The 126,845-nt window shown below is 41.7% G+C and overlaps 4 protein-coding genes and 1 long non-coding RNA gene across 7 annotated transcripts; 2 read left to right on the top strand and 3 right to left on the bottom strand.

Annotated features, from left to right (window-relative positions):
- Nucleotides 1-19,455: 19,455 nt before the first annotated feature.
- Nucleotides 19,456-52,587, top strand: B4GALT6 (beta-1,4-galactosyltransferase 6). 2 transcript variants are annotated; one of them, XM_075416254.1, is made up of 9 exons: nucleotides 19,456-19,919; nucleotides 34,593-34,709; nucleotides 35,062-35,175; nucleotides 41,426-41,550; nucleotides 42,073-42,189; nucleotides 43,625-43,812; nucleotides 46,653-46,775; nucleotides 47,645-47,746; nucleotides 48,997-52,587. In XM_075416254.1, exons 1-9 carry the CDS (start codon nucleotides 19,805-19,807, stop codon nucleotides 49,142-49,144), a joined length of 1,149 nt encoding a protein of 382 aa, XP_075272369.1. In that variant the 5' UTR covers nucleotides 19,456-19,804; the 3' UTR covers nucleotides 49,145-52,587. The 2 variants fall into 2 exon arrangements, with proteins under 2 accessions (XP_075272369.1, XP_075272370.1); XM_075416255.1 differs by having other exon boundaries at nucleotides 47,623-47,746; nucleotides 48,997-49,086.
- Nucleotides 52,588-53,662: 1,075 nt separating this feature from the next.
- Nucleotides 53,663-60,525, bottom strand: LOC104329154 (transthyretin). Its single transcript, XM_009934246.2, has 4 exons — nucleotides 60,406-60,525; nucleotides 58,482-58,612; nucleotides 55,764-55,899; nucleotides 53,663-53,983 (listed from the first exon to the last, which is right to left on the bottom strand). The coding sequence occupies exons 1-4, from the start codon at nucleotides 60,472-60,474 to the stop codon at nucleotides 53,876-53,878; spliced, it is 444 nt and encodes a 147-aa protein (XP_009932548.1). The 5' UTR covers nucleotides 60,475-60,525; the 3' UTR covers nucleotides 53,663-53,875.
- A 179-nt stretch (nucleotides 60,526-60,704) lies between these two features.
- LOC142360856 (uncharacterized) lies at nucleotides 60,705-85,693 on the top strand. 2 transcript variants are annotated; one of them, XR_012763445.1, is made up of 7 exons: nucleotides 60,705-60,962; nucleotides 67,214-67,356; nucleotides 68,235-68,348; nucleotides 81,740-81,864; nucleotides 82,510-82,590; nucleotides 83,985-84,206; nucleotides 84,690-85,693. It is a non-coding gene; the product is annotated as an uncharacterized LOC142360856 (long non-coding RNA). The 2 variants fall into 2 exon arrangements; XR_012763446.1 differs by having other exon boundaries at nucleotides 67,237-67,356.
- LOC104329155 (transthyretin) lies at nucleotides 62,512-69,744 on the bottom strand. The gene is made up of 4 exons (XM_009934247.2): nucleotides 69,631-69,744; nucleotides 68,703-68,842; nucleotides 64,670-64,805; nucleotides 62,512-62,789 (listed from the first exon to the last, which is right to left on the bottom strand). Exons 1-4 carry the CDS (start codon nucleotides 69,697-69,699, stop codon nucleotides 62,682-62,684), a joined length of 453 nt encoding a protein of 150 aa, XP_009932549.2. The 5' UTR covers nucleotides 69,700-69,744; the 3' UTR covers nucleotides 62,512-62,681.
- Nucleotides 85,694-95,675: 9,982 nt separating the features above from the next.
- Nucleotides 95,676-118,822, bottom strand: LOC104329171 (desmoglein-2). Its single transcript, XM_075415277.1, has 15 exons — nucleotides 118,755-118,822; nucleotides 111,748-111,783; nucleotides 110,717-110,851; nucleotides 109,312-109,470; nucleotides 108,913-109,057; nucleotides 107,513-107,673; nucleotides 106,544-106,678; nucleotides 106,213-106,398; nucleotides 104,886-105,145; nucleotides 103,881-104,023; nucleotides 102,980-103,207; nucleotides 101,447-101,677; nucleotides 100,295-100,419; nucleotides 98,850-99,194; nucleotides 95,676-96,715 (listed from the first exon to the last, which is right to left on the bottom strand). Exons 1-15 carry the CDS (start codon nucleotides 118,800-118,802, stop codon nucleotides 95,735-95,737), a joined length of 3,318 nt encoding a protein of 1,105 aa, XP_075271392.1. The 5' UTR covers nucleotides 118,803-118,822; the 3' UTR covers nucleotides 95,676-95,734.
- Between the last annotated feature and the right edge of the window lie 8,023 nt (nucleotides 118,823-126,845).

Genomic DNA, 126,845 nt, shown 5'->3' on the forward strand with positions numbered 1-126,845 from the left:
TTGCAGAGTTAGTCTGGATAACTGGTTTAACTGAGTGAAAAACAGGATTATGACCTTAGTGATCTTCTGAACTATTCATAAATTTACCTACCTTTTTGTATGGGGCAATATTGGGGTGCCTCAACCTGATGGACTGTACAAGATTGTTTTGGAGGACTGTTAGCTCTGCACAAACTCTCCACCTTCAGAACAAGCAACACTCAAAACTGTAAACAGGGGGAACCCAGGTAGTCTAAATCAGAAGATTTTCAGTGCCCAGTAGCCAAGTTATGGACAATGCACAGGCAACATCCCAGATGAACTTTCTAGACGTGAAAGATATTAGCCTTAAAATCACAGTATTTTCTTAATTACTACAATTGTTCTGCGCCACTGGAACGTTAATTGCATCTTCCACTTTCACAGAATTACTAGTGTTTGTGCTGTTCATTAACTTGGCCATCAAAGTTTATGTGGCAATTTGCAGTCTTCTCTATTCTACCCATTTGGTTACACTTTTCAGAAGTTCTGATGCTTAGGTTAAGCATCGCATCATAAGTACCTTTCATTAACTTCACAACAAAAGTCCGCTAAAATGCTGCAGCTGCTTGAACCAGTGCTTTGCTCCAACTCTAGTCCCAATGCCACACTTTAAATATTTCTCCAGAATTAAACTGCCATTGAACTCAGATATGAAGTGGAATAATCAAATCTGGAAATAAATTAACAGATAAAAAAATTATCTGTATTTTGGGAATTTCCTCCAATTTATTGGGGCGGTGGTGGTGGGGGAAGCACAACCCATTTATTTGGAAAAAAAGGGATTGTACATAAGCATTGAGAATAATCTGCTTTGTCAGCAGATAACACTTTTTTAAAACTTAATAAAAGAAGAATGAATTTATGGTTGGTCTATTTTTTGAATATTTGCATATACTTTTCAGTTTTTCTCCAATTTTTCTATCTAGAAAATAAGAATAATATTACTTTGTTTTTCAGCTGTTGACAATTATGTTTTCATCATGATATGACTTTGCTGAGAAAAATTCGGGAGATTCTCCTCCCTTTGATTGGTGCAGAAAGAAGTTTTTAAAAAATCAAAAGACAGATATGAGAAAACACAATAAAGTGGTTTTTTGTTATTGTTGTTATTGTTGTTAAGGGGAAATGGAAGTCTAGAATATTTGGGATTTGATTAAATTTCTTTTGAAAGCAAAAAAATTCTTCAAGGAAAATTCTATTTCCTGCATTGCATATGAAAATGACTATTGCAATGAAATTTCAATTTCTGTTTGATAAAAATGTAATAAATATTACAAGCCTGAGAAATCTGTCTTTTACCTCCTTAACACTATGAACTAGAAAAAACCCCAGACTTGTAGATTTGGGGCTAACCTAGTGAATTTAATCGCTTTCTTACTTCTCAGAGTACACAGTATCTCCAGCTACTTAGCTCTTTACTAAAACCAAATACACATGTGGGTGGACGTGTAAGCATATTTTAGTGCAGTGATATCTAAATGACAAATAAACTAAGTGTTCCAAACGTCTCACAAAGATCCATGGAGTTAGGATTAGCAACATAATTCTAATATATGTTGTAAGAGATAATATTTTGGTCAGCTTACGAGGTAACCTACATCATTCCTTTGGAATTCAACTCAAATGGCCTCCTCTCCTGCCGTCTTAATACATTACAATATTTCAAAGGACCCTAATCTTCCAAACCATGTATCTGAGATTTTAAAATAAAAAATAAAAAATCAGGCATATGCCTTAAGAAAAAAAAATAAATCCTGCAATATTTAATGATGATGTATCCATTATCTGTTAATAATTTTCATTTGAGGAATTCTGTTTTTGTGGAAAAAATGAGTATAACAAGAACAGACGATAGGAGAATATTTGGCATACAACTAAAGCAGATCCTCAAAATTTTCAGATCAGTTGTCTGTTACTGGATCTTATAGTTGATTTTTAGGCTGGCTTGTTACTAACAATGCCAACTTTCTTGTTCATTTTAAAGAGCTGGCATATCTGCTCTTGCAAACATAATTAAAATGAATTACTTACGTTACAAGGGATCATTAATACGTGGAATCTAGATAACATTTTGTGGTGGGTCATTAGTAACTGGTTCTTCCTGCAAAGAACTCCCAAAACCAGGTTTTAGAGTGTCTTTTATGCTTTAGTCACCTTGTAGTTTATTAAAGAGTGTCTTGAGGTTATGAAGTGTGAGCTGCGACCAGAAATTCAATGTTCTTTCACAGGAACTGAAATGCAGCAAGATATATGTGGCAAATAAAACATATTTTTAGAAATAGCACTGCAGTATTCTAACGGCAGGTGAGAAAGGCCAACTGAAAGCAAGTGACGGAGATGATAGTATCAGAAGCAGAAGCTGTGAAAGAAAGTCCTTGTTCTGCTGATAGGACTGGCCCTAGAATGAATTTCAGTCAACATAGAGCCATTCTCGACTACTACACATACAATTTATTTCGGCCGATTTTAGTTTTATTTCACCCTTCCCTCAGTCTTTCCAAAGAGTCTGATGTTACCTGGGTGTCTATTAGAAAAGTCTAAAAATGACAGATGTAAAAATCCTACACTATGAAGACAGGATTAAATTGCTAATGTTTAAACAAGTTGTCTAGGTTTTACAGTGAGTAGAAAGACAGAGAGAGAAAATACCCCAAACATTTCTTGAAGGCTATTTATATCTTTCTAAGTTAGATATTGAAAGTATTTCAGAAATCTAAAGCCAGAAACATGAAACTTCATTGCCTTGTTCATGGAAGAGACAAATAACCGAGGTATGATTTGCATTTATGCAAGCTGAGTGAAAATAATCTTTAATTTAAACACTTGTCTCAGTCTCTCTGTCTTTCCTGTTGACCTGTGTGGCATAAGGCAATGGAGTCAGGCTGCTGGTTTCACATTGATTATTCACCACTGAATAATTTCTAGCTTTTAACATTGTGGAGAAATGGGGTGCTTTTTCTCTCCTTCAGCTCTCTTTTCAGATTATTGGTACCCAGAGGAGTATTTTCTATATTGTTGCTGGTTATGTACTATTCAGACAAGATTTTAATATAAGAACGCAGTCTATTTCCATAGATTGAAAGATAGTTGTCATATTTATCCTGATGCTTTGCAGAAAAATGCTGTATTTATGTCTGCTGGAAGCTACAGAAGTATATGCACAATCACACTATTTAAGAATACACTCTTCTTTTCCTGTATGGTACCTTTTTTCCCTTTTTTCTTTCTAATATGTGTATTGTCTCTGTCACGGTCTTTTTTTCTTTCTCACTGGGAAGCATTTTGTAATAAAGATGATTGATTTTGCTCCTTCGCTCTTCTTACTTGTAAAGACTATTCCCTTTTATTCAGACACTATGACATTTTATTATTTTATAAACTAAGGCAACAGCAAATATTGACCCTCACTAAAGAGTGGATTTCTCTTTGTCTTCTGTAATCTGCTGAATAGGCTGATTGATCTTTGGCTTACAGGAACTCTGACACTTTTACACCAGCTGGGAGAGTCTCAAGTCTGATTTCTGGTTTCCTGTCAGAACAGCTAATGGCACGTCTAGGAAATGTCCCAAAATGTTGTATCTGCAGAAAATAATTCAACACTTACTATATAATTTGGGAAATGACAGATAAATATCATCCAATAAAACATCTAGAAATACAAGTTAATACCATGCTTTTCCATCTGAAGATCTTTTTGTGCATTACAGCAGTGCCATGATGTCCATTTTGCAGGCTAGAAGCTAGTGGCCTGCAAAAGCAGACAGGGAAGGCTGAACTACCCACTCAAGGATTAATTAATTACCCTACAGTTAGTGTCTGAGGAACAGATTTAAAGCTTTGTTGAATTATGAAGATGTGACAGTTCTAACTCAAAGCTTGATGTGCACTTTCACAGCACTTCACGCTTGCTTATGATGAATACAAGCCCAGATTTCAGTTTTTTTCCAGAAAAAAAAGCACTATTGTGTTATGGTTGGAATGTATTATAATAAAATAACATGATTGTAATAAACTAACGGGATGGTAGTGAAATCATTAAAGGGAAATCTTTAAGCTCTTATTAGTTCTGCAATTTTTTGTGAAAAAGAATTCTGGAATAAATTTTACAAATGCTGACCTTGCTGAGTTCACTGACACAGACAAGACTGCATTCCTGGCAGGAATAAGTTGATAAGGTAGTAGGATTTAAAAGAAAAAAAAGTTGGAGATCAGTGGGTTTGTTTCTTCCTTTCGCACATGCCTTTTTAATGGCTGGAATTTAATCTCATTAGAGAACAAAAAACCCTAATCTGAGACACTGCAGCTGTCGTAGACATTTTAACTATTATCTGAGACCTAAAGTCTGTCCATTACAAGGGCAATGGACTAAATGAGCACCCACTGTCACTTAACCGGGTCTCGCAGCAACAAAGAGAAAATCTGCTCCCTTGCTAGTTCCTACCGCTGAACCGTCTGAAGCTATCTGTCCTTCTCTTGCCTGGACAGGCCATCTGGAACAGAGTAAATGAGACCTGATGCACCAGCCAGGCCGATGTGCTCAGTCTGTACCCTGATAAGAAAATCGGAATGCACTACAAATGAAACGTGAGAGCTGTCGGTTCCAAAAATGATAAAAAATCCTTTCTTTCTACTTCATTTCAGTGACAAACATCTCCACTTTTCATTTGCCCATTAGTGTGACACAAGTCTGTTTTTATAGATATGTACGGCAGTATATAGCAGTTTTTATAGCAATAACTACCTGAATAAAAGTTTGGAAGCATGGTCATGACTAATGAACAAGCAGGAGGGGGAGAGAAGCAGTGAAGGGGAGGAAGGTGTTAGTATGCCAGCAGCCCTTTGTTGTCATACAATCATAGAATCATAGAAAGTTTTGGGTTGGAAGGGACCCCTAGACGTCATCTAGTCCAACCCCCCCGCAGCGAGCAGGGACACCGCTAACTAGATCAGGTTGCTCAGAGACCTGTCCAAGCTGGTCTTGAATGTTTCCAGGGATGGGGCCTCCACTATCTCTCTGGGCAACCTGTTCCAGTGTTTCACAACCCTCATTATAAAGAATTTCTTCCTTATATCCAGCTTAAACCTACCCTGTTTTAGTTTAAAACCATTACCCCTCGTCCTGTCACTGCTGTCTCTACTAAAAAGATTGTCCCCATCTTTCCTATAGGCTCCCTTTAAGTACTGAAAGGCTGCAATCAGGTCTCCCCGCAGCCTTCTCTTCTCCAGGCTGAACAAGCCCAACTCTCTCAGCCTGTCCTCATAGGAGAGGTGCTCCAGCCCTCGGATCATTTTTGTAGCCCTCCTTTGGACCCGCTCCAACAGTTCCATGTCCTTCTTGTGCTGAGGGCTCCAGGGCTGAATGCAGTACTCCAGGTGAGGTCTGACCAGAGCAGAGTAGAGGGGCAGAATCACCTCCCTCGACCTGCTGGCCACGCTTCTCCTGATGCAGCCCAGGACACGGTTGGCCCTCTGGGCTGCCAGCGCACATTGCCGGCTCATGTCCAGCCTTTCGTCTATCAGTACCCCCAAGTCCCTCTCAGCAGAGCTGCTTTCGATCCTTTCATCCCCCAGCCTGTATTGATAGCGGGGATTACCCCGACCCAGGTGTAGGACCTTGCACTTGGCCTTGTTGAACCTCATGAGGTTCACACAGGCCCACCTCTCCAGCTTGTCCAGGTCCCTCTGGATGGCATCCCGTCCTTCTGCTGTATCAACCATACCACTCAGCTTGGTGTCATCTGCAAACTTGCTGAGGGTGCACTCGATGTTTCTGTCCATGTCATTAATAGATACGTTGAACAGCACCGGTCCCAGTACAGACCCCTGAGGGACTCCACTCGTCACTGGTCTCCATCTGGACATTGAGCCGTTGACCACTACCCTTTGGCTGCGACCATCCAACCAATTCCTTATCCACTGAACGGTCCATCCATCAAATCCATGGCTCTCCAATTTAGAGAGAAGGATGTTGTGGGGGACCGTGTCAAAGGCGAGATGTCTGTGGTGAGAGAGTTTATTTGTGGAGTCCTGGCTGGACGAGAGGGGACATAGCTTGGTGCATTGAGCAACCCAGGTTCTGATCCGGAAGTGAGCCTTGGGAGCGGCTGACACGGAACCCTGCTGGGAAGGCAGAGCGACGAGCTCGGGACACTGGAGCAGGGGGAACGTCACCGTTTCCTGCCACACTCTCACTTCCTTCCTGCCACGTTGCTATTTCCTGCCACAGTACTGTTTTCACTTCGAGATGCAGCTCTGCACCAATCACAACGAGTTGCAGTAGTTTTGCCTATATATGGGTTGGGGTTTTAACCATTCAGATGCTGTAATAGTTTTGCTATATAAACCTTGTTTTGCTGACTAATAAAGGTGTACGATCATACTCATATTGGGGTCACATCGTTACAACGGATCCGTAACCCACGCCTACATTTATTTGCGATGCTGGTATGGCATACCATCTTACAGCACACTATTATAACCATATGTCCTAAGAATAAAGAAAATCATACTATAGAGTCAGTAGACCCTCCTGAAATAAAGCGTAGGCTTTTAAAATCTAATAATCTATACTGTGTAGCTAGAATTTCTGTATTCAGGTATGGGAAGTTGCAGTGTTATTTTGTGAAAGTTTGGAAAACCAATAACGGTTCTGTGTGAAAACTTATGGCACTTCCTCAGGCTTAGCCAAAAGATCATTACAACCTCAGCAGCTTAGCTAAGTAAGGGTGGAACAGAATCGATGCCTACATGCCATGGATTCTTGCATCCTATTTCTCTGTGAGGCCTTCAGCGAGGTGATGGACAGACCTCCAAGCCTAGAGGTAAGCAGAGCCAGAGGGTGGTCAAACTGTCTTAAGTGAAAAGATTAGGCACGTCTAAACCTCTTTTTTCACACGGGACAAAAGAAGAGAACTGGAAGAGGGGGACAAACTCTTCTGCAAGAGGAACTTGGAAGGTTTTATTCTTCCGATCCACATTCTTCAGGAAAAGGAGATACCACCTTCCTTTCTCCTCTGCATCATCCTGACTTCAACATACATACTCACGTACACCAATAGACTTGGAAGAAGGAGGAGTCTCTAGTCACAAAGGTGACCCAAGAGTAAGGGGGAGATCACGAATCTGAGATTTGGCACCCAAACAGATTTCTGAACAAGCAAATGCACTGATGTTGATGGTTGCTCTCAGCTGCACAGAGCATAGAGCAGGACCACACAGCAGCAATCGTGTGCCTTGGCTTAGACTTCCTATGCAATCCTACTTAGTGTTTTGCATTTGCTAGGGCTAAGAATGAGTGTGTATTCAGTTACCGTAAGCCCTTGTAATGTCCAGCCAGTTACAAAATTACCTTTGTGGATTATAAATCTGAGTTTGAGATGTAGCTCCTCCTTTTAAGCTGTTCTTTCAAACATAACCTCATCTTTTGAAGGGATTACCTTTTGCATTGTTTCATTGTGTGTGCTGAACATAATGGTTTGATCTGGACTGTAATCTTTAATTGCTATTATATTCAGTAAAGCTACAATAATTATAGCTTTGCATAATACAGGTGCTTAGTTGCTGATCCTTTCAAATAAAAAAGTTTAAAAATGAACATGAGAGTGATCTAATCACAGAAGATGCAGAATGGCTTTTGGATTCCAAGAGCATAAATAATGCTGTGTAACAAATTTGAAAGTTATTTAGTCCTGCTTCGAGATGTAAGACTTCATCCTTATTGTTCTGCTCTGGAGGCAGGTTGTTCAATGATAACTTCCGCTGAAACTTTGGCTTTACATATCCCAGATCCATAAGCTTTGTAATGTGGCTCCTGTATGTGTGAAAGAAGTTCTCTGTTATGCTAAAAGCAGTAAATAGTTTAGGTTCAGACTTAAAATGTTATTCTACTGTGTTTCATTAGCAGAGTGTTTATTTGCTTGATTAACCTGCTGTGATTGTTCATACTGCAAAATTTTTAAATGTCCACAATGGCAGGGATTCATTTTGCACACTGTGCTGCCCCAGACAGAAGCACTATGTCAAGAAAGAGTGTGGATACATTTGCTTCTCCATGAGACAGAAATCCTCAGCTTCTGTGGTCGTCGGGTTGTGGGTTACTGGAACCAGAAATACAGACAGAAACATTGAGTCCATCAGTAATTATTAAATGTATCTCCTGTGTCTTTGATTTTTCTCCACATTGACATTTGCCCCTTATAACTCCCTGTGGCAGCAAGCTCTAAAATTTAATTTTACACTGTATGAAAACATAGTTCCTTTTGTATGTTTTAAACCTGTAGCCTGATCATTTATTTGGATGATTCCCAATTTCTGCTTTTGGAGGAAAATAATGAATAATCATCCACTAATTACCTTACTCTAACAGTCAGATTCCAAACTGAAGTGTCCTGACCCATTTAGTTTCCTTTGTACAAAAGCCACCCACAGCTCTGCCTCTCTTTTTTCACTTCTCCTTGTAACCTTTTAAATTATACCTCTTGGAGGTTCAGCAGTCAAAAATGTAACCATGAATTTATCCATTGAAAAAGAGAAGTTTTTTTATATAACATATAAAAAAATACATTTCATACTTAAGTCCTGATCCATCAATGAAACCTGTGTAGACGTCAACATCACAAAGCTCCCTGCAGGACTGTAACAGCATATTTTCTGGATATTTTCCTCTCCACCTCTGCAAATCCCCTATGCATCTAGGATAATGAGAACAGCCTTGGAAGTTTGATAGTTCAGTGTTGCCTCTTCGAGCATTTGGGTCATTTAAACTGTTTCTAGACTTAGCTGAACAGAAGGAGCTCTAAAATCATCAGCTAAGGATTTTGAACTAAGCCGCACCAAATACAGGAATAACTAGAATGAACATATGATTTTCAGGAAATAAAAGCTAGAAAGTGTTTTGTGTTGAACCACAAATTCTACAAGTTACTAATTTTAATTTGTGTTGCAGGACTATTGATTTTCAAATGCTTCTTTTGTTCACATATTTATGTGTGAACAGCAATACAGGAAAAAGAAACAGGAAATGAAGAAAACAAACAGAGATCATGGAAGAAAGTAAGACAATTAAAAACAGTCAGTGAAAGAACAAAAGTCACAGCAAGTGCACTGAAAAACACCTAAGTAACAAAATTAGGACAGGAAAAAAAAAGAAAAGGAGTAACTAGAAGTTTGGACTAACAGATCACACAGATGTTGGGTAACTCTGTCAGTATCGCTTGGTTGCTCTGTGCATGGATTTTTCAGTGCAAAGTTTTTCCTGCGACTTTTTGTTTACTTTCCACAGCAGTTAAGTTGCAATTTTTTTGCCTTGGGAGAATTGAATCTTGGGGCCTTTTCTTTAGGCAATCAGCTGGAAACTATGGGAAGGATACCTAGTCGTACGAAAATGGTAGCTGCAGAAAATCTCATGACAAAGAAAGAAAATGCTAACTTCAAAGTAAATCAAATAAAGGTTATCCTAACTCTAACAGAAAAAAAAGCAGAACAGAATGATGTTAGTCTTTCATTATAGTACATGGTAATTTGGTGAGGTAATCTTTGCCTTCCTATACTTTCAAGTTTTATTCCCTACCATCACTAAAACTCAGAATTTTCTTCAAAGACCTGTGCTAGCCATGGAAAATAGATGCTAAATAAGCTAGAGAGAACATTAATATTCCTATGGAACGGTGGTGGACGGTTTTATAAATGAAAAGACCTTCTCTCCCTATCACAACACAGATTTTCCAGATTGCCTATATGTGATTTCATGTGCATTTGGTGCCAATCCTCAATTTAAATATAATTTCACCCCTGTTTCATTCTCTTCAAAAGTGTTCTGAAATGCAGAACCTATTTCCTTTGTATCCTTTCATTTTCTCTTCTCACCAGTTTGTATTTAAATGTTTGCAATGTCATGCTACCAAAAGATCTTGGAAAAAAAAATATTGCTCAGAAAGTGTTCAGATTCAAGAATTTCTCTAGGCTGTTGGTCTTGCTTTATTTTTTTTTAATCTTTATTCCTAAATAAATTTAAAAATATGTAAGTCCTGACTGTTGTTGTTGTTTATATTTGAGAATACAAAAAATAATTTCATAACCACAGCTCACAAGAATTTATTATTTCTTGCTGCTTTTACCACAGGAACTTGGAAAAAATCATCTTACCAAGTCTTCCTTTGTGAAAAACTCTCTGAGCCATGATACACAATTACTGCATCTAATCAGTTTTTGGCAGACTGATCTCCACAGCAGTTTTTGATTGTTCTTATTAAGCATATGGAGGTCCATGAGCTTCATCTTTGTCACTGTGTTTCAGGTTAAGATAAATTACCAGCTTTGAGAAGCAGATGAAAAGATTTATATTTCTGGAAGCTGTAGACATCTGTGTGTGTGTGTGTGTGTATAAATATCTATAATGGAAGCACCAGACGCTGAATGTAGGACAGACAGAAATTCCTGATGTTTTATTTCCATTTTTTCATTTATACCGGCCATAGGACAATTCTAGGCATCTCGTCCGTGACTGGGGCTTTTAGGCACCATGGCAGCACCCATAATAAATAACGGGAATAAATGGCTATCGTAAGACAGCCTTAGTGTAGCGTAGGATACTTGCTCTTTGTTGTCTTTGGGACAGGAAGCGTACCACTAGCAGGAAAAAAAGGCGCTGTAGTGAGCCTTGGAGACCCTCGTGTGGTTGTATGGTCCTAGATTGGGTCTCAGGTTATTGTAGGTTATGCCAAAGGCTATTTTAGCCTTTTTTAGCCTTTTTTCTTGTGACTGATGCAATGGCCTGCAGACTGGAAAGGAAGTCTCATGACATGATGCAGTAGATTGCAACTAATCCATAAGCAGTCAGACATGTATTGCAAGGAAAGTTACCCTCAGAAGTAAGGAGTTTTAGCTAACTCTAACAAAGGTAAGCTAGAATTGTGATTCAAAACCTATTTTAAATCTAGACTTAATTATGATTTTTAGAAAAACCCTTCCAGTTTGGTATTGTTCTTACCATGTCTGGAGCATTTACCGGTATTCGCAGCTACTGCTAGGATTTTGAAGAATGGAGGTCTGTTGTATCTGGTACAACATACATGGTATCCTTCCCTCCCAGAATGTCTCACTTGCCTTGGAGTAACTGCAATACTGTTACAGTCTTTAATCTTTTTGCTAAACATACTTTCATTTTCTGTTCTTGAAACTCTGAGAGGTTGACACATGCTTGATGTGGGCAGATTCTTTAGAATTTCACTTGCTCCAAGAAATCAGCTGATTTTTTTCAGATGTTTACTATCTGGCAACATTTGGGAAGATGTTCATGCCCACGCCTGAGCAAACAGGTAGTGTAATAGGCCGCTACTTCTCTGTCGAGATACAGATAATTTAACTTATGACCAAATGGCCTTGCTTTTATTCTTTTGGGGAGCAAAAAGGTGAAGAGTTTCAGGGATTTTTGCTTTCTGATTTTTCTACATAGAGAATCTTTTCCTAGGTTTCGAAAAAGTTGAACGTAGGAAAGACAGATTTTTTTTACACATATTTTTTTGATCTTAACAAATGTATGGTTATTTAAATTATAAGCAAATAAATGGAGATTTTGTAGTGGGAAGCTTAAGCAACAACAATTATGGTAAGCATCACCATCTCTACAGAACTGTCAGTACATGACCCTCTGCATAAACGACATTGTATTAATGAAAATAAATTTATTCATTTTTAGCATTCCCTTTTCGCATAGCATGATCAGAAAAGTAGCAAGATGACACTTTAGGAAAACTTTAGACTCCATATTTGCAGTACACCGAAGAGTTTTTCTGAGGACAGTAGAATTGCTTCAGTTCTTAAGAAGGTTCAAACTATTTAAACACTCTCTCTCAAACTAAATAAGGCTGGTATTGAGAACTGAACAAAGCAGTGGAATTGCACCAACTGTAAACTTTGCCAAAGTTGTCTGTGACTTGCACGATTTCTAAATGAGACCGCGATACAAAGCTTAATCAGAAAACATCTGTCTTCTAAGACGTAAGATTCTACTCTCTCTGAAGTCTGTTTAACAAATTCTGATTGCTTTCTTTCTGATTGCTTTCTTCCTAATTGCAGTAGAAAGAGTGGGGCAAGATTGTTTCTATTTATACATGTAAAGGAATTGCATCTCTGAGGATAAGATTTTAGCCATGAAAAACAAAGAAAAGCAGAAGTCCTCAAGGCTTCTACAAAATCTTCTATTAATTTACTTCACCACTGAAGCGATTACCAGCCAAACTGCATGATTTAGCTTTGTGCTCTGATTTTTAAGAGTTTAAAAGTGAGGTTAGGGAAGCAGTCCAAGAGTGTAAGCTCAGCCTGCAGTCTGCTCTTCGGATTTCTTGGTCACATTCCTTTTTCAGAAATGTTTCAGGCAACAGCTATTACTCCAAAGGTAGCAAAGAGAGGTTCCACACTAATTCTGCTGTCAGTAACTGAGGACATTTAAATTCTGATTTCTGTAAAAATAGTATTTGATGTTAGTTAGTGGTCATTATGTCTCCTTTTGCATTTATTTTTCACCTGTACAAGTTATAGTGGAATAACTCCCATGATACCCAAATAGTAAACCTACTCTTTTATCAATCTCTCTTCATACTGCACTTCTACAGCAGTAAAAATGTTTTTTACTTGCACATTATCCTTGCTATGTAGATTTCAAACAACTATGCACACACCATTTTAAAGGAATCTGTACACGATCTAACGCAAAGTACTGACTTTTCCAAATAAGTTCTTACAATGTCATAGCATAGCAAATAGTTATACCCAGACAAAGAAAAAATTTGTAAATTGCCTAATCTCAAGATGATAATCCTTATTAGATTCACTCTTTTTAAGATACATGACAGCACTGGTTAAGACAATGAATGTTTTCCCATGGTAATGATTGATTATTTGTGATTCCAGATATCTCGCATACCTCTGATAATGTGGTGAATAATCACACAGCCCAGTTAAGTGAGGCTTTTTATGCCAGCAGCAGAGTCTGCAAAATGTAGATTAGGTGCTTCTTTCTCTCGGTTGATTGCGTGAGAAAGCCTAAAGTTGTGTGACGGGATTATCCCCTCTATCTAATTGCTCAGGTCTCTCTTTACTCTCCTGAACTACTATCAATAAAGGACTGCACAAGAACGCGTGTTCTGTGGCTCTGATCTGCGCTGTGGGGGAAAAGGTGAGAGACATACTCCGCCACAGACTTTGCTGATGTGTAATGATATGATAATGGTTTATCTGATCATATGATACTCTGATATATCAATTCCCTGCTCTTACTGATTTTGGTAGAAGACTCATCTGTCAATCCAAAGGTGACAATTAATTCTTTTATTTACTATGACTTCTTTTATTTGTCCCTTCCAGTACTACAGAATTTTGTTAGTGATTAACTACTAACTGCTCTGAACTGATCCTGAGAAATCAATTGAACACCAGGGCTTTATCGCTGGAAAGATAACACAGTTAAGACTTCCTTATCATGATAGATTTCATCAAAGTATAAAACCGGCAGAAGTTGCAGGGCACCAAACTCCAACCCTGCAGAAGCAACGGTCTGCAAACGTTCTCATTCTGTAGCAGAATGGATGCACACACACGCGGACAGACATATGCCTGTTTCTGAAATTGTGCAATTGCCAGGTTGTTGCCTAGTGTCTGTTCGATGCTCACCTGAAATCAGGGATATACTCACATGACATTCTGAATGTCAGACACGCTTTCCAAGGAAAGTTTCACCTAAGTTGGTATGTTCCAATATTTTGGGTTCGATGAACTGGCCTTCTGCTGGCAAAAAATTCTTGATGAATTCTTAAACAGGAATATTTTAACTTCATTTGCAGTGTTTAAAGGTTAACACCCCCCCCAACTACATGCTCTATTTTCTTTCATAAAATATTAATATGGCTAGCAATATTTTATTATATATTCCTGTCTCCTGACTTTATAAAACTGGGTGTCACACCTTGACCGAGGAGTTTTGCATATTTTATAATTATTGGTAGATAGATATATAATGGTTAGTAAATGATTTTAATGAAAGTAGCTTTCTAACATTCTAACATTAACATTTCAAAAGCACCCCCACCAAATAAATTTTCTTCTTTTTTTTTGTTTTCACTGTTACTGAGAGAAATGACTTAATTTTGGGTTATCTGCCGTGTTAAAACAACCTGAGATCCTAGGATGAGCCTCTTAATGAAAACTAACAGTTTTCCTCCCTCATGGATTAGCTCTAGAATGGACGCTGCTTGTGATCTATGGTTTCAAGATTAATATTAGAAAATGTTACCTTTCTTTCCATGGAGGTAATCTTTCTTATGGTAGTAATTAAGATTTTTTATAAGAAATGGCATCTGGGTCTACTTCAAACAAAAAAAAAAAGCAGTATCAGCTAGAAAAGTTAAATATGAGTGAATTATGAACCTTGTTGCTACCTATTAATTTAATTGAAGATGAGATTATGATTTTGAAAAATATCACAGCCTCGGAAGCATATGGGAGGAATGCTGGAAGCAAAGAAAACAAGGCCTCACCTAATGTTTCTTTTTTTTCATTCCACCTGTGAAAGAAAAACAGGTTCACAACTCTTTTGGTTGGATAAAACTCTTTTATGGTAGCAACCACAACACACTTATAAATTTATTTTTGAATCTAAAATTCAAGAGACTTCAGTTATTAAAAATAAGTTTCAGGTCCAAATTTGTACTACCAGAAAAATCGAAAACGTTCCCCAAATACTTCAAATTTTACATTTGATTTAATAATGGGATTATAACTGATGTAATGAGGTTAGGTCACATGACCCAAAACTGAAGTACATTAGTACTCAGTGTTTTTTGGTGTGAGTTTCGTGTTTGTGTGCCACATTGAAGGACACTCACTTTCCTTGCTAAATTACAGTCTAGATCACCCTGACACAACTTGATTTAATCTTTAACCATAATCAATCTTTATCTTAATCTTTAAAAATCTTACACAGACTGTGCATTTTCTTGGAACCGTCCGGCCTGTTCTCGTGCTTCTTACCCTGAGCTTTTTAACTCAAGGCATTTTAACTCCTTGTTGACCTTGCAAGATGGATTAGACATCAATTATTGCACAAGATCCTGAAATGCTGCTGTCCTATATAACAAAGTGTTATTAATAAAAATCAAGCTGCTAAACCCAAGTAAATGAAAAACCAAAGGCACTTATGAGCAATCCTAACAAAGTAACTGCTGTTGTAGGATTAATAATGAAACCATGTTATGCTCATTTATCGATTTTTAATACTACCATTTAGGAAAACAGAAAAGGCAAGAAGAAAACTAATGCAGTGATGGCAAAAGATTTAGGAAGCTAAGCCACAGGGAGGATTTTTGTGGAATTCCCTGTGGTGAGGACAATGCTGATCATGCACTTTTGCCTGTGGCTCAGGGGCTTGCTTGGAACAAAGGGAGTTTCGTGGCTTGGTTGCAGTTCACCGGGCTTGTTTGGGGAACAACTGTTGTGAGTGGGAGAGAGTTCCTGCAAAAAGAGTGTGAAAGAATCATTCTGCTTGCTGGCCTATTACCTACAGCCTAAATAAGGCAGTTGGGCTGGCTTAGCCGAAAGCGAAGACAAAGTGACAATCAGCAACAAGGGAGAAAATATACACGACTGTGTTGGAATGTAAAGGTAGGGTGGAGGGAAGACACAATGATGTTGGTGTTAATGATTAAACTTGCAGAAACAAAGAAGACAATGCAAAAGTTGCAAGATCTATGTGGTACTTCAGTACTTTATTGTTGATAAAAAGCATTCTAAACAGATGAAGGACAAGAAAAGTTGTGACAGAGTCATGCAATCTTTCTGCCTGAACAATACAGAATATGGAGGCAGCCAGGTAAAACATGGCAGTGTGTACGGGAGTATTAATTGGGGGAAAGACAGACTCAAGACAGATCATTACGTGGAAGAGAAAAAACAGCTAGTTAAACAATACTTTACTGCATCTGATTCAAAGGCTGGGTATAAGTTTGACGGTTGGACTTGATGATCTTAGAGGTCATTTCCAACCTTAATGATTCTATGATTCTATGAAATGACCTGAAGAACAAAATGTGAGATTTTAAATTAGTATTGCAGACTGTAAAACTGGATGTTATATGAACAGCACATTCATACATGTATTGTTTCAACCCCCAAATCTAACAAACGATTTAAGCAGAACACCACCTTCTACCTCTTTGTATAGTGGAACCTCTGACACAGCTTCAGTGACACTTGTGTCAGGCTCAGGTTCTACACTCAGTGACTACAGTAGTTTAAGATACTTTTCCTTGTTTCAAGGTCTTCTGGCATTCCTTCCTGTCATTGTCTTAGAGCACCCTATGCTCACAATTATAAAGCCACAATGGTTTGGAGTGTCACTCTTCCAAACAGACTCCAGAAGTGACCCAGAAGAAAAATCATCAAACTTCTCCTCCCTTCCCTATCCAGAAAAGTGCTGTTACTTTCCTGCAACAGATCAGTGCCCTGATTTTATTAACCGAACATCGTAATGCAGTGTTGTGCCAATGCAACATGGGAAGCATGTTAGTTTAGTTTCACGCAGGTGCTTCCTATGGCAGCACTTGTTGGACTTGATGAAATATATGACCTTTTAGGAACAACTGACAGATGTGTTGATTATTGTAGCTCTGGAGACGTCGATGGTTTTGCAGTTGTTGCTCTGGTGAGATCTTCTTTGATTTTGTGTTTGCTGATCCATAGAAAATTCACTTTTGGATAATTAGATTTAAAACAGGAATGAGGAGGGAGTTTTTTTGAAATATCATCTTCCAGAGTAAGGTACAATTGTTCAAGAACTTTTCCACATAAATTCCATTGCAGGATGAAATACAGCAAAGAGCAATGTATACTCAATGGAATTTCCTCTTCTTACAACAATAAGTAAATTGCAATATTGTGACTTATTCAAAGAAGCGATCTATTTATTGTGCAGTAATCTTGTTACTGAAGAAAGTAATATTTCAGAAGATGGAGGATGTTTCCAGTATTCTTTTCAGAGCAGATACCTGTGCCTATTTGTCTACCACAACTGTGTGTGAGTCATGCTGCTGTTCCTGCAGTGTCCTGTCATTAAAGATGACACATCTATCTTCTAAAATTCCATATTTATGTTTTTCCACAAATGTCCCTATATATTTAAGTTAAGGTTTTCTCACACTCATCACAGTAGCATTTAAAGTCTTACAATAGTGCACCTAACGGTCTAAGCAATTAAAAGAAAATTAATACTGTTGAGCTGAAGACATGGCACTTGCTTTTAGTTATGCAGAGATAGTGATGTGTACGGCACCACTTCATGCCCCTCTATACAGACGTTAGGGCTGGTCTTAAGATTCTATGTACCATGGATCTCACTCTTGTCTCTGACAAGATTCTGCAAGTTGTCATTGTATTGATATTGTAATGTTGTCCTCTATGTTTCTAGCGTAGAAAAAATCTTCTAAAACAATATCAAAACCACTAATAAAAGTGGAATACTGGAGAAGCATGTGTCAATTAATACTCAGTTATTACAGATAATACAGTAAATCAATAGTTTTAATACACAAAAATAAAGAAGTAATAATGCTGCATGACACATAAATCTTACTTTTATGTGAGATAGTAACAAGACATAAAGATACAGTACATTTTTGCTTAATAAACCCAAGTTCACATCCATAGGGACCCTCTATATTACAGTCAGCTGAAGCCTCAAATTTAAGACATATATGTATACAGTAGTTCAATGTTGTAGTTTTGTAGCTAGTTTTACACTCTGCTCAATAAAATAAATGCCATACATCAATCTACATAGCCGCTACTGACAATTCAGAAACACTTTTGTGCCAAAATGCATCACTCAGTCATCTATCCAATACCCATTGCAACAACATCCATCAAAATACTGCTGACAAATCTCTATTTCAGAGTTGAAGAAGCAGTATTTCTCCCTCTCCTACGGAAACCCTTGTGGGGAAATTCCTATGTCTACGCTCACCATCAAAGCGACAATCAGGAAATTCCATGATGTGGATCCTTACTGCTGGATGTACTGTGTTCTACGGTACATAGAAATGTTCCTGGTCAACACCTAGCAACACTGGAGGATAGAGTCACCTGTTTTTGACTGTTTAAGTAAAAGGTCTACTAATTAAACTTGTGGCTTTGTCATTACTGTCACTTACTTGCATCACTACTTCACTGATTAACCAATAATTTTGTATTTCTTGCTCTGATGCTCACATGTAAACTGACTTCGGCTTTTTACATTTATGATACAAAAATACCGATGTGGAAGCCTGCAGAGTGTTTGGAAGCTGTTTGCCTGTGGCTGAAGTGAAGCAAGAGATAAGGCCACCCCCTCAGCCTAAATGATAAACTCTACTCGACCATGAGCTGTGCTGGGTGAAAAAAAAATAATTAGTCTCATTTATTACTGAAAAAAAGTTGTCAATAACGCCTATTGCATAAAAACCATGGTGCAACTATAGTGATAGAGACGAAATTGTTCTGGGGGGGGGGGGGGGAGCAATTCTGCATCTCCATTCGTTTCGCCCTACCTCTGAACCAACTGAACACACACTGACAACACAGACCTGGGTCCTGGCAGCCGGGTGCCGCTGCCAACCCCTCGGCACACACCTTCCCCTCGGAGGCAGCGCTCCACAGAGCAACGGAGCGCTCACGGCCTCGGCCGGCTCACCCGGCGGCTGGCGGTAGCGCGGTCAGATGCCAAAGCAAGCAAGAAGCACAGCTGCTCGACGCGAAGCTCGTATCACTGGGCTTTTCTCGTTTTCTAACCAGCCCCGCTCCCAGCTGCCAGGCACCAAAAGCAGCCGCAAGCGGGAGATGCGGCCGCGGCTGCGCCCGGCAGCGGGGCAGCCCCGACTGCCAAGGGGGAGGGAGGCACGGGCAGGGCAGCACCACGGCGGGTGAGCGGGCGCGGCTGGGGCAGGCCGAGCTCCCGAGAGGCCCGGCGGTGCCGCGAGACCCGACCCTTCCCCGCCGCCCCCCGAGAAAGGCCGGGGTGGAGGGGCACGGAAAGCGGATCCCCGCCTGACGACCGGCCTCCGCAGCCGCTCCGCTCGCCGCCCGCTCCTCCCCTCAGCAGGCGGCAGCGAGCACCCCGCCGGACCCCGCCCCGCCGATACGAACGCTCGTCCCGGCGCCCGCCAATCGGGAGAGCGGGCTGGCTCTTCCCCGGCCTCCCATTGGGTCTCGGGCCGCGCGCGCGCCGCCGCCACCGCCCCGCGCCTCCTCCTCGCTCCCCCGCCCCCTTCCGCCGGAGCGCGGGGCTGGCGGGCGGGCTGGCGGGCGCGCGCCCGCGGCAGCGCTGCAGTCCGCCGGCGCGCCGGGGCTCGCGCACGCTCCAGCCGCCGCAGTAGCCGGGTGTCGGCGGGGCGGGGCCGGGCCGGGCGCGGAGGGGGCTGCCCGCCGGCGGCGGGGATGCTGCCGCCGCCACGGCCGCCGCCTGTGAGGGGAGAGCGGGCGGCCGCGGCCCCCGGCGGTATGAACAGTGGCGGGAACGTTCCCGGAGCCCCGCGGCAGCGCTAGGGGCCCCTCCCCGCTCCGGCCGCCGCCTGTGAGCCGCGGCGACGGCGGGTTCAGCCCGCCCGGAGCCGCAGGGGGAAGAAAGCAAAGGAGGGCGGGCGGGAGGGAGCCGGGCCGGCCACAAAGCGCCGCCGCCGCCCTCCCGCCTCCTCGATCCGCGGCGCTGCCCCCCGCGCTGCAGGGACTGAGCGGAGCGGCCGGCCGCCGGCGCCGGGGGAGGATGCCACTGCTGCGGAAGGCGCTGCGGGTCTCCAATCGCTCCATACTCGCCTTCATCTTCTTCTTCTCCTTCTCCTCCTCTTGCCTCTACTTCATCTATGTGGCCCCCGGGATCGGTGAGTCGGGAGCCGCCCCTCCGGGGAGGGGGGGGGGGAGGGGGTGGGCGCCGCGGCCCCCTCCCCCGGCCTGTCACCCCGGGGCGTCTCGGGTGCCGAAACGCGACACCCCCACCCCCCCCCGGCCGGGGGAGGGTCGGGGCGGCTGACGTTAACCTTGCGTTAATCTCGCATCTTTGTTCTGCTGGTTTCAAACGCTCTAGAAGATTCATCTGCCACACCGCTGGGTAGGTGAATGCTGCCCTTGCTTCCCAGGCCGGAGAAGCGAGGCAAAAAAAAAGCCGCTCGCCGTTTCACCGTGTTAAGAATTAATTGTAGGAACCGTGGAAGAACTGCCAGGCTGCCCGCTGGTGTCCCTTCAACGCATCCATCTTTTAAATCATTAGTAACCGCATTAATAATGAAGCACGTGTGAACAGAAATTAAGAACCAGTTTGAATATGTTGTTTGCTTCCATCAGTGGGATCTCTCTTCACAGGTTTTACAGTTGGTTAACTCTCGTTTCTGAAAGAACCACTTCAGAGGGGAGACAAATGATTTCTTTAAGAATAGCTACATACCTGCAAGTCTGGGTCAGACAAGAAAATGCACTGTTTCCGTTAGTTTGCTCTTCTGCTCTTTCTGGGAGACCATCAGGCTTTTTCTCAGTGGATGGTCCTTTCAGAACGGGTCAGCCTTTCCGCTAAGCTAAGGCAAGCGATATGCTGTGTGGTGCTCTGGGGTGCTTCATGGTGTTGGGTGTCTGTTGGCTAGGCAATGTCTTCCTTTTCTTCCCAGGGAACACCGATGCTTTCTCCTGTGCTTCTCCTTGCTGATCAGGTGCTACCTCAATACTTGCAAACCCATCTTGCTCTTTGTCCTCGGTGCTTTAAACTCCTCTCTGCAGTCTCTTGCTGATGACACCAAACTGGGAGGTGTGGTGGATACACCAGCAGGCTGTGCTGCCATTCAGCGTGACCTGGACAGGCTGGAAAGTTGGGCGCAGAGGAACCTGATGAGGTTCAACAAGGGCAAATGCAGGGTCTTGCACTGGGGAGGAACAACCCCATGCATCAGTACAGGCTTGGGGTGGACCTGCTGGAACGCAGCTCTGCGGAGAGGGACCTGGGTGTCCTGGTGGACGACAGGTTGACCATGAGCCAGCAGTGTGCCCTGGCTGCCAAGAAAGCCAATGGCATTCTGGAGTGTATTAAGCAGAGTGTGACCAGCAGGTCGAGGGAGGTTCTCCTCCCCCTCTACACTGCCCTAGTGAGGCCTCATCTGGAGTACTGTGTCCAGTTCTGGGTTCCCCACTTCAAGAAAGATGAAGAGCTACTGGAGAGAGTCCAGCGGAGGCCTATGAGGATGGTGAGGGGACTGGAGCATCTCTCCTACGAGGAGAGGCTGAGGGAGCTGGGCTTGTTCAGCCTGAAGAAGAGAAGGCTGCGAGGGGACCTAATATATGCTTACAAATATCTGAAGGGTGGGTGTCAAGAGGATGGGGCCAGACTCTTTTCAGTGGTGCCCAGTGACAGGACAAGGGGCAATGGGCACAAACTGAGGCACAGGAAGTTCCGTCTGAACATGAGGAAGAACTTCTTCCCTCTGAGGGTGACGGAGCCCTGGAATAGGCTGCCCAGGGAGGCTGTGGAGTCTCCTTCTCTGGAGATATTCAAGACCCACCTGAACAAGGTCCTGTGCAGCCTGCTGTAGGTGCCCCTGCTTCGGCAGGGGTGCTGGAGTAGATGATCCACAGAGGTCCCTTCCAACCCCTACCGTTCTGTGATTCTGTCATTACTACAAAATGTCCACGTTGAGTTGACCACTGAATCTACAGGAATTGTTTCCCCTTGATTGTTGTCTGTATGCTGTTTGGCTTCCTTTTCTTCACAGTCTTCTGTTTAGCTTGTAAATCCTTTTCAAGGTGCAATTACTGCTCCCATACTTACAGCATGTCGTACAATATTGCCATGCCTGTCAACTATTATTACAGTTCAAATAAATATATAAAAAAAATTAGGGAATATATCAGGGGTTGGAGTTCTTGAGTTCCTTGTCTGTCAGTGTTTCCCCTGCTGAAAGGGATCTAATTGAGTCTTGTGAGAGAATGATGCTGCTAGGGACCGTTTAGACATCTTGGTTCTGAGACACTAGTGCAATATCAGAGTAGACTTTAATTACAGGCAGTTGGTGTATGATTTAGAAAGCGAAGTGCAGTGTCTGCATCTTTAGAAATAAGTGTAACTATTAACATCTTACATAATGTATGCAACTGGAGTTTTACTTCATTACTTCAATGTTTCAGTGGGTATCTTTGTAGAAGTAGATGTATCTTCGTAGAAGTACGTCCTCTTTTTACTAAATAAGGCTTATGCAGTACCTTATTCAGAATCAGAGCCTTGAGTGATGAGACTCTTCTTTCCTGACTTCATCTTGCTGCTCAGGTGTTGGGTCTTACATGTCTGTTCAGTTTCCTTTGTACCAGGAGTGAAATGAAATCAACAGTATGCACCAGAAGTATTCTTGGGGTAGGTTATTTAGGTCTGACCAACCCCAAGGAAAGAAAACCGTGCTAAAACTGGTCTCTCTTGCTGTCTCAGACGTATATACTGCAGGTAGCTCTTTCAAGCTGTGGTTTAACCATACACACGAGTTTGTGAGATCACAGCTCTTTCCAGCTACTGTTCAATGGTGTGCTCCCCTAACTCTGTATGCAGTTGTGTTGTGAACTCATCCAGCTTAAACAAATCAAAACCTTACCATATTGGAGTTATTCTTTGTCTGTGGCAGTTCTGGGATCCAGTTTGAAATGATGCCATGCTGTGCTGGTCGTACTGGGGGACGGAGTATAGAAAGTGGTAAAGGAAAGGGCAAGAGGAAAGTTTTACAGTGGTAATCTAAGCCTGTCAGTTTGCAGACATGATGTTGAATTTACAGCAGTTTGCTCCTGGAAATGTTATTGTGTGGAGAGAAAGAAGGTCAAATATTACCTTAAAACCAACAGGCATCCTGTCAGTATTCTTGGGGAAAATGAAAGTTGTAAGAATGGAAGATTTTCAAAACATCTGATAACATCCCACCCCCCAAGTTTATAGGCAGATGATTCATCTGACAATCACATGCTGTATGATCATGCCATTTGCGTACTGTGATAGAACAGAATATTTCAGTGTGCTTGCTCCTTTCCACGGAGTGTGATGAAATAGGCATATCTAAGTCAAAGCTGATTGTGTGTGTGTGTGGAGAGGAGGAGGGCTCAAGATTGCTTACGGAAGTTCAGCCACCTTACCTGTTAGCAGTTTTTCATGAAATATATTCTGCAGTGAAGTCATAAATGGTTGGGATCTGTTGTAATTTATGTGTGCAGATATGTTTTAGTGAAGATTTTTTTGGTTCGTCAGAACACTCTTCCTCAACAAGCTCCAAGGCACAGTGGCAGAGAGGAGGGACACTCTGATTGCGTTGCAGGGAACTGGACCTGCTCCCTGGCTGGTTTCTCTTCCTGATGGTCAGAGGAACTGAAAAGAGAGGGAGAAGTTGCACTCCCAAATGTTTCATGGAGCAGCAGTGCACTGGAGAGGTGAAATAAGTGGTTTATGTAGCAAGATGGCTTCCTGAGTCAAAGCTGAGTGAAATTTTGAATTCTTATGGGCAGATAGACTGGAACTCCCTCCTAAGCAAGTAGTTCATGGCTTATCAAAGGGAGAAATCTGCACAAGTAAGCCCTTAGCACTGGGACAATTCTCAAAGAGGTCATTATCACATTCCGTCTGTCCACACTAATTAGAAAACAGAGTTACCACTTTTTGGCAAAATTGCAGATTTTGTGACAAATGCAGTTTGGGTCAGTTTGGAATACAGACAACTTGTTTGGAGGGAAAAATCTTAACTGTTTATTTAAAGGTCTTTATTTCTGTCTAATATTTAAATGTTTTTATTTGCACTATTATTACTGGTATACTACTTTTTTCCTTTTTTTTTTTTGTAGAGGCCTTGCAGAATGTTAGTTCTTTGGGAAACAAAAACTTTTGTTATCCCATGTGTTTCAGAATATTAGGAGAGGAAAAGCATTTAAATTTCACGTTCTCAGACACTGTTCTGTGTTTTGAGACTAAAACATACAATATTCCCCATAATATAAAAATAAAGTGTTTATGTGGTCGAGAAGAATTCATGCTCTATGCTGGGGTTGTTCATGTGAGTCCTTTCCTCTCTTCTGTAAGAACAGAAAATGGAATGAGGTGGAGATGGCTACAACCGCACCTTAGCAGCCCAGTGGTCTTTTGGTAGTCAGAGGAGGTCAAATACAGAAGCAGATGGATTTATAACTGCTGATTAGAGAAGACAACTGTTTTCCTGGTTTTCATTTTCCCTGTTTAATTGAGTGGATGTTTTGAAACAAAACTTAGAGGGATAGGATGGCAAGGTGAAATGGTAGAAAACATTTTTAAAAATCTCATTTAAGTGTTTAAATGATACTTCTGTGATAGTCTCAAGTATTTGATGGAAGCAGAAAACAGATGCTGCTTATCCAGAAAGACCACTTTTCTGACAATATTTCATCTGGTGCTCCTTCCCTGGTACATGAAATGAAAACATACAAACTGAAGTTGCTGGTTTTGAATTACTCAGTGAAGATGGCCTGTGATTCTGAAACTTCGCTGAAGTCACAAATACCCATGCGTACTGCAGTTAGGGACTGAAGAAGCTAGCTGAGAGCAGGAACCTTTGGCACCAATACGTTCTCTTTCAGTGTGGTAGATAACAGTACTGATAAAAGGGACTTGAATAGTTGATGTCTGGTGCCGACAGCTATTCAGAACACATATGTAGGTTTAAGTTTATGTCATGGAAAGGATCTAAATATGAGGAGAATAAGACAAGGTAGCAAGGCCATGGTGACCAAGAGAGAGCATTTGCTGATCTTATTTCACTGCCAAGCCAATCTGAGTATTGCCAGAGAATTTTTTTCTTTGCTTTTCCCATTTTCTATCAGCATCATAACTGAAATCACATTGGACAACATAACTGATCTCAGAAAATGATCTCTTACTCATATCTGGGTTATTCCTTTCTATCTGACTCCAGCAGAGAACCTTTACCAGGTGGGGCAGAAGGGTACCTTAGAGCTTTCAATATTGTAGTCACTCGCAGTCTGATTTGGCCAGCTTGGACTTGATGACCTTCGTGGTTCTCGTAAGAACTGGTTATGGAACAGTGCAGAGATCAGGGAAGATGCAGTCTGTCTTGGACAGCAGTAACTAGAAATCCTGAATGCTGAAATGAGATTGAGAAGGAGAAAAACAGCTACTGTCTTCTCTCTTCTGGTCTTGTGCTTCTCTTATCAAAACTTTACTAATTCTCTGGCAATCCGAACCAAAGGGCAGCTGTCCAGACTAGATAGAAATTGGAAGCATCTCCATTCATTTTAGCTCACAGTTTGATGTCAATCTTTTTTGTGTTCTGCTATTAGGAAATATTATTCCTAATAGAAAAGGGTGCTATCACTCCTTTTTGAACTTGTGCAAAAATGGAGGAAAGAGCTCAAAATGCAATCGGCAAGATAGGTGGTTGCCAGTGTTTCCAGGTGCTGAGCCCATAGATACGGGCACAGCCTTTGTGCTGATATTCTTTGTTCCTGGCATCTGTGGCAGTTGTGGTATTTCTAAAGACTTGCCGTGTGATCATAGAATAATTTAGATTGGCAGGGACCTCTGGAAGTTGTCTGATCCAACCTCCTGCTGAAAGCAGATCCTACTAGATCGGATTGCTCGGAGCCATTTCAAGTTGAGTTTTGAGTATCCCCAGGGACAGAGATTCTGCAGTCTCTCTGGGAAACCTGTTCCCGTGTTTGACAACTGTGAGAAAATTGTAATACGTAGTTGTAATTTCCTGTCTTGCACCTTGTGTTCATTGCCTCTGTGTACTTCCAAGCGTTCAGCTTCATCTTCTCTATACACTACTACTGCGTAGTAGAAGACAGCAAAAAAATTCATCCTCCCCTTAGCCACTTCTACTTAAGACTGAACAAACCCATTTCTGCTGGTTTCTACTTGTACATCATACGCTCCATCCTGAAAGATTTCCTCTGGGCTTGCTCTGGTATGTTAATGCCTGTCTCTGGGATCCCCAAACTGGACACAGTACCCCAAATATGGTTTCACAAGTTGCTGAATAGAGGAGGATAGTTGCTGTTGCTAATACAGGGCAGTGTACTGTTGACTGTGTTTGCCACAATGATACACAGGTGATAATACCTTGTCTGAAGGTTTTGTAAGAGAGCCTGTGTCTTCAAGGCAATAGGTTTAATGCAGCTCAAGGGCTGCACTGAAATAGGAATGAACAGCTAGCCTGTTTAAAACAAAAATCCTTTGTTAGTCTCCTCCTTTGATGCTGTGTGGAAATATCATCTGATAATACTGATGGTTTTTGCAGGATGTGGTAGATGTTCGTGGTTTTTTTAGCTGCTGTTGCCTTAGTTTACTCCCTTACAAGAGGGAATTGTTCTCATGGGTCTCTTACAAGTCTCTTGAGTGAATGAAATCTGTCTATCCCTTTCTTTCATGATTTCTGCAAGGAAATGTCTGTACTACAGACCTGGTTGTTGTTTGGGACCTATTTTCAGCTATATTCCTTTATTAAGGTTCACCTGTTATTAAATGCTTCGTTTGGAGGCAGGAGTAATTTCATTCACTGCAGTGGTTTTTCTTGCTTTCACTGCGGCTTTTAACTTCAGTTCCAAAAATTACAACCAAACCCTTTAACAGAAACATTTTAGTCAACTTTCTGATGAATAGTGTCTTCCCTAAGGCATTCTGACTAGTGCCTTGAGCTTCTTATGAGCTCAGGCAGTTTCGTGGGTAAGTTTTCTGCCTTATTCTGGAAGTGCAAAGATTTTTCCATGATGTTGGCCCAGCACAGTCATTCCTAGCACCTGATGCTGAATGAATTATTGGAGTTCAGTGATTCATGACTGTCTTTCACTTTTGCCAACAGATAAGCTTTGACTAAACTTGCATATTTCCTTCTGAATCAGTTGTTTTGCATCTTTATCTGATGGTTTTCCTAAAGCCCTTAGGTATACTTAGTTACTAGTCAGGGAACTTGTCTGCGTAAGATTTCATGGCGTACTCATTTTGTGGTCTTGCTGTTAGTCAGAAAAGGGAAAAAAAATACAGGCACTTACAGCGTGCAGCTAAGTTCACAAGGCCAAAGTAATTATGAGACCTCATGTGAAATGGGTTTTTGCTTAAGCCAGCCAGTTATTTGAATGTGGTGCTCTCATCAGTTGAGGAGGAGAAACTGAGGAGGAGAAACTGTATGCCCTGGAAACATTTATTTGAACTATGGTGCTTCACTGACATGGCCCAGTCTTTGAACATTTCCACATCTGTCTGTGGTGAAAGATAGCTTATCTACTGCATTTTCATTACAAAGACTGTTCCTACAAGTGACTGCTTGTTTTTTTTTACAGCTCTTAGTCTGTTTAGGGCAATATTTTGTAGTCAGATAATGCAATGATATGATGGGGGGCAGCATGCAATGGTTGTGCGTCATGTGGGATTCAGTACTAGATTTGTGTGAACACAGTGCAGAGATTGCTTTCAGGTACAAATGATGCCTATTTGCAAAATATCCCCAATGGTCAGTTCACTTTCTTTAAATTTACAGTTGTCCTTTACCGTCATGTTATTGTGCGTGTATTTTTTATTTTTTTAAATTTATGCTGACATTTGGATTATTTGATTTATAGATATGACAGTTTTCTAATTTTCTCAATAGCTGAACTCATTAAAACAAAATTCTGGATGAATTGGCAAGGCTTAGGCTTAAAGTGTCACTTAATTGTGTGTCATTTAATTGTTGTTATCCAAAGTCATCCTGTCTAGAACAGTCTTCATTAAACACGTCGTAATGAATTTTAATGACGTATTTTAAAGTTGGAGTTGAAATTTTGATTGTAGAAATTAAAAGAAAAATCTTTAAGTAAAAATATTTACTTTCTTGATTGAATCTGCCTTGAGTAGAGGGGTAAAAAAATAAACAAATATGTAAGTTGCATTTTAGTGGTTATAGCAGTGCTGATTGCTAAATATCTGTGGGATACTGTTTCAGAATTAGCTGTTTAATTATTTCTGGCTTGCTATATAATCAATTAATCGCCCGAGACTGGAGGATAGAATAGTATCAAGTGTGTTAGAAGTTGTATTGAACATTGTGTCATGTCTCATGCTTAAAAATACCACTAGAGAAAGAAATTCTAATTTTTTTTTCTTCACCAGTAAGTGGAGACTTGGTGAATGAGATGTCCTCTCTTACTGCCTCTGATAAACAGTGAACTGACATTTATTTAAACCGTCAGACTTGCAGTCAGAGGACTTATCCATTTGGCATGTCCTTTGTGGCAGTGAGTATGCATTGTCTGGAGTATTGAAAAAGACCACTACTAAAAACAGTTTTGAAGACTGTTGTACCTGATACAGATTCATGCATCTGCACTGTATGAATGATCCCTATTAACCTCCAGAGACATCTGTGGTTGTTGGTATTTTCCCTAGGTTGAGGTGATCTGTATCTTTCTAACGCGTTTTCTATCCAAGGAGATATGCATATGCAGACTCAAATGCAGTCTCGCCATACCCATGAAATAAGTTTGGATTTATTGTTAAATTACAAATAGTACAAAACTGGTATTAAATATTCAACAGCAGATCAAGTCAAGAAATACATTTCAAGGCATACAATTTTTTACTTTTTTCTGGTTGTTCCACATGTTTTGAAAACAACTTCTGATTAACAACAAATGTGTAACAACAAGTAAAATCCTGTGGAAGTTGGACACTTACCATAGGATTTATCTATGTTCTCTGTACATTTCAATTTGTGACTAGGAACCCGTTTACAGTAGTCTTACATGACTTTGGGTGTCATCCTACACTGCAAAATGGTTTAATGAATCTGTTTTAGAGACTAAAGTCCCTATCCTGTAGTTTTGGAAAATACTCCTAGCTCCTAAAATCGTGGCTGTGATGTTTTAGAAGGAGTTTTCATCTGAGCTCTACTTACTGTATATTTAGATTAGTTTGTAGAATTTAATCTTTAATGCTGTTGTGTTAATTTGCCATGCATGAACTCTGCCAATAGTGTATTTATAACTCTCATATTACTGAGAATAATACCTTATAACCTTGAGATGAGAAGAGGTCCATGTGGGACTTGTTCTAGAAATGTCCCCATGAGATGATTTCTCATTTATGATTACTAGTGGAGAATTTTCTGTTAACCCATTCAAATCCATGTCAATTTTTATGCAGTGTGTTGAATGTGCTTTTCAGAAGTCCAGTGAAAATGAGTGCTGACTAGCAGATAAGTAACTTTAGGGGCATTAGTCATTTGGTAAGACCTATTTTGTGTGAAGCTGTATTTATTGCATTAGAATTTTGCAGCGTCTCTGGATTCTCTATGATGTGTCTCTCTTATCTGAGGTTTTCAATATTTTTTTTTTCTTCCCCCTGGAAAATCAGCATATAATGTTGCTACAGCTGCTTTGATGATCATCATCTTACTTTTTAAGTATGGGGGGTGTTAACTTTTTTTGCTAATTGTGTTACAAGTGTTTGTGGTATAAGGCTTTTTTCTTGTGTGTTTTTGTTTTGTATGATAAAAGCTGAATTTTTAAATCAAATTTGTGATCTCCAAGTCTGTTCATCTTTTATTCTTTGGCATTTAAGAAATAATAGTTTGGTTTGTAATCTCATTAATGCTTCTCTGACAATCTTGTTAAAATAATGATAGTTCTAACTTCCTGCTGTTCTTCAGAATGTTAGTCATTGATCCAGTTTTAATTTCGGTTGTTCTGTTGTATACTTTACTGCATTGATTGCTTCTAAGTGCATGGCACACATTGTTTTGGCTTTGCTTTGGCGTATATGTACAGCATGACAAACTACTGAGTTCCTATGTAAAACTGAGTTTTTTTGCTTTTTCTGTGAAGCTAAGGGATCATAAACTAATGCAGTGTTGTGAGAAGTGGTTTAACTTTTGGTGTACTACTGTAACAAGCTTGATTCACTAATGGAGAGTGATCTGCAAATGAGACCTTTTTCTTTAAAAAAGTTGTAAATGGCCCTTGGGTGAATATTTAAATACCAGGAAGCTACCTGATGTAAAACATTGAGCCATTTTTACAAATATTTTTATATTGTAAGAATTAATGCATTCCCCCCCTAATGATCTTGTTTTCAGTCAACACATAAAATTATTAATAACCAGTGAGCTACAAAAAATGGAGACAAAAATGATCCATCTGATATTTTTAACATCTCCTCTGAAATACAGGATGATCCCTTTAATGCCCTAATATGCTTTATCAGAATGAGTGTTAAATAATGCCCTAGAACCAGGACTTTTGATGACTGACATGTGGCTGTGTGTTGGTGGTTGTTGATACAGATCTGGATCAATTGCCAGTGAAAATTTCATCTGAATTATGTATGAATTGATGCTTGCACTGCAGTTGCTTTAGGTGGAACATTGACTATGGTATTTATTCCAAGGTGTCTATATGGGTGTGTTGTTTTATATCCTGCACTGCGCTTCCCATTTGCTTAGCTTGTAAACTGTGTGACACTCTGGATTCTGTATGTTTCTTGAATCAGAAGTTGTGTTTCTTATTTAATATGGACCATGTATAGTGAAATAAGGAGAATATGGATAAAACTAGTTCTAGGTGGTTACATTGTTAGATGTTTTCTTTAGTTAAGTGTGAAATTTTGCGCTCCTGGATTGTGTATTGCCTTGCACTGTGAGAGGAGCAATAGTTGGTACAGCGGTTGGACCTGATGATCTTAGAGGTCATGTCCAACCTTAAGGATATTATGATTCTATAAATGTAGAAAGATGAATAATAGAACAGAATAGTTGAAATTGGATGGGACCTCTGGAGGTGATCTGGTCCAACCCTCCTGCTCAAGCAGGACCACCTGAAGCCAGTACTGCATCCATATGGCTTTTGAGTATCCCTGGGGATAGATACTCCACAATGTCTATGTAATTGTGCACAACCTGTGCCAGTCCGCAATTACCCTCATAGTAAAAAAGTGTTTCGTGATGTTCAGGTGGAACTTCCTGTGTTTCAGTTTGTGCCCACTGCCTCTTATCCTGTTACTGGGTACCATTGTAAAGAACCTGGCTCTGTCCTCTTTTTCACTCTCCCTTCATATACATTATATACATATACACCCGCCCTTTGTATACATCAATATGATCCCCCTGAGCCTTCTCCAGGCTGAACAGTCCCAGCTATCTCAGCCTTTCCTCACAGCACAGATGCTCCAGTCCTTTTGTTGTCTTCATGGCCCTTTGTTGGACTCTCTATGTCCATGTCTCTGTTCTACTGAGGAGCCCAGAACTGGGCCACAGGTGTGGCCTCACTAGTGCTGAGTAGAGGGAAAGGATCATCTCAACCTGCTGGCAACACTCCTAATGCAGCCCAGGATGCCATTGGCCTTATTTGCAGCAGGGGCACGTTGCTGGCTCATGTTCAACTTGCTGTCCACTGGGACCTCCAAGGCCTTTTCTGCCAAGCAGCTTTCCAGCTGGGTGGCCCCCAGCATACATTGGTGCCTGGGGTTGCTCTTCCCCAGGTGCAGGACTTTGCACTCCTCCTCGTTGAACTTCATAAGGTTCCTGTTGGCCTGTTTCTTCAGACTGTTGAGATCCCTCTGGACGGCGTTATGGCCCTCTGGCCTATCAACTGTTTATCCCAGTTTTGTGTCATCAGCAAACTTTCTGAGAGTACACTGTGCCCCATCGTCCAGATCACTAATGAAATGTTAAAAGGGATTGAACCTGGTGTTCACCCCTGGGGTACACTGTTAGTCACTGGCCTCCAACTAGGCTTTGTGCCACTGATTCTTACCCTCTGGGCCTGGTCAGTCAGTCAGCTTGCAGTCCACGTCACTATTTGCGCATCCAGCCTGTACATTAGCAGCTTGTCTATGACGATCTTATGGGATACAGTGTGAAAGGCCTTACTGAAGTCCCAGTAGACAATATCTACTGTTCTGCCCTCATCTACCAGCTTCGTCATTTTGTCAGAAACGTTTATCAGGTTGGTCAAGCATGACTTCCCCTTGGTGAAGCCATGCTGACTGCTGCTGATGATTTTCTTGTTGTTCATGTACCTGAAGAATGGTTTCTAGGATTAGCTGCTCCACCACCTTCGCATGGATCGAGGTGAGGCTGACCGGCCTGGAGTTCTCTGGTTCCTCCTCCTTAAAGACAGGAGTGACATATGCTTTCTTCCAGTCTTCAGGCACTTCTCCCAGTCACCATGATTGATCAAAGATTATCAAGAGTGCCCTCTCAATGACATGTGCCATCTCGCTCGGCACTCATGGGTGCATCCCATCAGGGCTGATGGGCTGTATGCGCAGTTTGCTTAAGTGTTCCCTGACCTGATCCTTTTCCACCAAGTTTTTTTCCCCCAAAGTTGCTTGGGGACTGGCAGAGCATTTGTCTCTTGGTGGTGAGTTTGGTTGGGTTTTTTGTTTGTGTTTTGGTTTGGTTGTGTTTTTCCCTTCCCCATCCCTGTTGCTTTTGCAATTCTGATTCTTTCCCCTATCCTGCTGCAGGGGGGCGATCAAGCAACTGGGTGGGGGCTCACCTGCCAGCTGAATCGTGTTGAAGTTTGCAAGAAAGTCATTCTTTGTTATTTAGGAAAAAAATGTCCTGTTTGAAAGGCAAAAATCCACTTAGTTTTACTTTTGGGAAGCCTTGAATTTTGAAATTGTTTGAAAGTAAATAATTGTTCTTGGGGGAATAGATCAAATTGCTTTTATGTTAATTTCTAAAGGAGAAGGTTTCTTGAGTAGATAATTTCATATATGTACAGATTCCCTGAGATTTTTAATATAGACACCCTAAAAACATAATTTGAGTGGAAAACTATGAGTGTAAGAAAATAATTAGAAACCCAGGTGCTTCTCTACAGTGAATTTTGGGTTACAATTTTGAGAAGTTTTTGTGCAAGTTTTCAGTAAAGAAATCTGAATGTTATCTGTTGTCTTGGATCAAGTTGTCTTGGATCCTGGTAAGAGTCATTTTTGCTGTATTTCCTACCTCTGTCATCAAGCCAAAGTTGTAGGTTTTTTGTTTGCTTTGTTTCTGTTGTAGTGGCTGGGGAGTGTTGAGACAACTTCAGAATCCTAGCAGCTGAGTAATTTTTACACAAATATAAGCTCTTATTAACAAAAACAAATCATGCTAGCCAAGAATTTGAGAATTATATGCCATGCATAGCACCTGACATGTTCAGAGCCTGTCTTTTGAGTGATAAAATTCCTTATTTTAATAAAGAGTTCTTTGAAAGCCAGGAGAGCCCCTCCTGTGCTTTCTTTTAAACCCAAAACCATTGTTGTAGGGTTTGCAAATAATACTCCTTAAAAGATTATGTTGGTATTTGTACTTCTGTGGGTGGCAGTAGTATTGTTTGCTAATGTGGTAGAATTAATCACTGTATTTTCCTCTGGAAATGCCCCAGTCCTTTGTTATTAGTTCTCTGCAGCTCTAGTCTCTTTGTGTTGGGCTCTAAGGAGATATCAGCTGGTCTGGATGTCATGCCACTGGTGCTGTGTTGTCTGATGAAGTGGTGTTCCTGAAATAATTTTCTAATTTTCTTTAATCTCTTTAGGCCAGATTAAGATTACTCTGTTGTTTTTCTGGTATGTTTAGTTCTTTCCTCCAAAGTCTCAGAGCACTTTTTAGTTAGAGTGGTCACTAGTTACGGCGAGCCAAGTATCTGCCAGACAAACGGGTGCTTAACATTGGTGAAGTGACAGATGATCTCTGATCCTTTTTGCTGTCCAGTGTAAAAAGTGTTTTCCAAAGGGAATTTGTCCTTTTACACTATTTTTTGAGCTCTGTGAGTTCTGGGTAGACATTTGCTTACTCAGACATAAATGCAGCTTCTTTTCCAACTCACTCTCTTCTGTTTTGGACAAAGAATGGCCTTGAGATCAGATTTGGGGCTTTGAGTGTAAGGCTGAGACAGGATTATTTCATGCTGTTATTAGTGAGTTGCTCAATTACTCAGAATGTTGATTTACTCACTGTTGATGCTTGTAAAAATATTTCACATATAATTATCAAACATTAATACTGGCAGTGATTTGTAGCGGTTGTATAACGAAACAGCTGTTGGGAGTGAATGAATAGCAGTACATTTTTACTGGAAGCTGTGTTAACTAATGAGTACAGAGGGTTACTATTCTATGGGACAAAAAGATTTTCTAGATTTTTTTTGTCCTATATTTCTATGATGTGTGTGTATATGCGTATATGAGGGGATGTATCTACATATGAAAACCTTTTTATTGGTAAATTCATATGTTTCATTCATATGTTTCTTGTTGTCAGTTGCTGTATATAAATTAGGGAAAGTGTCATATAAAGTGTGTATTGACATTTTATAATTTTGGTTTTTTGTATACACCTGTAGTTATGAATCCATTTTGTTCTTTTGTTTTGTTGCTGTTAGGTTTTACTCTTTGTGGATCTTCATCTTGAAGGATTAATGTTCACTAGCCATGGGTTCAGACATAGTAGTAAATACTGAACACATTATAAATAGATGTTAGAATAATTTGGAAATACCTTATTTTAATTAAAATTCAAAATTGTTTGTTTTATCAGCAAACACGTATCTCTTTATGGTGCAAGCTCGTGGTATAATGTTGAGAGAAAATGTAAAAACAATAGGACACATGATCAGATTGTACACTAACAAAAATACTACACTGAATGGCACAGGTAAGAATATTTCTTATTTAATTTCATTTTTAAAAGAGCTTTATGAAGAAATAAAAAAGCTGTGTCTTAATGACAGAGCTTGATTATGAAAACCTAGACCAAAGTCCTACTCCTCTGTAGCTGGAGTCAAGGCCAAATAGTTACTGTTTATCAGTTGACTTTAGTAGGAAATATTGGTCATATCTGTAACAAAGATACCTTAATTTAATTATTGTTCCTTTAGTACATTAAAATGTTTTTTAATCATGCTGCTAGTAATTTGTTACTTACAAAGTTAATGCTCTCACCTGTGTGATATGTTACTAATTCAGTGCATAACAGATTTTTACAAAAATCAATTCCTCTTTTCAAGATTATCCTGAAGGAAACAATTCTAGTGACTGTGTGGCTCAAACAACAATGTATCTTCCAGAAAACTTCACTTACTCTCCTTACCAGGCTTGTCCAGAGAAGCTGCCTTACATGAGTAAGTTTTAAACGGACCTTAATATTTATCTAGTAATTTGGATTGTACTTAAAACAAAATACAGTTATTTTAATATAAAATAGAATTGTAAGCAGTCCAAATATATAGCAGAAAGTAACAAATAAAGTACATCTGAGAATGGGCAATAATGCTTAGCAGAAATTTGCCTGTAACTATTGTGTTACTAAAGCTTTTGTCCTCTTTACTAATCACCTAATGTCTTTTAAATTTTATTTACAAAAGCATTTTACCTTCTACAAATTAAATACCAAATGTTTTTATTAATGTGTCAGAATGCCTTTGTAAAAAGTACCCATTCAGAGCTGCATATTTTGAGGAATAGTTAAAATTTTCCTTTTTAGAAATGATATTCCTAATACAAAGATTCATGAGTCAGAAACTAGTTCTCAAATCTCTGTCACCTGATTGCGGTTACCTCAGTATATAGGAAACTGAACACGATGGTGTAGTGAAGTGTGAATTGAAGGAGGTAAGAAAGTGTTAAAGCCCTGGCATAATGAGGAAGTAGTACTTCCATAACAAATGAAAAGTGGGGAAATTTTAAAATTAAGCCTTCAAACCCAAATGTTTAAGATCCCAAGCTATTAATAGAACTTGATGAGGTAACCCTAACTTTATTTGTCTCTAAGCCTAGAATCTAAATGTCTAATTATTTTGTTTGAAAGTGTTTAGTTGCAGAGGAGTGTCATGCAGAAATAAGAAGCTGAGTTGAGTACTTTGGTACCATTGCTGTTTTGGTTTGCTGGATTTTTATAAAACCTGTAATATCACAGCTGTCCTACGTAGCAGTATCCCCGTGCATGTAGAAGGTCTTATAAGAAGGTATTGCACAATTAAAGCAGGTACACAAACTGAGATTGGAAGAGTACCTTGATGTAATTCAGTGTCCTTAACCTGATTTATTAATGTGGCTGAAAGTCTGTTGACATGACTTTTTTATCTTCTCTCTGTAGACAAAGTATAGATTTGTTCGGGAAAATCCTTAAAAATTCTTGTTAAGAACCGTAAATTTTCATGTGAATTCCCCTTTCCTGCAAACTTGCCATTGTTCAGATTCAGACAAAATTCTAGGCATTCTTTGCTCTCCTCCGGCTGGTAGAGAAAGCAATCCTTAAAGACCAAGAAGTGTTAGGTAGGAGGCCAGTTTTGAAGATAAAGAGGCAAATCACTCCTGATGGTGAATGCTTTACCTTGACCTTCACCACCGATTGTTTGATATTAGAGATAGTTCTTATATTTAACCGTTATGAAATTGCAGTCCCTTGGCTAAAACGGGGTTCCGTCTTAGAAAGTAGTATGGAATTTTCAGCTTTTTTTCTCTATGTTAGGAATTGTTGTTACGTTATCAGAGTTGCTCTAGGAAGAAAGGGATGATTTAAGTATAAATGGTTTTCTGTGCTCTGCTTTGGAAGAAATCATAACTTCAGTCAGTAATCCATTGAATTACTTCAGTTCTGGTAAATGTTTTGTGGACAGACTTAATATTTTTGAGTGAAGAACAAATAATAGCATTAGTATAGATCTCAAAGCTAATTAGTTAAATTGAAATGTCTCATTTGGTGTCAAAATGGACCAACCAGAGAAGAAGAATCAACAACTCTCTGTAAATAAGTGTTAATATGTTACTAGAAGTATCTGTTCATTAGTATCTGGCAGTATCTATTATGCTAACAGTTTTAGTTTACTAGCTATATTTGAAATCAAACAAATAAACTACTGATTTGTAAGAGAGAAAATTTGAAATAGTTTCTGGAGATATTTATGATGCCTTCCAGAATTCTAACCTCTTGTTTTTTAGGCTAACACTTGACTTAAGCTGTGGGCTGTCATTCAGCATGAGCAAGTAATTAAGTATTTAATACACCAGAAGAGATCCATATCATACCAAACAAAGTCGCTGAGAAACTGAATTGCTGATCATTTTTTCTTCGAAGAAAAATAGTGGATTTTATTAGGCTAATCTAGATTCCATTATAACTTCTTTTTTAATCTCAACAGATAATTTTATCCAGTGAAGAGTACAGTAACAATGCTTGTTATCTGTGTTTCTCTTCAATGCCTCCAAATTCTAAACTTTGTCTCTTACATTGTAAATATACAGGCATAGAACCAAAGCTAGAAATCTGTTGCTTATGAACTTAAATCATGTAGAAAACTGTCTTAATCCAAGTAGCACTTAGCCACGGTGTGATTATATCATTATTTGAGTCTCTTTCCCTCCAGAAATAGAGTTTGACTTTGAAAAATCATGTAAATGTTCTTTTCTGTAACATTGCACATGTAAACAAATAAAACTAAATTATTGCAGTAGTAAATATTTTAACTACTTTGGGAAACAAATAAAAAATTCAAAAATGTCAACTCTGGATAACCAGAGAAACAAGAATGATGATTATGTTGATTGAAAAATGCATATAAGTTTTTTTTACTGAAAATTTCAAGGGTTCTGGCAGTTGAATTCTGCCAGAACAGATAGTTCAAAACTGTATTGACTTCTGCTACCTATTCTTGTGTATTAGTCTGGTGTCCAGGAGTGGAGGGATGAGGCAAGTTAGGAGGTACCAAGGTACCTTAGTAGGTCAGCCTGCTTACAGCATGTTATCTTAAACCATTGATGCAGACTTGTTTGCACGGACAGGTATTTAGAATTGCCAGAGCAGGGATGCATTCCGCTCTGCCGACCTTGCTATCAACCTCATTGGCTATATGTAATTCTACCAGGATTTGTTCATAGGTCTCCTTATTGCTGCTCTCTTTTCCAACTTTTTTTGTTAGTAATCTCTTTGTATTTACTCTGTCCTGTTCATTTAATAGAGAAATCATAATTTTAATAGAAAATAATTCACTGGATAAGTTACCATTCAAGAAAGAAATGTGTCTTTCACCCTGTGGCTTTCCTGTATACCTTTTTAATCACCATCTGTATATTTAATTATAATCTAAACAGAACTTCTCTGAAGATGATTTAGTGCAATGAAATGTTGTAGGTGGTCCTGAGATAGCCAGCTAAAGAAAGCGTCTTGAATCACATATATTTTGACCTCCTTAATAGTCTAAGATGGTTATAGAAGTCATCAACTTGCCAAATTTGTATCGTGACAGGTATGGTAAAATCATGTTTTGTCCCAAGTGCATATGCTCTAAAAATAGGACCAACTAGTGCCTTTTGTGTGTGACTCAGTCTTTGAAGGTTATAACCCACTGGATGAGCACTGCTGTGCTAATTCACAAGCAAGACACCTCTACTTCAAGATTGAAGCAGTTCGAAATAGTCTTTAATCAGCGTAATTTTAATACTGATTTGATAGGTAAATGGAAAGCAGATCAGGTTTCTCAGTTATATGAAATAAAACCCTCACGTTAAGTATTTTTAAGCAGTCTGCCCAAGTCACTTCATGGTTTGTCTAAGAGCTGGCTCTTAATGAGCTATTGGAAATAGCCAGATAGTCTCATTTGGTCACCTCAGTACACTGGAGTTGAATATACCTAAACCATTTTAAACAGAAATTAGGAAAATATGTTTTGTATTTATAGACTCTAATAAAAAAAAAAGCCATCAGTGGAGGAAGTTCAACTGTCTCCAGAAGTAGTATATGCTAGTATTCCATCAACTGAATAGTTGGTAAAAATAGGTAAAACATTGGTTATCTGTCTTCAGAAAGACTTATGTTTTTGTCAGTCTCTTCCTTTGTAGATAAACCAGTACTTTCAGCCTTTCTAGACTAGCTAATTTCTAAAGCCCTTGTTATTCTTGATTTTTGTACTGTAGACCTTCTCTAATTTGATTTCCTTTTGAAGCATCATAGCTGGCTAAAACCCTGGTTATAAAACAAACTAGCGATTACCTTCTGTCTTTCATATAACAGTGGTTAATGTATTCCAGAATGAGATTTACCATTTTTGTGCAATTGCCTTATAATTTATTTTCTCATATTAATAAGCAATCCATTATAAACCATCAAAATATCTTTCTGCATACTGCAGCATAACCAGGTATTTCCTGTTTTGTGTGTGTATGCTTCATTTCTCCTTCAGTAACAATCCATACTTTTTTTTAAATTAATTTCACTATTGATTTCAGTATATATCTGATCTGTTGAAATTATTTGTTTTCTGATTCTGTTCTTCAAAATGCTTTCTGCTTCCTGAGCTTTCTCTTTTTGTGAGTTGTATAAATATGTTTTACTGCAGCATGCTAGACCATAATGGAAGTAGTGAATACTAAGCCCAGATATTTACTAAGATGCCTTCTCATGCCCCGCCCCCCCCCCCCCCCCCCCCCCCCCGTAACACAGAAATATTGCTGATTTCTGTTTGCCCATCTCCTGTGTACTTTTGATAGTACAAATATTTCAGGGTTTACTACAGATACTTTTTAACAGTCTGGAGGAAATTTCATGATGTCCCATCAAGTTAGAAGCACCTGCCTTACATAAGTAATGTTTTACCATTCCTCATTTTTTTTAAATTGTTTTAATTTAAACTCTGTAAGCATCTGATCACATCTAAATTTTTCTCAAGAGACTAAGGTACCTGAGTCCTTTGCATCATATGGCTTCCTTTCTGGTGTAGTAATTGACCTTTATGTACCTTTATTTTCCTATTAGAGTCTATAAATAAACTGAAAGGTTCTTGTTGCTTCTGTCTCTTGGTAGTTGAAATTGATTTAGTGATCTATTTATTTTCTTAAATTTAATTTGTACGTTTATACTCTGTATACTGGTCCTGTGTTGATTGCCCTTGTTTCTACTTCTTGTAACACTTCTTTTTGAAGTTATTGAAGAGTTTGAGATACAGCCATAATGATCATCTAAGCTTTTCTTTTTTAAGCTTTGTAGGATTAACTTGTTCTGATGTATATTTACACAGTCTTTTTTCAGCAATTGCTAGGTTTTCTTTTTCTTTTAAAATAAATAAATAAATGTGAGTTTGTTTAAATCTGCTCTTAAAAGATCTCCTTGTGCTGCTCCTGATCCCTTTTTTCCCCTATGATTTTCCTCTTTTTTTAAACTTACCTTCTACATTTACAAGTAGTTCTATATTTATATCATATCCAAAACTAAAATAGCTCTTGCAGTATCTTCTGCCTCCTCCTGAAAATAATAGTTATTCTTAATATGCTCCAAAAATTTCAATCTTTCCAAAACATTTAGATAGCTAGTCAATTCAGTGTTACAACATGAAGCAATCTTTTGGACACAAATGGTATCTTTTGGGTATGGGCACAGGGGAGAAAATGGGAGGGATTCCTTTCAATGACTAAAATTCCAACTATGACCAAAAGACTTAAATTTTTAGACAAAGATAAGTAGAAAATTTTATGGTGTCTGTCAGACAGTTATTGCAAGATTTTTATTTAGTGATCTAGCATAGTATTTGCTGAAGAACAAATTAATCTTCTGGTTAAGGAGTGTTATACTACTTCTCTCCCCAAATTTTCTTGATTTCTTCTGCTTTTGAGGGTATTTACTATGAATCATTAGTTCCAGTTTTGAAATTTATACATGTGCTTAAGCTAATGACCGACAACTTTTATCGATCAACTAAGTGTAAATATTTTCTCATAATAAGTACTAACCTGATTTTTATTGCTACTATATTGTGGCCTTTATTCAATGTCTTACTGAATTCCACTCTCATCAGTAGCCACTTGTGAATCGTTTTTCCATTGGGCTAATTAGTTCTATCAGTGGTAATTCTCAAATCCAGCTGCTTGCTGTGAATTGGTTTGATACAGACAGTGGTGAATTAGTGAATGAAGGCTGTATGTGAAATGTGCGTAAGTATCTAGAATTTAAATTGAGGAAATTTGAAGTGTGGTGATAATGCATTTTCTTCTTTTTTGGAAGTGCGGGTAGGAAGACCCCCAGAATTTGCGTATTGGTTCAGTAGTGCAGATGATATGGAATTGTTAATAGTGGTACTTGAAATGAAAGGTGACTCTAGTTTTCTGGAATAGATACAGAATTCAAATTACTTTGCTTGTTCTGTGTCCTCTGAAATGAGTATTTTGCTTATAGGATTTATTGAAGGAATGTTTATATTGGGAAATACTGAAATTCATTCTGTAAAAACTGAACATTGAGAGGATAGTATAAGTTGTTTCTTTTTTGTCTGTAGGTAGTGTAACTACGAATTTCTGATGCTATCTGTCTGTCATATACCATGTAGCATTAGATCTGTTGTCCTAATTGAAGTGAATAAACAAAATTTTTTTTCCCGTATTTAGGAGGCCTTATCAATGTCAATATGAGTGAAATTAGTTTTGATGAAATACAGCAACTGTTTTCAAAAGATTTAGACATTAAACCAGGGGGACACTGGAAACCAAAAGACTGTAAGCCACGATGGAAGGTGAGGTGCTACTTTTCTGTTTTGGTTTTTTTTTTTTCCTGTTGGTGTATAATAGTTTACCATTGCAAACACTCAGTCTTTTACTGCTATATATTTTATATAATATGTAGTATGTTATAGTATGTGTATTATGCTATCTGTGCTCGAGAAGAGACTAAAGCTTGAAGAAAAACTTGAAATAGATTGTCAAGAACTTCTAAAGGTTAATTAACTGTTGTTATTAAACCTTTTTTCATACGGATGCAAACTTGTCCAACGTGTAAGTTGCTTAAAGTATAATTAGCAGCAAGTGAACATAAAAGGAAAATCTTATTTATATCATACTCAGATTTTTTTTTTCAATTATTTGAGCAAAATGCCAACATGCTTTCCTTGCGGGAACAAAAGTGTGAAACACGGAGCCAATTTAAATGTAGAAGTTGAAAAGCCTATGCAAGCCATGGAAAACTTGATCTGTATTGAAACATTAAAACTTAAAAATGCTAATGTAATAGCTTCATATATATATATAATTCTTTGAAGGTGGCAATTCTTATTCCTTTTCGGAATCGCCAGGAACATCTTCCAATTTTTTTCCGTCATCTGATACCTATGTTGCAGAAGCAGCGGCTGGAATTTGCCTTCTATGTTGTTGAACAGGTAACAGCATTTACTTGAAATTGACTCTTCAAGACTCCTTGCTAAAGGGGATTTGACATTCTTATCAAGATTTAGATGAATCCAGAATTTAAAAATTGATACTCCGCTGTTCTAATCCTTTGAATGAAAGAGCAAAGTTCAGCTCCACTCCAGTTTATACAGTGGCCAGACACACGTTGTTTTTCTTCAAATATGGGCTGATACTTTATAGGTGATAACATGGCCTCTTTGAATCTACTATCTTTGTGAGTTTTCAAGGACAAAAAAAATGGGGCTACATCTGTCTGGTGACCAATCACCAGCAGTGTTTCTCAGGGCTCAGTTCTAGGGCCAGTTCTATTCAGTATATTTATAAATGGATCTGAATGCAGGAGTTGAATGCACCATTAGCAAGTTTGCTAACGGTACCAAACTGGGAGGTGCTGTTGACTCTCGACGGGTGGGATGCTTTGCAGAGGGATCTAGAGAGACTGGAGCATTGGGCTATGATTAATGGGGTGAAATTTAACAAGCTAAAGTGCCGGATTCTGCACCTAGGATGAAGTAAAGGCTGGCACAAGTATGAATTGGGAGAGGAGTGGCTGGAGAGCAGCCCTGCAGAAAAGCATCTGGGGGTGCTGATGGGCAGCCGTCTTAATAGGAGTCAGCAGGGTGCCCTGGCAGCCAGGAGGCCAAACACCATCCTGGGGTGCATCAAACACGGCATAGCCAGCCGGTCAGAAGAGGTGACTATCCCGCTGTATTCAGCCTTGGTGTAGCCTCATCTCGAGTACTGTGTGCAGTGCTGGGCCCCACAATTCAACAAGGATGTGAAGGTCTGTGGACTGTATCCAATGGACGGCAACAAAGCTGGTGAAAGGGCTGGAAGGAGTGTCCTGTGAGGAGAAGCTAAGGATCTGGGCTTGTCTGGTTTGGAGAAAAGGAGTGTGAGGGGCGACCTCATTGCTGCCTACAGCTTCCTGAGGAGGGGAAGTGGAGAAGGAGGTGCTGAGCTCTTCTCCCTTGTATCCAGTGACAGGACTCATGGGAGTGGTTCAAAGCTGCACCAGGGGCAGTTTAGACTGGACATTAGGAAACATTTTTTTACTGAGAAACTTAATGTTTCTTTCTTAGTTTATATCAGTATTTCTCTAACTTGTAATGTCATGCTGTGTTAATCCAAACCACCTATATTTTGTTAGGTCAGAGTTAACTAATGCTACAAGCTGCTAATGCTGTTAAGTTCCATGTAAGAGGGGAGAACATCTAGACTTTTTAAATCATGAAATAGCGTTGATGTAGTTGATGCTAACCAGAGCTATTGCTAGAGAAATAACAGGCATTTTTGTCCATGCTTTTTTGTGTGTGTGTGGTAGAAGATTTATTTCTCATAGTATTGAAATTTTGTCTTTTTCTTCTTGATTCTTACAATGTCTCCTTTGTTTTCTGTTTGAAGACAGGTACACAACCTTTTAATCGTGCAATGCTCTTTAATGTCGGCTTCAAAGAGGCTATGAAGGATGCTGTTTGGGACTGCATAATATTTCATGATGTGGATCACTTACCTGAAAATGACCGAAATTATTATGGATGTGGAGAAATGCCACGCCATTTTGCAGCAAAGCTGGACAAATACATGTACATGTAAGTAATTAGCTTTATTCACGTTTATTCAACAGAAACATTCTCAAAGTGTGTATAAATTTTGTGACGGTTTATGCAGCAGATGAAACCAATAAAACAGCCTTGTAGTAGTTTAACCTGGCAGCCATCAACGAGCACTAGGCAGCAGCTCACTCACCTGTCCCATTTTCCCCCTACCAGCGGGATAGGGAGGAGAAATCAACAAAAGGGCAAATATCTTTTGTTGGGTTGGGATTAAGGCATTTTAATAAGACAGTGAAATAAATAGTAATACTACTAAAATTAACGATAATAGTAATGATAATGAATATGCAAAACAAACTATGTACAAAACAATTTTTCTCACCACCTAACAACCGATTCGTAACCAATCCTGGGCAGCGATCATGGAACCCAGAAACTGAGAATTTTGCAGAATTCCTGGAAAAGTTCAAACTCCTGGACAAGAGAGACTTTGAACTTACGGAAAAGTAAAAGTGCAGATTCCTGCCCCCCCAGCCAATCCCTATTAATAAACTGAGCATGACATCTGTGGAATGGAGTATTTCCATCGGACAGCTTGGGTTAACTGCCAGGCTGTGCTCCCTCCTAGCTCCTGCACACCTGCTCATTAGCTGAACATGGGAGACCGGAAAAAGTCCTTGATTTCATAGCAACAACTAAAAACATCAGTGTTAACAACATTCCTCTACTAAATCCAAAACACAGCAGCTGCTGGGAGGAAAATTAACTCTATCCCAGCCGATACTAGGAGAAGCGTCCTACCATGCTATTTACATAAATGAATATCTAGTTATTAGAAGAATCAAGTTTGCTGTCTACATTTGATATGTTGCTAATATGAAAATATTGTTTATGATTTTCAGTGTTGGACTTGTTTCAGTGAGGTTGATCTTTAAAAATAAAAAATTAGGGCTATGTATGTCAAGGGGGAAAAACTTACCTTGCTTATTAGAAATCTTTTCTGGATAGATAAGCCTTTGCGGTGGAAAAATGTCTTACTTAATTTTGGCATAAATGTACAATTTATTTCTGCTTCATACTGCTTTTTAAACAGAAGATTTTCTTACTGCTACACCGTCTTGTATTCAGTCTCTATTGACATTTGATGAACGTAGTGGGTCCTGCAGGTTTATTACCTCCTTCTGCCGTTTTACATTGATGATGTTTCACTTGTTTTTTAACACTGCTATCTCATGACACTTCTAGTCACTTCCCGTAAAGCTGTAGCTTGCAGCTTGCTACATGTATCTGTTTGCCATCCTGAAATTTTGTTTGTGAAGTTGATCAACTTGACAGCCTGGTCAACCTGATAGATCAAAAGCAATACATTGAAAACATGACTGTGTTTAGACTGCAGGTTGACAGCAGTGTAACCTTTAAAGATTGTATATCTATTTTAAAATATATAAACCGCCCACATATAAGTATATATTTCATCTATATTTATGTATACCTTTATAAAATGTCTAAATACATAGAAATATTTACAAAATATATGTTTACAAAATATATAAATTTATATATACATAAGTAAATAATATGTAAGGATATATATAAAAAAGTGCATGTGCACCACACAGACATGCATACATACATATGAATAAAAACCTGAAACAGTTGCTTTAACTGTCATACGCCAGTTTTTATTTTTGGTTCTTGGTAGTTTTTTTGTTGGTTGCTTTTTGGGAGGGGAGTTTGGTTTGGGTTTTTGGGGGCGGCTTTTAGAACACCTATTATTTCAGTTAAATGTTGAAAGGGATATATGGCAAAAACCTTCCCCAAAAGCTATTAAGATTTGGTTGAATCCTGCATTTCCACAGAGATCAGAAATTACATGACTCTATTGTATTTCTTTTTCTTTCCCCTGGCATTCTGGAGTTATTTGTCCTTCAGTGTGACATTTGTGCCCTGAGCAATGGTAAATCCTTTTGTGGATAGTCCTACGTCCTTGAAGGTTCCAGATTTGGAAGAGTCTCCTGAAAAATACGTTTGATTACTTTTATTTGATGAAATTGTGTGCTGTTTCTGAAAGAGGAACACACTTTACTGTAGTAGCTTCTGGGTTAAGGGTGCAAGTCAATACGCATGGAAGTAAATATAGATACTTTAATACATTTTTTTTATTAAAAAGTGGTTTGAGAGCTGGAAATCACATTGCCTAGGCCTTAGTATGTTAGGTTATATAGCTATAGTGGCTGTCCATGTTGGCCAACGGCTTGTTACTTAATAATACGTGTTAGTTATTACTGTATGCTTACTGACAAAAAAGCCTATAGATCCTTTTGATTCAAAAATTTAGCTTCTAAAACCTGGAAAATTGTTTTTTAGAAAAGTATATGTTCCAGCATGGTTGAGTATGTACTGTTAAACTGTTCCTCTCGATTTTTAACAGCTCTGTAGAATATAGTTATGAATTAAAATTACTGAATTGATGCATTACTGATTTGTAATTTTTTCATTTGATTAAGGAGAGGGCTTTTCAGTTGAATAGTGTCAAAATACATAATTTGAGGGCTTCACTTAACACTTCAGCTATGGGTCTAAATCTGCCATCTGAAATACGCAGTAGGCTTTTGTTTCATGTGGTGATACTAATTTGAGCTACAGTTCAAGAGCACCTTTTATGCAAATCAGACACTACTGCAAGCATTTTGTTCAACTTCCGTATATGGTACTTAATGTACCTGTGATCTGTGACCCAGTTTCTCTTAGTGAGTACATTCGGCATCTGTTCATGTCCTTAGTATGGTGTTCTTGTTTAGTTGAAATCTATTGTTCAAAGAGAGGCTACCTATCTGAGTTCAGCTAATAATACAGAATTTGTCTTTTGTTTTCAGTCTTCCATACAATGAGTTCTTTGGTGGTGTAAGTGGCCTGACAGTAGAACAATTCAAGAAGATCAATGGGTTTCCAAATGCCTTTTGGGGATGGGGTGGAGAAGATGATGATCTTTGGAACAGGTGAGTGTTCAGTGCTTGTGTCTTTCTCACTGGTCTGTGATATCCACTCTTTGAGAGCAGTTAGGTCTTTTTTTCTTTCAGTTGTTACCTTTTTATAATTTGTTTTAATGAACAAATTCTAACGTTTCTAAAGAGTTCGCTTCAGAAATATTAGAACATACCATTTGAAGGGATAAGTATGATGTTCTTTTTTCTTGTCCTCGGGACAGTTAACAGGCTTTTAAGAGATAAATCTTGTAGCGAATAACAGATGTAACAACAGGTAGCAGTACTAAGTATATTTAGTCTCATTCTTTCTGGTCTTCTGTGCGTTGCTTTTTGATTTTAATTTACGTCTCTCTTGCTGCTAGCATTATGCAATACCATCCCAAGGATAGGTAGAGTAAGCGTGAGTTCAAGTATCTTTCATATCTTAGGAGCCGTGTTTGAGAGGTTAATTTGACATAATTTGGACGATGGACAACAATGCTCACTGTATTACTAACTGCTCACAGTAAACAAGTGTAAAATGTTCTAGTTGAGCCGTTGAAACAGTGTCTGCATGAGTTTATAAATACAGATACATTTTATAAGAAGAGTTTGTATGTTTTTATTCTTCTTCCTTACTATTTTAATATTTTTATGCTGTTATGCTTTAAGAATAAAGCAGGAGATACTAAGTGTGAAATTATTATTTTTGACACTGTAGTGGTTTTGCCAGCTTTTTTAGTTGTTGTGTTAGGAGCATTTTGGGTTTTTTAGGGAGAGAATGTCAGTGAATACAAAGACTTAGCTTTAAAAGATACGATGTGGGTTTTTCACTTTTGCTATAACTTGTCAAAACATCTTTTTAATACTCTTTATAAAGATGTTTATGTATTATACTGCAGGGTTCACTACGCTGGATACAATGTAACAAGACCAGAGGGAGATTTAGGGAAGTACAAATCCATTCCTCATCATCACAGAGGTGAAGTCCAGTTTTTAGGACGGTAAGAAAAACAGGGAACTGTTGAAATACTAGAACTAAAGATGTAAAACTTTTTTTACACATATACAAATTTTCCACGCATAAAAAAAAGCAGTCAGTGCTTATCAGTGTTATTCCCTCTTTAGTGCTAGACTTTGTATTTTCTTAAACACATTATGTTTGGTCTTAAGATATTTCTTATTTAACCATGAGAGAGATGGAGTTTGTATGCCAGAAGATATTGCTGTCATAATCTTTGATGCAGAATGTTATTGTTTGTTAATAATTTGGGCATTAGTGCTGTCAGGGCTCCATTAGTTGGTTAATTTGCATATTCTGCAAAAGGAAGCAGTACAGCTAGGGGAAATGACTCCTGCATTAAAAAAACTCAAGGATTGGTTTCTTCCATCATACTTCGTTCCTTTCTGAGATACAGGTCGTCTTATTTCCTGCTTACATTGACGTGAACTTTTCCTTTTGGGGTTCCTTTCTTTTGCTACAAAGATACAAAACACTTTAAATGGCGAGTAGGTTCTGGCTACCCTAGGTTGGAATAGCAAGCAGAATACAGCAGATGAGCTACACCTGAAAATTAGAATGTGAAATGCAAAATAAAGGGTTTATGGTACGTGTTTTCAGATAATTAGAAATACTGCTCAAATCTGTTATCAATGGGTGTCTTTTTCTGGGAACAACTTTTTCTGCTTTATTCATAATTTTTAAATAGACACGTACAGTAGACATGAGCAGATATATGATATGAAACTAAAATGTATATATCAGTAATCAGGGGGAGGGGAACAGGGTTTTTAATCACCTCAAATTTAGATGTTCGCAAATGCAGGAGTCTCAACAATGAAATGAAAACAATTCAGACATTTAAATGTATAATGATAAACAGTGAAGGTTCCTAAGTCTTCTCTGAGCTCCGTAGTTGAGTTTTATAGCAAAAGAACATGAAGAAATTGAATGTTCTTTAAAAATCAGTTTAGTTTGGGACCATAAAATTATACATATTAAATACGTTCATTGTTTTCTAATACACTTAGATTTTATGTTCACATGTACAAGTTAACATTAAGACTAAATAACAAAGTGGCTTGCTTTTAAAGCTTAAGTAGGTAATTTTGTAATTTCAAAGGGCTGAGAAGTAGTTTCAGAATTTCAAGTGTATTTCAGAATGAAATGACTGTTACAGTATCATGTCTAACATCAGTTGAATTGTTTCTTGCAAATCTTTCTTATGTTTTCTTCTTCCAACTTCCTCTGCAGATATAAACTTCTGAGGTATTCCAGAGAACGTCAGTATATTGATGGGTTGAACAATTTAATATATACTCCTAAAATACTTGTCAGTAGGCTGTATAAAAATATAACTGTTAATCTCATACCAGAACTTGCTCCTGTTAGAGACTATTGATGGAAGTGGGTGACAAGCTACCCTACTAGAATAAACTTTTAACACTGGAAGCTACTAATAGACACTGTAAGTCATAACAAAACCAACAAACAGCAGCTTAGAATTAGACGATTTTGACCATTTGGGATGAGAAGTGATTGAGTGTACCATGCATTTTGTTCTGAAGGAAAAGCCAGCAGCTACCACTCAGATGTTTACAGCATGAGACTACTGTTCAAGCCTTCATTCTTCATATTCTCTGTCTTAACCACTCAAGTAAATAAACTGCAGAAAACAGTCTTGTAGCTTCTCTGGAAGTAGGGATAGAGGCCTCTTCGTCAAGGAATTTTTTATACCAAACCACCCCCCCCCGATATTTAAATGAATGCTTTTCTGTATTTTTAAAATGTGTTTTGTAAATATGTGATGTAAATTAATGTGTGTACATTGCTTTTTAAATAGCTCAATATTTTATGCTTCAGTATGTATTTGAGTGTGTTCTCGTTTGAATTCTATAGGAATGTTTTTATTAGCATGAAAGAACAAGTAAAATGTAAGTATGCTTAAAAAAAGGTTATACCTTACGTGAAATGAAGGAAATATTAATTGTTGGCCAGCTATGACTGTAAACTGTTATACTAGTTTTGAGCTCTAGGCCTCCTGCATATCTATATAGAAAAATCAATTTTGTATATGAACTTGCTAGAAAGAAAGCTTTTAATTTTATTTATTGCCAGCAAAATTGTATGATACCCTGCCTGCTATCTAAATCCTATTTATATGCATATTGCATGTGTATTATGGAAAATCTTGCAGTTGTTGCGTATTATGATCTACAGAAAGTCTAACTGTTTCCAAGTGTGCCACTAGTGTCAATGTCAGGGATTTTAATGCCTAAAACAATGTGTCTGGGTACGTACAGTATTTTGGTATTGTTCTTCTTTTTTAAAAAAAAAATCCTAGTAAACAGCACTTTTGTTCCTCCAAAATCAGAAGAGCCAAAAATGTGTCTTCATTGGAAGAATATTAAAGTTAGATTTTTAAGAAAATAATAAAACATAGTTCTAATAGTTCTAACGCTTACAGTGTGGGATTTTCGGAACCACAGTGTTGGTCAAACCATTCTGCTGCTGCTGCTGCTGGCATAAGCAGAACTGAAAGCAGGCCAATCCCAAGTGCTTTTTAAAATTCCACCCATAATATATTAATCAATATAGCTATTTAAGGGCCTATTCTGGTAGAGTGCTGAGTGCTTCTATGATGCATCAAGTATCCTCAAGTCAATGACTTTCAATGAGATTGAGGTTGCGCAGTCCCACTAAGGATTGGTCCTGTCTGTTTCTCTATTTTTGTGGTGTTACATGTATGAGTAACTAGCCTCTTTCCTTGGCTTAGAATGAAAAGCATATCTTATTTTCTGTTTGCTTCGAATGTTATGCTACCTAAAAGTATCCCACTGCTAAGCGTTATTATCCTTTCCTAATATTTTTTTACATTCCTTGTTAATACTAAGGAAAAGGACTGGATCATTTATTTTCTATGTTAATGCAAAGATGTTGACCAAGACCTTCTAAACTGTTTTGTTTGTCACAGTGACTCAGCTCTTTAGGAACCAAAGACTGACTTCTGCTCCCATGAAGAATGGAAAGCAGTATATAATAAGGATTGTTTATCCATAGAGTGTTCTGTAAGAGTGTTGACAAAGAATACTAACTTTAACTCATTGCTGTGTGTTGGTTTCCTGAATTGCTGCCACAGATGCTGTGGTGCTCTGTATATTTGAGTTGTTTGCCATAAACACCTTTTATTTCTTTGGCATCCCAGCAGCGGATTTTGCCCTTAGCCATTCTTCAGTAGAGTTACGAGCTGAGTTGTAGGCATCCCATATATTTAGTAGAAATGTAATGATTTAAGTAGTTGAGAATAATTGTAAGGGAAATTTTAAACTGTATTGGAATTACCTTAAAATCTACCAGTTAATCTAATATGCTTTAGGAATGATACAATGCAATGAAAATAACAAGAAGTGAGCATAAAGAGAAAAAAAACATCCTTCAAAAGCATGCTTAAGTGGTTTGATCACTCCTGATATATTTTTCTATAACTGAGTGGATAGAATATTCCCAAGCATATGGATAAAGGGGAGAGAATTAATATGCTGTATGAACAATTATATCTTAAAAATAAAAATTAGTCTTATTTCCTAACAGACTAATACAATTCTTTGAGAACTGTTGAATAAATTTTTAAATACCTGATGTAATCTTGAAGTGATTTCTGGATTTTAGTACAAGTTCACCTACAATTTAACACCTATATTTATGAAAGATCCTTTGGTACTGTAGGTTTGTACTGTTTTCTGAAGCATGCTTTCGTGCACATTTGTTAGGCATTCTGTGAAATCAATGTGCAATTTTTAAAAACTCTAATGCAAATATATGTATATATACATATATATATACTTACCATATTACACATATATGCTGTGGCTGAACAAATATAACTTTACAGCTCTAAGTGATTAATCATGTATGGTCTTAGAAAAATGTGATTTAAACCAGTATGTGAACGGATTATGACATATAGCTGAGTTCTTAAAAAGTTTACATTTTGGTGCCCCAAAGTGATGGATGTTAAATTATGAACTGTTAACCAACGCGCTTCTCTAAATATCTTATATCACTTTGTTGGGAAGTTTTAAAAGTTGCCATCTTAAATTACATCAAAATAGTGTTTGTGTACTACCTGCTTGAGCTCAGTACTATTCTGTAGTGGATTTTAACATAGACAGTGCCTTCAAATGAAATAAATGCGATGCAGAACCAAGAGTTGTGCACATTCCTTTTGATATTTTCATGATTCTTGTAAAATGCGGAGAGAAGCCGATCACATTGGCTTTTCCATTGCTGACAAGGCAAATTAAGGATGTCTTCAAGGAGTAAACATGGAGGGAGAAGAAATAGGGGATATTTTACAAGATTCTGAAGATCCTGCAAATTAACAAGTAAAAACATTACAGAAATATTAACAGTTGAATTTGGTTCATATGCTAAGATACTTTTAAGCCTGACTGCTGTATTTCAAATTTAAGTAGGAGAATACAAAATATAAAATCTGTTTGGCAATAGACAGTATATTGAAGAAGCAAGTACAAAACGTCCTTTTTCTTGGATCTTGCCAGTCTATTTTTCTATCATTATGTTTACTAATGACTATGTTGTAGTGGGTTACTAATGAGCCAGTTATTTTAAAATATTAAAAGGATCCATTGTGTATCAGCAAGAGGAAGTGTACTTAAGATTATTTTATTTGTAGAAGTGTGTAAGATAGGCTTAATGAAAAATGCACTGAAACAAATGCTGGGAATTTCCTGTGTACTATCATAGTTTTGTTTTTTTGTTGTTCATGAAAATGTTTGTACTTTTTTACCATTGTCTTTTATGAAATACAATGTTCTAAAGATTGTTTTGGTTTGTTTATTCTGAGGTTCTGTGGAGTTTCTTTGTGTTTTATTGACAGACAAAGTGCTCATTTTTCTAGTGCTCAGTTCCTCTAAATACCAACAAAAGGAAGGGACACCTGGCCAACCAAATACATCAGGTTACGCTGTGATGGGATCAAGCCTTAGGCTAACAATTAGTTTTCCCTTTATTGGTATTTGTATGCTTTCAACTTTTGGTTTTATTAGGCCAAATGACTCAACATTTTTGCATGCTTTTCCAAGATAGGGTTGCTTATCCTGTTGAATCTCCTGATGGCTGTTCTCTATACTTGTTTCTGTTTAGGGGTAATCTTCCTTCTGTGTGAAATACAAGAAAGGGAAGTGGAGGGATTCATCCACACTTCTCCTGACATCAAATAGGGGGCTGGTTTGCTCAGGAATCATCAGTTACGCTTCTTATTTTTCATTGTATCTTAGAGCTATTATAAAAGTGTCTGATGGTTGGAGGTATGCAAGTTATTTGGGGGGAGTACTTCTACTGGGGACAAAGGCATTTGCAGAATTTTGTGAAAATACACAAACTTCTTCAAGTATCTTTGATGGATATACTTTTCTGCAACACTGGATATGGACTCTCTTTGAAAGTATCACCAGTTATATTGTATTGGAAAGCAGGAAAGAAGGCATTTTAAGTATGTGTAGCATCCTTAAATGCTGTTTTTCCATGCTGTCACTTGTAAGCTGCTTTTGCTTCTGCATCTTAAAAATCAGAATTAGAAGGTGAGTTTATCTGATGATGGTGTGGGGCCCTGGGTAGTAGTCCCATGTGTCTCCATCTGTTGTGGACTTCAGTAAGAAAGTATAAGTGATGGTAGGTGGTGGATTGCATTTCATGTGTGCTTACTTTTCATGAGACACCTTTCAGATGTGTTATGTACGCTTCCTTTGCAAGAAGGAATGTAGTTATTAACTTCAGGGAAGGCTTTGGTTTATTCTCAGAATCCTAACAATGGATTTTCAATGCATTTTTTTTTTCTAATCTTAATGTATTTTTTTCAAACCCCCAACTTTTATTCAGAAGGTCAATACTTAAAGAATACAGAAATACAGAATATTTTTATTTAAGAGTATTTGAAAACAAAGTCAATACATATTCTTCCTAAAGTTAATGAAGTGAATAAACAACTTGACTGTTACTGTCAGTGATTTACTAAGAAATCTAAAGCTGTTGATACAGTCAGAAACTAAGTTCCTATCATTTATGGAAATTTTAATTTACACATCTAAAATTTCATGCTTAATGTCAGCTTTTATTCCACTGGCTCACTAACTACTGCTGTAGTTGAGTAAGAAAAGGGACTGAGGACAGCAGCAATGGAGTAATGTCGATAACCAGCATCATTAGCTGTGAACACCACCTGGAAAACAAAAAAACAAATACAAGACAAATGAGAAGTGATCTCTAGATATGAGCCTAGATGGAACCATTGTGATAGTTTTATCTAACCTTCCACAAAACTTTGGAAATATCTTTTCTTTTGGTGATTTGATCAGTGTGATCTATGATTGCCTGTCTTAGGTAGTTTTTCCACTGGTTAAATGTCCTGGATTAAAAGCATACATATCACTTATTAAAAATTTTATCAGATATATTTGTTATACAGTTTGAGGTTTCCTTGTTGATACTTATAAATGGCAACAAGATTTTTTTTGCTTATTGAGGATCTACATTAAACCCCATTGACTATCTTTGTTTAAAAAAACAATAATAAAACCAATGCATTCTTTCAAGTATTTGAATGTTTTTGTTGCTCTTATGAAGTAGTGAACTTTGAGGAACAGAATTAAACATACTGCTACAGTAGCTATCATCAGGCCAAAATATGAAGCAATTAGTTTCTTTAATCCTACTTACATAGCCAGTAGATAGAGAGGACTGCAGAAGTCCTTTGGCCACAATGTGATAATGACCTTACATGTGAATCATTTACAACAGCCCATTCAGCATCTCCCCCATCAGCTCATGTCCTGTCCTTGGATTTCTCCCTCTGCATAGTAGATTTTGTGTTGTGAGAAGATGGATGTCGAGTTTTAAAATAGATACAATTTAATAACATTCTGTGATGCAGAGCTTGTGCTCCTTTCAACATTGATAAAACAGATTCATGTGAAACAACCAGTGAACTGTTGAGGTTTATTTTTAAGAAAGGAGACTATTGCACTCTAAATTAAATTCACTTCTGGTCTGGAATGTGGATTTAAACATTAGCTTGGTGTATCATCAGTTTACTTGCATGCTGTGAATCTTTCATCTTACTTCTTCTATTTCAGTTATCACAGAAAGCAACACTATCCAGCATTAACCTTCATTATTGTCTAGAATAAGAATGTCATCTCTCATCCATTTCAGGGCAGCAGAAACAAAATTTAACCCAGGTGTTTGCCATCTTTTTTTTCCAGGGCAACTGAGGAATGGCTGTTTGAGCAGTGGTTGCAAACTGTGCAGCTGGTGGTGCTCACTGACCTGTCAGAGTCCAGCAAACAGCTAATGCAGGACTGCTACTGCTCCTGAAAGGTCATCTGAAAGGGCTGATGCTGTGGGGCGGAAGGGGACAGCCCCCGAGGAGTCCCAGACCCTGCAGCTGGCTTCACTTGGTACCTGGTTCGGACCACCTTCATCTAACCGGTTTATCTGTCCCATGCCAACTAAAAAGGCCTATTACACTTTTCTTCTGTTGTAGACTGAGGATCCAAGCATCCACAACACAGTTCATTCTTCCAGTGTCTTTAAAAATCTGAATTATAAAGTTTGTCTGCAGCCATAAAAATACTGGATACGCAAGGCAGAAAAATCCTTTCCGCAGGAGACTTTAACAGAGTGCTCCACCTGTTGTTCTGTCGCGGGTGTCTAGAAGTAGTTGCAGGAAGAATCACAGGCTTAAGCAGAGGTAGAAGGATGGAAAACCTTGTCGTCAGTAATGCATCTAAGAGCTTATTGAGAGTTATGGGGAAGCTAGTAACGAGGCTCTCTCGTGAGTGTACTGTTACAAAACTTTGAGACTGTGGATTTAAAGTGTTAATGCAAAGATATTTTAAAGTGAAAAGAACATTCAACATATGCAATTAATAATTGAAGTCTAGACATAGAAAGTGTCTTTATTCTTTGCAACTAAAGTACAGGAGAAAATGAATACTCACATCAGCATGGCGATGGAAGGGATTCAAGCCCAGTCTCTTCCAATAAGAGGCTGTGTCAAGCTCAATCTTGTATGTCCCTGTTACAAATTGTTCCTTAGTTGTGAGGTCACGGAGCTCTCCGTTGTCATGAGTTTGTCTGTGTGATGGCAGAACAATGCACGTTTATATTTTGGTTAAAAGCCTGAGAAAAATGCAGTTCTTGGCAATTGAACTGGAGTGATGTGTAGCTGAAGTAGTATGATGAATACTTCTATTGATCTGGAATGGCTTCGGTCCATCTGTATTATGGATGTTTCAGAGCTTATCTTGGCATTTGCTACTTCCACGATGGCCACAGCAGATGGCGGCCTGCCATGTCACTACTCTGCATGGTTTGGGGGTGAGCCAAAAGCTGCCATTATTGTTCATAGACTCTTGGAGTTAATTAAATGAACCCACTCAGAGGGAAAAGTTCACCACTGCTGTAAGCAATGTGGAAGCTCTGTAATGCACTTACTGTGCAAGTAACCAGGGTCAGCTCTTGATTTTTTCCATAGTTTTCTTTCTTTACGTATTGAGGTTTTTTATCAGTGTAACTGTTTTTTACAGTTGGCTATTTGAAATTTGAGATCTGCTTTTTGAAATGACTGTAGGTCAGCCAACAGTGTAGCCTGATGAAATTCCCCGTTGTCTGTATTGATCAGTTGGTTTTCCATCCTCAACAAACAGATGGTTCTGTTTGATTTGAAGATGCTATCAGTGCTGTCCAAGGCCGTAGTACTGGCTTGAAACTATACAGCTTTGAACACCAACCAGTTTAGGGCTGCAGAACCAATACTGAATGCTGTCTCTCAGCCACGTCTCTTGGTTGAAACCTGTTTCTGTGAAATAGGTTATATAATACTACGTTTTTGATTGAGTAGGTTATCCACAAAGAACAGTGCTGCTAGTGCCTGATTCTAGCAGTCACAAACCACTGTTTTGTGTTCTAGCTCCCAAATCTTTTTCTGAACATATTTTATTCAAATTGCATGCAGAGAAAAATAAAGAATTTGATGGTTTCTACGTCATTGTCCAGTGCATTACTTAGGATTTGTGCTTTAATATAGCTTATAACTATGAAGTCATAGAACACCATTTGTATCTTGCAAGATGCTCTGTAGTCAGTTACCAGATTTTTTTATCCATTCAAAAATATCTATTTTTTTCTTTGTCATAGATTCATCATTGTTAGGTAACTGTTCATTTCTCTAATAAGCTTTCTCAGCTAAAACCAAATGTATCTTTAACTGAGAATGCTTATTTCAGAATCTCTTGCTAACATTCACTTATCTACAAATTGACAAGAGGTTGATTTAGTACTATCATGACTTTTGCATACCTCATCTTAAGGTTACTTTGTTCTTTGTTTCAAATGTTAAGAATGTTCTTGAGACTTCAGTCAACATCCAGCTGTTCAGCCAAGTATCTTTGTATAAAGCCTCTAAGTTCAGATTTTAAGATAAGTAAACTGAACACCCTCTTAATGGAAAATTTCACGCTTTTCCAGTGACAGAATATGTGTGAAGCTATCTTCTCACTTGGGGGTTGGGAGGCACAACATTGAATAGCTTGTTCTTCCCAACCTTGTACAAGTATGTGTGGGCTTCACTGTAGCTATATTTTTCAAGGACATGAAAGCACTGTTGCTTCTGCCAGCTCCCTGCTCTACGACACCCAAGAGCCACTTACGTGCAGTTTCTCATGGACTTTCTAGAAATGCATCCAAGTCTGGGATTCCACTACTGAAATTCCTGCACTATGCCAGCTTTAGCCCTTATGAGCCCTATCTCACTTTTTTAGGTAGAACAGACTGACCTGGAAAGGTCTCAGGTGAGGCTGTGCAACTTTCTTGAGAAGATTAAGTGTGGAAGTGGGATGTTGCTTGTTGAATGAAGAGTGTTCATTCTGTGTACCCCCTAAGAATATTTTCAATTGCATTTTAGATTATACTTTAAGTAAAAATTGCTTTGGGGCTTCTAAAGTGTTAAGAGGACAACTTCAGAAAAAGTCATCTACATTTGAAATTCGACAGTTGTGTTTTTTTTAAAAGACGTGGCAATGTTTAAATATCTAGGAGATTCTTATTTTAGATGTAATTGCTTCTCTGTGGGGGAGGAGGCCAGAAAGCTTTATCCCCAAATTTTCTCCTTTTGCCCGATTCCTTTTTCTTGAAACAAAGAAGGCTATCAAATATTACATGGTATGTGTTCAAAACAGTCCAGTATTTTCTTTTTAAAGCTGTGGTGTTGTATGAAATGAAAATCCATTTAGAAAGAAGGAAAGTAGCCAATAAAGGTAGGATTCTCAACCAGAGTCTTAGTTTCAAACAAACTAAAAGAGTCTGCCTGGTTCTTCTGGTAACAATGCAGCAGTTCATTGCTGGACACTAAAAAGTAATATAATCCTTTGTAATGAAATAGAAGAGAAGCGATGATTGAATTAAAGGATAGTTTAAAATACTTTCTTGTGCTCATGGTAATTATAAAGCATTATAAAAGCATTATAAAACCATTTTGGTAGTTGAAACTGTAGTACAGTTAAAAGACAATCTGCAGCAAATTCATTCAACACTATGTTATCTTTCCTCGGAGTGAAAAAGACGTCTTATGGTAGACAATGTGAAACTGTTTTTTTCAACCATGTGGCCTCTGCCCGTTGCCTTTCCCTGCTTTCACTCATTATTTTGGTATAACTTACTTTGAATTTAACAGTTCCCAAGATCCATCTGCAGCTTCTTTATATAACTTAACTGGAACATTTGGAGCTGGACTTCCTCGGACTGAATCCAGAATTTTTATAATAAGAGGATGCTCAGAGTCAGCAGGGTCCTTCAGATAGGAAGAGAGAATTTTTATGTTGTAAGAAAGGTAAGTGATGGTGCATAATAAAGCAGTAAGGAATATTATTCTTTAGATCTACAGAATATACCATATTTTCCTTAACAAGATCACTGTGTGCTGCAGAAATGTATCCTGAAGCTTTCTGGGGGCTGGATGCGGTGGAACCTGGGGGGAAGATGTTGGGAGTTGCCAGAGGCTGGGAGTGCAGCCGTGGGCGCTGGGGAGGCACTGAGGCTGTGCGTGAGAGCACATTTCTCTTTCCTCTTGGGCATGGCTTAGCTACACATCATCTGCAGCATGAAGTTGGAAGTAAATCGTGGCCTCAACAGGAAGTAATTAAATCATCAAAGGTAGCAGGAATGTTTAGACATCTGACAACTCTTCCTCTATGTTTTGGATTGGCAATTCAAGCACAGCTTTCTGGATTTGAGAGCCTCTGATGTCTTGTTGCCATAGAGTTATCTTAATTATGCTGTAAACTTAATAAGCACCACATACAGACTCTCTCCTAACACCATGTTGGATCAGATTTGTCAGCCCCTGGCAGCTCTGCAGGGACAGGAGAGGAAAACCTGCCTTCAAAGATGGGATGCCTCTAGTTTCTCTCCCAATATGTTCATCACAAGCAGTGGTTATGCCCTGATGTTTTACCTATTCAAAGGCAGAGCTGAATCAGGGCTTTGACCTTCCATTACCTAATTTTGGAGATGAAAAGTGAGAAAACAGAGCTTTGTGGAAGGTGCTGATCAGGGATAATCTCAAAATTGCTATTGTTGATTTACATTTAAACATTACAAAATGAATCGTGGCATAGGTGGAAAAAACAAAGAGCCCTCTCTTACACCCCCTCTTACAGTCTGTGACATATCGAACAGCCTGTTGCCCAGGAACCCTGCCCTATATCAGACCGACGTATCAGCATCTGCCTGTGCCGCCTGTATGCGCTGACTCCTCAGGCTCCCTTTCTGGAAGGCAGAGGCTCCTTGCTGGTGTTTCTTTTGAGGCATTGGCAAGGGAGGCTCTAGTGCCACCACCTATTTTCCTGGCTTTTACACCCTGGGTGCTCAGTGAAAGTCTGCTTGCTCACAAAGGTTGGTCAGGTATTCGTTTTCCCAAAGGTTGGAGCTTGAGAGGAAGAATAAGTAGAAGGGAAGAGAGAGACAAGTCTGTTCTAGGAGAATTGCAGGCTGAAGCATCTGTCTCTCTAGCTTGCTTTGCTGAAGTAAATGAGCCCTCTGGAAGCGGAAGGCTGCCTTTGGCTCTGTTCTTTGCTTGCATCAGCGAGTGCTGAGATCCCTTCTGCTTCCATGGGGCAGACCTGTAGTGGGCAGAGCAGTAAGGGTGAAGACTAGAAAAGGCATTTCTCCAGCATGGATCTCGCGTCAGGAAACAAAATCCCTGGTGACAGGAACTTGTTCGTTGCATCATAAGGGCTATTAGTTACTTTTCAACAGGCCCAAGGCTTTTGTGTAGTGAATCCGATGCTTTTTTCCTTTCTTGCCCTACATTGTTTTTCACATTGTCGCTGAGTCTAATGACAAGTGCTGCTTCCCTAACCATAAAGCCTTCCTACTGATCACTGGAGAATGAGAAAGAAGGACCAGAAAAAGAGCAGTAGGAGATAACTACAGTCAATACATACCATAAAATCAAAATAATTGCAATAAAATGAAATATTCTAGTTTTCATTAACACTAATTAAAGTATTAATTAAAAAAAAAAAAAGGCAAAAAAAGCTGGGATTATATCAGTATGAAGAACCTCAATCCTGAGACACTTACCGGTGGTGCGGCTTCAGAGAAAAATGCCAGGCCGGCTAAAAAAACAACAAATACAGAATGAAAAGCCATTTTGCCTACCGCTAGGAAGTCTCAGTGTCAGCAAGTAGAAACTGGTGGGATCTGTGATTTTTATATCAAGGCCTCTAAACAGAGGCTACTTATCAGAAAAAACATATGACTTTCAACATGCCGATTCATACTATTTACTTAGTAAACAATGAGAAAATAAGTAACTCATACAAACATGAACCTTGTCTGCAAAAATAAGTCTATTCTATCATTGCCTGTGGAAATATTGTGAATATTGCCTAGTTCAACCGCAGTGATCTATTTTCTTGGAAAAAATGTCTATTCTGTTTTATTTTTCTCTTTTTGTTGAGGAATGGTGCTGTATAGATCTCATATAAACGAGAGAAATACAAATTTCTTGTCAACTCAGCAATTTCAGTTTCAGTGAGAACTTCTCTGTGGTCATGGCTTGGCACAATGGACTCACCCATGTTTCTCTGTTAAGAGATTTCTCCCTGTGGTGGCCGCCTTCTCACCTCTGATAAAAGGTAGGTGGATAATGTGTGGGCCATCTAGTTATCTTACGCATTCCCCTGGAGGAAAAAATATGTTACTTCTGGTTTCCATCATGATAACCAGATACCTACATATCCATTTTTGAAGCACAGTTAAACACTGTTTTAAGTCCTATCACTTTACTTAACTCTTATATTCAGTACAAGTTCCCTGTACAACTGCAAGTCAGCTCCCACCAAAAACATCTGCTTCATTTTAGGGAAATGTTACTTCTTGAGATTAAACTTTGTCTCTCTGATATTTAGTTAGACACATGTATGTACACCCTCTTACTAGGTTTATCCTGCCATCGGATGGATGACTACGTGCAGAGTAGTTTCTTGTTTTGTGGGTTTTTTTTTTAATGACTACACCTGTATGAACATACTTACGTCCTATTTTGAGGGCTGGGCATAGCCCACTGCAGTCAAATCTACTGGTTTTCAAGCTCCAGAAATAGCAGGATCCCGTGAAATCTGCATGCTTTAAGATAGGTGCTGTTTTGAAACTCTTTGCACTGCTTACAGGTGTTGTGCAACTATGGTAGTGTCTGGAAATCAGGGAAAAAAGTAACCAAATAGTGCAACATTAAAGGCAAGCTTTTATAACTGGTGAATTCACTTGGTATGCAGGCATCCCAGCAGGCTCTGGGTGTAGAGATAACCTCCAAGGTCAGCGCCAGATGGATGCTGATGATTTCTGAATGGCATTATTTCAGTAACTATCTCTGCAGTTTCTCTAACTCTGTTAAAAATCAATTCCTGTGCTTCAGGATATTTTAAATACGATAGGCCATCAGTCTACATAACTCACTGCTAAAGCCCTCAAAGTCTTTGGTCAGTTTATCAACAACATTATTTAAATCACAGTCACTCTACAGCTTCCCTTTTCCTTTTTCTAAAAGTATGAAGAGAATATTAAGAAGATGCTTCTATTTTAGGACTTTTTTTTAAATGATGGCTAGAGATTTGACTTATTAGAGATTTAATTGGAATGCACCTGAATACGGTAGCCAGCTGGGTTAAAGATCAAAGTTATTAAACATGGTGCTAATTGAAATTTCTTAAGAATTTCCTAGACTGATTGAGCAGCAAACTTTCCTCTTGAAAAGACAAAGTGTTCAGGTTTACCTGAAGTCTTAAGAAAGGTACACAGATTTTAACTCATTCAGCTCTCTGCATATATATATTTCAACAGCCTTTGTGCATTGTTTATTCTGCTGCTACGTATTTCAGAATTTCTCCTGTTTACCCTGTGACCTAGTTGATAGTGGGACTGTCTCTTCTGTGTGTAAACTATGAGTAGCATGGATGACTTTCTTATTTTGAGTACAGGTATTTGGTCAAAATTTTAAGGTAGCACAACTCTATAACTTTCTTATTTTGAGTCAATGCATTTGGTGAGACTTTTTTAAGTCAGTGGAGGAAGATAACAGAACCAAATCAAGTGCCATGCCATGCATGTTTTCCAAATGTCCTTTGCACTTGAATGCAAATCATGACACCTTAGTGCACAATAAATCTTCACCAACAGAATCAAAACTGTTTTACAGAAGTAACATTTTATTGACTTGTGTGAAGTTTGCCAGGTTACAAAATGGAAAAAACCCTAACGTAGCAAAAAGTTATGCATTAGTTGTAGGAAAAACGTTCCTCCTAAAAGCCTACAATAATTCTAGTGGAGCAGGATTTTCTTGTAGCGACAGTATATGTTTACTCCTGGGGATTGGTGACAACAGCAGTGGTTGAATAAGAGAAAGGACTGAGGAGAGCGGCAATAGTGTAGTGGCGGTGGCCGGAATCATTAGCAGTGAACACCACCTGGAAAAGAGAAAACTCATGATCACGATAAACAATGTATGTTCAGAACTACCTTACTAAGAATTAGGAAGCACACTCCACTTCCTCTGCAGAATACTTTACCAGTTCTGCCCAGTCAAGGATTTCACCTTTCTGAAGGGTAATGCTCCCTGTTACTTTGTGATGCTTGCTGAAGACTGAGAAATTTGTGAGATTTGGACTGAGGTCTACAAAAAGCCTCAGCTGCAGTGAAGCTAGGTGGAGATACCTACACCTGAGTCAGACAAACCAGATTGTGAAGTGGAATGGGAGGATGAGGGGTAGGTATCTCAAACGAGCTGTAGGAAAGACAGAGAGGTGAAATCCCATCTAGTGAACTTAAATACAGCCTCTGTGTGAGGTGTCCATGCAAGACAGGCAGTTGGAGCCCAAAGCTGCTTTCTGTACTTCAGTGCCTCCTGTTTTTAACACAGCTGGTGATAGGTCAGTTCTTGCCTCAAGAACTGAGTGGCTAGACTTGCCAGAACAAGGAGGGACCCTTGTCCTAAGATAATTCAAATTTGCTGCCCTCCAAATCAGTCCCTGGAACTTGGGACGCCCAGTTCCCAGGAAAGTGTCGTCACCTGGGTTAAGCTCCCACTTTCTTTGGCTCTCTTTAGCCTAATATTTGATTTGTTTTCTGAACCAGCACGTACTTTCTAGAAGAGGACTAGAGAGCTCCCTCCTACATCCCGGTCCTGCCAAAGTCTCAGCTGCTGGGACGCGAGGTCTGTAGGCTTCAGTTACCTCGTATGCAGACAGTCATTGAACTCTGCCCACTTCCCAGGCTAATGTGTTGACCTGTAGGCTATTACATCAGAAGAAAGCTTCTTCAACAGCCTAGCTGGAACAGTCTCAAGCAGGTGCTTTTAAGCACCTTTTGAGGTGAAGCCCTTCCAAAGGCCTCAGCAACTTTCAGACATCCAAATTGTTAGGGGATATTTTTGGGGATTGTTTATTTGACCTAAATTACCCAAGCTGCAACTCAGACTTTTATGGACCTGGGCTTCAATCATTTCTTCAGTCTTCCACAGAGCTTCATAAACTTGTGGTTTAAAATGTTCTGCAACAGAACCTGTAGCCATTCCAGACTATTTAATTTAGGGAAACTTAAATTTAATGGTAGATTAAGCTTGATGAATTTAAACAAACTTTTTTGGAAGTGGTAAGTAAATGTAATAGAATACAGCACACAATAAATCAGTGTAGGGCTGAAAGCAAAAGGAGGCGCAAGACAAGTTTATGTTGCTGGCACGCTTATGAAATTTGAGTATCAATGAAACAGCCAACTTTTCCTCTCCCACTATGGTTATTTCTTTATGTTTTTATGCCTTTTTTTAAATTGAATATTTCAGTACTGAGCATCATTTTTTTTTTTTTAAAAAAAAAGGCTCATCAGAATTGTTTTTTCCTATAATTACAGGGTATATTAGAATTCAGGGATTTTCAGGTGACCGATACGAGGGAAAATACCTCTGTTAAAGAATAGCTTATTTCCTACAAAATTAGGGTTTCCAAATTGCTGTATTCCTCCAGCAATGACAAAAGCAGTCTTCTTTTTTTCCTTGTTTGTTTTTTAAACACCATGTGCTTTTGAATAATGTAGCTCGTTTTGAACAAAGGTCCCTACTGGCCTGAATTGGTGAATGGGCACAGCTCCACTTTGGAAGACCAATGTCAGTATTTGCAGGGAAGTTGGCTACTTCCTTTTGCTTAGCCAGCTATCTACTGCCCTTATTCACACAATCTGACGTGGCAGTGATCTCTTTCACTGAAATCAGCATTTAAGGACTGTATTTGTTCTTTCCAGCTGATGCCACTGCACAGTATGTAAGTTATTAGGTATATTTGCAAATACTTACATCAGCATATTCATGGAATGGGGAAAGGCCAAGTCCCTTCCAGTAAGAGCTGGTGTCAAACTCAACCCTGTATATTCCTTCTACAAACTGTTCTTCTGTTGTGAGCTCATGGATCTCCCCATACTCTGTGGTTTTCCTGTAACGGTAAAATACCTGCATAAACATTTTATACTGTCATTTACATGCTAAACAGAAAGAATCCATGCAGAATATTAAACAGCAGAGGTGCTGCCCAGCCAAATTGTATACTGAATGGTTTCTAATAATCTGAAAGATTTCTCTCCTTCTAGGTAGCACATGTTTCCATATTGCAGAGCCTGTCCTTGCTAGCACCTCATCCATCTACATCACAAATCAAAGCTGGCTGAGTTTTTTTGTCATTTCTGTTGCTACGGCAGAGATTATAGTTAAGACCCCTCTTTTAATATCATGTTTAACTTGTACCAAGTGCCCTCTGAAACCAGATGTTAGTGGCTTAGGAAAAGGATCGTCATGATGAAAGGCAAGATGCCAAATCTCAAACTATACTTAAAGAGAGAAGAGAGGTTTTACTGGAAAATTATTTTGTTCTCTAGTTATTAACACTGAGGCTATAGGTTTTACCCCTATATGCCGATGTTTTTTTATTTGACCCTGAGTGGTAGTGTCTTGGAACAGCAATTTAGTGTCAAAAGATTTTATTAATTTAAATTACAATGCCTTGGTCAAAGAGCAGAAGCCTCTTCCACTGAGTGCCATATACATGAGGAACAGGAATTCCCAGCACAGAGAGATCATGTACTCAGCTCATGACAAAAAACTGCGGGTGAAAGAAGTCCAGAAGTAAAAAGAAAATATAGCTGGCATTGCACCCTATTTGTTTGAAAAGGAGCAAGCTTTGTATGACAGCTGTTTAAATATTTACATACTTAGCTCCTAAACCCCATTTATTTCTTTTTCCTTGTTTTACTTTATTTCTGATTTTTTTTACCAGTTAAAAGGAAAAATGGTGTCTGCCTCAAAATCTTTGTTCAGGTAAACAAATAAGTTTTAGTTTGCGAAAAGTGCAGATGTGGCTTGAATGGGGCTTTCCCGACTGGGTGCTGACCCAGAGTTGCAGATGTCAACCATCCAGAGCTTGAACACTCTTGCCCGCTACCAGGAGTTAGCGGCAATTTCTTAATTTTGGTTGTTCAGTGGTAGCCGTTCAATGCAAGCAGTCTCACAAGCAAACCCTTCAGCACTGCTGCTGCTGCATTGGCATCCAACGGGACAGTGTGTGATTCAGAGCCTGGATGGGATCAGCACAAGGCAGAGGACGTGTTTGGCTCTGGTAGCAAAATGCTACAAGTGATTCCTTCTGAACAGCCTTTGTATTTCTGAGTGGGGAGAATAAATGTGGTATGGTTGCTTACTCTTAATGGGATGTGGACTACCAGCATGTGCTGCAAGATGGATGTTAAGTTAAAAACGTTGTGCTTTTCCAGCAAGAAATTTGCAAACCACTGGTTAAGTTACTACGTCTCCAGTCTAGACTGCAATCCTGATCCTTTTCTTCACTGTCTAGACTTTAGTTGTACATTGTGACCTGGTTAAATTCTACACTGTCTATGCAATGACATTTGTGAACTCTTGGGACACATACTGCACTGAGATAAACTCTGCCTTCTGATGCAGCCTAGTGAGGAAATATCTCAGGAACATGAATTACTATTTGGGAGTTAAAAAAAAAAAAAGAGGGTGGGGGGAACCATTTCAAATAGGCTGCAGTCTTTTTTTTTTAATGAGTTACAACTTAGGTCGCATGAGAAATATATTTGGTGACTGCAGCTCTTGAACTATGTGATAAGACCTAGATTTCCAAAAACATGTGAGGAGTGAAAAAGTTCAAAGCTAATTAAGGGAAGAGATCATACAGAACTCAAATCACCTGCTTCCCGGGTCTCTGTGTCCTAAGGCCTTCCTCAGTGTGTGTCTTGGCTTGAGTTATCTCTTCTTGCATATTTTTGGCTAGACTAATTTTGAAATAAGCCTATTAATAAAGTCAGCTGTTGCTATGCTAACTTCCTTGCTGTCTATTAAATACTATTACTCCAAATTCATCAGTTGCTAGGTACGTTTGCTTACTTCCCTAAAATGTGTTAGCGAAGTAAAACCAAACAAACAAAAAGGTAAAAAAATAACTTTTCTAGATATTTGTACAAAATGTAACTTTTCCATATGCATCTGCTAGGCAATGCAACTTCAAAAGATTATTAACCTGACAGAAGCAGTTACAGATTGTGTTGCTTAATTGCTTTCAGGTTTTCATCTGGTGTAACACAGGGAAACTCTGGTCTTCCCAATAGAAAAAAATTGCAATCATGTGTGAAAACCTAGTTGAAACAGGTGTCATCACCTAAAGTCAACCTATCGCTGAAAGCAGCCTTGGTTAAGATGCAAGTCAAGGGAAAGGTCTAAACCTTTCCCTGCGATAAAAAACTGTGGTTTAATTTCCTCTACTGCCATCCCCTCACAAAATGCTTCTCACTTGCCTAGGGTTAATCTTCTCAATTTTTATTTCAGAAGAACTAATTTGATTTTCTCAGAGGTGTACTGACCTGAAGTATCAACAGAGGTTGGCTAAGAAGAACTGCGGTATTTGTCTCCTTGGGCTTGTTGAGACCAGTATTGCAAACAGAACAAGTAAACACTGTTACATCCAAAAAGTAAGGGCATTTAACACTGATGTTACATTTATCTTATTCCTCTGTAAATTGTATTTTGCATTACATGTTCAAGAGTGCTTGATGAAACATTTTAAGTAATCTGGGTTTCCGAATAATGGCAGAAATACTCGCTATGCACAGGACGTTATCCTTGTCTCTTCTTCCCTTGAAAGCAATGTGTCATTTTTTCATGGGATTTCTGTGTTCGTTAAAGTATATAAATCCATTCTGAGAGCCATTTGTTCCTACATTAACAGTCAGCATTGGGAGTGGAGGTGTTTTTGTTTCTCCTTCAATCTCCTAACCTTTTGTATTCCTTTTCAATGGGGAAAAGTATTTTTTACTTTGAGTTTTATAAAAAGAAACCCTTCAGATGGAGATAAAGGTATCTGGCTCCTTGTAGTCTTCTCTTCTGTTTTCTTCTTCAGCTTTTATGTAATCGTGCTATAAAAATCCTAGTAAAAGACAGTTGGATGCTCTGGTGGCTCCTGTCCATGCTTGTGCTTGTCATTCTGTGCTTGTATACCCTGCTGTTACTAGAGATTTCTCTTGACTTATTTAAAAATCTGATTCAATTAGTTGTTACAATGAAACTTAAATGCCCGAATACCTCACCTATTTGAATTTTAGTAAACTGCATTCCTCTGTTACCCATAGTTTTCCCACAGACTGAAGCTAATAGTATTATTGCCTGCCTCTCAGTGATGTTCTGAGGATGTTTTGTAAGTATTAAGCTGTCATTCTAGCAAAAGACATGCAGGTCTGTAGAAATGACCACAAACAAATGTTGAGATTGTGCTTCTGTGTTGTGTTACAGTGGGACTCTTTAAAACTTTCTAGTCAAGGAATTTCTTCCAACCAGCATGTTTGTTACACAGGAGAAGACGACGAATGCGCTTATTACTTGCATGTGTACAGACAAAGCTTACAGAGGATTTTGTACGTGACTGCTGCAGATAAAACTCTATATCCATTGCATAGGAAGACAGCAGGTGAGTGTGGATTACCTACAGAATTCTGGTAAATAGGCTTTTGATTTTTTTTTCTTTTTATACAAAGGAAAAATAGTACTGAAGCTAGGAGAAAAAATAATTATTAAACCTATTTCCTCACAAAGACAAAATGAGCATCTCAACGTATTTTTGTAATTAGCATGTATTTCAGTCATGGATAAGTTCCATTTCAATCTGACGGGTTTTAGACTAGAAGTCACATGCTGTTAACAGTGATGCTGTAACACGTGCTAGAAAACATACCGCTTTTTTGATCAGACCTCCATTCCCTTTATTTCTCAATTATTTGCCCGAGGCACCTTGAAAATGCCTCTGTAAGACCACATAACTTACCCAGTAGCAAAGTCCTGCCAGCTTCCATCTGCGGCCTTTTTAAAGACTTTAACAGCTACGTTAGCTGCAGGGCTTCCTCTGACTGCATCCAGCACTTTCACCATGAGAGGGCATTTGGAATCCACAGAGCCGTGGGACACCTTGGGGAAAGAGGGAGAGGTTGTACAGCAGCTGTTCACCAGCCCAGCAAAAACCTTCTTTCAAAGAAAAGATGGATTCTTACGCAGACTTCACCTTGAATTAAAAGCAAGTTCTTTGCCAAATGGTATTCAAAGCTAGTTCTTAGACATCTATTTCTTAAAGCAGAACATCTTAGAGCTTTATACTGATAAATTTATTACACACGCACACACACGAACAGATTGCTTGTTGCATTTAGAGTTGCATATGGCCCTGGGAAAATGTTATAAAGTACACCTTTTTAGTGAGGTCCAAAATAAAAAAATAGTAAATTATTGTAAAGTGCAGGCAGAGTATGTTAGCCTAGGAAACCAACAAAGAAATACCTATGACATCCCTAAGTCTGAAAGAATATTTGCTTCTTAAGCTTTGTTACACTGTAAGGAAACCGTAGCCATACTTCAAAAATGTTTTTTTAGCGCTTTAGAGAAACATTTGTTTGGTGAAGAAGGTAAAGCTAGCTCCATATTGAAGATACAGGATGTGAGTCACGAACTGACAGAAACAGACAGAAATAAAAGGTCACATCTCCTAGACCCCTGACCCTTTCATAATATCCTAAAATAGATAGGTAAATGGCAGAAAAAAAGTTCTAAGAATTCTGAAGAAGCTACTTAAAAAATGGTAGTAAGATAACACTCCAGCAAAGCCTAATGGTTACAGAGTTTCATGGATGAGGATGCTAGTCATCTGGAACATGCAGATTATCATTCTTGTAATGACTGAGTTTGAATAAAAAGAGACTCACCAGTGGTGCAGCTTCAGAGGAAAACACCAGTCCAGCTAAGAAAACACAGAGCACAGAGTGAAAGGCCATTCTGTTTGCTCTTAGTGAGCCTTGGTGCCAGCAGCTAGGAGCTGAGGGGATTTGGGATTTTATAGCCAATCCGACAACAAAGCAGGCCGCTTATTGGGTGCCCATATGACTCCAAATCTGCTGAGTCTGATTATTTGCTTAGTAAACAGTCCAATCCTATAGTCAGTCCATGAATAGCACTGCCATTGCAGTCAATGGAAGGACTGCAGGATCACTAGAGCAAAGAGAGTAAGTAATGGACACAAACATGACCCTTGCCTGGGGAGATTAGACTTGTAGAAAGCCCTCCACAAAATAGTGCAAATGACCTTTGTTTGCCCAGAAATCCAACCAGTTCTAGGAGATCCTCTTTACCTTGCCCTCAAGTTGTGTATGATAATACTCCAATGCTTTCTCTGTGCCTGCTCCATGTTTCTTCTCCACGTATCCCATGCTTTTGGAAGACCAGTTCCCACATGTAAATGAAGACTCAGTATATGGGTGATGGAGTCTGTTCACTGTCTGGCTCAAGCATTGCTGATGGTCCGTGCTGGGAGACAGGTTCCCAAACAGTTTCTCTGCTTGTTGAAAAGGAGCAATGTTTCTTTTTGAAGCCTAATTTAGACAGGACCTGACAACATCTGCCTCTCATCAGAAGTTCCTAAGGATTCATCTTGTCTGACCTTCAGGTAGACATTGAGGTTTCCTCTCAGTCACTGGGAAGAAACCTGGAGAGATCTGTCCCTGTGGGAAGATAAAGGTCTCAGAAAAGTGAAATGAGTCCTCTCTTGCTCTGAGTACCCCAGAAGGAGCCAAGGCAACTAGCACAGACTGGTAGCTTACGTTAACATCTAGCTAACATTCCAGTTGCCAAACTCTTATTATGCTGGAAATGTTATTATTATGCTCTGAAATGTACATTTAAGTTAAGAGGTTTTTCAAGGGTGAACTCAGTCCCAACCTACGCTGAAAGAAGATGTCAGCTGGGGGAGTAGGCATGGTGTAGCTGGGTTTCTCCAGCTGTGTCACATAAAACTTGTCCGTACTGTACGCTGTGCAAGTTGAGAGACAAAGAAACAGCCCTGTTTGGCATTTCCTTCTCCACGTGCCCAAAACAACCCTGAGTCTACATTTCTGTTCTCAGTAGCTGGCACACTTAGTTTTCACTGATTGCAGTGTAGTCTAACCAAAAGCAATTTTGCCTCTTAACTTCAGTAGGATTACGATGAAGGTCTTAGAGAGAAGTCATGGATGGTATTCTCCAGCGGCTTTCATGCCTTCAGACTGCTTTATGCCCTTGTTCTCTTCAGGCAAAGCTGTTTTTTGAAAAAAATCTATATTACAGTAATCACCTGAACTGGGATCAAAGTGCCCTTTGGATTTACAGCAAAGCAGGCTGATACATAGGTAGCATTCTACACTCGCTTTGCATACACGTAAAAGTCAATGCAAGGTGCCCAGCAGAGACAAATCATGCTGCAATCTGGTGCTTGTGGGTTGTATTCGGATCTTGCAAAGGTAAATACTGCTCTTACATCTGTGCATCAACAATTGACTTCATTATCTGTTCTAATTGTTTGCAAATGTTTCTCTGAAGCAGTAAAGATTTGTATGTCAGGAAGAGAAATCACCTGTGTTCTAGTGCAGGTAGACTGCCCTGTCATTTGCTGTCAGCTGTTGTGCAAGGAAATTATGCCAAGGAGCTAACGATATTGGCACCTGCCTGCGTGTGAAGTTGTTCTTCTATGGGAAAATGACTTCAAAAAAATAATTATTTTTCCTAGGCTTTCCTGCAAGGTAGCAGTTTCTGAAAAATCAGGTCTACAGAGAGCAGATTTCAGCTCTCTATATTATCTATTTTTATTTCTTTTTTTTTTTTTTTGTAACATTGACCTTTTGGTAGGTTGGATTGAATAAGGACCATGGAAAATTCTAACCCCAAACATGAATTTTTTTTCTGGTCCTTCATTTGCTGTTTTTTTCAGCTTTCACCGTCACATATGTAGCCTAGATAGGGATCCTTTGACCATCATCAGGAGCACCGTTCTGAAGGGAAATAAGAGTTTGTGTGTTTGTGAATCTCCATTCACACATTTTGCAGATAACCAGATTATTTCTGTACATTCTAAGACACAAGTGGGCCCAGTGAGAAGGTAAACACAAAATGCTTGATTGTTTCTCTGATCTGGAAGGCTGTGGAGGATCTAGAATTTATACAGAATTCTATTAAAATCCTGTGTGAACCTGATTTAAAATTACTATGTCCTAGTGAAAAATGTTAGGTAGATCTTCCTCCTTCCATTGTCAGCCTCAAGCTGTCAGCACAATATGCTAATACTTTCCATAAAATGTATGGGAGGGCTCAGGAATTTGGAACAGCTGGCTGAGAAGAACAATTCTCCCTTGGTGGAGAATCAAAACAAGTGATTGGGGGAGGGAAAAGGAGAAAGGGGATGGATAACTGCTGAGCACCCAGCAAATTCTGATTGACTGTTGTCTTGTCTATTGTTAAACCTTTTCTGTGCAATGGGAACCTGAAGCTTATAAACTGAATAACTTTTCCCAGCTAAAAAGTTGTGGGAACGTGAAATGTCAAGGGGCTGAGCACTGAGGAGTAGTGGGGCTGGGAAACTCTAGGCCTTCTGGAGTAGGGAAGCTGCCATGAAGAGCAGGCGACAGGGCAGCTCCCAGAGACTGCTAGCAGGATATATGCCACAAGGAAAGCGGTGCAACACAGAGTCTTAGCACACAGCAATAGCATAAAAGCCCTCCTGTAAAAAAAAAGAGTAAACAGAGTCACTGAAAACTCCTCAGAAAGAGATATTTCGGAATCGTCATGTGGAAGAAACAGTAGGGCTACATAGCTAATACAGAGATAGCATAAGGCTATTTGGGGACAGGGGACACAGAAAACCCAGAAGAAGGGGTGGTCACCTGGCATACAGGGCGATTAGGGGGCCGGAGAAGAGAGTAGCAGAGTCCCTGCTGTGCATAGTAACCTCAGCCTTACGGAAGCCAAGGAGTATGAAACCCCTAGTTCTGGAAAAAATTAGATAATCCTCAAATATGTAAATGCTTTAAGGCTTATTGGAATTCCAAATCAGTTGAAGTTCATCTCTGAAGAATTAGAATTAATGCCTATTTTTAATGAAAGCATGTTCCCTGCTTGGAAGCCTTACAGTGCTCAAGTCAAGAACAAACATGTCCCGCTAATACACTTGTTTATGTCAAGGATTTTTCCAACTGCGCTACGGTATTTTTCTCTCTCTTCCATGTAGTCTCATATGCTTATGCTTGTTTTACATAGATAAGCTCCTTATCCTCTTCTCCATTCCCTTCTATTTGATTTTATTCTGAAAGCCAACTGCTTCTGCATGACAAAATACTCAGACAGGCTGGAATATCTGACTTTGACCATAAACCCCCGTAAGCTTCTCCTGTGACATTGGAGTGAAAGGGGCTGATAAACGGTAAGCCATTCAGTAATCTGGATAGATTTCCCTAGCACTTTCCAAAGAATTAATGAATTCCTGAGCTCTGAAAAAATCCTATCTATAGGATTCTTTCACTTTCCTGGAGTAACATTCTACAGGGGACTTACAGGAAAAGACCTGAGATTTGCCTCTGAAAGAAGTTTGCATGAATTTTCTGAACTGGACTCAAGAACTCTGGATTTTACTCCAGGTGTCTGCCACTGAGTTGCCGTGGCAGCGTTCTGGAACTTCAGCAAGTGCTCAGTGCTGAAGCCAGTGAGAGATTTTCTGTTGATTTTGCTGTTTGCTAATTATGTAACATTTTCCTTCTCCAAAGCCAAGGATAATACTTTTCTAATTAAAAAATGAGCTGCAGGAGGTTCATGTTTGAGCTTGAATTACAATTTGTAAGGAATTGCATTAAAAATAGTGGCATTTCAGGTGTGTGTTGTGTGTGCATTTTTGTCAGCCTGCTGCCCATTTTGATTTTCTGTGAGGAGTATGTCTGTATTTAGAGTTTTAATTCTCAGATTTCTTTGTTCATAAGACTAACACCAACTATTTTAATGGGAAGTATGGAAACACTAGCAGAGATCAGGCAGAAGAGAAAGGTCCATGGAATGTGGAAAGAAGGGCAGGCCACTTGGGAAGAGTACAGAAACGTGGTGAGAGCGTGCAGGGATGCGACGAGGAAGGCCAAGGCCCACCTGGAATTGAAGCTGACAAGGGATGTCAAAAACAACAAGAAGGGCTTCTTCAACTACATCAGCAGCAAAAGGAAGGCTAGGGACAATGTGGGGCTGCTGCTGAATGAGACGGGTGTCCTGGTGACGGAGGATGCGGAGAAGGCAGAGCTACTGAATGCCTTCTTTGCTTCAGTCTTCAGTGCCAAGGCAGGCCCTCAGGAATCCCAGGCCCCGGAGGTAAGAGAAGAAGCCTACAAAGAGGACGACTTTCCCTTGGTCGAGGAGGACTGTGTGAGGGATCGCTTAAGCAATCTGGACGTCCACAAATCCATGGGCCCCAATGGAATGCACCCACAAGTGCTGAGAGAGCTGGCGGATGTCATTGCTGAGCCACTCTCCATCATCTTTGAGAGGTCCTGGAGGACAGGAGAGGTGCCCGAGGACTGGAGAAAGGCCAATGTCACTCCAATCTTCAAAAAGGGCAAGAAGGAGGACCCAGGGAACTACAGGCCAGTCAGCCTCGCCTCCATCCCGGGAAAGGTGATGGAGCAGCTTATCCTGGAGGCCATCATCAAGCAAGTGGAAGAAAAGAAGGTTATCAGGAGTAGTCAGCATGGATTCACCAAGGGGAAATCATGCCTGACCAATCTAATAGCTTTCTACGATGACATGACTGGCTGGGTAGATGAAGGAAGAGCCGTGGATGTTGTCTACCTCGACTTCAGCAAGACTTTCGACACAGTCTCCCATGATATCCTCCTAGGGAAGCTGAGGAAGTGTGGGCTGGATGAGTGGTCGGTGAAGTAGATAGAGAACTGGCTGAATGGCAGAACTCAGAGGGTTGTCATCAGCGGCGCTGAGTCTAGTTGGAGGCTGGTAACAAGTGGTGTCCCCCAGGGGTCAGTACTGGGCCCAGTCTTGTTTAACTCCTTCATCAACGACCTGGATGAAGAGTTAGAATGTACCCTCAGCAAGTTTGCTGATGACGCCAAATTGGGAGGTGTGGTAGACACACCGGAAGGCTGTGCTGCCATTCAGCGTGACCTGGATAGGCTGGAAAGCTGGGCAGAGAGGAACCTGATGAGGTTCAACAAAGGCAAATGCAGGGTCCTGCACCTGGGGAGGAACAACCCCATGCACCAGTACAGGCTTGGGACGGACCTGCTGGAGTGCAGCTCTGCGGAGAAATACCTGGGTGTCCTGGTGGACGACAGGTTAACCATGAGCCAGCAGTGTGCCCTGGCTGCCAAGAAAGCCAATGGAATCCTGGGGTGCATCAAGAAGAGTGTGGCCAGCAGGTCGAGGGAGGTTCTCCTTCCCCTCTACACTGCCCTGGTGAGGCCTCATCTGGAGTACTGTGTCCAGTTCTGGGCTCCCCAGTTCAAGAAAGATGAAGAGCTACTGGCGAGAGTCCAGCGGAGGGCTACAAGGATGATGAGGGGACTGGAACATCTCCCCTACGAGGAGAGGCTGTTCAGCCTGAAGAAGAGAAGGCTGCAAGGGGACCTTATAAATGCTTATAAATATCTGAAGGGTGGGTGCCAGGAGGATGGGGCCAGACTCTTTTCAGTGGTGCCCAGCAACAGGACAAGGGGCAATGGGCACAAACTGAGGCACAGGAAGTTCCGTCTGAAGATGAGGAAGAACTTCTTCCCTGTGAGGGTGACAGAGCACTGGAACAGGCTGCCCAGGGAGGTTGTGGAGTCTCCTTCTCTGGAGATATTCAAGACCCGCCTGGACAAGGTCCTGTGCAGCTTGCTGTAGGTGACCCTGCTTCGGCAGGGGTGCTGGAGCAGATGACCCACAGTGGTCCCTTCCAACCCCTACTATTCTGTGATTCTGTGATCTTAAACAGAACAGTAGGAAACTCATCCTTATCTTGTATCCTATATCAAATCCAGTTAATGTGAAATTGAGGAAGTGTGAACTGTTTACAAAAAATTTAGAAGAGAGATGGGTTGGGTTTCAGGTATAAAAATCACAAGTTTTTGATCATTTCAAAGTTATGTCCAAGGAGCATCCTGGGACATAGCCCAAAGTCCAAAAAAAGAAACATCTAAATAGATGATTGTTGCTTTGGGGCATTTGTTATGTATGAACTCACCTGGCACCTGCTCATCTCAGCAGACTTTTGCACTGAAGTGTTTAAAACTCCAAGGTCACTGGGCACTGATCACTACGAGGTACTAGTTCATTAGCTACCCTTACAGTCCCTTTGACCCCTCCAAAACAAACTTCTGTTCTTCAACTTTAATATGTATTCATGTCTACGTACTAATCCCTCAGTCTAGACAAGTGATGGCAAAAAAAAACAACCACCAAATCAATTTATACACAAAGTTAACTGAATAACGTTGTGCCAGCCCTGATGCCTTAACCTTTCCTGTTGCTGATAGATGCTTGGAACTTGCTATGACATCAATGCTTTTAAAGGTCTATTTCTTTGTTATCAAAATGATTAGATAGTTTAGGTTATAAATTCATTTTTTGTCCCCTTCTTACAGTAAGAGGTAGACCGTAAATCTACAACATGATGCAAATGTTGCTGATAGCAAAAAACATTAACAGAGGCCACTAATTTCATACAGTCTTGGCTAGGCTTTTTTGGGAGCGTATGACATTTTTTTAGGGAATCTCTGTAAATTCTCAATTTATTCTCAGTGGACTGCGGATGTCAAACAAGTAATTAGATCAGACATGACAATCAAAATCTTCCCCTAGCTATTAAGGCCATTAAAAAGAATCTGTAGGGTTAAATTACAAGCTTTTCTTAGGTTATATATATATTTGCCAAAGCTATTGCAGCTATGTACTTTGCTCAGCATCTTGTTGCTCAAGATTGTAAAATGCTGAGCCTAAGGCACTTCATTCTGGTACTGGAATACAAATAGGTGTGTGGAAATGCCTGTTTTTCCATCATGCAGGGCCACTTGGGTAGTCTCTTCAAAAACTTCTTCAAATTTGCACAGGGTCATATTAGCCATTGGTTAATGGCTAATCATCCTATAACATCATATAAGTTACTCAGTTCTTTCCTTAGTGGAGATCAATATACTTAGATTGTCACATGGGCTCATCTGGATGCAGCTTGGATGCGACCTGTTGCTGGAGTGCCTGCGAGAGCCTGTACACTCTGCCTTGTGTCCCGGGGTGCCCAGCCCCTGTATCCCTCCTGCTGACCTGCCCCACCTCGGCAGAAGAGCCCATCTGCCCTGGAATAAAACCCGCTGGGCACGCTGTTGAGTGGGAAGGTACCAAGTTACAGCGACAGTCACATATCCATGCCTTTCTTTTTATGAATTGAACTGGTGCCTGCTTCCTGCCAAAAGCTCCAAGAAAATGCTGTACTAATCATTTTATCTCATAAACAGTGTTCCTGTATCTACCCTGGGCTTCACTGAACTCTTGCATCAGCTTCTAAGTACATTTACCAGTGCCACTGGTCTGGCAAGAACAAACGTGTACCGCATGAAAATGGACCTGAGAGGAAACAACCTTGCATCTTTTGAGGGACAGAAAGAAAAATGTATTTCACAAGGGCAGGAACAGGGCAGATTATGACTCTTATGTACAATGTATTAATAACATCTGGATTTCCTTTTTTTGTCTTTTTGCTCTTCCTTGAAAGGAAGTATAACGTATATTACAACAGTTCAAGGAGAAAAACTGTCACAGCAGGGCTAAACCATGCATTCTATTGTGCAGAACAAGCAGTGTGATGCATGAGCAGAAGAAAAGAGTTCTTAGGTATTGCAAACCAGCCACCGCTCTTAGATTAGCTGAGCCAAAAGCTGCTGCCGGTTATACCCGTAGTAGATGCAAAAGCTAACTCTGTGAGCAAGGTAGGAAATATGTGGTGAAGGCATACTGCAAAAAATATGAGCAGCTCTGAGTGCTTCTCACCACATCGCCAGTAAATTGAGCTAGTTTTGTACTACGTGGGACAAAAATCATCTGTACTCTTTGAAATTCTGTGGGCTACATGAGTCAGCAGTAGATTAACTGGCAGTCATGACTTGGTATATTGTAAGGGAAAATCTAGCTTGTGGATGTTTTCATGTATGTAAATACACGGACTCTCCAGTATGTATTCCGTATGAAGTGCTGCCTGCCTTACACAATCGCAAACACAGATTGCTGCTTTAAATGGATGAATCAAGGCAACAAGCGCATACTTTTGCCTGATAAGCCTCTGTGGTTATAACCCCCTTTACCTACTGCTAGCTGAGCTGGCAGACTGAATTCTAATCACTTAACAGGTACATGCTCAGGTTTATAGAGTGCAAGCTTGTGAATAGTCCAGTGCAACACTTGCTGAGGATAAAAATAGCAGTTTCTTTGCTCACTACTTCTGAACTACATTCAGAACACCCATTATAGCACAAAAATAAAATATTTATCAGCTGAGGCTACAACTTAGCTGCATGCATGGCCATTGTGCCACTGTTCTAGCTCTACGAGCATAGCTATTATAAAATCTACTTTTTGCAGTTGTGATATGCATCTTATCCATGCCCTGTGTCTGTGTATGTTCTTCCTGGGGAGAATATAGCTTCTCTTTCTTGGTCTGCATTGTATATGGGCCCACCACACACCGTTTCTGAGAAACTGTTCAGTCACAGGACTGTTCAGGACTTGTTCTGCATCCAGGGATGCTTTATCAATAACAATGAAGCAGAGGCCTGCCATGCGTTTAAGACAAACTTGAGCAGAACAACAACCACCTTATCCAGCAGACCCTCTAGGTGTCATGCAGTATATAGCGTCCAGGGGGTGAAAGAGTAGCTGGCTTACAGCAGCCAGTCAGATCTCTGCTATAGTTGGGAAAAAAAATGTACACCTGTGCTTGAGTCAGAGAGGCAGGAAGTTCGAGTTCCTGATTCCAACAGCTTCTTTTACAAACCTGGAGGCCACACAGTGATTTTAAATATTGTTTAAAAAAAACACCGTGTAAGTGGAGTGATCCACAGCACTGGATGAGCATCGAGCTGTTGGGGATTTATTCCCACTGCTCGCTGTCATGGGATGCGGAGGTCTCAAGCACCTTCCTATGCAGGCTCATTTTCCTTGCTCACAGCAATTCACGCTAGTAGCAGAGCTGCCCAGAGGATCCCTTGAAGCTGGATGTTGGTCCGCTGAATGCTATATACCAATGACTTAACTTCAAGATAAGACCACAGGTATTTCATATTCAGGCAATTAGTCTAAACTCTTCTCCTTTCTTGGCTTTAAAATCTATAAATTCTATAATGCAGATTATGCTGTAGAATGTACCAGTAAAACATGCCTAGGTCATGTTTTACTTTTTGGGACATTTTTTCCTCAAGAGCTTGAGTTTGGGTTTTTCAAATCTCTGTGGAATTCAGTGTGGCTTGACTAAAGGAATCCAGGAAAATCTAGAGCCCTTGCAGTATGAACTGTGACTGTTGTACTGGCCCTTCTAAGAGCAGTTCCCAGACCCACGGACTGCTCCTGCTCCTCATCACCCGAGCATTCGTGCAGAGTTGATCTAGGGGCTGCACGAGGCCTCCTGGCCAAAGGCGTCTGCCAGGCAGTGCCCTCCCTGTGTGCAGGGCAGCACTACGGTCCCTTGGCTACCACACGATGCAGTGCACAGCATCCCACGTCTTCCTGAAAATGCATCACAGCCCACAATGCTGGAGCCACTGGAAATCAGCTTAGGGAAATATGTGCTGGTAAACTAAGTTTGTTTAATCCCCTTCATCTCTGTGATTTTTCCCTCTAAGTGTGGTTCAAAGGAATTTTAATCCCCTTTCGTGTGGGCCAGAGAAGGCACCGAAGCTAGCAGCTTGCCCACACCTAGCAGAACAGTGACCACACTTTGTGTTCACACACTGCCTTAACTGACTCTCCAGTGTGCCCAAATAGAAAAGTCCTTAGGATTGCTTGGATCCCTCAAAATGCTTTGAAATGTCGGATCCAAATCCTTACCACCCTTCCTAATTAGCATTCTCCCCTAACAGAGGACAAAAGACTTATGCACTCTGGATGACTTTTTAAATTCTGCCTTCCTTCATGCAATTCCCTCTGTCCTCAGTATGAGACTTCTCCACGCTATCGGCTACTAGTTTGTGCTGATAATTTCCCACGAGCTTGTCATAGTTAGCTATAGGGCTTCTGGTGACAGGGAAAAAGTTAATTTTATCTTTTTCTTTAAAGAGGATACTCAGCAAGTAGGTGCTTTAGTCTTTGAAAAATGATGAAAAAAGCATAGCCTGAGATGGGCAAAACGAGCAAATAACTCCAGCCCACAGCTATTATCTGGGGAATATTTGACTAGAGACAGAATTGTAGATCTTTTATTAGTATCAGCTTGACGAACCTATTGAAGTTCCTCCGCAAAGTATGGAAAGTCACGTAAAAAGAGGAGTACATACTAATTTTGTTCCTTCTTTGTACCATTATGTGAGGAAGGCTGTAAATAGCAGGAAAAGTGTGTAATCGCTAGTCACACTCCTTTCTTTTGAGCAATTTGTCTTTTTTTTTAAACCCAGGGTTGGTATGCAGAAGTTGGGCAAAACTCAGAGCATGAAAGCACTGAGCTATACGTGGTTTATGGGAAGTATTCCCCCCTCTGCCTGAAGTGGAACACACAACAGTGTGCTGCACACACACTGCTGGCTTGTGGCTGGTGGGTTTATTTCCTGCAGAGATCCATAAGTGCTCTAGTTAACATCTACCAACACAGGTATAACCGCTTTGAGAAGCCACCCCCTGGGCTCTTCTGAAAGCCAGAACTCCTCCAGCTGTTGTTTTCACCAAACCACCCAAAAAAGTAGAGGTGAGGTAGTGGAGTGCCTTGTTCCGCCCTTCCCATCCACCGGCCCAGCAGCTCCTTCCCAAGGTGACCCTGCCCCGTGGCCCGTGGCAGGGCACACAGCAGCCCCCTTGGCCAGACCCATGCCACTGTGGTTGGTTTGGCCTGGGGATAAATGGCTCCAGCAACCTGGAGCAGAGTCACGTCATGGTACAAAGGGACTCTGCTAGACAGGGTTCGTGGGTCTGGCATAGGCAGGTTTTGGCTGCTCAGTTTCAGAGCAAAACATCACCATAAAAATAAAAAAAAAAAAAAAAAGCCGTGTCCTTGGCTGAAGATAAACAAACCCAGCAAAGCAAAGTTAATCCTTTAAGAATGTAAATATTCAATTAAACCTTCATTTTAACAGCACCCTTGTGTCTGTTGCCCTTTGGCTGGAATACCTCCCCTCTCCTCTGCTGCTGGGCAGCACCGCTGGGATGGGAGCCCACTCCTTCCTTCAGCAACATAGGGAACAAATCACTCAAGGTGTGAGGAAGCTGTAGTCACTGGAAACTTGTCTCTGAGGATCACAACACCTGCAAAGAAAAAGGCATCTGAGCTGGACTACGTGGGAGAATCTGCCCAGTGACAAGCAGGGCATGCAGTCTTAGCAGCCACTCCGAGATGTGGCTGAGCCTGGCTGCCAAGCAACTTACAGCACACCTTTTAACCGCCTCTCTGCCCCTAGACTCGTAGCAACATTGCAAGAGATGACGGCTTGTCTGGCTGCTCCAGACTCTTTAGTTAAAAAGCACAGGAGAAGAAAAAAAGGTAAGAAGAAGAAGGAAAAAAGGTAAGAAGGATATGTAAAAGAGAGGCTAAGATGTATAGAGCGTGGTGGTAGGCACCTGACCTAACATTTTTTGTGGTGTTCACAAAAATATCTGAACCTAGGAGAGGGCTGAGGTAGGCTGGCACTTTGTTGGGTGCGGAGTGTCACTCCAAGATAGGACAATGAAGGCCAGTGGCCCTGGGTAGGGATCGTTGCAGTAGGATAACACCCTCCTGCACCATTCTCTGAGCACCTCTGTGACATTTTGGGTCCCCCAAAAAGGTGTGATGACTGTTGTTTTATCCACCAGTTCAGAGTCATTTCCAGTGCAGCAGTTTTGGCTCACCGGTCCCTTCTTCCACATTCCTCCTGTTTACGACGTATGATCCTAACTCAGTCCGTGGATGTATTTGTTTGGATGAATCCTGCGTTTCTGTGAGTAAAGTTTGCTAATTCTGATGAACGATTTTATTTGCCCAGCTGAGCTGGACTTTGGGCAACTTGAAATTCAGGTGTCTGCATAACAGTGCTGAAAGGCAGAATACAGTCGGTACCTGGACACATGCTGCGCCTGCCCGGAGAGGGACCGTTCCTCTTCTCTGCTCAGCAGAGAGAGGAATTTTAAGTCACCCTGGCTTTCCGTCCTCAGTTTGTAATTCTGTTGCTAAGTGGCAACGAAAGAAGATTATTGGATCATAGCTTAACAGAAACCTCTATTCAGCACTCTTGTGTAATTACACATTTCAGTTAGTTATTCGAGAACTCATTTTTAGCTGCCATGCTCCTGCCCCACCCTCACCCCTCCATGGATCTGTCACCCTCAGGGGCCGGTGAAGATCCTGAACAACTGGTCCTTCCTTTCCATGCTCAGGCTCTGCCTGCTAGGGTACCCAAAGGGTCTCTGTTCTAGGGGGGCTGGCTCTCAGAAACTAAAGTCCCACCTTAGCCCTTCTGAATGTTTCGTTTTGGGAGAAAGCAGTAAAGAGTGTATGAAGCAGTTTAGGGAGTTCAGATCTTTCAGAGGTCGCCCGTTCGCCTCCTTCATCGAGAAATTCCCCATTTCTTTTCATCTTTTCCCAGCCATCGTGGTTCCACTCTCTCAAGCAGAAATGGTCAAGCAGCTTCAGTAAGCAGAGGAAGAAACAAACCTGAGTGGCCAAGGTAACTGTTAAATGTTAAGGGTGAACCTCTGGCAGAAATTTCTTCGAGTGGCGTTTGGGAGGGAGCCAGTGAAAAGGGCATGGAAAAATCAGGAAACAGCACAGCTGGCCGGTGTCAGGGAGGCAGACAGAAAGGGAGACTGGGAAGGAGATGGGATTTGTCAGCTGGGATGGTCATGCACAGCACGTGCACTCACAGAAGCGTGAGGAGCAAAGGCCTCCTCCTGTAGGAAAGCAGTTCAGATTATTTGAAGTAGAAAAGCTGCACCGAGGAGAACCACGCGAGGAAGAGGAGACAGAACCATGCGAGGAAGAGGAGACAGACTGAAGGGCAGAGCTGCATGGGGACCCATCCCTGGGACAGTGGGGGGGAAGGAACACGAGCTGAGCGTGTCACAAGAGCAGAGAAGGGGAGGAGAAGCATTGCCTGGCTAAAATGGAAGTAACGGGTAGGACTGGCATGGAGGAAAGGTGAGAAACCAGAGCTGCAAAAACAACAGGAGGGAAGGATGTGCGGAGGGAGAGAAGGATAAACAAAAGGATACATTTTTGGGAGGTGGCGGACACAGGCTGTCATGCAAATAAAACACAGAAACAGAAGGCAGCAACATATAGAAAAGCAATTCTGCAGGCAGTTCGGTATAGCTGATTTCCAGGGGACTGGTATTTTCAATGTATGCTTGTGTCTCCCAGGGAAGCAGTAATTAAAGAAAAAACAAGGCTGAAATAATACTTTCTGGGGAAGTCTCAGTGTTTTAAACTGTAGCTGACATTAAACACGTGCTGCCCACGTGCCTACTCAAGGCCTTGTGTTTGATGGACACCCTGCTCTACAGAGCCCCTTACAAAGGAGGCATTGGGGTTTTTGTTTGGTTTCAAATTTTAGAGGGAATGAATACGCACTGTCCTTGTTTCTGAGGAGCTTGTATAACTCTCCCATCACCCCACTCTGCCTTAGCTTTGCGTGTAGTTTCTCTCTGGAGGTAACTGTGCTATTTTCAAACAGGACACTGCGTTTGCTAAGATTGGTTTCAGCCCAGCGGCCACACCAGGGTACCTAGTGACTGAAGTGGTGGGTCCAAAAATGTAACTCCTCTTGCTGGGGTGTGCTAATTCAGCTAATCAAGCACAAGGCACACATTCACCTTGCAGTTCCTACCCCAGAGCAGATTTTTCCCATGTATGTTACGGGTCTCCTTCAGACTCAAAGAGGAGAATCAGTTTTGATTTCTCTTCATCCTCAGCAGCAAACTGCAGGAGGTGTTTGCTGCCCTTGCAGCACTTTTGTTTTGGCACAGCACCCTGGGTGAGGACAGGAGGTTGCTCCCTTTCTTCCCTTCCCATCTGAGTCCCTTTGGATCTTCAGCTCTGAGACACAGTTTTTTGGGATTTCAGTCTGAACGAGCAGCGTTGGCTTCACCACGGCAGTGCCCAGGGACCACTCCCGAAGGACGGGCCTGGGAGAGCTTGCCCTGTGGAGATGGCGGAAAGCAGAGAAGCGAGCAGGCAGAGGGACCAGCATGAGCTTCTGAGCAGTGATACACGCAGCCTCTGCTTTTGATGGCTGCTCCCATGAGCAGTCTGCTTTTGGAAAAAAAAGGTTTTGCCTAAGACCAGGTAGGTGCCCTGCGTCTGAAGTCGTTCTGGAAGGAAGAAAAATAACCTTGAAAAAAAGAGAGAGTATTCTCTTCTCATTCCTACAAACATCCTACTGTTTTTGTGATTAGGTATCTGTGGTCTAAACTGCATTTTTGAGCAGAGTTATCAAATACTAAATTCCTTACACTGACGAAAACTAAACTACTAGGACTATGGCAGCCTTGCTGTTTGTCAGAATATCCACTTACGACAGGGTGACTAATTTGTCCCTGACCTTGTAATTACATACATTTCCCTGTATGACTGCTGTGATGAATGTAGCAACTCCTATTAGAAGTGCACTTGCCTCTCATCCCAGGCTGAGCTCTGCTCAGAAGCAAAAGGAATTGCTGGACCCTCTCATGGTACCCTCGCCTAAATGCTGGGGAAACTACCAAGTCAGCCTTGTGAAGCAAACACAATAGTGCTTGCGTGGCAAATAAGGTCTAATTCTGACCCTAGGTCAAGTCTGGTCACCTCTTATGACTCTTCCAGCACAGAGGGATGGAAAGGATGGACCACGAAAGAAAGCAGCACCCACAGAAGAAAAACAGCTTTTTGCAGGAAACCTACGAAGCAAGGAGAGAAAAAAATGGGTGAAAAACATACTGTGTTGCATAGTACATAAGAAGCCTGTTAGCTTTCTGAGGGAGGGGTTGTCCTGTGCTGTTTTATGTATTTTTGTTTTCTCAATGCCTTCTTAATTTTTGCTGTTAAAAAAACCCACATCTGTAACAGGTGTCTTTTCTAAAGGTGTCACTGATCGGTTGTTCCTTTTGACTTAGGGTGACAGTCACACAGAAACAACCACACAGTGAACTGGGATGCTGGGACGACATTTTTTTTGTAGTGTCGTGTGTCCGTCCCCCGTCCGTGTCCCCCCCCCAGCTTGACTGGCGATCAGTGCGAGCCCAGCACACAGGGCTAAACCCATGCAAAGCTGAGAAGAAGAAGAGTGAGGAGAGGAGGATGCAGAGGTGCTGCTAGAGACTTCTCTCCAGCACTGATCGATGATAAGGTCAATAAGGAAACTTACTGCTCCCCCAGGGCGCCTTTTGTTAGCCGCAGTTCTATTGATCAGGCTGAGTATTGCTTTCTTTTTCATTATGAAATGTGTCGAAACTTCCGAAAGAAAAGTAAGTGCTTCCCAAGTGATTTGTCCTTTGAGAACAGGAATGGGTTGACGTGTTGCCACAGAACATCTTCCTTACGAGACCAGTGACAAAGCGGGAAACATCACTGTTCTTCGGCAGGGCTTCGTGGCCGGCGCGGCGGGGAACACGGGCACGGGGAGGCCGTGCTGCAGCCGGAGCCCGGAGCCCCGTCCCCGCTCCCCCGCGTTCCGCCGGGCGCAGCCGGTGCCGTCTGGCGCCGGGACAGGCGCCTCGCCGCCCCAGCCGGCACCCTCCTCTCTTTGCAGGCCCCCCTTTTCGGGCTCCCTTCCCCCCCCCACGACCCCGCACCCACGGAGGGCGGGAGGGGGGGGGGTTGTGTCTGCGCGCGGGGAGGCGGGTGCCGCGCGCGGCCGCAGGCTGCCCCCTGGTGGCCGCCGCCTGCCGCCCCCGGGTTTTTCGCACCGGCTCCGGTGCCGGCAGGGAGCGGAGAGCGGCGCCGGGGCAGAGGTGTGGCGGCTGTGCCCCGCGGAGCGGCGGAGCCCCGGGTGCCTGGGGCCCGCCGGTCACCGGCCGGGGACGCAGGCGACAAACCAGTTCTCTTTTCCGCCACAGCGGGAGGAATGCCTGCCGGCCCTCTGTCGCCGTGATTCAGAAGCCTATCTGTGGCGGCCGACGGAGCCAGATCGTTCTATCACCAAGGTAAATAAATAAACTAACTTTAAAAAAAAAAAAGTGAAGACAGACTTCCCTTCCATTTGAAAGCCGGGATTTCTTTCCTAATGCTTCACAAGCAAACAGTGCCCTCAGATAGGTCAGATGTTGTCAAACTCCAGATCCTCTAAACACAGAATCACAGAATGTTGGGGGTTGGAAGGGACCTCTGTGGGTCATCTACTCCAGCACCCCTGCCGAAGCAGGGTCACCTACAGCAGGCTGCACAGGACCCCATCCAGGCAGGTCTTGAATATCTCCAGAGAAGGAGACTCCACAACCTCCCTGGGCAGCCTGTTCCAGTGCTCTGTCGCCCTCAGAGGGACGAAGTTCTTCCTCATGTTCAGACGGAACTTCCTGTGCCTCAGTTTGTGCCCATTGCCCCTTGTCCTGTCGCTGGGCACTGAAAAGAGTCTGGCCCCATCCTCCTAACACCCACCCTTCAGATATTTATAAGCATTTAGAAGGTCCCCTCGCAGCCTTCTCTTCTTCAGGCTGAACAAGCCCAGCTCCCTCAGCCTCTCCTCATAGGAGAAATGCTCCAGTCCCCTCACCATCCTTGTAGCCCTCCGCTGGACTCTCTCCAGTAGATCTTCATCTTTCTTGAACTGGGGAGCCCAGAACTGGACACAGTACTCCAGATGAGGCCTCACTAAGGCAGAGCAGAAGGGAAGGAGAACCTCCCTCGACCTGCTGGCCACAATCCTCTTAATACAGCCCAGGATGCCATTGGCCTTCTTGGCAGCCAGGGCACACTGCTGGCTCATGGTTAACCTGTCGTCCACCAGCACTCCCAGGTCCCTTTCCATAGAGCTGCTCTCCAGCAGGTCAGCCGTGAGCCTGTACTGGTGCATGGGGTTGTTCCTCCCCAGGTGCAGGACCCTGCACTTGCCCTTGTTGAACTTCATCAGGTTCCTCTGCGCCCAACTCTCCAGCCTGTCCAGGCTGCAAAATCACAGTGAGTCTGCTGGACGAGTAGATGGCACAGTGGAGTATTTCGACTCCTGCTGATGCCTTAACCTGGCCACGGAGCACAGCAGGAAAAGGCAGATGTGGGAGAAAAGCAAAGAGGTGTTATCTGTGGGGCAGGACTTCCCAAAGGAGGCTCTCTCTGACCTGAACCCTGGTGGTACTAACAGCTAATTTATCTGTGGTACAAATTCCTCCCCATACAGCAATCGGTCCTTGCATATTATTTCTCTCTAACACACAGCAGATAATTCTGTAAGCTCGGACTGAGTGATCTGTTCAGCACATTCTTTTCCAGAAACAATTTTAAAAATAGCAGCTCCTCTCCTTCTACACCATCACATACTGTTTCACATTGTCCTCTTCTGCTAATCCCAAACTTCAGCTGATGCAATATATCAGCTTTCAGGAGCCTAAAATTGTGTTTACAGCAGAATCTCACTGCTCTGGAGCTTTCTACCTCGAATTATTTTTTGCTCCTCACATCAGATCACCTCAAGAACGCTTCTGTTCCATGCCTGTTCTTCAAAAGTATTCTTTTTGTTTTGTCATAGGGCAGAATACTTCTGCTCGATGAAAAACCTCAACAGGATATCTGAAAAATAAGGAAAGGCACTCCAGGACAGCACCATGTTCTGCCCTTCCTTTTGGATTTTGCCCTGCGGGTGTAGTGTCCCAGCTGTGTCCCCTCCCAACCCCTCGCCCACCCCCAGCCTACTCGCTAGCAGTGCCATGTGAGAAGCAGAAAAGGCCTTCACGCTGTGCAAGCACTGTTCAGCAACAACTAACGCATCCCTGTGTTACCAACACTGTTTTGGTCACAAATCCAAAACGTAACAAAATAGGAGAACGCACCATATGTAGAAAATTCACCCCATCCCAGCCAAAACCAGTACAGTGGGATGCCAGAATACACTAGAAGTTACCAGTGGGATTTGGAGGATCACAATAAAATGGTGAGATATTTCATAAATTATACACTGAAATGTCTCTTACAAGTGAGTCAGTGGAGGCCTTGAACGCTCAGGATATTTTAGTAGAACATTTGTTTAAATACCTCCTTTAAAAGACTTCCTTAATCCTCGAACAGCTAACTATACTTCTATACTGACCTGGATTAATTTACAAATCCAATTTTGCTGTGGTTGCTTTCCCAGCTCCTAATACTGCATTAAGCTCAACAGGTGCAAGTTAGAATCATAGAATCATAGAATCATAGAAAGTTTTGGGTTGGAAAGGACCCCTAGACGTCATCTAGTCCAACCCCCCCACAGCGAGCAGGGACACCGCTAACTAGATCAGGTTGCTCAGAGCCCTGTCCAAGCTGGTCTTGAATGTTTCCAGGGATGGAGCCTCCACTACCTCTCTGGGCAACCCGTTCCAGTGTTTCACAGCCCTCATTGGGAAGAATTTCTTCCTTATATCCAGCCTAAACCTACCTTGTTTTAGTTTAAAACCATTACCCCTCGTCCTGTCACTGCTGTCTCTACTGAAAAGATTGTCCCCATCTTTCCTATAGGCTCCCTTTAAGTACTGAAAGGCTGCAATCAGGTCTCCCTGCAGCCTTCTCTTCTCCAGGCTGAACAAGCCCAACTCTCTCAGCCTGTCCTCATAGGAGAGGTGCTCCAGCCCTCAGATCATTTTTGTAGCCCTCCTTTGGACCCGCTCCAACAGTTCCATGTCCTTCTTGTGCTGAGGGCTCCAGAGCTGAACGCAGTACTCCAGGTGAGGTCTCACCAGAGCAGAGTAGAGGGGCAGAATCACCTCTCTCGACCTGCTGGCCACACTTCTCTTGATGCATCCCAGGACATGGTTGGCCCTCTGGGCTGCCAGCGCACATTGCCGGCTCATGTCCAGCCTTTCGTCTATCAGTACCCCCAAGTCCCTCTCAGCAGGGCTGCTTTCGATCCTTTCATCCCCCAGCCTGTATTGATAGCGGGGATTACCCCGACCCAGGTGTAGGACCTTGCACTTGGCCTTGTTGAACCTCATGAGGTTCACATAGGCCCACCTCTCCAGCTTGTCCAGGTCCCTCTGGATGGCATCCCGTCCTTCTGCTATATCAACCATACCACTCAGCTTGGTGTCATCTGCAGACTTGCTGAGGGTACACTCGGTGTCGCTGTCCATGTCGTTAATAGATATGTTGAACAGCACCGGTCCCAGTACGGACCCTTGAGGGACTCCACTTGTCACTGGTCTCCATCCGGACATTGAGCCGTTGACCACTACCCTTTGGCTGTGACCATCCAACAAATTCCTTATCCACTGAACAGTCCACCCATCAAATCCATGGCTCTCCAGTTTACAGAGAAGGATGTTGTGGGGGACCGTGTCAAAGGCTTTACAAAAATCCAGATAGATGATGTCCATTGGTTTTCCCTTGTCCACCCTTGTTGTTACACCATCATAGAAAGCCACTAGGTTGGTGAGGCAGGACTTTCCCTTGGTGAAGCCATGCTGACTGTCTCGAATCACCTCCCTGGCCTCCATGTGCCTTAGCATATCTTCTAGGAGGATCTGCTCCATGATCTTCCCAGGCACAGAGGTGAGGCTGACAGGTCGGTAGTTCCCAGGGTCTTCCTTTCTACCCTTTTTGAAAAGGGGCACAATGTTTCCCTTTTTCCAGTCACTGGGGACTTCCCCTGACTGCCATGACTTTTCAGATATCATGGAGAGGTACTTATGTGTTCTTTTAATCATCAACCAGTTTGCAGGAATTTTCTTGGACTTGAAAGGAGAACACAACAGGAAGGGGTACGGATTTACAGGAAGCTAAGACATTTTTTTTCCTAACTGTATACTTCAGAAAAATCTGATTCTGAACGTTTCACAAGTATTCTGAATGAATCTTATGAAGTAACAAGAGCAGAGTGAGCCAGAAAATTTAGCAGTTTATAACGGTTTGCCTCTATTCAAGTTGCAAGGAAAATTTTCATGTGAGAGAAGACCTGTGTTCAGTTCCACCCTACCTTCCCTTTCTTTGATAAGAGTATCCTAACAGCTTCAATGACGCTGTAATGTCACTCTGCTTGGATTTGTTTCACATGGTATCCAACATTTAAATACTCATTAATTCGAAGAACAAGGGTGTGAGAATGATCCTCCACCGGTTGTTCGGGACACTTCCTTAAGATCTGCTCCAGCTGTTTAACTGCTGTAGTCTGGGCTTCATCTGCCCAGGTGACAGCCATTTACCCAAAACACAGCAAGCTCAACCACTAACTAATCTCACTAGCACCACCCACTGGGGTGGTATTTAACCTGGGAAAGGGTATTTGGAGCATTTAGAGGGCAACTGCACTTTTACCTGTCTAGCAGTAAGTTTGATTTGCTTCTTTGTTTTAAGAGATGCCTGAAAAATCTCACACAGAACTCTGAATGGATATGGTTTGGTTTGTTTGTGTTAGGGAAAAGTATTTTATTCCAGTGAGGTAGGGAGGAGGAATAGCCCCTCTCCAAGTTACTAGGACTATGGAAAGGTAAATATTTGTATGGATCTGCATTTCAGCTCTCCCGCATCTTGCTTACAGGAACAAAACAAAGGCAGGATGGATAGCAAAGCAGCTTTTCTTTAACAGATCTATTGTTTTGACAGTACCTCTCTAGCATCCCGATTCAAAAGGAGTGTGAATGTTGGTCTTTCCTGCTGTTGCAAAAGTCAGACTTGCTGGTTATGGGGCAAATGTCTTCTGTGTATGGCAGAATGATAAATGGTGGAGCAGTGAGCACCCCTATGCGCAGGGCAAGTCCCTCCCTGCAGCACTAGCTGTCTGATGTGAGTTGCGTTGGGTGCAATGCATCATCTGGGAGACGTGGTTTGGCTCCATCTAAAAGCTGGTGCCGTAAGTACGTAATTCCTTCTTGGAAGCTCTGCTTTTAGTTTTCTTTTCATGAAAGGAGTAATAGGTAATGCTTAGAGATTTAAAAAACAAAATAAAACAAACCTGCCTTACATTAGGGATGTGGTGCTGGGAGTTTTTCATGAGGGGAAGAAATCAAGGGAAGCAAGGATGGCACCAGCCTGGGCACCGGGAGCAGGTGGCGAAGGCAATCAGCCAGGCTGGAGGTCGCCCAGGGAGGCCATTGCAGCCCTGCCCCTTGCACCCAGCCCAGGGCACTGCTGCAGCCCAGTGCCATGTCCCTGCCACTGAGCTACGCCCCGCAGCTCAGCGTCTGCCACCACCCCGTGTCCCACAGCTGCTCCCAGACGCCCTGTCCCCAGCCAGAGAAGGGTACAAGGGTGCTCCGGGAGGCTGGATTCCAGGCCGGAGGGAAACCCGTCAGTTGGTACCAATGCTGTTCTCTCAAACTCCTGTCTTCCCCCAGCGTTTAAACTTTAGCCGTGCTCCAAAGATCTTGGACAATCATTAGCCAGGGAATCAATCCAGTTTGTTGCTTAATCACTGGGAGGTGATATCTCATCTCTGAGTTTTATTTGCTAGAGATAACAAATCTCAGAAATATTCTGATGAAACACCTGAATCGTAGGTCAGAAGCCAGCCGGGAGCTGAGGCGGGAGGGCTATAAACCCTCCTCAGCTTGAGGAGCGCGTTTGGAAGCCTGCGCTGGTGCCAGGCACGGACAGCTTTGCTGCCCAGGAGGCAGGAGGGGCAGATGGCTGTCACTCTGTTTTGAGCTCGCAGGGAGCTCAAAGGCCACCAGGAGGGAGAAGGGGCCAGTGGAGGAGATAGCCAGGGCCATTAGCTCCACTACCACAGCGCAAGCAGAGGGAGCGATGCATTTTTTGGATTCCTCAAGGCCATAAACAGGTACCATCCCCCTCCTGGGGAGAGCAGCTGATTTGTTTAACTTTTTAAAAACCGATTTACTACTGATAACCCCAACAAGCTTTAAGCCTTTGATGGTGGACAATGTTCAAATTCCCAGGAAAGAATGGAGCCTGGAAGAGATCGTTCTGTCTTTCGAAGTCAAGCCTGGATCCAAGTCTATGCCAAGGCAGGACAAAGGAAATGCCTTCTCATAGGTGCCCAGGACAGGCGGTCCCCACTCGTCCTCCTGCTGGGGACGGCTGCACCTTGCTGGGGCACACTGGTTCCACAGTGACTCGGTACATCACCGAGTCTGACGTGCTTGGTGAGGATCCCCAGGAAACATGAATCACGGAAGAGTAGCGTCGATACAGCCTGTGTCATGCTGGTATTCCAGCACAACCATGCTCTGTTATTTTTACATAAGAAAATCACAGACTTTGTTTTTACTTTTGAAGTCAGAATGAGGCATCTCTCACAAAGATAAGTGTCTGGGGCTCATCCCCGTGTCAGGGTTATCTAGTGGTCGGATGCTAACCAGGCATTTCCATTAGTCTGGGTCTGTACATTCCTCCCACCAGCCACCATCATTTACAAAACACAGCTCCATTAGAAGTGCCTTATTTAATCTGATGGATGTTCTGCCAGCATTAGCACATTCTGATAGCATCTGGAGTCTTGGTACAAGAAGGGAGATTCATTCTTAGTGAACCTATTCAAATATACTCTTCACAGCACTAGCACATCTGCGATCAATGTTTATATATAAACAATACACAGGGAAGTCAGGATTTCTGTGACACAGTCCTGACTCTTACATCCTCTTCTGGATGTTAACAACTATATGTATTAACAAACATAAGACTAAGACAATATTTTATTCCATATGGTTTGGAAGTATAAACTGATGAGAAGAGTTTGACTCAAAGCCCAGTAAATCTGTGGATGGGATGTCTGTTGTCTTGCATCAAGTTCTTACAAAATTTAGTGTGCTTAACCAGCAGGCAGAATTCACATTTTTTTCAGAATCTGTAAGTTAGCAGGACACCAACTTTTATTACACTTGTATCTTTCAGATACCCCTTCAGGCTGTCTGGAAAATCTCAAACCTTATTCGGTCTTCAAGCTTTTTATGTGCAGTAGGAAAGTCAGTGTTTTCACTGGGGTAAACTGTCTTAAAACTGAATGAAGAATAAAAACAATACAGCAGAGTTCTTTATTTTACAATTGAATAAAACCACAGAAATACTCCATTAAAAAGTTAGAAATAAGTTCACTCCCTGTAACTACACAAAAATGACATTTAAGAGATAAATAAGGAACAGGTCCAAGCAAGCGAGTAGTTTGATTTGCTTGGAAGCACTCCTCCACTTAATGTAATGGCCCATCTGTCAAGATGCACCCTGGTGAGCATAGCCATAGTTCCTACTTTTTATGTTTCTGAATCAACTTTTACATCCTTATCACTCACATAAAATACACTGGAAGCATTTCTAGTCAAAGGCAAAGCATATCAGTGGAAAAGATAACATTGCAGCCGCAGAACTCTGAGAGATGGAGACAATCAGAAAGCTCTGCAGCTGCACGTGCTTCGCATTCCCCCAGGACTGGCTTGCTGATACATGGTACCAATACCTAACCTCAAATACTTCCTTCTACTCTGACAAAACATGCGGAGTGTATGGCAGTTTTTCCTCTACAAAATTCACTTTAACATGTTTCAAATTGCATACAAATAAATATTTACATATGCATATATACATGTTGCCAAACAGTGCAGTACTGTCTTCTGCTTTTACCACATAAATTTCATGGAAAGAAAAGTAATTTTAAGCATTGCACAAGCATAGGGAGCTTTCTCTTGTCTTCTCAGAATATGGCACCACACAGGCCACCCGAGCTCCGCTACTGGAGCCAACAGAACGTCACACACACACACATATATCAGCCTGCATTTCTGTGAACTCACAGATACAAGCACAGACAGAATTACAATCACTTAGTTAATTGTTAATTGCACTTGTAAATCAGATCCTACAGATGTTAGCAAAGCCACTGACTGAATCTCTGGCTCTAAAGCTAAGGTAAGTTTTGGCCAGTTCTCATACATTATTAAAGGACCAATTAGGAGCCAGTGAAAAATTTATTGTCGCGAATGAGTGGGTAGGTCACTTCTATAATCACTCCAAGGTTTTGCAAGAAAAGATTTCACTGAAAATTTAGAAAGTGTAATTTTACAAAGTTCGTTGGCAAGGTTCACTCTATTACTTATTAAATGTATGGAATACAAAATCAAAGGAGGTTTTACATGGAAAATGATTTATACAGAGGTAAAAGAAAAGTGTAAGGGGACAGGGAGACTCTCTTGTTGAGTCACCAGGTTCAGACAGGAGCCTGGGTGCAGCTGGATCTGGAACCGGCCTTAGACCACAACGGTTTATGTCTAAGGGATATGTTTAACAGCAGTTCATGGTGTGCTCACAGTTTAAAGAGAGAGAGAATCACACGAAGTTAGCAGCTATTAACCACTGTTTAACTTAGTTATTAAAAAAATTTGCTATTACTATCAAGTAACAGAATATTATGTTTTGAATCGATTCACACACACACGCAATCATAAGAACGCCCCTCGAGTTCAGCGAAACACTCATTTCAAATCCAATGATTTCTCAATGGGCGAAGGTCGACTCTCGAGGAGACCAGCCCAAACAGTTTGTGAAATACTCTGCGAGGCGTCCCACTCGGAGGGAGTTACTGGGCGCACCCCGCTGCAGACCAGAAGAGCTCAAAGCGTCTTCCTTGGTACCGCTGTGTGTAGGGTCTAAAGATGATTGACTTTAGTCATCAGTGATTTTCCATCCTGGTCACAATCCACACAGTGCAATCCTGGTATTTAGACAGCAGCTATATCATTCCAGCACCACCCAGACTGAACGGTTCTGACATTCACCAGGCGGGTGCGACTCCGGGCACTGGGAGTTCCAGGTGCGGTCAGGGAGTGCCCGATCCGCCCAGCTCACTGCTCTTGTACAAAGACAAGGACAGCGCCAAGTAGTCCCGATCCACTGCACACCAGCCAGCTATTCTTGCAGTGCAAGCAAGAATACAATGTTGGCTGGTTCTGGGATTGCCAGGTGTGAGGGGGGGCTGCACCACCACATCTATACGCTGCAAATGCTTACGTGTTGCGTGTCAGCCTAGATCCACACCAAGTAATGGAATTTTTACATTGAGAGACCAAAAAAAAAATCGCAGCTTTTTTGCTACCTGCTCTCTTTAACCCCTGTGTTAATATGCAAGTATTGATTGCTTAACGTACAAACGCTGACACCTGAAGTTGTGACATCCCTCCAGGAGACCAACACACCACAGCCCTGAGGACGTATTGGCTTTGATGGCCTGGGCTTCTCATGCAGGAGAGATTTTTTACCAATTCACCTAGGTGCAGAGATCAGTAGCTGCAGCTCAGGAGGACCCACCCTGGGCCATGAGTTAACAGATGGCAAACACACCATGAGAAACTGATGCCCCTCAGGGGGGACTTCAGATACACAAACCTAACTTGTGCTTTGCATACTACTATCCATCACTAAGTTTTAGACTTTTCTTTCTGCTTTTCCGTATTTATGCAGCTGTGGTTATGTGGTATTATTACACTAACAATAATAAAAAGCAATTACAAAAACAGCAAACAAGGGAAAAAAAGTATTTCCTACATCTTTCCACTTCAAAAGCATCGCTGCCAATGTTGCCTAATAACAGCAGATTTCCTTACTAGCTTCTTGGTCATAATCCTTATGCAAATCCAAATGCAAACTACCACTAGCGAGTCCATGTCATTCTGAGAGCTCCAGCAAATCTGGGTCTCAAGAAAAAGCCAGAGGTGAGAAGCAAGCTGACCCAAGGGTGCCGGACCCCGCCACCCCCGCAAGGGGCCAGGCTACGAGCGAGTGTACTGCACCGTGCTGTATTTGGTGACCCTGGAAGACTTGCTCAGCGTGGCACTGGCAGGAGGAGACCCCTCTAAGTTGGAGCCCGCCTGGTTAAGCAGAGAGTCCGCTGCCTGTTCGGCTCTGCTCTGCATCCCTGAGGATGTCACCACCCTTTCATTCACCACCACGTTGTGCCCCGCCACCGAGGAGGGGAGGCTGAGCGAGCCCTGCTCTGCAGCGGGTACGAGCACCCTCTCCCGCTCCCTCACCACAACGTACTGGGAGTCAGGGAGATCCTCAACCAGCAGGGCTCCTGGCCCGGTGCCCTCTGACTTCACCATCCTCTCCGTAACCACCACGTTACTTCCGTGCGGTAAATCGGGGATTTCCACCATACCCTGCAAGCTCGATGCGGGTGCCAGCACTCTCTCTGTCACCACTACGTTCTCCTTAAACTGGGGGTCTAGAAAGACAGCGGCCGAGCGGGCAGGAGCCCCCGCGGAGTAGGATGTTTCCGTCACGGTGAAATTGGTCTCCGTGTGGGCTGTGGGAAGGGGCCGGGCGTCGTGCTGCCCAGAGCGGGATGCAAAGGTTGTTTCCGTGAGCACCTCCTTGGACATGGTGCCTTCTCCTGTGCCACCGCCCGCGAGCACTGGTGGGGCGGGCTGGAGGCGGCTGCCCGAGGCAAAGCCTTGTTCGGAGCTGGAAGCATTTTGCTGATCTAAGAACCGCGACTTCGTGTCACTAAGACCGAAACCTGATTCACTCCTGGAGCTGTCTTTCATGTTAATCTGTCTGCCTATGCATATTTCTGCTAGAGTCTTAAATTTGTCTCCTAAATCATCAAGAAAGCGGTCGTCCAGGTCACCCTCAATAAAGCTGCAGCAGCCGATGGAGCCGTGGGGGGAGCCGGACTCTCCCTGGGAATAAACCAGGAGACAGTCGTTCGCAGCTTGGGCTTCATCTTCATCCGCAAAAGAGACAGCTTTCTACAGACAGAAACCAAAAGCAAGCAAAAGTTCATTAATGCCAGCTCTAGACTTAATAAATTTGAAAATGAGGAATGCTTGGTCAAAAAGATTAAACTAAGAAAATTTAACTGAACCCACAGAAACCATCAACCCAGCAAGGGCAGTACCTAAAAGTGCTTTTTTGCTTTTTCTGAAGTTAGTCTGAACTTGACAGTACACTTGATGAGAAGAAAAATCCAAGATTAAATTGAAAACCTTCAGTACTATCACCACCTGCTGCTATTCCTACCAGGAACTGTGCCATTTGTGATACTGCTCCATCTTCACAAAGAGATTGCTTTTATTTCAGTTCAGTGAATGAACTCCACCTGTAACTACATGATTGTGGGAGAGTGCCAAAACCATGCCTGAGAGTATCCTAAGATTTAAACACACATTTAATGAGTACACGCTGACATGTTGTCACCTGCCATGGCCCTTTTCACCAGCGTAGCCTGCAGGATCACACCCAAGGAGCCCAACAGCAAACAAATCACAAAGCTAAATGGCTTGATAAGTGTGGGGACATAGTCCAGCATTTAAATTTTTTGGCTCTATGCAGGCCACTCTGCAACAAGGAGGGCTCACGGGTTCCGACTATAATGCTTCCAGCGCCAGCTCGGTCTCAACGCAGCACCTGCAATGGAGCTGCTGCCAGTGCTAGCACAAATATCCATGTACATGCTTGCACCAGCTCCAGTTCCAGGAGCGAAGACAGCCAAATCCTCTGGGCCTGCTGAACCAGCTTTACCTAATACGGTTGCTGGCTTGTGCTCAGAACCACTTTTATGCCACAACTGAAGTTTTGGAGTGCATATGAGCTCAGACATCTGCGTAATGTGGTATATATCCAGGCCCACACGGACTCTGTGTGTTTGTGTTTGAGCCTGGAAGTAGGCACATCACCCGAGATGCTTTTACAAAAATGAGCACACATCTGAAACTATTTGGTTTGGTAACTTGTCTGGGTTTGTGTGTTTTTTTGTTTTTTTTTTTTTCTTTTCCTGTAATCTGAGCTATTTTAGCCTCCTAAAGTTGTAAAGGTTACTCTACTATGACCTTTATGAAGCCCGCCTGCAGGACTTCAGCAGGCAGCTATGCTAAAAGTATGTCTTAATATTAGGAAGTGCAAAGAGTAGAAGGAAAGCAGAATTTCTACTGTTCTATCTGTTCACCCCGAAGACCAGTAGCTAGAGCACTCAGGAGATACACAAGTGTCTTCAGCTCAAATCCTTCCCTGGCCTGAGATGGTGATGCAAAGCTGCACAGCTGCTTCCCTGCAGAAGCCCATCATCAGCCAGCTCTGGGTGTGAAGATGTTTTATTTGTACAGGTGATGGACAATCTGTACACTCCCAGGCATACAGAAGTAAAACTTCCACTAGTAGCAGCTCACCCGCCTAAGGACTAATGATGTGCATTATGCAAAGAGGAACAGCTGCAGCAAGTAGGAACAGCCTACTGGTCAATAGTTAGGTCACCAAAAAAACCCCAAAAGTCATAAAGGGGCTTGCAACATGTGCCTCATACACTTCTGATGAACAGCCCTTTACCCAGGCTATGGGCCAAAGAGAGAAGGCCAGCACCATTTACTTATTCAGCTACTTTGAAAATGCAGACCCACCCTCTACTGTTTGACATGTATGGCTTATCTTTCAAAAACCTGCTTCCATTATAAAGTTTGTAGCTGTGACTCATGATGAGTTATAGGCACCTCCCTACAGGCCACTTTAATGTGCTTAAGTCCCTTAAGTCCCTTTATATCGCATAGCCTTTCTCATGGTTTATTCCTGGGCAAGGGGCTCCTCGGTCATTGCTGAATATTCTGGATCCCACTCACAGGTACCTCCCTCCAGAGAAGGGTCCCATTGTGGGAGACCTTGTAAGCACCCAATGCTACAAGACTGAGCACTGTCATGCTCTAAGTCCCACATGTGAGCCTAACCCGAAAAATCCTTAATGCCCCCAACTCCACACACACACAACACTGGCCACTGTATTAGGACTGTTTACATACACGTACCTACTCATCTGTGTTTGCAACAGCACGAACTGCATTTCACAATGCTAAGCGTAAATATCAAAATACTGTTATTTTCAGGTCGTATGCTTACGTCATTGAAGTAGTCTCTTAAAAATTCTTCATTCATGGCTCCTGCCGCTCCCACTGCGACTCCTCCTCCAGCCACCACTGTCTTGCCTTCTACACCTGCCATGCCTTCAGCCCCTCCAGCTGCCAGGGCTCCATACTCGGCAGCAGAAAGGAGACGTCTTTGCTCTTCCCATCTTTCCTTGTTAATAGTGCTGTGATGCTCTCTTATGTGAGCGGCAGAGCTGCCTCCTCCTGCTGCAGTTCCCTCTCCACTCATTCCCGCTGCTGCCACCGCTGCTGTTGCTGCTCCGACGGTCGCTCCTCTCGTGTGCTCCAGCGCAGTGGGTGGGATGAGGCTTAGCACTGGCTACATAAATAACACAAATGAGGATGCGACATGAAAGCTGCGCTGGCTAGCACATGGAACTCACCAAACCAGCAGCGGGGCTGGGTGGGACCTGGGAGGGTGCCGTCTTATGACTTGTTTGAATTTGCACTTACACATGTTGCTGCAAAGCGTAAAGGGCCTCCTGAAATAGGGTGCAGCTTCCACAACTGCGTTCCCAAGGAGGATCATGGAAATGTTTCTATAGATCCATTGTTTTCTCGAAACTCAAAGGGTTGGGAGTGAAAGCGGGGAAAAAAAAAAACCACCACCAAAAAAAGGCTTGCAAAACTCTAGGGAGCTCAGCGGTTCCAGGATAGACTGCAGAGCTTTCCCCACACACACGTGGGGGAGTGTGCACTGCCCGCTGCCTCTATGGTGCTGCCTCGCCCTTTCTTCTTCTCTAGTAGTTTGGCTTCCCTGCTAAGTTACTTGATACACCTAAATCAAAGTCTTTTACCTTACTTCTGCTCCTTTGTTACTGTGCAAAAGCATACCAGTGTCATGCCCTTTTTTGGAAAACTGGGTTTTGTAGCATAACAAGAAAAAGCAAACTTCTTTTGGCATTCACTGTTCCTTCTGTAGATTTGCACATTTTTCCTGCCCCCTTTTTTTTTTTTAAGGATTTACTCTGTTTAAGGAGGCAAATACACAGGGAAGTCATTTAAAATGCAACCTGAAACTTTAAACTAGAAGATAAGCTTTATAACCCATTATTTTACTGCTTTACTTGCTCCCAAAGAACATTCCAAGCTTGCAAATGCAAATGCTTCCCTCTTTACAGCATCAATGCTTTTCCCACACTCCTATCTCCTGCTCAGATACCATCAACATTTTCTTGCTTGCTTTCCCTTTACTTTGGGTTTTAAACAGAATGTCTGGTGTTTCTAGAGCTTCTGGTGGAATTCATCTTCCATGCATCCTTCACTGAGCCTCACAGGGTTAATTTTAATTAATGTTCATGTGCGGTTAAAATCTGCTGTACATCCCTGAAACGTCAGCCCATAATGTGGAAGAGATGTCAAGTGCCAAACCGAACACTTGGACAGAAATCAAAGAGAAATACTATTAGGTATACGTGCCTTCTCCTCGGGAGCTGCCCCTTCGCTGTTCCACTGACGCAACATTGCTTCACTGCAGTCTGGTATCGTAGCAAATCCCTTCGCTCCCGAGCCGCAGGGACACAGCAGCAGTAACAGTGGAATAACTACGGGGAAACAGCAGTTTGCCATTAGTCATGTGATGATCAGGGCCAAAGCATGCTAACAGCCAGTGCCGAAGTCTGGTCAGCTCTTGTACTGAAAGGTATCTTTACTGAGCAAGTGATCAGTATGAGGGCTGATAAAGACTGAAGACACGTTCCCAAATATTCAAGGTATTTCCTAGAAACACATGCCAGGATGGTTTCCTAGAGAGTAAACTGACAATTAACCCACCAGGGCCTCAGTCCTGCAGAGAACCACGCATGTATATAGCTATACTTCTATCAAAGATCTCATATACCAAAACCAAGCCTTAAATGTCACTGTACAACCTCAGCATTTGTAACTCCTCCTGTTCCTTTACTCCTAGATAACGACATGGCATCACGTAAATTCCACCACACCACTCCTGTGACACCTCTAGAGCGTTGCCCGGGGAACTCAAAGCAACCCAGTTTCAGAAGCAGAGTGTATTCATGTGGCATGAACTTCGTTTTGCCACAGCTAGATTGCTACTAGCACAAGCAATAAAGTATTGCCATTTTAAATGGCGCACCGGTACACTTGGCCATAGCCTGACTACAAGCATTCTTATTTTCAAGCTCCTATTTTGTTTTACCAGAGAACAACATCATGTGCTGCTCAGCACAAGGCACCAGACTTGGGACTGCAGTGAGGGAGAAGAGAGTGGAGAGAGCGCTGCGGTTTGAGTGGAAAGAGTCAGGGTTCATGTGGGGAGGTGCGGGAAACACCAAAAGGATTTCTTACTGCTTCCCCACCTACTATTTACAGTGCCATAAACAAATATTAAAGTTGTACGTGTTAATTTTAAAATGCGCAGCTTGAAATCCTTTGAGGGTGAAATGCTGATGTTACCAAAATTAGCTGGGGATTTGCCATGACTTCACACAGCCTAGGAGTTTACACAGAATATATCAAGATGATAAAATCTGGGGGCCGGACTGCTTCTTTCCTGATGCCTTGCAGACCATATTTACAGTGCTTGTGAGATAATATGAAACAACTACTTACGCAGCAAAAGTAAAAATGCCAAGATGATTAGCACAACCGCTCCTGGTCCCAGACCCACTGACGTAGTGCCAGTAATTTTCTCGTTGCACGCGCCGTCATCTGTACACTCACAAACAGTCAGTTGCAGAGACTGTCGCTCAGCACAGCTGAACCCCTGGAAATCCTCTATTAGGATGGGAACTTCAGTTCTGCCCAGCTTCAGGTTTTGTGGTGCCAGCTGTATGCTGGTGCCTGAGGCAGAAAGGGGGGGCGTTAAAGGAAAGACAAACAAGAAGTTAGTGAAGAGAAAGTTGACACTTGTAAACTACAGGAAATAAAACCTTTACAGCCTCCCAACTAGCCCCCTTCCAGTTAAGTCCAGCCAATGCAATGGAATTAAGTTTAATTACCTGCTGCTACAGTGTATGTGCTCTTATTTTTATCAAGAAATTCATGCTGGTAACAAAGCAGTCATGCTCACTTGCAGTCGCAGATAACTGCAAGAGTCTCGCACCAGCAGAGACTTCTCTTGGAAGACAGCCCAACGGTCTATACGGTACTAAACCTCACATCATCCAGATAGTTAAAGGCTGAATTCACAGATAAACAGCTCCAGCCTTTAGGACATTAATCTGTTGTAGGCCACAGGCAGAGACTGGGGAGCCAACACACCACCTGCTCCTGGGGCTGTGCCACCTCAAGGACACAACTAGGCAAGACATGACCAGATGATGTTCCCAGCTGGGGAACACCACCCTGTTTGGAAAAGCTGTGATCCCTACAATTACTGCTAGTCTGGCTGCAAGCAGGGTGAGGAAAGCTAAGCAGATTCCTTCCTGGACCTAAATCTGGACATTAGGATGACTCTGCTGATTGCTTTGCAGCATTATGCTGTAGGATTAGGGAGGACAGAATAATGAGCCTGAGAAGAAAAAAGTGTTTTCTGGTGCCTTCAATCTACCTGAAACATTTTCTTCAAGCATTTCCTGGGCTTATATGAACCGAAATGTAAGAAGAAAATGCTCACCTCATTTTGAAATACTTATTAAAATTATTCATGATTGCTGACTTATTTTTGTTCCTACCGCCCTAGACAATCTTAGACAGGTTGCATTGTATTTCTTCTTTTCAAGGCCCACTGTGCAGACAGATTTATTTTTCTCTGTAAGTTAGAACAACTGCAGACAGTAACACAACCACATCTCCAAGCTCAGTTTCAATGAAAAGCATCCTCCATCACTGCATGTTTTTTGCGGGAAGATGGGAATGGCTTGATCCCAGCACCACCTGTGAAATCCTGGGTGTCACATATGACGGTCTTTCATCAAGCCATGCAAAGACAGTCCAACTCAGAAGGCAACAGGCCCCAAAAGACATGACTGTGCTTTTATAGCCATTAGAGAGGAGGGAGCAGAATGCGAGTGTTGTGTCTTCATGCCTGACTCTGTATGTACGGGTTTTCTTGGTCTGGATCAGCCAAACTGTCAGTTTGACTGGAATTAAAAACACTAGGTCTCGAAAGAACTGAAAGTAATTAAAAATATTTTTTCTTACCATTTCTGGATGCAATTATCCAATCTCTTGCTGTCCCTTCTGGCTCATCAATGACAGTAAAGCTAAAAGGATCACTGTTTGGGTAACCATCCAAATCATGAGCTGTAACATCAACTAATTTTGCATCTGCACATATGGTCCGCACAGGGTTCACAATAACTGGGCAGTTATCATTCTCATCTTTAACTTGAATAATGATGGTGCCGGTGGCCGTTTTCTGAGGAACATCTATGATTTTAAAATATGAAAAATTAAATTGATTTGAAAAATGCAAAATTCTCATCTTTAAATAAAAAATCTTAGTATTTTCCAAAACACAGACATTGCTGAGATAAGCTCCATCAAGAGCTCTTTCAACTTATGGGAGCAGTATTTCATTCCTAATGTTAATAAACATATTCACAAAGTTCTTCTGAAGGTGAACTTTAATTATTTTAACTGAAAAAAAAAGTATTTCCTGTGTATGGTTACACAGTAACATGCAGGTTATAAAAGGAGAATTCTAATTAGATACACAAGAAGCGCAGGGAGTCTTTCTTGCTTAGCATTCAAGAAAACTTAGGACCCTGAACTCTGCTGATCAGCATATGGAGATACTGGCAATTTCTACTGTGACAAGGGATGTTCCTATCAGACTTGGCCTTTGCAAAACTTCTACAAAAAGTTCACCTCCATCTAGCCAAGGAAGAGAAATGGGCACTTCGGGAACCCACTCCAAGGTTCCTCCTATTTCAGTACGTGGCCTGTGTCTCCTCCAAACACTGAACCCATGGGAAACTGCACTAGGCGCCTGAGTTTTAGGCAGTTAAAGACAGGGAGGTTAAACCAACTATAGTTGTAGAAAGGCGAACTAAACCCTAAACAAACCAAATAGTGTGAAAACAAAACCCTCTCCACTTACCAGTAGTTATACCCAATATGGTGATAGTGTAGGTACCATTTACTACATAAGATGATTCGTAATCGATTTTTTTGGCAAGTTGGATTTCAGCCGTGACTGAGTCTATTGTGATGCAGTTTGCTGTGTCTCTTCCTTTCACGTATCTGATTAAAATTGCACATAAAGATGTACACATTTATAATGAGGAAAACAACCAGCAGCAGAAAAAGCAGCTTCACGGTATATTTACTCTTCATTTAAAGCAGAGACCAAATCCCTAGGTCTGAGGTCTGACGCTCCTGCCACTGGAATTGGTTCCAATGATAAACCTAACATTATCAACCTACCCTGAGTGCTGAAACCTGCTTTTCCTTCCAGAGCCAGGATTGCAGTGTGGAGGCATTATAAAAAGTAGACTCAGGGAGCGCGACCAGAGCAGCAGAGGTAGCTGTGCTGCCGGTCGTGGTCCTCTTCCCCTCCGTCCCTGCTCCCAGCAAAAGGTGAGCAGCAGCCACCCGGCAGATGCTGTATTACAGGTGTGGGAGAGAGGGGTCCACCGCTGGGTATGCACCTCTGCTGGTCTGCACCATTTGTAAAGCCACGGTGGCGATTCAACAACCTTTGAGCTGCAGAGCTGTGCTTCAAAATCTAAACACGCACACATGCACACGCAGACTTCTCTACTTTACACCCTTTCTGTCCAACTGCTAGGTGTTTCTGTATATTTCGTCCTAATGTTTCTGCAGACGATGAAGTCAGACAAGCAAACTGACTCTCAAAAGCAGGCAGGCATGACAAACAGCGTGCAATTTCAGCGTGAACACTCATCCCTCACCATATATGACCAAACAAGTAGGATTCTCAAGTCAGCTATTCTCCGCATAAATGATGACGTTGTTTTAGGTGTGAATTACGCGTAGTAGAAAAGGATTGGCTCTGAAATTATTTCAGTTCAATATACACATTTTTATACCGAGATGTGATTTCTGACATACTCATTTATGATGGTTATGAAAAGATTCTTACATAATGCTCTGTGCTGGTTTTCCAGTGTCTTCATCATAGGCTTGATACTGTCCAATAACCTGCCTTATCTCCAGTTTTTCACTTGCTTGAATAATTTTTGTGCCACCAGGGAATACAACACCTTCCCGCACATTAATCACATTAATTTTGATTGGGATTGTTTGTACTTTATAACTCTGTTTAATTGACTTGTGGAATTCTGCTTTGTTTGTAACAACAATGCCCAAGTTCTGGATTTGGGTTTTTTCATAATCTAGTGCCTAGAGCAATTAAAAAAAAAAGAAACAAAAACCAAAACACTCAGAACTTGAAAGAATCTGGTATATAGACAACATTCACACATTTAATATTTAAATAATACTACTTAAATAATACTATAGCATCACTATTTAAATAATAAGGTTCATTTATTTAAATATTGTTTAAATTATAGATATTCTATCCTTTAAATATTATTCAAATAATAAGGATGCTTCAGTGCAAAGAACTGTTGGTTAACATGTTACTCACAATACATAATGTTTTAACTCTTTAAAACTACAGAAGGAAGATTACTCTTCTTATTTTTAATGGACGACATCATAGGTATGTCTTTGTATTATTGAATTTAAACTATAAGGTTGGTGCAATGAGTCCTACCCACATATTCTGTCTTTACTTTCAGTGAATCAGTGCTCAACATTACTTGGCTCTTCCAATTTTTTCTTTTTTTAAACCAATTCATTTTCTGAATAACACTTACTGATTTTTTGCAAGTATTAGCTTTCAGATAAGGAAATCAGAGGAAAAAAAAAAAAGAAAAGAAAAAAGGTACTTGGGGCACTATGCATCTTCAGTTCTTGTGGACTAAAGGGTAGTGAAATTCATAAAACAGAAATTTCCATTTATGGAAAACATTTTCATAACTTCAATTTATGGAAATTCATTAAACAGTTTGTAGCCCATGGTTCATGGAGTAGGTGTTGCTTGCAGTGTTATCTGTGGTCACGGGAAATAAAGAAATCTAAAGTAAGGCCAGCAAGGAGAGCAAAAATATGGGAAAGTCTACAGCACATGTGTTAGCACTGCTGCCCAATGACAGGGAAAGGCTGGGGACTTCTGTCCCACTAGATATATCTGAGATCACACAGATTGCAAATGGTAAACCTGGATAAAATTATTATTTTGCACAAAATTACTGAATACACCAACAACGAATATGCCAAAGGAGGAGTGTCCACTATGTAAATTTACAGTTTATATACCGACTACAAATAATTTGTATGTCAACTTAAAAGGAACAAATTATTCTAACATCTAAAGAAGACTCTCTAAAGAATATACTAACCTTCACAAGAGTCAAAATTCCTTCATTTGTTTGTCTATCTGTTACTATACGAAAAAAGCCACCTTCATTACCAGAAACAAATGTAAAGTTTGCCAGCCAGTTATCAGAAAACTCTTCATCTTTGTCAAATACTTTTATTCTCATAATTTCCACATTTGCTCTGTTTTCTTCAATGCTTCCTTCAAACTGCAAATGAGAAACACCCTTCTTTAAAAAGATGTCATGATTTACCTCTTTTCACCAATGCAAGAAGGTTTGCACAACCTCATGTTAAGCAATGGGATACTGGTAGGTGTAGGAACATGCCAAATATTGTGACAAAGGTACTTACTGAACGACTTTCAACCACAGGCGGATTGTCATTGACATCCAAAATCGTGATTTCTAAAGAACATGTTGCAGCATTCCCACCTAATTCACCACCACGGTCTTTTCCTTCCACCACCAAAGAATAGCTACTTTGTGTCTGCCACAATAAGAAAAAAGTATTTAAACCAGGCCAGAAATTCCTCCTTCCCTGTATTATCTTTCCTAGATTTTGGTAGTCGGTCTCATGGCCAACTACTACGTCTCTCTGGCTAGTAGCAAAATCTCATGCACAACTACCTTGACAGGCTCTGCTGGAGTAAAACTGAGGCTCTGAAAAGGGTTTAGGGCTTTTGCATCTCCCCCCCAGAGTCAGACTGTATATACATGGCAAATAAAAAAGTTTCAGTGGCCATAAACGGGGACAGAAGCCATGACACCTGTCTGCAAGTCTGGATGGGGCTAGAGGCAGAGGTGTTGCCCTCAGCCGCAGAGCTAACATCCAGACCACCATTTGCTGGCCAGCGAAAATTCATGCAAGCACAGGTAAAGTTGCTGGTAATATGGGGCTTTCAATGCTGTTTCACAGCAGCATCCATCCTAACTCTCTGCACCTCGATTTTCACAGCAGGCTACCAAAATCTAGATGCAATCAGCAGCTTTGCAGATGGTGACCTAGGTTGTCTTTGCCATATGATCTCCAGCACAAAGAAATGAACCCTTGCTTCATGCAGCTGCTGCCTTGGCTGCACAGGAGGGACAGAAAGCAACAGCCATCGGGCTGGTGCTGCGCCAGGGAGGTGACAGGGGGAATACAACCTCGACCCCACCACCACCTCCACGCCCTAGTCCCTGGAAAACAGGCGTCAGCCAGACAAGGCTGTAACAGTGAGGGAGGCGAAGGAAGGTAAGCCCAGCAAGCATGGCTGAAGGTAATACAACAGGCATCAGAAGACTCCTATTAACAGATTAAGAATGGGAGGGTTTTTTTTACCTCTCTGTCAAGGTTTATTTTTGCTACTCGAACCTCGCCAGTATCCTTGTTCATATCGAATGCAGCACTAGGGCTTTGGGAAATGATTTTGAAAGCAATTTTGGAATTTAGGTTGTTTGGTTCATCTGCATCTGTTGCATTTACCCTCATTACAATGGTACCTGGAAAAGGCAAACAAAATATAGTATGTTTACACTGCCATGAACTGCCAAGTATTTTTACTGTAATGTCACAGATCAAGAGACTGCAGTCAGATGCACTGCACAATTTTCTGGTGCTCCTGACTTTATTTATTTAATGAATAGAGCTGGAGAAGTGTTCCTAAAATCTAAATAGTACATGTTAACAGCATATCCTCTAGCAAACAACAAGATTGTATCCACACATCGGTAACTTCTAGAATTCAATGCACCAGAATGACAGAACAGGTTGAATTCTCTCAAAAATTCTGACAGAAAACTGTAGATATCATACACAGAAGAAAGAACAAGGTTTTGAACAACAAGCTGTATTTCCCTGACACATTATTCTAAAGGGAGCGCTACTAACTCCTCTACCTGAAAGTTATTAAAACAATTGCTCTGTACTGATGACCTCCAACAGCTTCGCTCAAAATACATGGCAGTCCCCATGGTGCAACGCCCTTACACCTCACAGCATCGGCTTTTGTCCTCTGGGAAAGGGTGTACCCCAGCGTCCAGTGCCTGAGTTTGAACACTGGCTGGAATTCAGGCAAAGAAGCAATTACCACAGGGCTGCTCCTGACTTGAAAGAGAGCTCAGGGAACTCAATACCTCACCCACGCGGATGGTCAATAATTTGTTTCTTCAGATTATCGTGACATTGAAAGGGAAACAACGTCAGGTATTTATTAGGTTGTTTTCCTCCAGCTTTTCTTACCTTCTGTGAAATAATTTGTTGCTCTTATGTTTACTGACATCAGTAGGAAAACTGCCACTAACTTGTTCTGCGAGGTTTAGGCCACAGCCATACGTGCTTAACAGTGAAGCACCTCTCCAGCTCATAAAGCAGAGATTTTCATGAGCACGGCAGAGCGGAGTCTCCCCCCTCCCCGACAGGTCGGGATTGCCTGGCCAGAAGGCAGACTGCATTTCCCACGCAGTTCCTGCTGAAGGACTCTGGTCCATAGACTGGTGGTAGCTTTGACACCAAATCAAAGATGCCACAAGAGGAAGTGTTGTTCTCTGTGGCCTTTCTGTGGACGCATTCACGTCATCACACCACACAGTTTAGTCCTGAATAAAAACCTGCATTCACACATGGATAACCTGGCCTTGTTACAGCACATAAGTTGCTGCAAAGAGTATATTCACTTGCACCCCTGCATGTGTTGGGAAAAGCTAAATGAAAGAAAAAAAAAATCCTACAAATCATGTTACCTGTTTCACTTAATTCTTCAATTGAACCAACAAAAACTTCATGTGTAAACACTGGAGGATTGTCATTTATGTCCAGAATTTTAATTGGGAGGTCTATTGGCTCTTCCAGTTTTGCTCCAGTCTTATCTAGCGCATGACCTCTGAGCTGAAATAACAGAGACAGAAACAATAAGCAAATACGAGTGACTGTAGTATATATATACATATGCAGACTAGAAACATATAATGTATATAACCAAATGTAAGCATTATGTAAGTATATAAAATATGCTTATAAACATGCATACACATAGAAGTATCCAGAAACATTAAAACTAATTCAAGCAAACAAATCTGAACAAAATAAATAAAAAATGGATAGGTGGGCACCTATAAGGAAAAAGTCACTATTCAACTTACAAACAGCATTGGTGTCTTTTCTCTGTCAACCCTTCCTGTTACGTTCAGGTCTCCAGTCTTTCCATTGATAACAAATAATCCATAAGGGGGTTCTGTTACTCCTTGACCAGATATAGTGTAAGTCACCACTATCCCTGTATCTTCAAGATCAGAATGTATCTAGCAGGAATATAACAGATTAAATAGCATTTGGTAAATAAAACCACATTTAAGAGCGCAAATAAAATATTTTTGCTGTTTTTGTAATGAACAAACATAAAATATTAAACGCATGTTTTTCCTGCACTCCTTTGAGCGTGGAGATGTTGAGATGAATGCGGGAAGAGTTACATGTTCTGTCTGAGGATCTCGAGCAGGGAGATAAGGAACACAACAGGCAGTGCAACAGCTGGGAATCATGAAGAGGAGAGGACTGTGAGAAAATCAGGACTGCTTGGACAAAGGCAGCTGGATAGGATACAAGTGCAAGAAAAGGCTGGAAAACCACTGTGATAAGGTGAAAAGCTGGAGCGAGGGAAGAAGGAAACTGGCTGATCAAATGGATGGAGGCACATAAAATGCGGAGAAAGACCAAGGAAAAAAACAAGAGAGAGTCTGGAACAATTGGCTGAGCAGGGGAGATTGAAGTTACTTGGGCAAAGCCTGGAAACAAAATACAACAACGTTTTAAGGGAGATTAGACCTAAGCTAGCGAGCGTGACCAGGACTGAGGAAGTAACAGGGCAGTGGCAGAAAGATCAGACCTGGAGAGGAACAGGTAGAAGAGGCTGCATAGACTAGGGATTATACCCCTCCTCTTCTGTCAGCTAATATCCAAAACATCTGGAAAAGCACGTGTGCATTGTGACAGCACCACCACCAAGGGGCAGTCCAAGCAGAGGGTAACAGCCTGCTGCCATCTGCAGATACTTCATATGCTGAAGTGACAGGTGTGCTGAATTCAGGTTTCAAAACTTATGCTGAACCAAGTGCATATCACTATTGCACAAAAGATGACACCTCAGTTATTTTTAGCTCTGTTTCCTAAAAAAGTAGGCATGCGCAATCATGTTCAACGTACACCCTTCTGCCCAGTCACCACCAGCAGTTCTGGGACCCACTTGCCAAGTTCAAGCACAGCTGCATAGGGGTGTTGTAGCAAAAAAACTTGAAAGATCCTGCATTCCCAAATTTTTTATGAAAACTGAGGGAAAGGATGCGAGACTGAGCCAAATCAGGCTGCAAGAGCAACTCATCTGCTGAAGAAAGGAAACAGAAGGAAATGTGCCAATCTTCAACTGACATTCAACAGTCCTTTAAAATTAAAGAAATATTTGGGCAGTTGTTTAGGGCAGACACACCCTTATTTTACATCTTCATCTCTGTTTTTATGTGTATTCTGTATTTATCTCTTTGTTGGGCTTACTCTAGCGATTGGATTTTTATAGGAATTGTCCTCCTCTTCCCGTATGAAAGCTGGAGGGACTGTCCATTCTCGCTTCTGTCTGACCAGGCTGTTGGCATGAGATAACACACCGCTCCTGCCATTTCGATTATAAACCTGTGAACAAACAAGGTTGAATGTCAGCATTACATTTAGCTGTTTCAGATGCATGCTGTATTGCTGCTGTAGCCCAGACTTCTGAATAGCTTTTGCTCTTTTAGTAGCTAGCAACTTCTAAATCACGGAGCAGCATTAGCCTTCTGAGCCACAATCTCAGAGCTATATGCTCCTCAAGTGTTTGAAGAGGAAAAATACACTAGTCTTTTCATCAAGACAGAATGAGGTAAGACAGGCTTTAAACACATGAACAAGATCCCACGAGCAAGGGTTGGTAAAAATATACCTGTTCTGGAAGATCTGAGAGCTTGTCATCAGATGTGGGAAAAGATTTGGCACTAAGACCGTTTTAAACTACCACCTTTGCCTTATTACCCTGTTAGCCATCCCAACACTGCCTCGTACTCAACCTTATCTCTGAAACAGGATACGTGAATCAGGAGGCCTTATTAAACCCGTCCACCGTCTCTGCTATCCGTGCTCAATTACCCTTCACTCCCACTCTGAATGAGACCCTTTGTTCTTCTGCCCAGTTTAGTCCCTACCATATCTACTGGCTTCCAGATTAACATCTAGAAATGTTTCCACAATGAACATCTTCCACAAAATAGTAGTTGATTTCATTTACAGAGAGTTAAAAAAAGGCATATACAAGCTCAATAATTTAAAGGAAGCTCCTCAAAGTTGAACGCCACTCAGTGCGATGGATGTAGGAATCTATTCACTTACATTTCATCTTTCATTGCATTATGCAATGATCAGCTTTCATGTTTCAGAAAACGGTAAAACAAGACATTTATCAACTGAGGTAACGCACGCCTTTGATGCTTTCTCTTTGCTCAGAGAACCTTTCTTCAGACACTGATCAAGAAAAGCAGTTTTCCATTATTTCCTACCTTCACATGGAGTCCATTTCCATAATTCAAGCAGATCTGCAATGGAAGTTATGATAATCATTATTAACTCTATGCCACTTTCACAGTACTAAAACTTAACTGACATAACCTCCCCCATAAGAACAGCAAAGGAAGAGGGCATTTGACCTCTATCAATTACTATTTACTATTTGCCCATAACAGCTTCTGAAAAATTTACCCAGAACCATTCACATTAAAAACATACACTGCAATTATATAGTTCTTAAGTTTTGCACTTCTCTCTCATCAGGAAACAGATAATAAGCAATTAATCTTCCCCCCCCCTCCAAATACAGACTTTATAGTAATTTTTAAACAACCATTTTTTAGTGCTGAATAATGCTTCAGTATTCCAAAAGGATGGGAATTTGCCCTTGACTGAGGTTAGGCATTGGTTGCCAGCAGCACCCTGGAGAAACTCCCTCTTCTGGGCAAATCATGGATTACACACGCTGTGGTGGGTTACCAGCCACACCAGAGAACAAAACAGGCTAAATAACATCTAAACGCACAGACTAATCAAAACACTTGCTGAAGTGCAACCACAGAAGCAGCTCTCTACTTTGTGCCGTGCTGGGAGGATAAATGGCAAACATACACCACTTACTTGAACAAGACACACGTGCATGCTGGTAGCAGATCATGCTTGCCTGCACAAAACCTCACAGAAACACAGAGTCACAGAATGGTAGGGGTTGGAAGGGACCTATGTGGGTCATCTAGTCCAACCCTCACTCCGAAGCAGGGTCACCTACAGCAGGCTGCACAGGACTGCGTCCAGGCAGGTCCTGAATGTCTCCAGAGAAGGAGACTCCACAACCTCCCTGGGCAGCCTGTTCCAGGGCTCCGTCACCCTCAGAGGGAAGAAGTTCTTCCTCGTGTTCAGACGGAACTTCCTGTGCTTCAGTTTGTGCCCGTTGCCCCTTGTCCTGTTGCTGGGCACCACTGCAAAGAGTCTGGCCCCATCCTCCTGACACCCACCCTTGAGATATTTATAAACATTTATTAGGTCCCCTCGCAGCCTTGGGACTGTCCATTTCTTCAGGCACCAGGATAGCTATGTGTGCCCTTAAACACCTCAGTTAGGTGCCTCGTCCTAGCTGGAAGGAACTGGAACTTCAACCGAATTATCAGAGACCCTGTGTTCACGTCCACTCTGCAGCACCAAAGACTCCGCAAGCAACAAAAACCCTCAAACAGTGCAAAAATGTAGGCATTGGGAAACAGCAACAGCAAAAAGTAGGTTATTACAACATGTGAAACCAACAAAGAGAGCTTTTGAGCTTTGAATAGGCAGAGAAGAGAATACTTTTATTGTTCTCAGAAGTATTACACCTACTGACATTTTGTATCTTAGGTGGTGGGTTTTTTTTTTTTTTTGTTTGTTTGTTTGTTTTTTTTTGTTTTTTTTTTTTTGTTTGTTTTTTGTTTGTTTGTTTTTTTTTTTTTAATACTAATGCCTAAAGCAAAGCAGGCACAGAAAAGGTGATTTCTACTGAAATGACTCAGGGAGTATTTCTTTATATTCTCTTTGACAGGTTTCTAGACTTTGACTGGGCTCTCCCTGTTCATCCCTCTGACTCAGCCTTGATTGCTGCATTGATGACAGCTTTTTTTTTTTTTTAAAAAGATGTTATCTCTTTCCCATACAATGCAACAACGCAATGGATGGTATTGAGCAATGTAGCAGCCTGCTGTTTCGACTTGCACAACAGAACTGTTTTTATGGCAATTTTCCCAACGTATATATTCTGAGGACAAAACATCAGCAAGCACTAAGTTCCCTAACGGATATGCATCGTGAGGGCTACAGGATCCTACCCTTTAGACCAAGTTGTTTTCACAAATATTCTTAATCTTATTTGTTTTATTAGTTATGGATTTTCACTAGTTCACGCATTTTTAAAATTTATTTTTATGATTAATGAGATTGTACCAGCATGACTGACAGGAGAATTCTGGTTTATAGTCGAGGTTTTCCAACAGAAGCTGCGATTCTTTTGGGAGGTGAACAGTTGTCAGGATGCCATCATGAACATCCTTGTTTGTTCTTACCGGTAAACCAAAGGAGAAAGTGTTTCTGTCTGAATACTGAATGGAGACAAGAGGCACAAGGTGAGGAGTTTCCTTGTATTGGAAACCTGAGTACCACAGTATAAACAAAAGTGTCTGAAGTTCAAGAATAAGCAAGTCTTCCACTGAGATGCATATCAAGAAAGCAGAGAAAATCTCCTCAATCATTATAAACAGAAAGTCTCTCATTAAGATAACTAAAAGTAGAAATCAGTATGTTTGCTTAGTAGCAAAACAGCCTCAAAATATTCTGTTTTATTGCTAAGACAGTAAAAAATACTTCTGCTTTTGTACTTTTCAATCTATAGTCCACAGGAAATGTCTAAAGGGACTTCTAAGATATCTACAAAAGGTGTTTAAGAATGGTAATTTTATTTACAAGATGCATAAATTCATGTGGAACAAATACATAAAGAAATCCTGCATTTTTACCAAAAATTTTTGAAGGATCCAAAAATTTTAGAAAGTGGAAAAGCACTTTTCCATTAAATTTTCTTGCAGAAAAAGTAAAAAGTCGCATATCCAACAGGTGTTGAGTTCTGAACTTCTCTTTTTTTTAATATCCTAGAGCTGCCTTCTATTAAACAGCTTAGTAAGATTAGGAAAGCCCTGCCCGTCATTTGGTGCGGATCATAGCCTTGGCACAAAAAGCAGACATCTACTGATGACATCTGTCGATGACACAGCGCTAAGAAGGCACTGTCAGAAGACAACTGGACGATTACAGAAAATGAGGTGGAAAACCTGAGGCCTGAAGTAATAGAAATGGAATGAAATACTACAGGAAAGCAGCAGGAGCAGGCGAGAGGGCAGGAGAAAAAAAGGGAGTGCCTGCCGTGTACAGGGAGTGCAAGGCTGCTCTTGCCCAAATCCATGTTCATGTACAGTCAGGAAGTGACTGAAGGACAGACTTTGAACACACGGCTTAGTTTTACACGGTAAAGATGCAGACTGAGTAAGCAAGAAGGTATGTGTCCATATTTGCCACACCATGAAACAGAAAGTCCTGGGAATGGGGGCTTTCACGTATGCCATGCTGGGACCTTGCACCTCCTGTGAGTCAGCCTGGTGTTGAAGACGATGGACCAGTGAAGATCTTCCACACTTAGAGAGCAGGCTGAAGAGACTATCCACGGTTATCTACTCTACTAGTCCATATCCTAGCTCTGGGGCAAGATGAACTACATGAAGCGCTTCCTGACAACTGTTTAATCTGCTCTTAAAAAAGAGCAATGGAGGTCCTACAGCCTCACTAGCCAACCTAAGGTGGTGCCTAGCTAACCTGACAGATGGAAAAGCCTTTGATAATTTTTATCCCAATTTTATTATCCTAATTTTTAGCTCTTTGCAAGTTGATCATATTGCTCTTTGGACGAGACTCAGTTTCTGATTAAGGCACGCAAATTTACATGTCTGAATGAACACTAAATGCCTTAAACTTCTGTTATACTCAACAGAAATACAGCCAATCATAGAACAGAATCATAGAATGGTTTCGGTTGGAAGGGACCTCAAAGATCATCGAGTTCCATCCCCCCTTCCATGGGCAGGGACATCTTCCACTAGACCAGGTTGCTCAGAGCTCCATCCAACCTGGCCTTGAACACTTCCAGGGAGGGGGCAGCCACAGCTTCTCTAGGCAAATACAGGGAAGGACACTGGAAAGCAGTTCAATTTGCCCCAAAGCCAGCCCATATCTGCTATTTCTGGACTCCACTGACTGTAGCTATGACTACTTTGTAAGCCCAATATGAGAGGATTTGTGGAGCAAAGCAGTTGCTGCTGAGAACCCAACACTACACAACCCACGTTTTGTGGTTGTTACTTCAGACTGGAATTAGCCTGGTCCCACAGACCAAACACCCAGTTTCACCCAGGAGGGATCAGATTCACACACTCTGGAGATTTGCTTTGGAAGCACGATCTGATCCAACCAAATCAGTGCACTCTGCATCCACTGCATCTCCATTTACCATAACAGAAACTCAAACACCTATATCGAGATGTTTTAACCTCAAACCGAATCTCCCTCCTTGCCATGCTGATAATGCTCTCGCTGAACAGCGTAGCTCCCTTTTCTTCACAACTACCCTTCATTTATCTGCTTACCATGCATCTTACTCATTTTCTTTTCTCTGTTCTCAGTTCTTTAATCTCACTTCAAGAATCGCAAAACTGCATTTCCCTAATTCAGATTACACTTTTTGCTTTCCTCTAGTCTCTCCTAAGTAAATTCACTTTATTCTGAAGTCTGATGTCCAAAAATAATACACCACTTTAGTTCAATAGGATGGATGAAACACTAGAGCTTAAGTGTTTCTCATCTGCATTCACATCTCACCATAGTCCTGGTTCTCCCCACCTTTTTGGAAAAATATTACTCTGTTGAATCAATGCACAGATGCTTGTAAATATTATCGTGAATTCTAATATTTAATGTGTAATATTAAATATGTAATACTTCATATTATATATCATTGAATATAATCACAATACACTATATAAAATATAATATTACATAAAATATGCAATATTTAAATTTTAATTTGTAATATTTAATGTATTTCAACATGTTACTGGCAATAGAAGCTAGGCTGCTATGAATTATCTCATCTTTGCTCTTTCTAAAACTAAGCATTATATTGGGTTGGTTTTTTTTTTTTTAATTTAACTTGTTTCTATAAATTTTGAAAAGTAACTGCTACTGGCTCTGACTTTACAATAGCGATCTAATGTATCCTGGACTGAATTTCATCACACCCAGCCTAAGTCTGACATCCCAAACATCAAGGGAGAACAATTTGAGAAGACATTCGGAGAAAAAATGAGTTTTGCAACTCGACTATTAAGATTCATACATCTGTCAACTCTTCTTCCTTCATTCAAATGTAGGAAGTGTTCGCAGATCTCCTCTCTCCAGGACATGATGTCCACTCCCTCCAGTAACGGCCGGGAAACCGCCCAGCCTCTCCACCCTTGCTCGCTGTGCCCGCCCGACAGGCCCGCGGCTCGGGCAGTGCGCCCGGGACACACGCCAAGCCCAGCCCAACCCCACGGCTGCACCCGCCGTCCGGCGTGCCTGGACGTCCCCTGACACGGGTCAGAGGCAGGGACACGGGGAAAGCTGCCGCGACCTCTGCGAGGCACCCGGGACCATGAAACGGGGATGCAGCCTGCAGGCAGGGAGGGAGGGAGTGCGGATGGCCGACAGATACTTCCAGGAAAAACAGGGAGAGGAAGAACTTACAGTTAGCTCTCAACGCTCCTAAGGTAGAAGACGCTTTGGGAAGATGCCACTTTCAGACTGGTTTTGTTTTTCAGTAGTTTCTTAACATTCTGAAATTATCAGTGCCACCTCTGCACGTCACAAGATATAAATGACCCTAACCTCAGGCTCTCAGACAAGCAACTAGCCTTTCCGCCACACGGAAGTCTTTGTCCAAATTTGGGAAAAAAAGAAACCAAAACAACAACCAAACAAAAAAGGCAAAACCCAGCAGTGCCCCTCTCTCTCTCTGCTGACATCAACCAGCTAAGGCAGCTTTACTTGCTCTGCTGGTCTCTCGGACAATGAGGCCTTCAGGCACCAGACTGAGTTCACTCTCAGTGTATTGCACCCTGCCCCAGCTTTAGCTGAGACTGAGGATGATGAGTATTGAGAAAAATAAATGTCCTCTTTTCTTCAGGCAAAACCAACAGCATCCCGAGCCAGTGCGAGCCCGCAGAAAGGGACGACGGTGTGGCTTCAGGTGCTACAGAAAGAATCGGTGAAAGCTTCTGTACAGGTAGCACTCTGCCACGCTTCCCGCCGCTGTTTTGGGCAAAACAAGGACTAAACATTTTCCAACCAAACCGTAACTCCCAGCTTGCTGCGAAGAACAGGGTTAACTGTTGCTGGTTGACTTGTGGCCAACCACAGTACCCTCCACATCTATATGAAAGTTACCAGGCAACAGTATTCCAGCTAACAAGCCTTATTTTGCAGGATCTCCAGGTCAGGGAGCAAGGTCCCAATGCACAGCAGCGGCCAGCCCGCCCATGCGATGAGCCATCACTGAACCCTGCCCAGCTCCTCGGCGGCTCTCGGGCACAGCCCGTGGCCTGGCCTCCACCCTCGCCTCCGTCCCAGCAGCAGCCCGACTGCCACAGGCGTTTAGCCAGCCTGGAAAGACGAAGAGCTGAAGAACAACGCCGCAGATACGAAGGAGAGCTCCCAGTAAAATATCTAGTAACATCTAGAAAGCATCAGTCCACATCAAACCAACCAGGTGCTTTGGTCTCCATTACGAAGCACTCCTTGCTTTCAGCCTGAAACGGCATTTTAAAGGACGGAAGGTCTAAAGGCGGATGGCTAAAGAGAGCGAGGACAGGGAGGGAGGAAGCCTGAAGTGTCTTGGATTGTTAAGAATTTGGTATCATTTTTCTAAAGCAAGGAAGACTTCCTTTAACTCATACTTTATGATCCATCTTCCTTCCTGGCACTACTCCTTCAAAAAGCTAACGCGATTTATTAACACAAGTAACACGTTGGACACGAAGCCGGTAACAACATGGACTCTTCACTGCGTTCCTGTTCCTCCCGGCGCCTCAAACCCCCCCCTCCCCCCGAGACGCCGTTCCTCATCGGGCTGACCTTCGGGCAGCACACCGCCATCGCTTGCAGCCGCTCCCCAAACACAGGGCCAAAACCCGTCCCCGGCAGCCGAGCCCCGACGGGACAGGCTGCCCCCCGCGGCCGCTCACGGCTCCCCCGCGGCCCCGGGGCCGGGCGGTGCCGCCGCCGCTCCCCGCTCAGCGCCCGCGGGGCGCGCCCGCGCCTCCCTCCCCGCAGCATCCCCCGCCCGCCGCCAAGCCGCCCCTTCCCCTCGCCCCGGTACCGGGGGACCCCCCGCCCCGTCGGGGCCCGGACTCACCAGCAGCAGCGCCAGCAGCCGCACCGCCGCGGCGGGGCCCCGCGACATGCCCGCCGCCGGCTCCGCACTCTGCCCGGGACGAGGGCCACCTCCCGGGGCGGCCGGCGAGGGAAATAGAGGCGGCCCGTCGAGGGGCGCACAAGTAGCCGCCGGTGGGTGGAGTGTTCCGGGCAGGGAGCCGAGCCGCGCCGCGCCGGGAGGGGGCAGGTGGCGCCCGGCCCCGCCCGGCCCGGCGCGGCCCGGGCGGGGGGCCCGTCTGCCGCCCCGCCGCGCTCCGCCCGCGGGAGGCCGCGGCGGCTGCTGAGGGGCGGCGCAGGCCGTCGGGCGGGCGGCCGGCATTTCCCCAGGGCTTGCGGAGTCCTGTTTGGATTCGGCCCGCCCCGAAGAGCGAGCTGCGGCGGGCCGGAGGCATGCAGAGCGACTCCGACCACAAAATGATAAATTAACGGGTAATTGGTAGGGGGGGAATGCAGTCTTGTGGGAAAATAAAATTGTGAGTTGTTTTAGCATAAGCTTCCCTGTGATCTTCTTTTTAATACGCTCGGAGCCATATCCTTCCCGCTCTTATCTGGTGGAGATCTTTCCTGGATCCGCCTGATTAATTGATGCTTGCGAAGGCATAACTGATTCTTCATGAGGGCGAAACAATTAAATATCCTTCCCGTGCATCCACTCTTCTCTGAGGCACTTACCTAATTAATCTTTCTAAGATTGTACTCGCTTGTCATAAATAATTCCTGAAGTGGCTGGTTACGATAACGTGTGTGATACTGTTGGGGCTCGGCGAGGGAACCGGCCTCAGGGGAATCTTTGCACTTACATCGTGCCCCCTTACTACTGTTGTAAGAGTGTTTGATAAATACTTTCACATTGCTCTTGACGTCAGTTGCGACAGTTATCATTTACATGGAGGTCATGGGGGAAGCAGTTCTACGTCACAATTTATGCTGAAGTCATATATGCCTAGGTGTATTATTTACTCAGAATACCACAATTCACAGAGTTCACTGATACCCTTGCAATAATACAATTTTCTTAATTTAAAGAAAACAAAAGGCAGAAACAAAGGAACCAGTAAACACAAAATGCAGAGTATTAAGGGTTTCCGTGTTCTTTCCTGGTTCCGTCACTGAGTCACTGCGCTGGAGTGATGGCTTTGCAACCGAACAGAAAGGCGTACGTTTGCACACGGATACACCCCAAGACCGCCTGCGGATCTTCTTCAGGGTCCCAGGGGCAGGGGTGTGCATCAGCACAGGCTGAACAGCCAGTGCAGCTAGGGCAGCTAATGGTGGTACAAGTAGCGTGAAATTGTCTTCTAGTAATTCCTGTCTGAGATAAATGAGGCAGAGCGTGGCTCAGAGAGGCTTCGTACTGCACTACTTCTAATTTGGTGATTTAGAAGTAAATTCCAATTCTAGCTGTACATTACATTTCCTAGCTTGATGGTTAAGCATAACTTGAAAGTATTTATTTACATCAAAAGGCTAGAAGAGATGAACCTTTCATTGCGACTTTCTTCTTCATCGGGAAGTTAGCTCCCTGGAATTCGGAAAAAGTTTTTGGTTGTCTATCCAATGCATTGGTAATGAAGTGTTAGTAAATATAGATATTTACAACTATTTGCCATTTTTTTAGTGCTGATAGGATAGAGTAAAAAGCTAATATCGTTTCCTTTGGAAAATCCTTAGCACTAATTTCCCTTTGAAGTTACACGGGAGGAATGAGTAGAATCACTTCTTCTTCACAGAGCTCAATAGCCACAGAGAGACAGAAGCTGTTCTGCAAATTATTTTGCCTGAACTTAGACATCTGTTCTTATGCTGCTTATAACTTTCAGGTGGATCAGCTACGTCCTGCACATCCTGCAAGACCCTCAGTCATCATAACAAAGTTCAGGGCTTTTTTTGGACTCACTTCCCTTGCATGGAAAACTTCTATTATTCATATTTTACATAAATGCTTTGCATGATGTTATGAAATAAATGTCAAACAGTATCAATTTGTTTCTAACACAGCTAGTAACTAAGTCACTGACCACTGACGTCAAATTTCTTTCTGCCTTTCCCTGCTTTAACCTGGCAGGTGCTAAAGACTCCTCCCACCGCAACCAAACCGCCGCTCACAGGGGCTATGGTCGGTTTGCATGGCAGGATCCATGGAGCATTAGATCTTTGCTTTCCCTCTGGAGACGGCGGCAGTCCAGAGTTCACCAGCGCTGCAGAACAAGGAGGAAGTCCATCTTTGCTTTTCAAACCGGAACAGCAGCCGAGCCCTTCAGTGCCTGGTGAGGAAAGGGGCTTGCTTTCCAAGGTGTGAGGCATGCACCAGGCTGCTCTCCTCTCGAAGTGCAAACGTCTGTCTGAATTCTCTTGATAAGCTTTTAGCAGCAAACATATCATCGTCTAAAACAACGTAACTTTTCTCGGGAGGGAGTGTTTGCTTTCGGGGATAATAGTTGTCAGTAGAAGTATTATAGCGAGTTAAGATTGTGCCAGGTGGCCTCTGTGGAAGGGAGAGTGGCTGTCTCCCGGTGACTCTCCTGCAACCTTGCCTTGCCCCCAGCCCTGCCCACCACTCCCTCCTCGTGCTGAGTAACGCTTCACAGCAGTGCCAGGCGACTCCTGGCTTACCTGGGCTGGAGGACAAGGACCTGCTTCGGACAAGGACCTGCTTCAGACCAGACCAGCAGAGTCCCTCTCTGCTTCTTACAAAAGCAAAGGTAACTTTACTGCAGCTGTGTTTTTTTTTTCCTTTTCTAGAAAAATACAGAATCTTCTTTTAGACAAGCAATTTGATCAAACAAGACAAGTGCAGTATCTAGCAAATGGTGTTAAGGTGGAAAACCCAGTGTATATTCTTAGTAATGAAATGTTGAAATTCATTTATGATTCATACGAATCACGGAATCTCAGAATCACAGAGTGTTGGGGCTTGGAAGGGACCTCTGTGGGTCATCTAGTCAAACTCCCCTGCTGAAGCAAGGTCACCTACAGCAGGCTGCACAGGACCTTGTCCAGGCAGGTCTTGAAAGTCTCCAGAGAAGAAGAATCCACAACCTCCCTGGGCAGCCTGTTCCAGTGCTCCGTCACCCTCAGAGGGAAGAAGTTCTTCCTCATGTTCAGATGGAACTTCCTATGCTTTCATTTGTGCCCATTGCCCCTTGTCCTGTTGCTGGGCACCGCTGAAGAGTCTGGTCCCATCCTCCTGACACCCACCCTTGAGATATTTGTAGGCATTTATAAGGTCCCCTCGCAGCCTTCACTTATTTAGGCTAAACAAGCCCAGCTCCCTCAGCCTTTCCTCATAGGAGAGATGCTCCACTCCCCTCATCATCCTTGTAGCCCTCCCCTGGACTCTCTCCAGTAGCTTCTCATCTTTCATGAAAGGAGGTCCTCATCTTTCATGACAGCTTTCATGAAGCTATTGTACAAATATTTCACATTGTTTGAAGATTCTTTACTGTACTGTGGCCCCAGCTGCCCCTCAGTTTTTGGGAAGAGATCCCAGTAGAAAGCAGTGTATGAAGGCTGTATCAAAATTACATTTAGTTATTCGAAATATATAATGCATAGTTTGTTGAAAAATATGCACAGCCCAGAGGGGGTTCCTAACCCCTGGACAGCTCTTGGGACCAGAGCGGTTGCATTAGGTAGAGTTACCGGCTTTGAAGTGTTTGCAGGACCAGGGCCCTTGGGGGCAGAAATGAAGGGACTGTGGAGACAAGTGCATTAGCGACAGGGTTTGATACTTTAAGTAAACAGTTGGCAGTCTTAGGATGGAGTCGTTGTTTTTGCCGTGTGCGTTAACTGTGTTTTTGATTCTCCGTGTTTCCTGTCATGCTCCTGAAACAAATTTGAGCTGTCCCTTATAACCACCAGGAACAATCCCCTCCTTTCTTTTGCTTTGCCTCCTCTCTCTCACTGAGCTGCTTTCTTCTTATCTCTCTCTCTTCAGCTCCTTCCCCTATATCAACTCTCCTGTTTGCTGCCTGCCTGGTTTTTCTTTTCTGACATGGCTGGGTAATTTTACTTTCCAGGTGCCAGCAGCAGCTGTGGAAATGAATACAAGCTGCGAGCTTGTGTGGCTGGTGGAGCTGTAAAAAAACCAGACCAAATCCTCGCCCTGAACACAGGCATTTTGTTACTGTCTGACTGCATGAAATATTGTCTTCCGTGTGTACGAAACAAGGAGTGGCAGAGCAACTCTTTTGTTGTTTTCCTCTGCGTAGCAACCGAGGCTGCTCTGAAGTTGTCTGTAGACTGCTTTTTCAGGATAGCCTGACTCTTTCAGGGAAAACTTACATGACAGAGAGCATTTAGGTAGATACAAACAAGTAATTGCTCTGCTGTGCAGCTGGTAGAATAGAACAGAATAGAATAGAATAGAATTAGACTAGAACAGAACGGCACAGAACAGTTCACTTGGAAGGGACCTACAAAGATCAGTCAGTCTAGCTGCCTGACCACTCCAGGGCTGAGGAAAAGTTAAAGCATGTGTTTAAGGGCATTGTCCAAATGCCTTTTAAACACTGACAGCCTTGGGGCATCGACCACTGCTCTAGGAAGCCTGTTCTAGTGTTTGACTACCCTCTTGGTAAAGAAATATTTCCGAACCTCCCCTGATGCAGGTTTGAACCAAGGAGAAGATGTCAGCACCTCCCTCTCTACTTCCTCTCCTCAGGAAGCTGTAGAGTGCAATGAGGTCACCCTACAGCTTCTTTTTCTCCAAACCAGACAAGCCCAAAGTTCTTAGCTGCTCCTCATAGGACACTCCTTCCAGCCCTTTCACCAGCTTTGTTGCTCTCCTCCTCTGGACACATCCAAGGACCTTCACATCCCTCTTGAATGGTGGGGCCGAGCACTGCATACAGTACTCGAGATGAGGCCACCCCAAGGCTGAATACAGCGGGATAGTCACCTCTCCTGACCGGCTGGCTATACTGTATTTGATGCACCCCCGGGTGGGGTTTGCCCACTTGGCTTCCAGGGCACCCTGCTGACTCCTGTTGAGCCTGCTGCCCACCAGCACCCACAGATGCCTTTCTGCAGGGCTGCTCTCCAGCCACTCCTCTCCCAATTCATACTTGTGTTTGGCGTAAGTAGAAATATTAGCCTTTTTTTGGACTATGAATCCTCATCAATGCTGGACAACTGAACTGTGTTCAATGGGAAGAATATTTTGAAAAGTTGCAGCTTGGACTATGGAAGCAATCTCTGCCGTTCTTACTGTAATTTGTCAAGTCCAGTATCAGCTGCAATGGTGCAGTACAGTGTAAGTTTTCAGGGACTGTAGGCACAGGAAGGTGGCATTCCCTGTCTCAGGGGAAAGAGAGTATTATGCTGTGATTTTTTTCTGCCACAATTGAGGTACATGAGCTAATACTTAAAATGATTGTGTATGCCTCCACACTAAGTCAGCAGGTAACCTTAGAAGGGATTGGCTTAGTAAAAAAAGAGATCTTCGTTTTAAGTGAAGAGAAACACAAGCACAAAACCAGATATCAACTGATCTGAAGTTTAGGCTGGAAATTAGAACACTGAACCCTCAGACTGGTGGGGTTTGAAGTGGCTTTCAGTTGGAAATGCAGGGACAAGAAGTCCACTGTTTGTCGGGGAGAAAGCAGTCAGCTCATGTAAGAGATTCTATAAAGCGGTTGCCAATTAGCAGCGGACTAGATGTGGTAACTGAGAAAGTTCCTTTAAATTTTCATAGAATCATACAATGGTTTGGGTTGGAAGAGACCTTTAAAGGCCATCTAGTCCAACCCCCCTGCAATGAGCAGGGACAACAACTGGATCAGTTTGCTCAAAGCCCTGTCCAACCTGGCCTTGAATATTTCCAGGGATGGGGCATCTACCACCTCTCTGGGCAACCTGTTCCAGTGTTTCATCACCCTCATAATAAAAAAATGTCTTCCTTATATCTATACTGAATCCACCTTGTTTTAGTTTAAAACCATTACCCCTTGTCCTGTCACTACAGGCCCTGCTAAAAGGGCCTTTACTTCTTAAAAGGCTATTTGAAAGTTACATTGGTGTGCAATGCAGACATCTGAATGCTAACTAAAACCTCACCCTTGGTTGTTTCACCACAGAGTACCTTGCTGAAAAACATGCTCTTTGCAAGTGTTGGCTAGCTTGCTCAAGAGCGCGTGTCTGTCCTATCAATAAGTGTAGGCGCTGGCTGATGTGTTCGGATATGTTTGCACTACATTTAACTCCTGTTCTTAGTTGAGAGTCACCATAATACTATCCATGTGTGAATACATCTCATTAAATTATGTTAATGATGGTATAGTGGAGAGGATAGTTTCACCTCTGGCTCTGCTTTTAATTGTCCTGGTAATTAGTCTGCACTGCAGTGAGATTACAGACTAACCCGTTCAGAGCTGGTACTCTTTTAATGCCTACCCTGAATTCGTTATGTGAGTCCACATGTCAACTCACAGCCCCCCAGGAAAAGCCCTAAAATAACTCAGCTCATGCCAACTGCCATCTAAGACCACCTAAAAAGCCATGGAGCAAAAATAACAGTTCTCAACTTACACATGGACATTACCTCACATATATCTATGATGATGTTCATCATAAAAAAGTAAAATATTTATGAGAGAGAAATCTATTAAGGTGATACAAAATACCCAAGGCTTAAAAAATGTACGGAATTAAAATATATTCTGTCATTATTTGCAAGATTTCCTAAAGGACTTAGCTGGGTTGTTGTTTTCACTGAGGTACTTTGAATAGCTAAACTATCAAAAGAAATGTTTAATTTTGGAATACAGTGCCACTAGCTGTGTTTACACTAAAAAATTAATAGTGTTCTCTAAAATTTTTAGACAGGATAAATGAGACTGCATATTGGACCAAGCAAATATTATAAGCAGTTAATAATAATTATTAATATATAATAACATATTAATGAAAATAATTCCAAGTTAACTGGAAAAGGAAAAAAATAGTCTATATACAGGACGGACTCAATATACATATTCTTACGTTTTCCAAGTCTTTGATTTGTAAAGTGAGAAGGGCACTCAGGAGGAGTCACACGATTGAAGCTAATAAAAATAAACCTGTCAATCTGAAGATAAAAGGAAATCTTGTTTCCTAGGTCCCCACAGAGTCCAATAAACTTCAGTAAGGCAGGATGAATCATAAGCGCAGGGGGTTGGACTGGGTAATCTTTGAAGGGCTGTTCATTTGTGATCGGGGGTGTAGAATGTGACCCTATAACTTTATGCCCCCTTGATTTTTCTTGTAATGACTTGAGTGGATGGTGCTGAGGTCTAAAGCATGTCCTGGAGTTAGACTTTTCTTTTTTTCCTCTCTTTTTCCCCTCCTGTCCCCTCCCACCACACCTGCCATCCACCCTCCAAGGAAAAGATCTAGATACCCTTTCACCTTCTCTTTATTTTTTCACCTAGAAATCAAACCAAGAATATATATTACCAAGAACTTTCCATGTTGCCTAGTTTTACATGAAACTCAGCCCCTGTTCTCTGGAATATTGCTTGTGGGCTGTACTGTGAATCCTAGATTCACTCTTCACTTCTTGATGTTCATACTATAGGGGTTTTAAATGGCTGACGCTCTTGAAAAGTACTTACTGATGACAAAAGAGGGAAGAAGTAATGCTGTGAAGAAGACTCGTGCCTGTCATCGAATTTTAATGTCAAAGACCTGCCACAAGTGAAAATACTTTAATCTTAGCTAAATTTAATCAAGGAAATTATTTTAAGGATAAATGAGGAAGTAACAGGCTATAGTTTCAGGAGCTTAAAATATCAAGTGAGTCAATCTAGTCATGGCTGATTTCAACAAAGAGCTTGATTGAATGTACAGTTAAAAAAATCAGCAACAGTTTGCTTTGCTGGGAAGGCAGATCTGCTCTCGACATAGTTAGCATTTTTTGGTACCTCAGTTTGAGGGAAATCGGGGCATATTGTATTCAGATATTCCATTATATATGCTAAGTGAGTCCTGCAGGCTCTTAAATCACAGTGTGTATAATGAAGCCAGTGGAAGTTTTGTGATGAAACTTTTGCTGATGATTTTGCCTGCCACATTTATGGTGTGTGGTGTGGCA

The sequence above is a fragment of the Opisthocomus hoazin genome, chromosome 3 (genome assembly GCF_030867145.1).
Source record: "Opisthocomus hoazin isolate bOpiHoa1 chromosome 3, bOpiHoa1.hap1, whole genome shotgun sequence".
Lineage (NCBI taxonomy): Eukaryota > Metazoa > Chordata > Aves > Opisthocomiformes > Opisthocomidae > Opisthocomus > Opisthocomus hoazin.

What these genes read in the sequence shown, in the direction of transcription:
- LOC104329155 (XM_009934247.2), bottom strand. Translation starts at nt 69,699, where the DNA reads ATGGCCTTTCACTCTGTGCTCTGTGTTTTCTTAGCTGGACTGGTGTTT. An exon ending in TGGCAGGACTTTGCTACTGG is followed by an intron (nt 64,806 to 68,702) that starts GTAAGTTATGTG and finishes TTACCGTTACAG; the next exon opens with GAAAACCACAGAGTATGGGG. An exon ending in CATTCCATGAATATGCTGAT is followed by an intron (nt 62,790 to 64,669) that starts GTAAGTATTTGC and finishes TCTCTTTTCCAG; the next exon opens with GTGGTGTTCACTGCTAATGA.
- LOC104329171 (XM_075415277.1), bottom strand. Translation starts at nt 118,802, where the DNA reads ATGTCGCGGGGCCCCGCCGCGGCGGTGCGGCTGCTGGCGCTGCTGCTG. An exon ending in AAAAGACACCAATGCTGTTT is followed by an intron (nt 109,058 to 109,311) that starts GTAAGTTGAATA and finishes CTGTTATTTCAG; the next exon opens with CTCAGAGGTCATGCGCTAGA. An exon ending in CATATTGGGTATAACTACTG is followed by an intron (nt 103,208 to 103,880) that starts GTAAGTGGAGAG and finishes TTAAAATCATAG; the next exon opens with ATGTTCCTCAGAAAACGGCC.
- B4GALT6 (XM_075416254.1), top strand. Translation starts at nt 19,805, where the DNA reads ATGCCACTGCTGCGGAAGGCGCTGCGGGTCTCCAATCGCTCCATACTC. An exon ending in CTATGTGGCCCCCGGGATCG is followed by an intron (nt 19,920 to 34,592) that starts GTGAGTCGGGAG and finishes TTGTTTTATCAG; the next exon opens with CAAACACGTATCTCTTTATG. An exon ending in GAAGTCCAGTTTTTAGGACG is followed by an intron (nt 47,747 to 48,996) that starts GTAAGAAAAACA and finishes CTTCCTCTGCAG; the next exon opens with ATATAAACTTCTGAGGTATT.
- LOC104329154 (XM_009934246.2), bottom strand. Translation starts at nt 60,474, where the DNA reads ATGGCTTTTCATTCTGTATTTGTTGTTTTTTTAGCCGGCCTGGCATTT. An exon ending in TCTCTGAAGCCGCACCACCG is followed by an intron (nt 58,613 to 60,405) that starts GTAAGTGTCTCA and finishes TCCTATCTGAAG; the next exon opens with GACCCTGCTGACTCTGAGCA. An exon ending in TGGGAACTGTTAAATTCAAA is followed by an intron (nt 55,900 to 58,481) that starts GTAAGTTATACC and finishes GCCATCACACAG; the next exon opens with ACAAACTCATGACAACGGAG.